The following is a 121896-nucleotide window of genomic DNA, read 5'->3' on the forward strand; positions in this document are numbered from 1 at the left end:
TGATGTGTATGTGGTTGTGAGGAAGAGGGTACATGTGGACTTTAATTGTGTGGTTTGTGTGTGTTGTGATGTTAAGGGTAAGTGTGGACTTGTGTGTGTGTGACTGTGAGGATGAGGACACGTGTGGACTTTTATTATGTGTGTGTGTGGGGGGGTGTTTGCAAGGATGAGGACACGTGGACTTTTATGTGGGTGTGTGGTTGTGAGGATGACACGTGTGGATTTTTATTATGTATGTGTGTGGTTGTGAGAATGAGGACACGTGTGGACTTTTATTCTCTGGTGTGTGTGTGTGTCTGTGTGTGGTGGTTTTGAGGCTGAGGGTATTTAGAAACTTTTAGCCGTATATCGTGGTGGTTTGGGCTGGAAGGTATATAGGGGCTTTTGTGTGTGTGTGTGTTTCATTTTTGCTATTTGTTTCACTGTGTGGTGGTTGAGGGTGTTTGGGGAGTTTTATTTTCGTTGTGTGGTGGGGTAAAGGGAACTTTTTTTGGCTATGGGGCTCTGGCTGGGGTGGCGGTGGTGAAGGGGTAGAGGGACTTTAATTTGGGCCGTGAGTTCCCACGTGTAGTGGTTGTGAGGGTGTTTGGAGATTTTTATTTTAACTGTGAGTCTATTTTAGTTGCGTGGTGGGGGTAAGGAACTTTTATTGGCTATAAATAATGATGGTCTTTGTTAAGCGCTTCTACGTGCCAAGCCCTGCTCTAAGCGCTGGGGTCGATACAAGGTCATCGGCTTGTCCCCCTTGAGGCTCCCCGTCTTCACCCCCCGCTTTACAGAGGAGGGAACCGAGGCCCAGAGAAGTCAAGTAGCTTGCCCAAGATCACACAGCAGACAAGTGGCTTTGTGTCTCTGTGTGTGGTAGTGGTGAGGGAGTACCGCGCTCAGCGCTTAGAACAGTGCCTGGCACATAATAAGCACTTAACAAATGCCATAATAATTGTTATTCTTATTACAAGGACTAATTTGGGCTGTGAGTCCCCCTGTGTGAGGGTGTTTGGTGACTTTTTCTTTTAGCTGTGAATCTGTGTGTGGTAGTGTGAAGGGGTTTAGAGAGTTTTATGTTGGCTGTGAGTCTGTGTGTGTGTGGGGGGGGGGGGGGAGGCTGTGAGGGTGTGTGACACTTTCATTTTAGGTGTGAGTCTGTGTCCCGTGTGACGGAGAGAGTTTATAGAGATTTATTCTAGCTGTGAATCTCTCGGGTGGAGTGAGGGTGTTAAGGGACTTTTATTTTGGTTGGGAGTCTTTGTGTGTGTGTGTATGTGTTGGTTGTAAGGGTGTTAGGACACCTTTGTCTGTGAATCTGTGTATGTGTGTGGTAGTTGTGAGGGTGTTTCGAGACTTTAATTGTGGCTGCAGGTCTCTTTGTGTGTGTCACTGTGGGTTGTGAGGGTGTTTAGAGACTTTTATTTTGGTTGTGAGTCTGTGTGCGTGTGTCTGTGTGAGTTGTGAGGGTGTTAGGAGACTTTTATTTTGGTGGTGAGTCCCTGTGTGTGCCTTTGTGTGTTTGTGGGCTTTTATTTTAGCTCCGAATCTCTGTGTGTGTAGGTTGTGAGAGTGTTTGGAGGCTTTTATTTGGGTTGTGAGTCTCTGGGTGTGGTGTTTGTGAGGGTGTTTGGGGGCTTTTATTTTGGCTGCGAGTTTTTGTGTGTGTTTGTGTGTAAGTTGTGAGGGTGTAAGGAGACTTTCATTTTACTTGTGAGTCTCTCTGTGTGTCTGTGTGTGTAGGTTGGGAAGCTGTTAGGGAGACTTTCATTTGGGTTGTGAGTCTCTGTGTGTGTCTCTGTGGTGGTTGGGAGGGTGGTAGGGGGACTTTCATTAGGGTTGTGAGTCTGTGTGTGTCTTTGTGTGTGCAGGTTGGGAGGGTGTTAGGGGGAACTTTCATTAGGATTGTGAGTCTGTGTGTGTGTCTTTGTGTGTTTGTGCAGGTTGGGAGGGTGTTAGGGGGACTTTCATTAGGGTTGTGAGTCTCTGTGTGTGTCTTTGTGTGTGCAGGTTGGGAGGGTGTTAGGGGGAACTTTCATTAGAATTGTGAGTCTGTGTGTGTGTCTTTGTGTGTTTGTGCAGGTTGGGAGGGTGTTAGGGGGACTTTCATTAGGGTTGTGAGTCTCTGTGTGTGTCTTTGTGTGTGCAGGTTGGAGGGTGTTAGGGGGAACTTTCATTAGGGTTGTGAGTGTCCGTGTGTCTTTGTATGTGTGTGCAGGTTTGGAGGGTGTTAGGGGGACTTTCATTTGGGTTGTGAGTCTGTGTGTGTCTTTGTGTGTGCAGGTTGGGAGGATGTTAGGGGGACTTTCATTAGGGTTGTGAGTCTCTGTGTGTGTCTTTGTGTGTGTGTGCAGGTTGGGAGGGTGTTAGGGGGACTTTCATTTGGGTTGTGAGTCTGTGTGTGTCTTTGTGTGTGCAGGTTGGGAGGGTGTTAGGGGGAAACTTTCATTAGGGTTGTGAGTCTGTGTGTGTGGTGAGGGTGTTTGTAGACCTCGATTTTGGGTGCGAAGTTCGGTGTGTGGGGTTTGCGTGGGCGTTTAGAGACTTTACGGGGGGGGGGGGGCGGACTTTTATTTGGCGGCCGGTCTCCGTGGGTGGCGGCGGTTGGGAGGGGTGGGGGGCTTTTATTTTGGCGGCGGGACTCGGTGCGTGGCGCGCGCGGCGGGGCGGGGCGGCGCGCGGCGGCACGTGACGGCGGGAGCGTCTCTGGGGGCCGGGCGCGGCGCTCCCGCGGGCGGCCACGAGGTGGCGGCAGCCCGCTGCTTCATCATCATCATCATTCATTCATTCCTATTTATTGAGCGCTTACTGTGTGCAGAGCACTGTACTAAGCGCTCTCCTCATCATCATGGTCTTGGTTAAGTGCTTACCACTACTACTAACCATGACTGTAAGCCCGTCAATGGGCAGGGACTGTCTCTATCTGTTGCCGATTTGTCCATTTCAAGCGTTTAGTACAGTGCTCTGCACATAGTAAGCACTCAATAAATACTATTGAATGAATGAATTATGTTGGCATTTGTTAAACGCTTACTATGTGCAAAGCACCGTTCTAAGCGCTGTTGGGGGGATACAAGGCGATCAGGTTGTCCCACGTGGGGCTCAAAGTTTTAATCCCCATTTTACAGATGAGGGAACTGAGGCCCAGAGAAGTGAAGTGACTTGCCCAAAGTTCCACAGCTGACCAGGAGGATTCGAACCCGTGACCTCTGACTTCCAAGGCCGGGCTCTTTCCACTCAGGTCACTTCGTGAGGCTCACAGTCTTAATCTCCATTTTACAGATGAGGGAACGGAGGCACCGAGAAGTCAAGTGATTTGCCCAAAGTCACCCAGCTGACAGGTGGTGGAGCTGGGAACGGAACCCAGGACAATCATCAATAGTATTTATTGAGGACTTACTGTGTACAGAGGACTGTCCTAAAGTGCCTGGGGAAAGACAACATAAAAACCCTCTTATGTTACCCTGTATCTCCCCCAGCGCTTAGAACAGTGCTCTGCTCATAGTAAGCGCTTAACAAATACCAACATCATTATTATTAATATTATTATGTACTTTGGTTTGTACTTCTGATAAACATAGCCACTGTCCTGTAGGATTTACTTCATCAAATGAGAAGCACTGTGGCCAAGAGGAGTTTGGGCCTGCAAGTCAGAAGACCTGGATTCTAATCCCGACCCCTCCGCTTGTCTGCGGTGTGACCGTCAATAAATGGTATTTATTGAGTGCTTACTGTGTGCGGAGCACCTTACTTAGGACTTGGGAGAGGACAATACAACATCATTGGCAGACGCGTTCCCTGCCCACAAAGAGCTTACAGTCTAGTGGGGAGAGTCACTTAACTTTTTGTGCCTCAGTTTTCTCATCTGTAAAATGGGGATTAAATCCTCTGATTTAAGACTGTGATCCCCATGTGGGGCAGGGACTGTGCCCAGCCTGATTTCCTTCTATCTACCCCAGCGCTTAGAACAGTGTTTGCCCGTCAATGGGCAGGGATCGTCTCTATCTGTTGCCGAATTGTACATTCCAAGTGCTTAGTACAGTGCTCTGCACATAGTTAGTGCTCAATAAATACTATTGAATGAAAAGTAACCGCTTAACAAATACCATAAAAAAAAGACACTGCATCATTTGCCAACCCAAGAAAATTAGTCCCATTTTTGAGGTGTCCACAGTGTTGAAACTGACAAACATTTAGTTAAGAGTAGTTTTCTGGGTGCCCATCTAAGATGAGAATTGCCTCAACAATAATAATAATAATAATAATAACAATAATAGGAAGCATTTATTAAGGATTCACTCTGTGACAAACACTGTTCTAAGTGCTGGAGTAGATAAGGCTAATCAGGTTGAGGGGCTCACAGTATAAGTAGAAGACAGAACAGGTATTAAGATGAAGAAACTGAGGCAAAGAGTAATTAAGCTACTTTCCCAAAGTCACACAGCTGGCAACTGGAGGAGCAGGATTGGAACCCAGGACCTCTGAGTCCTAGGCCCTTGCTCTTTCCACTAGGTTATGCGATGCTTAGAGGAACTGCTTTTGCAGCTGAGGTTTGATTTTCCAACATTTGGTTTAATTCTAAGCCCCACCAAAGGCCCCAGTCGATTTTCAACAATGTCACATAAAAGGAACCAAAGAGAGGAAAAAGATCAGACAATTTGGAAAGGAATTCCTGCTGGGGCACCTTCGCCAGCCGTCAGTGAATCAGAAAGGATAAAGAAAGAAACAGGATTCAGCAGTTAGTTAATTTCTCCTTTTCTTCTGTGTAATTATACGTTGTATCCTGCACTTCTAACTGCAGTGGGAATCCACAAGCTCAGCCCCTTTGATAAAATCGCGGTGAACGCTACTCTTCTCGGAATCATTTCCACGCTCGCTCTCAATTGGTTAGCTCCCTTTTCTATATTTTGCTTCACGAACATTTTTCAATACTCCCAGGTGCAAGAGGCTGGAGGAGAATAAAAGCAGTTTGCATATTTTCATCACTTTCATCCCGAGCTCCCATTTCCAACCCCAAATTAAACCTCACCACATTCCTATGAGGCGGGGAAGAGAGTCAAACCGAACCCAAATCCAGGTGGGGCCAACACTTTTTCCTCAAACCGCAACTAAACCTGAATTAGTAGGCTTGAGTCTTTATTGAGGCCATTCTGGACCGAACTGAAAAAAATAAAATAAAATTAAAGAGTGTTTCTTTGGGCGCTTTCCAGAGTGCGCTGGTTTGGATCCTTCCTAGCTGGAGCTGGAAATAATAATACATGTCAATACCCTGAGTCCCAGCTGGCGGTTGGTAATAGCAGTTATTTTTCAGTTCCAAGATAACTGTAAGCTCGCTGTGGGCAGGGAACGTGACCCCTAATGCTATATTGTCCTCTCCCAAGCGTATAGGACAGTGCTCCAGTAAGCGCTCAAAAAATACCACTGATTTATCGGTAACGCCGCTCACTGCGAAACTCTTAAAATGCAATTGAACCTGCAAAGTTGACCGGTCCGACTTGTCTCGTGTTTCACTGGGCTAAGCGGTGGAGAGTGGAAGAATTGATCAAGTCACCACAGCCTAACGGTTTGGTTAATTGGAGCAAAATAATACTAATAATGTTGTTATTTGTTAAGCGCTTACTACGTGCAGAGCACTGTTCTAAGCGCTGGGATAGATACAGGGTCATCAGGTTGTCCCACGTGAGGCTCACAGTTCATCCCCATTTTACAGATGAGGGGACGGAGGCCCAGAGAATAATAATGTTGGTATTTGTTAAGCGTTTAATATGTGCAGAGCACTGTTCTAAGCGCTGGAATAGATACAGGGTCATCAGGTTGTCCCACGTGAGGCTCACAGTTCATCCCCATTTTACAGATGAGGGAACTGAGGCCCAGAGAATAATAATGTGGGTATTTGTTAAGTGTTTACTAGGTGCAGAGCACTGTTCTAAGCGCTGGGTTAGATACAGGGTGATCAGGTTGTCCCACGTGAGGCTCACAGTTCATCCCCATTTTACAGATGAGGGAACTGAGGCCCAGAGAATAATAATGTGGGTATCTGTTAAGCGCTTACTAGGTGCAGAGCACTGTTCTAAGCGCTGGGGGAGATACAGGGTGATCAGGTTGTCCCACGTGAGGCTCACAGTTCATCCCCATTTTACAGATGAGGGAACTGAGGCCCAGAGAAGTGAAGTGACTTGCCCACAGTCACACAGCTGACAAGGGGCAGAGCCGGGAGTCAAACTCCCAAGCCCGGCCTCTTTCCACTGAGCCAAACCGCCTCCCTCCCTCAGCGGGGTAAAGGCCCAAGCGGCGCTTACGTCACCCGGGACCACGTGACGTATGGCGTAAATGGGGCGGGGGGGGCCGCGACGGAGGCCGCCATGATGTCGTACGGAAAAGAGGGAGACGGAGGCCGCCATGATGTCGTACGGAAAAGAGGGAGACGGAGGCCGCCATGGCGCCCCGTTGTCCGCGCGCATGCGCCGCCGCTTCGCGGGGCCGGCGCGCGCGCGGTCCATCCGGGCGGGGGGAGAGGGCGGAGCGATGACGCGTGGCGGCAGGGGGCGGGGCCTGAGTCGGGGCGGCCGGGCCATGGCTACAGCGGATGCCGCCGAGGTGAGCGAGCGGGAGGGCGGGCGGCCGCTGAGGCGGCGGCGGCGGCGCCGGGAGGGTCGCCGCGGGGCGGGGGAGGCCGCCGGAGGTCCGTCCGTCGGCCGCCCGGCGGCCCGGGAGGGCGGGGGAGCCGCTTTTGTGTGGAGGCGACGGCGGGGGAGGGAGGGAGGGAGGAAGGAGGGGGGGCCCGGCGCTCTGGATAAGCCATACCCCGCCGTCCGGCGCCGCCGCCGGGCCGCCAGGCATTCAGGTTCCGGGGCCCCAGAGGTGGCGGTGGAAGGACCGGCCGGGGGGAGGGGGCCGACGCCTGCCAGCCCATGTGCTCGCCCCGCTGCCCCCTTCCCCACCAACACTGCACATGGCAGCTGAGCCTGCAGGAGGAAAAGAAAAATCACCATCATCAAAACACCCTTTTGGGTGCAAAGAGGTCTGGGGGACGTGGGGGGTTGTTATTCCCCTCTTCCCCCCCCCCCCACTTCTTCGGCGTGGAGGAGGACAAAGTTGGGCCGAGGTCGTTGCAGGGGCCGGGCAGAAGGACGGGAGGGAGAAATGGGGGCCGAAGTTGGGGATCGAGGATCAAAATGATAATAATGGTGGTATTTGTGAAGCGCTTACTCTGTGCAGAGCACTGTTCTAAGCGCTGGGGGGGATACAGGGTCATCAGGTTGGGGCTCACAGGCTTTATCCCCATTTTACAGATGGGGTAACTGAGAATAATAATAATGTTGGTATTTGTTAAGCGCTTACTCTGTGCAGAGCACTGTTCTAAGCGCTGGGGGGGGATACGGGGTCATCAGGTTGTCCCACGTGGGGCACACAGTCTCCATCCCCAATTTACAGATGAGGGAACTGAGACCCAGAGAATAATAATAATGGCGTTTGTTAGGCGCTTACTATGTGCCAAGCACTGTTCTGAGCGCTGGGATAGGCACAAGGTCATCAGGTTGGCCCCCGTGGGGCTCACAGTCTTCATCCCCTTTTACAGATGAGGGAACTGAGGCCCAGAGAATAATAATAATAATAATAATAATAATAATAATGGTATGTAAGTGCTTACTAAGTGCCAAGCACTCTTCTGAGCACTGGGATAGACACAAGGTCATCAGGTTGGCCCCCATGGGGCTCACGGTCTTCATCCCCATTTTACAGATGAAGGAACTGAGGCCCAGAGAAGTGATTTGCCCAAAGTCACACAGCTGGGATTAGAACCCATGACCTCTGACTCCCAAGCCTGTGCTCTTGCCACTGAGTCACGTTCATTCATTTAATCCTGTTTACTGAGCACTTACTGTGTGCAGAGCATTGTACTAAGCGCTTGGAAGGTACAATTTGGTAACAGACAATCCCTGCCCAACTTAAGGCTCCTTTATGGGTTCTTTTGTTGCAGAGAGCAGAGCACACTCTCCTTTTTTTAAAATAAATGCAATATAACCATCCTCATTATTAATAATAATGTTGGTATTTGTTAAGTGCTTACTATGTGCCAAGCACTGTTCTAAGCACCAAGGGAGACACAAGGTCATCAGGTTGTCCCACGTAGGGCTCACAGTCTTCACCCCCATTTCACAGATGAGGGAACTGAGGCCCAGAGAAGTCAAGTGATTTGCCCAAGGTCACCCAGCTGACAAGCGGCAGAGCCTGGATTAGAACCCATGACCTCTGACTCCCAAACCCAGGTTCTTTCCACTAATAATAAATTTGGTATTTGTTAAGTACTTACTATGTGCCCAGCCCTGTTCTAAGCACTAGGTAGATGCAAGGTAATCAGGTTGTCCCACGTGGGGCTCACACTCTTAATCCCCATCTTCCAGATGATGTAACTGAGGCCCAGAGAAGTGAAGTGACTTACCCAAAGTCACACAGCTGATGTGGTGGATTTGGGATTAGAACCCATGACCTCTGACTCCCAAACCCGGGTTCTTTCCACTAAGCCAAGCTGCTAGTGAACGTTGCTCCTTTGCCTAACTTTCGAGGCAGTCTTGGAAAATGGAGATGAGTTTATTAGTTTTAGGACTGTTCTTATTATTGTCTTATTGCTTAGTGTGGGGCTCTGCAGGGAGTAAGCACTCAATAAATACTATTGATTAATGAGTTTGGTACCAAGAGTGAGGCTTGGTGATGATACTATTAATAATAATAATTACAGCATGTTATACGCTTACTAAGAGCCAGACACTGTAGAGTGCGGACTTGGGAGTCAGAGGCCGTGAGTTCTAATCCCGGCTCCACAACTTGTCTAGTGTGTGACCTTGGGCAAGCCGCTTAATTAGTATTATTATTGTTGGTATGGTATTTGCTAAGTGCTTACTCTGTGCCAAGCACTTTTCTAAGCGCTGACTACTCATTTTGCTGTCTCCCCCTTTTAGACTGGGCTGAGTCAGAGATTGCTGGGCAGAGATTTTCTCTATCTGTTGCTAAATTGTACATTCCAAGCGCTTAGTACAGTGCTCTGCACACAGTAAGCACTGAATAAAGACGATTGAATGAAAGGTAAACAGGTTGTCCCACTGTGGGGCTCGCAGTCTTTGTCTCCATTTTCCAGATGAGGTAACTGAGGCACAGCAAAGTTAAGTGACTTGCCCAAAGTCACACAGCAGACAAGTGGCAGAGCTGGGATTAGAACCCATGACCTTCTGATGACTCCCAGGCCCATGTTCTATCCACTAGGCCCTGCAGCTTCCCTGGTGATTGTGGTATTTAAGCGCTTACTCTGAGCCAGGCACTGTAGTAAGTGCCGGCATAGAAATAGGATCATCAGATCCATTCTCATTCTAAAAGGAGGGAGAACAGGCATTTCACAGATGAGGAAACTGAGGTCAAGTGAAGGGACTTGCCCAGGGTCACACAGCAGGCAAGTGGTGGGAGCTGGGATTAGAACCCAGACCCTCTGATTCCCAAGTCTGGGCTCTTCTCCTCAGGGCAAGCTGCTTATCAGAGTTGGAATGACCCAGAGAGAGATCATTTTAGGAAAATAAAGTGTAATGGTTCTTTTGGAATAAATTAAGGGTGGGGGAAGTGTGAGTAGGTTGGAATCTTACTTGGCTAGGTCCTCTTTGAATCTTGCTCTATCAATCAATCGGTGGTTTTCATTAAGCTCCTGGTGTATGTAAAGCCGTTGGAGAATTAGATTCAATTAATCGTATGTATTGAGCTGTGGGCAGAGCACTGTACTAAGCGTTTGGGGGAGTACACCGATACAGAGTTGAAGATCCTTACCCTTGAGGAGTTTATAATCTCTTTACCCCCACTCGGCTTGAAAAGCTCAGTTCAGAAGTCACGGTAGGGTAACGGCTCTGCTGGTGGCCAAATGATTTTGCCTAGCAAAGCGGTCGTTTGAAAGATGGCCTAACTTTGGTATCATGTCCTTCTCATTTTGCGTCAGAAGGGGCGAAAGTGACAGGATCAACTGGCCGAAACTGCCTGCTCTTTTCTCCAAGTCATAGAATAACTCTGAATTAGCTATGGGGGAGCCTCTCCCTCATTCGTTCATTCACTCGATAGTATTTATTGAACGCTTATTCTGTGCAGAGCACTTACTAAGTGCTTGGAAAGTACAATTTGGCAACAGATTGCCAGATTCCCTCTTCTTTAGACTGAGCCCCATGTGGGGCAGGGACCGTCCAACCTGGTTAACATGTATAATAACGGTGCTTAACACATAGTAAGGGCTGAGCAAATCATCATAATTAATAATACTACCAATGGGAAGTCCTTCATCCTTAACTCTAATGCTGCGAAGTTGAAAATGCCAAAATGCTTCTGTGACTTAGGACCTGTAACACCTGGCAAAGCGAACTTTAGAAGCACCCTGAGTAAAATCAATACCGGGCTTGGGGAGATTAGCTTTTGGAATACCCTTCCTGAAGAACAGAGTATTTTTAGGTTTAAGAAATGGCTGTTTTCAGGTGTGTATCATAAGACTCCTGCAGGTAAGGAGACATCCTTATAGTAATAAAAGTAATTATGGTATTTATGGAGCTTCCTCTGGAGGTAGATAAAAAGCAATCAGATCAGCCAAGCCCTTGGCTTGTGTGGGGATTACTCCAAGGGCGAAGGAGAACAGGTATTTAATCATCATTTTTCATATGAGGAAACTGAGGCACAGAGCACTCATTCAGTCGTATTTATTGAGAGCTTACTATCTGCAGAGCACTGTACTAAGTGCTTGGGAAAGTTCAATACAACAAGAAACAGGGACATTCCCTGCTTATAACGAGCTCACGGGCTGGGGCGGGGGGAGCCTGACAGTAATACGGATAAATAAAATTACAGTTGTGGGGCTGGGAGGGGGGAAGAGCAAAGAGAGTAAGTCAGGGCGACGCAGAAGGGAGTGGGAGAGGAGGAAAAGTAGTAAAGCGGGGCTTTTCCTCTAAACTGCACATCCCAAGAAGGAACCTGCACAGTGAATTGTGATGAAGAGCCCTGTTAATTAGACCCCTGCAGGTGTGATGCAAATAGGAAGTGGAAAAATCTCCCCCTCTCCCTCCCCCCCCACAACTTATCTTTGTGGCTTCTGTTGGTAATCTTCATTAATAACAGTTGTTTCCTCCAGTTCATTGCTTATTTCATGATTCGATCGTGGTCTCCTGCAGGTTTGGGATTTGGAAGCCTTTTGGAAGCACTGCTTCCTAAAGCAGCTGCGTAATGTGTGGTGGATATTTCATTTCCCATGCCTCTGTCACCCTTGTGGCCCTTAGGAGAAGGACAAAGCTGTGATATCTCAGGTGAGAGGTGGCGAAGGTACAGAGGCCCCGCACGGGGCTCCCCGGCGTAGGCAGGAGGGAGAACTGTACAGCCTGGCACAAAGAGCCCGGGCGTCGGAGGACCTGAGTTCTGATCCCGGCTCCGTCACGTGTCTGCTTGCTGTGTGACCACGGGCAAGTTACTTGACTTCTCTCTGCCTCAGTTCCCTCATCAGTCAAAATGGGGATTAAGACCGTGAGCCTTATATGGGACATCTGCCTCCGGCGCTTAGTACAATGGTTGGCACATAGTAAGTGCTTAACAAAATACCATTAAAAACTTAAAAACAAAAACAAAACCACAACACAAAAACAATTTTGACCAAATAATTGGCACGTAACATTGCAGAGCAAAAATCCCACCCTGGTTGGATCTTTGGTAACGTCACAGATCTGGTTGAGATGACCTTGTGATTGGAACTTGGAGACTTGTTTTTTAAATTTTTTTAAGTGGTATTTGTTAAGCGCTTACTCTGTGTCAAACATTGTTCTAAGCGCTGGGGTAGGTACAGTTTAATTGGGGTGGAAACAGCCCTGTCCCTGCTCCCAGTCTAAGTAGGAGGGAGAACATGTATTGAATACCTATTTCACAGTTGAAGAAACTGAGGCCCAGGGAGTGAAATGACTTGCCTCAGGTCACACAGCAAGCAATTGGTGGAGCTGGCATTAAATAATAATAATTATGGTGTTCAGAGCGTACTGTGTGTCAGGCACTATGCTAAGCACTGAGGTGGATACAAGCAAATTGGTTTGGTCACAGTCCAGATCCCTTGTGGGGTTCACAGTCTCGCTTCCCATTTTACAGATGAGGTAACTGAGGCACAGAGAAGTTAAGCGACTTTCCCAAGGTTACATAGCAGGCAAGTGGCGGAATCGGGATTAAAATGTCGCTCCTTCTGATGTTCAAGACCGGGCTCTATCCACGGGGCCACACCGCTCGACTGTTTCAGGGACACCCTAAAGGGTCCTGGGAGTTTCCATTGGCTCCATCACCCCTATGGCTCAGCTTTGCTGTGAGGGCAGGGGCAGAGTTGGGAGGGGGTCTTCTCCCCCCTCAGGCACAACAAGTGCCAGGAAGCCATGGCCTGATCTAGGTTGCCCAGCATGGTACCACTGAGACCCAAGGTACTTTCTTTGTCCACCAGTTGGTCGGTGAGAAGAGATGCAGTTGAAATGTGGGATCTGAAACCTGACCCCTGTGGATTCCTCAGCTATGAACTGTCCCACCTGAATATCTTGTATCTACCCAAACAGTACAGTGTGAGGCACCTAGTAAGCGCTTAACAAATATTATTAGCACTACATGGTGGTGATTTCATCACAATGGCCTGCATTTTGCTGGTAATGACATCGCTCTCCAGCCCGCATTGTTATTCATCCTAGGTCTGAAGGGTTTTTGGCTTTTATTTGTTTTTTTTCAATGGCATTTGTTAAGCCCGCACTATGTGCCAGGCACTGTACTAAGCGTTGGGGGCAGATACAGGCTGATCAGGTTGTTCAGAGTCTCCGTCCCATGGCTCACAGTCTGAATCCCCATTTTCCAGATGAGGTCGGTGAGGCCCAGAGAAGGGAAGCGACTGGCCCAAGGTCACCCACCAGACGAGTGGCGGAGCAGGGATGAGAACCCAGGCCCTTCCGACTCCCAGGCCCGGGCTCGGTCCACCAGGCCACGGCTGCTTCTCGCAGCGAGGGAGTTGGCCGTCTTCTATCGTGGGTAAACTGAGGTTGTCGTCATCCAGTGTCTTTTTCTGCCGAGACAGTTGCCGTCGGATAGGAAAGCACTGTGAACTGTAAACTTCGTCAATTGGCTGCAAAGTTTCGTGATGTCAGTCTGGTCTGGGGATCATCTAGTACAGAGGATCGTGCGATTCAGAAAGTAGCCCAAGTGCCCAGGTGGTGTCTTTCACTTTCATTTCTGGAAGCAGTGGGTTTTTCTTGCTCCAGTTCGGTTCCTCTCAGATGTCCAGCATTGTCTCCTCTCTCCTCGATTTCTGCAGGCGGATCTCCTCTACATTCCGTAGCGATAATTGGGGTGTGCGCCAAGCCCTGGACTAAGCATTGGGGGGTAGGTACAGGCATGGGGTTCACAGTCTAAACAAGAGGAAGAACAGGGATTGAACCTCCATTATGCAGATGAGGGAACTGAGGCACAAAGAAGCGAAGTGACTTGTCCAAGATCACACAGCAGATGAGGGGAGGAGCTGGGATTAGAGTCCAATTTTCCTTGACTCCTAGGTACGTGCTCTGTCCACTAGGCCACCCTGCTTCTCAGAGGGCTTGACTCTTCCCTAAGCAATGTGGAGTACTGGATAGAGAAGGTGCTCAATAAATACCATTGATTAATTGGTTGACAGAGCATAGGTCAGGGAGTCAGTACCCTGGGTTCTACTCCCTCTTCGCCACTAATCTGTGTGACTTCGGGCAAGTCACTTAAATGGCTCTGTGCCTCAGTTTTCCCCACAGTATAACGGCGATTAAATATTCTGTTCTCCCTCCCTCTTAGAGCAGGAGCCTCATGTGGGACAGGGACTGCACAGAGTGTTCCTACCCCAGCATTTCACACCAGAACTAGGTAAGCGTTGGAATCGAAATTGAAAAATGATCTTCAGGGAGGTATTGTACTCTCTGGTCTCCTCTCCGCCCTCAGTGGCCTCATAATAATACTAATAATTATGGCATTTGTAAAGAGCTTACTCTGTGCCAGGCACCGTATTAAGCACCGGGGTGGATACAAGCAAATCGGGTTGAACGCAGTCCCCATTCCACCGGGGGTAACAGTCTCCATCGCCATTTTACAGATGAGGGAACTGAGGCCCAGAGACGTGGCAGAGCCAGGATTAGAACCCACAACCATCTGACTCCCAGGCCCCGGGCTAATAATAATAATAATGTTGGCATTTGTTAAGCGCTTACTATGTGCAGAGCACTGTTCTAAGCGCTGGGGTAGATACAGGGTCATCAGGTTGTCCCACGTGAGGCTCATAGTCTTCATCCCCATTTTACAGATGAGGTAACTGAAGCACAGAGAAGTGAAGTGACTTGCCCACAGTCACACAGCTGACAAGTGGCAGAGCCGGGAGCCGAACCCATGACCTCTGACTCCGAAGCCCAGGCTCTTTCCACCGAGCCACGCTGCTTCCCCTACGCCGTGCTGTGGGCAGGGAAAGTTCCTACTGACTCTGCTGTAGTGTCCTCTCTCAAACTCTTAATACAATGTTCTGCAGTCAATCAATAAGTCAGTTGCATGGTTTGAGCGCTTACTATGTGCAGAGCACTGAACCAGCAGTATTAGTAAACATGTTTCCTACCCATTAATGAGCTTACAGTCTAGAGGTGATCAGACATAGAGGAAGCGTTCAATAAATACCGTTGACGGATGGATGGTAGATGGTAAGCTTGGGCAGGGAGCTTGTCTACCAACTCTGTTATATTGTCCTCTCCCAACCGCTTAGTCCAGTGCTTTGCACACAGTAGAAGTTCTGACAGTACCAATGGTGAGGATGGTTGAGGTTGGACAAGAAGCAGCGTGGCTTAGTGGAAAGAGCTGGGCTTGGGAGCCAGAGGACCTGGGTTCTAATCCCGACTCCGCCACTCGTCTGCTGTGTGATGTTGGGCAAGTCACTTCTCTGGGCCTTGGTTACCTCATCTGTAAAATGGAGATGAAGACTGGGGCACAGCCTTATATCTACCCTTATATCTATCTATCTATCTTAGAACAGTGCTTGGCACAGTGAGCACTTAACCAATACCATAATTATTATTATTGCAGCTAAATCAAAGTAATAATACCGTTGGCTTTTGCAAAAGCCTTTCTTCGAAGAACTCCAAGTGCTCTTTGACCCTCACTCATCCCTGTGAGGCGGGGAGGGGCTGATGGGGGCCGGGGAGGGAACTGAAACACAGAGGTCAAGTGACCCTGCGGGAACAGGATCAAAAGTGACCTATAGTTTCCGCCTCGGTGGTAAGGGGCTTCTGAGAATTGTGACCCCCCGCCACCCCCAACCCCCTAAACCCCTTGTGCCTGTAGGGAATACTGACTTTGGGACACATCTCCATCCTCTTCCCTTCTTACCATCTCCTTGTTTCCTCCGCTCCCTGTGATAACCTTTGTTGACCCCCATTTTTCCTCAGCAGTCCCTGACTTCCTCTCCAATTCAGTGTGGCTTAGTGGAAGGAACAAGGATCGGGAGCCCGGAGATCAGGATTTTAGTCCCAGCTCTGTCGGTTGCCTGCCATGTGGCCTTGGGCAAGTCACTCCCTCTAGATTGTGGTGGACAGAAAATGTGTCTATTGTTGCATTGTACTGTCCCAAGCACTTAGTTAAGTGCTCTGCATTCATTCATTGTCATATTTATTGAGTACTTATGCAAAACACTTTACTAAGCACTTAGTACACAGTAAAATAAATACGATTTATTTATTGCTCGATAAATACGATTAACTGACTGTGCCTCAGTTCCCTCCTCTGTAAAAAGGTGATGATGATAATAATTATGGTATTTGTTAAGGCGCCTGCTATGTGTACTAAGCACTGAGATAAAATGTCTGTGTGCTAAGGCAGTGGCCTTACATTGTGAGCCCCCTGTGAAGCAGGAACTGTGTCCAATCTGATTGTCCTTAGCACAGTACTTAGCACAAGCAAGTGCTTGATAAATGCCATCTCCCTAGCCTGCTCTGTCCAGCTCCATACCATCTCAGACCATTTAATTGTTTTTTAATCGGACCTTTCCCAGCCTCCAATCTGCCCGTATTGGAAGGGGTCCTGTCAGATCTCCAGTGCTTAGTACAGTGCTTGGCAAAGAGTAAGGGCTTAAGTCTCCCAATTGTTATTGTTATCGACCTCACTGGCAAATACAAAAGCCGCACAGACCCACCAAAGTTCTCATCTCCCTGTCCGTTCTCTCCCAGAGATCTGCATCTCTATGCGAATTAGGGGAATGAATGGGCGAGGAAACAAAGCCCAACTGCCTGGTCTCTCCCAGGTCCCGGCTCCGTTTTCTTGCCTGCCCAAAGGGAAGGAACTGAGTTAACCCGCAACGGGCTGGGGTGGTTGGGAGAGTTGGAAAGAAAGTGTTGGGAAGCTTCTCTTTGCAGAGGAGAGGTAGGATTGGCAGTCTGAGAAGGGTCTCTGCAGAGCACATCTACTTAAGTACCGTTTGAAGCGTCTGGAAGAGTACAATCTAACAGTTGGTAGTCACGTTCCCTTCCCAACAAGGAGCAGACAGCCTAGAGCTTAGCACTTGTTAGACGCTAAGCTCTGGGGCAGAAACAAGCTAATCAGGCCGGACATAGTCCCTGTCCCTCATGGGAGAACAGGTATTTCAACCCTATTTTAGAGATGAGGAAACTGAGGCCCAGAGAAGGTAAATGATTCACCCAAGGTCACTCAGCCGTTAGTGGCAGAGTTAAGTGACTCCCTGTCCTGTGCTCTTTCCACTAGGCCTCACTGCTCTTCCTGCCATTCAGGAGGTGTATTTATTAAGCATTTATTGTGTGCAGAGCACTGAACTAAGCCCATGGGAGAGTAGAGTGAAACAGACATCTGAAACAGACACAAAGAGCTTACAGTCTCAAGGGGGAGATGGAGATTAATAGAAAAAAATGACAGATAGGGAAAGAAGTGGTGTGGTGCAGGGATGGGGGTGAATAAAGGGAGCAAATCGGGGTGAAGCAGAGGGAGAGGGAGAAGAGGAAAGGAGAGCTTAGTCAGAGAAGGCTTCTTGGAGGAGATGGGCCGTGCTTGCTTTGAAGGTGGGGAGAGCAACTCAGATGAGAAGGGAAGGGAGTTCCAGACCAGAGGCGGGATGTGAGTGAGAGATTCGGCGGTAAGAGAGATGAGATGGAGAAACGGGCAGAAGGTTGGCACTACAGGAGCGAGTTGTGCACGTTGGCTCGTAGTAGGAGAATTGTGAAGTGGCATAGTAGATAGAGCACAGGCCTGGAAGTCAGATGGTCAAGGGTTCTAATCTTGGCCCTGCCGCTTGTCTGCTGTGTGACCTTGGGCAAGTCACCTCACTTCTGTGCCTGTTACCGCAACTGTAAAATGGGGATTGTGACTATGAGCCCAAGGTGGGACGGTCTGTGTTCAACCTGATTTATTCGAATCCACCCCATCGCTTGGTATGGTTGGTGGCACACAGTAAGTGCTTAACACCTACCGCAGTTATTATTATTATGGAATCCATGATGGTTTTTTGTCTGTCAACTCTCCCAAGCACTCAGTACAGAGCCCGTGGCAGTGCTCAATAAATGTTTGATGGTTTACTACTACTGGAGAGAGGAGTTTCACTGGCAATAGAGAGTAAGTTGAGGATGTTTGGTCTGCCCTTTTCTTCTCTTGTAGTGGGTGCCATTGTGCCCCCTAGATTGGCAAAGGCAGGATTCACGTGAGTGTTTCTTGAAATTCTGTAAATTGAACATCAACTACCCTGGGTTTGAGTTAAATAGATTCATCTGTGATGGTAGGCCTGGAATCATCATTGATAGAGAAACAGTGTGGCCTACTGGAAAGAGCCTGGGCTGAGAGTTAGAGGACCTGGGTTCTAATCCCGGCTCTGCTTCTTGCCTGCTGTGGGACCTTGGCCAAGTCACTGCACTGCTGGGCCTCAATTCCCTCCTGTAAAATGGGGATTAAGACTGTGAGCCCTCTACGGAACAGAATTGTGTCCAAGCTGATTATCTTGTATCTACCCCAGTGCTTAGTACAATGCCTTGCACATAGTAAGTGCTTAATAAATATCATAAAAATGATTGAGATTCCGCAGTCTACTGAGCCTGTTCAGAGCTTGCCAGTAGCCAAAGTGTGTGTATGTGTGTGTAAGCGCATTCCTACCTGGGTAATCAATCAGTCGAATTTATTGAGCGCTTAATGTATGTAGAGCACTGTACTAAGCACTTGGGAGAGTAGTCTGTAACAACATAAAAGGCACATTCCCTCCCACAGGTGAGTTTACAGTCTAGAGGGGGAGACGTTAATAGAAATAAATAAATTGCAGACATATATAGAAGTACTGTGGAGGTGGTTGGGGGGATGAATAAAAAGAGAAAGGCAGGACGATGCAGAAGGGATTTGGAGAAAAGGAAAAATGGACTTAGGGAAGGCCTCTTAGAGGAGTTCTGCCTCCAGTGAGGCTTTGAAGAGGGGGAGAGTAATTGTCAGTTATGAGGAGAGAGGGCATTCCAGGCCAGAGGCAGGATGTGGGCGAGAGGTTGGCGGTCGGATAGATGAGATCGAGGTACAGTGAGTAGCTTGGCGTTAGAAGAACGAAGTGTGCGGGCTGGGCTGTAGTAGGAAAGCAGAGAGTTTAGGTAAGAGGAGGCAAAGGTGATCGACTGCTTTAAAGCCGATGCCGAGTTTCTGTTTGATGTGGAAGGTGGAGGGTCTCGAAAGGGCAAACACGGCCTGAACGTTTTTGTAGAAGAATGATCCGGATGGCAGAGTGAAGTACGGACTGGAGTGGGGAGAGACAGGAGGCTGGGAGGTCAGCGAGGAGGCTGATATAGTAATCAAGGCTGGATGGGGTAAGTGCTTAGATGAGCGTGGTAGCGGTTTGGATGGGGTAGAAAGGATGGATTTTAGTGACGTGTGGAGAATGAACTGACAGGATGTAGTAGTAGATCGAATATGTGGGTTGAATGAGAGAGTCCAGGATAATGCCAAGGTAATGCCAGAGCCAAGATGGGAAGGATGATGGTGATGGGAAAGTCAGGGGAAGGACAGGATTTGAGTGGGAAGATACGGAGTTCTCTTCGGAAGAATGCTTTCTATCAATCAGTGGTCTTTACTGAGCGCTTACTATGCGCAGAGCGCTGTATTAAGCGCTCTCTTTTCCAGTCTGGTTTCTAAACCTTTCCTTTAAAGGACGCCTTCTAAGCCCCTTGTTCAAACTCTCTCAAGACTCAAAGCCACTGTGATCTCGAAGCCCCCTCTCTTGATTTCATTCCTCTTTTCCCCTGAAACATCCTCGCCAAGCTAGAATGGATCTTTTAAGGATGATAGCGCCTGGCTCTGAGAACCCCAGGATGAAGAATTATTGAGCGAAGCCCTGCTCTAAGGTAATAATAGTCATTGTGGTGTTTGTTAAGCGTAAGGTCCTGGAGTAGAGACAAGGTAATCATGGTCCCTGTCCCACATGGGGCTCATAGGCTCAGTAGGAGGGAGAACAGGTCTCGAATCCCCATTTTGCAGGTGAGGAACCTGAGGCTCGGAGAAATGAAGTGACTTGCCCGAGGTCACTCTGCGGGCAAGAGGCAGAGAGGGGATTAGAACTCAGGTGATAGTAGTAATAGTGTTTATTAAGCACCTACTGTGTGCAGAACACTGTACTGAGCGTTGGGAGAGAAGAGAAGCAGCAGGGACTAATGGATAGAGCCCGGGTCTGGGAGTCAGAAGGACCTGGGTTCTAATCCGGGCAGGCCACTTCTCTAGGCCGCAGTTACCTCATCTGTGAAATGGGGATTCAGACTGCGAGCCCTGTGTGGGACAGGGACTGTGTCCAACCTGATTAGCTTATATCTACCCCAGCGCCGAGTACAGTGCTTGGCACACAAGGAGGGCTTAACAGATCCCATAAAGAAAAAGAAATACACTGTATTCAATCAAATTTGAGCACTTACTGTATGCAAAGCACTGTTCCGAGCGCTCGGGGGAGTGCAATACAACGAGCAGACACCTTCTCTGCCCACAACAAGCTCATTTTGGACAGGATCCCTGTCCCCGCCGGGGACTCCCAATCTAAGAGTCTCCCGGCTCCCCGGCCTGTGTGCTTTTTCCACTAGGCCGCGCTGCTTCCTTGCACGGAAAAAAACTCACGTGTCTCATCATGTGACATCTCATCTACCTCCCTTCCTCCCCCCCGTGCTGCCCTCCTCCTCCTCCTCCTTCTCCTCCTCGCTTTGTAGCATCCCGGCGGAAGCACAGCAGGAGAGGGCATCTGGCACCGCACAGACAGCAACCCGAGAAGCATTTCCTTGGTGCGGCCTCGCCGTCTCACCGAGGCTCTCCTGCCGGCCTGCCGTTTCACGGGAGACCCCGTCATCCTCATCACTTTAATCGTAATAACTGATATTCGTGAGGGGCTTACTGACTGCCCATCATGTGTCCTAAACCCTGGGGTGGATTCGAGATCGAGTCTAAGAAGGAAGGAGGAGAGATGTTTACTCCCCCTTTTACAGCCGAGGAAACAGAGGCCCGGAAAATTAGTAGTGGTAATAATTATGGTCTTTGTTAAGCGTTTACTGTGTGCCAGGCACTGTTCTAAGCACTGGGGTAGGTACCAGGTAATCAGGTACCAGGTACACAGGGCTCACAGTCTTAATCCCCACTTTACAGATGAGGGAACTGAGACCCAGACAAATGAAGTGACTTGCCCGAGGTTACACTTTAGGAGAGTGGTGGAGCCAGGTTTAAAACTCAGGTCCTCTGACTGCCAGGCCCTTGCTTTTGTATCACGTCATCACAATCAACAGTCCAGGGTAGCTGGGTGGTGGTGATGATGTTATTTGTTAAGCGCTTACTATGTGCCAGGCACTTTTCTAAGCGCTGGGGAAGATGCAAGCTAATTAGGTCGGATACTGCCAACTCTTTCACCCTGTTGCTGTTGACTCCTGCAAGGTTTTTGAAAGGTTGCTCTCCTCAAGACTAAAGCTCGTTGTGGGCAGGGAGAATGTGTCAGTTTATTGTTGTTTGCTACTCTCCCAAGGATTTAGTACAGTGCTCTGCACACAGTAAGTGCTCAATGAATACGATTGAATGAATGAATGATGCATTCTCAAGCCATGTGCCTTAGTGGGTAGACCCCGGGCCTGAAAGTCAGAGCACCTGGGTTCTAATCCGGTCTCTGCCACTTACCTGTTGTGTACTTTGGGCAAGTCACTTCACTTCTCCGGGCCTCAGTTTCTTCATCTCTAAACTGGGGATTCAGTATCTTTTCTCCCTCTTAATGGGACTGTGATCCCCTTGTGGGACAGCGACTGTGTCGGATCTGATTACCTTGTTTCTACTCCAGCCCTGAACACAGTGGCTGACGCTTAGTAAGTGCTCAACAAATACCACGATAATTTGTTTTATCTTGATGAGATACAATTTAGCTTTAGTTGTTTCTCTGTTACTAAATTTTAAGTGCTTTTTTTTTTTTTTTGGTGGGGGGTTAGCGGTTGCAAAATAGCATTGCTTTGTTGTAAGCATTATTCATTCAATTAAAACCGTTTGCTTTAGGAAACATAAAGTTATGTGTAGGATTATATTACAACTGCCAAAAATTGTATAGTGCTGCATAGAGATTTTTAATTAAGGTTATTTTGATCATTTTTTGTGTACAAATGATCTTATTTTGCAAGGGTGATGTGATTTTTTTTAATAATCAGAAGCATATTTAAAAGTATATTTTCAATATATTTAAAACTTAAAGCATTTTTAAAACTAAAAGTAGCTAGTGATTAAGTCAATGTTCAGGTAATGCGATTAAAGCAGCAACCCCACCTTGAGAGATTAGGATGTTCCCTTACCATGTTGCGGTGAAGTTTGCTTGATGGAGACAGGTCTAAATTTTAAGTACCTGTGAGTTTGAGCTGTCAGCAACATTTGCAGTGGAGCAACTGATAAGTAGCAATTCAGCTAATTTACAGCCACAAAAGTATCACCTAATTTTTCTGGAAGATTTGGTGCATTCAGCGATTCTCTCAGTCACATAAAGGGCCACTATTAGCCCATTAATTTTAAAGATTTGGTAGCTCATTTATTAATCGAAGAACAACCGCTTCCTTCAGCTTGCTTATTTTGATATCTCTTGTACCTCTCTGTGGATCTTCTGATGGAAGTTTTCATTCATTCATTCGATCAATCATTTATTGAGCGCTTATTGTGCACAGAGCTCTGTACTAAGCACTTGTACTAAGACTGCTTACAGTCTAGAGGGGCGGGGAGACAGACATCGCTACCTGCCTCAACCCTGCCTATTTGCAATGAAGGGAGGGAAACAGCATGGCCTAGTGGATAGACCCCGGGCCTGGGTGTCAGGAGGACCCGAGTTCTTATCCTGGCTCTGCCACTTGTCTGCTGGGTGACCTTGGGCCAGTGACTTCTCTAGGCCTCAGTTCCCTCGTCTGGAAAATGGGGATCGATTGTGAGCCCCAAGTGGAGCAGGGACTGCGTCCAACTGGATTACCTTGTATCTACCCCAGTGTTTAGTTCAGTGCCTAGCACATAATAAGTGCTTAGCAAATACCATTAAAAAAATTACGCCGAGAAGCAGTGTGGCCTAGTGGAGAGAGTCTGAGTCTGGAGTCAGAGGACCCGGGTTTTAATCCCGGCTGCTCCACCTCTCGTAAAGTCATTCACAATGATTCTTCGAATCAAGAAAGGCCAAAATAAGCAAAGCTGAAATGTCAATTTAGGCATTTCCAGTAGGCAGGCATAGGAAACACAAAGGAGATAAGCAGTCCTTTTCCTCTTCCAAAGGCTTTTTTCCCCCCCTTTATGGTTTTTAAGTGCGTACTGTGTGCCTGTCACTGAACTAAGTACTGGAGTAGGTAGAAACTAATCAGATTGGACACAATGTGGCTCACTTAGTCCCCATTTTACAGGTGAGGTAACTTTAGCCCAGAGAAGTGAAGTGATTTGTGCAAGGTCACACAGCAGACAGGTTGCAGAGATGGGATGAAAAACCAGATTCTTTTTTTTTTAAATGGTATTTTTCAAGTGCTTACTATGCGCCAGGCTCTGTGCTAAGCACTGGGATAGATGCAAGGTTGTCCGGTTGGGACACCACATGGGGCTTACAGTCTTAGATTTTACAGATGAAGGTACTGAAGCCTAGAGAATTGAAGTGACCTGCCCAAGGTCATACAGCAGACAAGTGGCAGAGCTGGGATTAGAAAGCAGGTCTCTCTGACACCCAGGCCTGTTCTGTATCCACTAGGCCACGCTGCTTTTCCGTTTGACGCACGGTATTTGGCTGTTGTGGTGATTTTTGAGCTTCTGTTCAGATCAGTGTGTTTAAAGGCCTACCAAAGTCTTCTAGATATAAATGGTGAAAGCTTAGAGAGCAAACCATGTTTAGATCAGCTCTTAATGTCACAGTATGAGGTCTCACCACAATGTGAGTCGTTGAAATCAGGAGGAAGGGAAAAGTTCCACGGGGAACTGAAGAATTTAGATGTCAACCCGCTACAGATTTCATGCTTCGAAGAGGTCGGGACGTCGGTGCTCTTCACAAGACTAAATGGCTCGTCAGTTTGACCAGATGGCTCGCAAGATCTTTGTTTATTTTTCGATTTGACCTACATTTGATCTATTTTTTAATTTTATATAGGGCCCTTCCTCTAAGTACTAGTCAGAGAATGATGAACAACCGAAAGAAACAGTGTTTTCAAAGGGGAATGAGGGATTGTTACATAGTACTCTCCCATTGCTGTCCACAAGGTAAGAACTCAATAAATACCACTGATTGATTGAAAAGTCTATGAAGAACAGGAGGAGGAGGGTTAACTGGCAATTTCTGGATGCTAGCTATTAATAATTGTGAGAGAGTCCAGTATAGCCAAGGTGGCAACCACGTTCCCTTCCCGCAAGGAGCTTACAGTCTAGAGGGAGCTTATGATCAGTGGTATTTATCGACCGCCTACTGTGAAAAGCCATTTTATATAGAGAGTGCTCGTATCGAATGTAGAAGTAAACATAGATTGTTAAAATTCTTTGCATGGATGATCAGCCCTTCCTTAGTATTTATTGAGTTGCTTTGTGAGGAACACCATACTATGATGTTCTAATGCGGAGGGAAGATGCCATTTTCTTCGCGTATCCTCTGCAGACTTCGTTCAGGGATGTGAGGATTAGGATGATATTATTAGGGCTTGCCATGAAGCTGGCTTTTTAACAGTGCAAGCACCACCTTTCAAGATACCGGCACCCACCTTGTTGAACTTCTTGTGTTTCAGCAGTGTGTGGGATCAAAGAAAGAAATTGATTAGAATGGAAAATCTAGACTGAGTAAAAAGAAGGGGAATCCCCATAGATTTCTGGCAGGGATCTCTGAGGATTTCTACTGCTTTATGCAGTGATGAAATAGACAGTGGCAAGAAGCTCTTTATTAAATATAAATGGATGGTGGTTAGGGACAGGTCTAGACCGAACAACTTTAAAAAAATTCACACCGATGCAGTTTGTTTGCCATTTAATGCGCACCAGTTGTAGGGAGATTCGTCTTGCTGCAAGGTTCTTGCTTTCTCCAACTCATTATTTTCTTTTTGATGGATAAGTGGGACAGATTTCCACTGGACCCAAAGACTATTATTTTTCATAGCTAGTCTTATCATTAAAGTTCACTTCTGACATCATCAATAGTATTTGAGCACTTACTATCTGCAGAGCACTGTACTAAGTACTTGAGTTAGTCAATACAATACAACTGATAGACACTTTCCCTCCCCTCAGTGAGTTCTCAGGCTAGAAGGACAGCGAAGCAAAATTATTTTTCAGCTCTGACTGCTTTTAGCTCCTTTACATGAAAGCCATTTTTTCACCTCTGGTGGAGAATCCTGTCTTCAGTTTTTGTCTCTAACCTCCCTCCCTAAATATTTCACTGTAAAGAATTGAACAAGGGAGGCGGCTTCCTCAAAGAAGAGATAGGAGAGACTCTGAAGCATAAAGATCTTCCAACGAGGAGCAAATCAGTCATGAAGCAAGCTAGATGAGGGAGAGAGTATGAATGAATTCTCCAATCCATCAGTCGATAATTGGTGTGTGACCGCTGACCCTGGGCATTCATTCAGTTGTATATATTGAGCATTTATTGTGTGCAGAGCACTCTACTAAGCGTTTGGGAGAGTACAATATGACAGGAAATAGACACATTCCCTGCCCGCAGTGAGATTACAGTCTAGGCGTGGGGGAGATAGACATCGTTGTACTGATTTGTATATAAATTTGTACATATTTGTACCTAAATAAATTACAGATCTGTACTTAAGTGCAAAGCTAACAGCATCCAACCAACTGTTATTTCCAGAAGTAAGATAAAACGAGAGTCCTGATGGGTAAGACTTCAGACCCCTGCTACTAGGCTTTACTGCCTCAGCACATTCAACGGAAACCTTCGGTGGGTGCATCTAGATCAGAATTATTGGCACGACCCCTTACTTTTGATTCGTCCACCAATTAAAGGTGCCTGATTTGCCTGATTTTTAAGAAAAAGGAAATAAATGGTATGGGAAGACATTTTCAAACACCCACCCTTCCATGCTGACACCAGGGATAACACTGAATTAGCAGCAGGTCTCGATTTTCTTGCAGTGAGATTCTAGTTTTTGTATTTGTTTCCTTTAGTCTGCATTTCTCAAAAACACCTTCCTGTGTGCAGAACACTGGACTAAGCACTTGGGAAAGGACAATACAGGTAAATAGCAAACCTATTCCCTGCCCATAGAGGTTTAAGACTGCAAAAATGGCAGAATTCAGGGCATCTACTTCCTGTGTTATTTACCAGATTAGGCTACACTCACTGTAGGAGTGAAGTCAATGTTCTGTGTCTTTTTTTAAATGGTATTTGTTGTGCGCTTACTAGAAGCCAGGCACTGTACTAAGCGCTGGGGTAGGTACAAACAAATCAGGTTGGACACAGTCCACGTCCCACATGGGACTCACAGTCTTAATCCCCATTTTCCAGTTGAGGGAACTGAGGCCCAGAGAAGTAAAGTGGGCTGCCCAGCGTTACACAGCAGACAGTGGCAGAGCCAGGATTAGAATCCAGGTCCTTGTGACTCCCAGGCCTGTGCTCTATCCATTAGGCCACGCTGCTGCTACTTATATTTAGATTTATCAACTCTGACAACGCTGCCCCAGGAAGCCCAATCGTCTCTAAAATCACCAATTATTTTTGAATGTTCTGTAATGTTAAATATTGCCAGGAAATGGATTTGGAGCATTTTTGTAGTATTGTATAGATTTTTAAATGCGGGTTATCCATTAGAGTTATCTCGAATTGAATGCAAGTGTTGTGTGGTTCTCTTTTTTGAGCTTATTTTTTTAAAAAAAGATTGACCTGAAGAGATTTTAAGAAGGATGTTTCATCTGGTTTCACCCTCTAGACTGTGAGCTCGTTTTGGCAGGGAACATGACTACCAACTGTGTTATTCTGGACTCTCCCAAGCGCTTAGTAGAGTGCTCAGCACACAATAAGCACTCTGTAAATCCCATTGACGGATTGATCTGCTTAATCAGAAGAGCTGTCTTGATGAATTGAGAGGCCCCTCCTACCAGTTCCTAGGGAGAAAGTCATATTTGCCACTTACACCACCTTAGAAAACAACAAAATAATCTTAAGGAACTCGTTAGGACAAAGGTTTTTTAAAAAAAAGTTTTTATTTTTTGAAGAATGACTTTGACATAGAAGTTCAGAAAAGGATTAGTGGTTGTTTTGGGGCTTGCCTGTCTTGCAAGTCGTCCTGAAATGGCATTTCCTCAACGTCTGAAGCAGCTTCATTTCATGAAATGGATGCAACTGCTGAAAAAGATCCCAATTGAGCATGCTCAGTGGAAGGTTAATCCTTTAGAGGGAGTTGGAGAGTTAAGCTACTGTAATTTCTCTGCAGTTGGCTGCAGCAAACAACTACTCAAAGGCCCGAGGAATTAAAAAAAAAATTGATGGAGGTACCTGGAAGCCACGTTGCTTTTTTTTTTAAAAATGTTTTCAGTTTGTTGTTTACAAAGCCCTCCCTCTCTGCCTCTATTCTTCACCATCTCTCTTTCTCTCCCTCTCTCCCCTTCCGTCTCTTCTTTGCCTTCTCTCTCTTCCCCTTTTTCACCTCTCGCTCTTGCTCTCCTTCTTCATCTTCTTTCTTTCTCTTCAGCTTCTTCATCTCCTCTCATTTCTTCACCTTCTCTCTCTACTTCACCTTCTTCATTTTCTCTCTCCTTCACCTTATGTCTCTTTCTCTCCTCTCTTCTTCTTCACCATCTCTCCCTCTTTTATTCTTGACTTTCTCTTCTTCATCTCCTTCTTCACCTTCTTTCTCTCCATCTCCCCCACCCCCTTTCCAAACAGCTTTTCCTTGCCAATAAGCTGGGGGGAGTGTAGCATGTGAAGGGGATAGTGTGTTTGGGTCACCTTCAGCGGTGGTGTTTTCTTTCCTAGGCCAGGAAAATGCTTGCTTATCTCTGCGATCCCAAGCTAAGGTGCCTGGTTCACACTGTGGAAGTAGCTTGCAGACCTCCGGTTGCCAGAAAAGAATGCTTAGTGGAGGCCTTCAGGCCGGCAGGGTGGAGCTGAGAATAGCCAGTCCTTTCCTAGTTTGGGCTTTGTAACCCAGTGGGATTGTTATCATGGTTCTGTCAGAAGAGAACATGGAAAGAGATAGGGCTTAAACTGCTTGCAGAATAATGAGTTTTGTAAGGTTTGCACCTCTTTTGGAGGAGAAGGAAAACAGCCTATCCCATATGATACCAGATGCTGCCTTGTGTGTGCGTGCGTGTGTGTGTCTGTGGGTAAATGAGATGAAAGAGTAGAGACTTGATTGGGTTGGGGTCAGGCAAGCCATCGACTCGCCCGAAAATATAAATGGAAACGGGGCCACTCCATTATACGACTCCTCTCGCCGTGGGCTCAGCCTGCTGGAGTGGGGAGGAAAAAAACAAAACAGAACCACCTTCCTTCCGTTGTAGAGAGAAATACAACATTTAGCTACCTTTACCAGGAAGGGATGGGTGGAGGGAAAGGGAACTTGAAGCTGGCGTCATTTTCATTAAAGGGAGGAGGGGTGTGGTCCAGTCTCGCTTCTCCGTCGGGACAGACATCCGGTGATGTGGGCTTGGGAAGGGTAAATGAGGGCGATGCAAGTAACCTGGGGCCTGGGGACTTTGAGTTTTTAATCTCCTAAATGATAGCTGGCGGGGAGGAGGAGAGGTGAAGAAAAACGAAGAAGCCGATGTGCACTATTAAATGATTTTATTGTACGTGATAGGAGAACCGGACGGCAAGGAAGGCGAGGAGTTACATATTCATCTTTGGTTTCGGGAATCCCCTTGCTTCAGGTGGCTGGAGTTGGCGAAGGTCAATTTGGAGACCGGCAGTCCTAGAGCCGGATTCTTGGAAGAGAAGAGCAAAAGGGGGCAGGGAAGGGAGATGACACCCCTTCCCCCCAAGCTCAGAAACTCAGTTGCTTGGCGGTAGGCCGTGTGGGAGGGCTGTAATGTTTGCCCTGGCGTTTGCCATTACTAATATATTTGCAGTAGCAGCAGTCTCTCTGTAAAGGCTGTCTGGTGGAAAATGACTTCTTTTGTGGTGGTGGTTCAGAGAGGGAGACGGTTTTGTTTTTTTATCAGGTATGCAGATATTGGCAGTTCCACTAGTTTCTGCTAGTGGCAGCTGTTATTTGATGTTCAGGTGATTGTAAATCCTGTGAGAAGTGGAGGGGGGGGGGGGTTCTGCAATAAACTTGGCCGAGTCTTTGTATATTGTGTCTTCCAAGAATGATGTGGAGTTTCGTAGGTGTATTTCATCTAGTCGATTGTTCGCTCCTGAAGACCAGCTTTTGGGGGTAATACTCAGGCAGTGGGTTACAAGGGGGAGAAGCGACAATGGGCAAAAGTTCAGGTAGAGGGAATTCTTGTACAATTTTTAATTTGCCTATCCTCTGGAGCGTCGGCCGAGTTCATTTTGTCCTCAGTTGCTGGTGGGTGGGGAAAGAGATTTAATTTCTTGAGAAGCATTGTTGCCTAGTGGTTTGATGTGGCTTGGGAGTCGGAAGGACCTGGGTTCTAAACTTGCTGCCACTTGCCTACATTGTGACCTTGGGTAAGTCACTTCCCACTGCCTCAGTTCCCTCATCTGTAAAATGGGAATGAAGATTCTGAGCCCCATGTGGGATAGCGACTGCGCCCAACCTGATCACCTTGTATCTACTCCAGCGCTTGGCACAGACTAAGAGCTTAACAAATATTGATAATCTGTCCTCGGGGAATCCCCATTGCGTTATTCACATTCGAAGGCCTTGGGAATTGTGTTCCCGAAAGTATTGCAGGATGCTTTTCTTCCACATTTCCTAATGAGGATTGTGATCTTTCGTCTGATCCGACAAAACACTTCAATGTTAGGATAGTTTTCATGGTGAAAGGCCTGTTGAAGGAAGCAAATGTGAAATGATCAAGGAATCTTAATCGGTGTTTAATGAGCGCTTACTAAGCACCTAGCACTGTACTGCACACTTACACTGTACTATATACCTATAAGGGAGCATTACATTTTGAACTTGAAGAATTGAGGGAGGAGGAATTAAGATTTAGGGCTTTTCTGCTTTTGGTTGCTCTGGCATTACTAAGATACGGTCATTGGAAATCCAGAATATCCATCAGTGGAATTGGTCAACTGCAGGCCGAGGTCATAAGCTCACTGTGGGCAGGGAAGGTGTCTATCAACTCTGTCGTAGCATCCTCTCCCGAGCCCTTTGCTGTTTTTTGCCCGCGGCCCCCCCATTCTTCCCAAGAGGTCCTTTAACGTCCAGTCGGAGAATCACCTCTGCTTCAGACAAAGTTCCGCTGTCCTGGGGAAACGGACCTCTAAGTTGGCGGTTGCAATAGCCAGAAGCAGCGGGGAGTGTTACGTGCAAGGGGAAATACTTGACTGCAAGTATCGGGGTAGGGCAAGGATGAGCCTTTAAGAGAACTTGGCAGAAGAAACCATCTTCCTTCCCTACCCTCCACCCCGGGACCCCCTCCCCAAATCCACACGCAGCCTGCTTCGGGCCAGGCACCTAACCTGCCACGCTATGGCAAGCAGGTAATGGAGCTGAACAAAGAAGAAGAGTGGCTTAACGGGTAGAGCCTGGGTCCCAGAGTCAGAGGACCTCGGCTCTCTATCCTGGTTCTTCCACTTGTCTGCTGTGTGACCTTGGGTAAGTCACTTAACTTCTCTGGGCCTCATTACCTCATCTGGAAACTGGAGACTAAGACTGTGAGCCCCATATGGGACAGCCTGATTTCCTTGTATCTACTCCGGCGCCTAAAACAGTGCTTGGCCCATAGTAAGCACTTAACAAATACCATAATTAATTATTCTTATCATTGTCTGTTGAGAGTGACCTTACCTTGAATATGCTCCATTGCTTGTCACACAGGAAGCGCTTAAATACCATAATAATAATGTGTTATTATTATTGTCTTCTGGGTTGTGACCTGACCTTGTATTTACTCCAGCATTTAGTACAGTGCTTGACACATAGTAAGCGCTTAGAGAATACCAAGTTGTTGTTTTTTTAAAAAAGGGATGTATCCCCTCATAATGGAACCGACTATTAATTATTAGTTTGCCCATTATCCATAATGGTATTGCCTCTGTCTGATTTTCAGCCATGGCAGTGACCGGTAGTGAATTTACTCATTTATGATAAAATTTTATTTTTAGGTGGGTTTTGTGAGGAACACGTGTGTGAGTGCGTGTGTCTTTGTGTGGGAGTGTGTACGCGTGTATGCATGCAGTGGGATAAATAGAAACGGGAACTTGATAGAGTTGTATACCAAGGCACCAGGATGTTTTATTTAAAAGAGACTGACGTTATTTTTAGCATTCTGAAACTTCTGTAACCTTGGCAGAAGTGAAAGAGTGTTGGTAGGAAGGATTTCTATAGCGCAGTCTTTTGTATTCAAAGATAATGCAGATAGCCATGATTCATATAGGTATGTATGTATATCTTCATTGTATATATGTAATAATAATAATTACTATTATTATGGTATTTGTTATGCACTTACTATGTGCCAGGCACTATATCGAGCACTGGGGTAGGTACAAGCAAGCTGGCTTGGACAGAGTCACTGTCCCACATGGGGCTCACAGTCTTATCCCCACTTTCCAGATGATAGAAGATCCAGGGACAGGTAATAAAAATCAATCATCAATCAATAGTATATATTGAGCACTTACTATGTGCAGAGCCCTGTAACCAAGCACTTGGGAGAGTACAGTACAACAGAGTTAATAATAACAATAATAATAATAATGATGTTATTTAAGCACTTACTGTGTGTCAAGCACTGTTCTAAGTGCCAGGATAGATTACAAAGTAATCAGGTGGTCCCATGTGGGGCTCACAGTCTTAACCCCCATTTTACAGATGAGGGAACTGAGGCAAAGAAAAGTGAAGTGACTTGCCCAAAGTGGCGGAGCTGTGATTAGAACCCCACGCCCGTGCTCTTTCCCCTAAGCCATGCTGTGTTCTCTGCCCACAGCGAGCTTATAGTTTAGGGATGACTGGTATTTGTTGAGCGCTTATTATTTGCCAAGTACTGTACTAAGCCCTGGGCTAGATCCAAACTACCCGGTTCGGACACAGGATGAGAGTTCCATGTGAGACAGCGACGAAGGGAGAAAGATGTTTAATCCCCATTCTACAGATGAGAAAACTGAGGGGTTTTTTTTTTTAAATGGTATTTAAATACTCTATTCCAGGCACTGTTCTAAGCCCTGGAGGGTAGATACAAAGTAATCAGATTGACACAGTCCACCTCCCACATGGGGCTCGCCGTCTTACTCCCCATTTGACAGATGAGGTAATTGAGGCCCAGAGAAGTGACTTGCCCAAGGTCACTCAGCAGACAAATGGGCTTAGAATCCAGGGCCTTCTGATCCCCAGGCTCGGGCTCAGTTTGCCAATTCTGCTTCCCCCATTCTCCCAAATGTCGAGGGCTGTGTAAGTGCAGAAAGTGGAGTAATGTTGGGTAAAGTTATCATACGTCGTACTCTCCCACACGTTTAGTTCAGTGGTCTGCACAGGTTAAACACTCAATAAATCCCGATTGACCACAGTGACTTGTCTGGGTGTTAACTACCATTTTCCCCCTGAGAATTCCAAAGAACTCTTATCTCACTTGGCTTATGAGGATTAAACCAAGCTTTCTATAAGAATGTGCTGGGATCTAAGGCACCAGGTGACTCCAGGTTCAGACTGTCGTGATGGGGCAAACCAGAGCTCAGAATGACCTGTGAAACGAAGGGTTGGGTTTTTAAGGAGACCCAATATATACATATATCTGTATTTTTTTTCTGTCTCTGTCCTACAAGAAACGATGCTCTCTTTTGCATGGAAAATGGGTCAGGCCCTGCTGGGTCTAATAAAGTGTTAGTGTTTCTGTGGTGATGAGGGCTGCTTGGAATTGAAGCTTAAAAATCAGGTGTTGAATTGGAATGACAATGCGCTCTGTTTATTCAGCGAGTATTTATTGAGTGCTTTCTGTGTGCAAAGCACTGTACTAAGCTCTTGGGAGAGTACAGTGTAACAATAAACAGACACATCCCCTGCCGACAGTGAGCTTACAGTCTCCGTTGAGGTCTCATCATTGGCGGTTGTCGTTAGTTTGACGGCTTGTCCGGTCCATCAGAGGATTTGTCAAACAGCATGACCTAGTGGAAAAGGCACGGGGCCGGGAGCCGGAGGTCCTGGGTTCTGATCCCCACTCCTCCACTGGTCTGCCGTGTGACCATGGGCAAGGCACTTACCTTCTCTGGGCCTCTTTTCCCTCATCTGGGGATGAGGACTGTGAGCCCGAAGTGGGACTGTATCTACCCCACCGCATAGTACAGGGCCTGGCACCCAGTGTGCTTAACAAATGCCCTTAAAAAAAAAAATTGTTTGGTCTTGCTATTTTCACTGTGACTGAAGGAACAGTGAAGAGAAATGCTGTACATCCATTCTACCCAGGCTTAAGGAAGGCCAAAATATAAGCAGAAACTGCATCAATCAGCCGATGGTATTTATTGAGCTCTTACCCTGTGCAGAGCGTTGTAATAAGCGCTCGGGAAAGCATTAAGCCGAATTAGTAGACGTGATCCAGCTCCTTGTGGGAAGAGAACATCATCAGTGGTATTTACTGAGCTTTTACTCTGGGCAGAACATTGTATCAAGCGCTTGGGAAGAGTATAAACGTAGCTGAGTTGGGAGACATGATCAAGCTTCAAAGCTGTCCATCCCCTTGCCCCCTCCTACCTCACCTCCCTTCTCTCCTCCTCCATCCCAACCCGCACACTCCGCTCCTCTGCCACTAACCTCTTCACCGGGCCTCCTTCTCGCCTGTCCTGCCCACGTGGACCCCTGGCCCACGTCCTACCTCTGGCCTGGAATGCCCTCCCTCCTCACATCCCTTCATAGATGCAAGCTTTCTCCTATTCTCCCAAATGCTTAGTACAGTGCTCTGTTTTACTGATATAGCTGCAACTAGCTCAATCAGTCGATGGTATTTCATTCAGTTCAGTCGTATTCACCTTACTGCGTGCAGAGCACTGTACTAAGCACTTGGGACAGTAACAGATTCACTCAGTGGAAGAACTTTTGAGCCTAGATTCCTCAGCTCTGTTTCATTTCGGTGGTGTGCTTTTAATTTAATAATGATTTCCACACTCCCACTTCTCCCTGGTGGTTTTGGAATTCTTAAGCTTCTGGACACCATTTTCAGTAGTCTCATCAGGCTAAACCCGCTATCCTGATTTCTTTTGAAAATGGGAATCACTAAGAAGATAGCCCCCCAAATCCATATTTTTCCTGAGGAGATAGTTTGGGTGGCCTTCTGAAACTGCAGCATACTTCTTTGGAGAAAGAAGGTGTTCTTCTTTGAGAACAGGAGTCACTAGGAGATAGAATCCCCAAAAGGCTGTATTTTTTTCCCCAATAAGATAGTTTGGATGGCCTTCTGAAAGTGGAGAAATGTTGGAGTGACATTGGATGGGGTTGGGTTTTTTTTTTTTGGTTTTGTTTTTCTTGGTATTCCTTGGGTCTTGAGGCCTTTCGGGCCTGAAAATCCTGCCACCCGGATGCCTAACTAGCTTAAGGAATTTTAAAATAAAATTTCTTGAAATCTAGTATGTTTTAAGAACTACCAAATGCATGTTGCCCTAGGGATTACTGAATCTGATTGAACCTTGCAAATGAAAAAGGAGCCGCCGCCTGTCACCAGCCTGGGCCCGAGAAACTAGCTAAAAAAAAAAAAATCTTTGGGGCCAAGAAAACGTTCCAGATGTGGCCGTGTGACGTGAACTGTATTTGCTTTGGAAACAAACAAACAAAAAAGGCTCACCATTATTCTTATACTACTTCTTCTCTCCTGTCCTTCCCTCCTCCCTTCTCCCTGTTTATTTTCAAAGACCCGAATGGCCAAATCCCAGTCGGAACCGCGTGACTTATCCGGGTGGATTCATCGGCGAGAAGGGCAGCCGACATTTTTCCTTCCGTCATGTTAAGCGCTCGTTCTGTGCTGGGTTTTGTCTGACGTGTGAACATGTGGCAGTCAGAACGCCAAGCCAAAACGTTGACACATTCTTTAAGAGTTTAATTATCTCTGCCTCCTGTCTTGGTTTGGAAACGATTTAGGGGGACATCCGAGCGTCCTTCTGGCCATGGTGGTGAGGGGGAGGGGGTGGCGGGGAAATTTGGTTCTGATCTCTCGCAGCCCCTAACTAGGAAGGATAATGTCTACTGTAGCCTGCTGCCATTTAATTCCTCCTCAGTTTGCAAACACAACTGCAGAGCCATGAGCGGATTCAAGCTGTAGAGCATTGTAAGACAGGCAGCTCCTTCTGAGCATGCTCTCCACTCCGCACACTGGGTTGGAACTCATGGGCAGACCAGGGTAGGCCTCAGAAAATCTGGAAGGAAAATCTCCCAGGGCCAATCCTTCCCAAGTGGGCATGGAACAGAGGTATGTTCTTTTGACACTTAATTGGAGAGGGGGTGTTTGCGTGTGTGTGTGTTTGGTAGGGGGGGATCTGCTCATTTCTCAGCATTCTGGGGTTTCCTGAAGACCGTGGAAGGGGGAAATGCTTCTCTGAATGTAAATGGCTTTTCAGCAGTCACTGGGGAACCAGTCTCTTTCTGCTCAAGGCCGGGCTGGGGCTCTTGGGGAGGGAACCTTTGCACTTTTTTTTTAAAATGTGTGCTCTAAACTGGCATTTTTCAGGTGCTGCTGCCCTCCCTTTTTTGGGAGGGGTTTGGTTTTTTCTTTCATACAGTTGCCGTCGGAAACATTTTTGCCTTGAGTTTGTCCTTTCCGAACAGGCTTGGCAATGTGTGCTTCAGACCAGTTTGTCTGGAGGTCAGGAGGTAAGTCCTGCCCAGCCTTTTAAAAATTACAGTGGACCTGAGGAGGGCTTCATTACTGGGAGGACCAAAGTGGGAAGGTGTTAAAAAAAAAAAAAAAAAAAAAAGAGAAAAAAGATCCCCAATCCCCCCCAAAACAACAACAAAAACAAGAGAGGCTGCTTTCCAACCTACTTTGACTTGTATTTATGCCGGGGGGGGGAAAAACAATTAGGCCTCTGCTGATTTGTTCTCCGTATCCAGAGATGGTTTTCTTTAAAGCTGAAATGTCTTGGGATTTGATTTTTTGAGGGATTTGTCCCGTCACCCTCAGAAAAATGACTGGAACAAAAAAAAAAAGGATCATTTTGCAGAGGCCTGGTCCTTTGCAATGTGCTTCCCAGGCCCCTCAAGTAAGGCCCCAGTAGCTACAATTTTTTTTTTTTTTTAAACCAAGCTTTCCTTGGGGGTTTGGTCTTGGGTAAAGTGTTAACACAGGGAGAGATTGGGACCACTAAAATGGCTCTTATTTAATTGCCTACCCAGGAGGTGCTCTTTTTTTTTAATGTTATTTTTGTCCATCAAACTAAAGAAATCCTGTTAGCATCCTCTGAGTCACCATTTTTTTTTTTAAAGGATTGTGGTTTGTTGGTTTTTTTTTTGCCAGGTGGCTTAAAAAATACATAATTAAAAGTACCCATTTGCACCCTACCTGGGATAACAACCCATGTTCTTCTGCATGATCTTACCGTACTGAACCCCAGGGGTGAGAGGAGGTAAAGGGGATGAATTTGGAAGAGGTTTTTCTCTTTCAGTTTTAAATTTTGGAAACTATTAGAACATATATAGATAGTGGTCTCTGTGATAAAACTCTCCTCATGGTGGGGAGAGATTCTCCCCAGTGGACTTTGAAGGTCTGAGGTGTTCAGATCATGGAACTAAAGGTTCTTGAAAATTGTTTTGAGAGAGAGCATCAAGATGGAATTTCAGCAGGTGTTGAGAATGAGCTTTTGAGGACCATCCTGAAAAACTTGACCCATATAATTTTGGGAAAAGGGCAAGAATCATTCACAATGTGTCTGTTCTTGGTCAGAGCCCTAATTTCCCTCTAGGCTGTAAATTCACTGTGTCTGTTACGTTGTTATATTGTACTCTCCAGCGCTTGCACAGTATTCTGCACACAGTGAGCGCTTTCTTGTGGCCTTTTGTCGCTTATTCACTTGGCTATGTAAGCACTTGGATCTTCATCCCAGTCCCTTGACATTTATGGTCCAGATCCATATATTCTGCTGTGTCTGGAAATTTATCTCATCGTCCCTCTTGCCCTGTAGAGTGTAAGCTCCTGGCAGATAGAGTTAGTAGGCATGATCCCTGTTTTATTTTTCCCAAGTGCTTAGTTCAGCGCTCCGCACGCAGTAAGCACTCAATAAATACCACTGATTGATTTGAGACTGCAACATAGCAGAGAAACTGATAGATTGGAGAGTAATCTGCTCCTTGTATTTTTGTGATACCTTTTTTTTTTTCAAAAAAAGCAAGCTCTGACGTTAGGCCCCTTTAAATCATCCATTTCTTAAAAAATTGACGTTTCTCAAGGGAAGGGGAGAGGACGTGGACTAATATAAAATGTCGGCTTCTTATGCTTTTGCCCTTCTCTCTGTTCACCCAAACCCCCACTCTACTCGACGTTTTACATGAGGAAGTATGTTTCCTTTCTTCTGGGCTTAAGGTTGATCCCATAGTTAACTGATTCCGTTCATCCCTGTTCCTTAGAAGCTTCCTCAGTCATGGAAAATGAGACCCTGTTTTCTTTTTTCTGGGAAGATTTTTCTCCCTAGTGGTGTCCTTTAAGGGGGTAGAAAGAGAGGGCTGGTGAAGGATCAATTCTGAGCGTGGGAGGGAAACCACATTTTTTTCAAAGGGGTAAATTCTTCACCTAGCTAAGTGAACCTTTATACTGAATTTGGGGCCATTCCAGGGAGAAGATATTTTGTAGAAATCCTTACTTGGAACCCCATTTTCACCCTTCCAAAAGTCACGGAAGCAGGTGATTTTAAGGTACTATCTAGTGCCCTGCATATAGTTAGCACTCAGTATTCACCACTGAATGATGATGGACTGTAAAAAAAAATAAAAAATAATCTCAATACCCTAAGTTTTCACCTCCCTAGAATGCTATTGACTTAAAAGGTAGTGACCTGCAGAGGGAGAATCGAACTTCATTTTTGTTCAGCGTAAAGCATTTCAAGATAGGTCATGATCCAAAGATGCAGTGACTACCTGAATTGGTCATGCAAGTTCTGTTTTCACTGCTGATGCATAGTGGAAAGGAACATATTTGCCATCTGCTTGCCGATGTTCAATATCAGTTGCTATGCCAGTCTTCAAACTCGTATTATCTTTGATATTACATTAAAGAAATGAATGAGGTGGAAAAGCGATTTTTTCTGTTTTTTTCCTCCAGCTTTAGATTGTCAGCTCGTTGTAGGCAGGGAATGCGCCTAGTGACTCTGCAGTATTGTCCTCTCCCAAGCGTTTAGTGAAGTGCTATGCACTCCGTAAGTGCTTGGTAAATACCTTTGATTAATCCCTTATGAAAGATCTCTACGTTAAAATTTGAACAAGAACAATAATAGTAAATCAACAATAATAATGGCATTTAAGTGCAGCGTGTCCATCGGGCAGTCAGCGCTAAGTGCAGGGGAAGATACAAGTCAGTCACGGTGGATGTGGTCCCTGTCCCACATGGGGTTCCTAGTCTGATGCAAGAGACCAAAGAAAATGGCTGCGTTGAAGATGTTAGAAACTAGAATGAAGGCACGGTGAGAAGCGTTGTGTTCTTCTGTGTGAACGGAATAGCTGATTTAGCTGCATCTATCACTACAGACGCCCTGCTTCGGCAATATACGGTGTTGGTGTTTCTTCAGGATAGTGCAGGAAAATAAATTATTCCCAGAGCTGAGGTAAATAAGAGGAAAATATACGGGTCATAGGGTGGTTTTTTTTTTTTATTTTTTGGCACCTTAAAATCCCGACGATCCTCGATTCCTGACCTCTTTTCCAGTTTCTCCCGAAACGGGTATAATTGGACGATCAGTTACATAACGTGCGGCACGTTGTGAAAATCTACGTAAAGTTTTATTCACTTGGCAAAGGACTGGATGACCTGAATACTTCCTAAAAGTCTGAGGCGTTCACAAGGAAGAAACACATGGCATTCTCGACCCCACAGCACTTTATGGACATCAGTCAATCATTGGTATTTATAGAGCACTTACTCTGTGCAGAGCACTGTACTGAGAGCTCGGGAGAGTCCAGTACAGCGGAATTAGCAGACACATTCCCTGCCCATAATGAGCTTTTAGTCTAGAGGAGACTATCATCTATAAATTCTAAATTATTTATATTAGTGTTTGTCTTCCCCTCTAGACTGTAAGGGCATTGTGGGCAAAGAACATATCTATCAACTTTCTTGTATTATACTCTTTCAAGCTCTTAATACAGTGCTCTGCAAACCAGAAGCGCTCAATAGATAGAGCACAGCTCTGGGAGTCAGAAGGACCTGGGTTCTAATCCTGACTCCACTTGTCTGCCGTGTGACCTTGGGCAAATCTCATTTAACTTCTCTGGGCCCCAGTTACCTCGTCTGTAAAATGGGGATTAAGAGTGTGAGCCTCATGTGGGACAGGGACTGTGTCCAATCTGATTAAATTCCTTGTGGGCAGGGAACTTGTCTACCAGCTCTGGACTACCCTAGGCACTTAGTACAGTACTCTGCACAGAGAAAGCATTTAATGATCACCATTGATTGTTTCATGTATGACTACCTGAAATCCATTTGGTTCATCAGGACCTTCTGAAAGGGCACAGCAATATTACCTTTGGTTAACCTACTGCTTTTCTTCCTGTGAATTGAGCTTTTTTTGTATGTTATCTCATTTTCTTCTCAGCCTTCTCACTGGGCCTCAGTCTCATCTATCTCACCTCTGACCTCTCACTCATGTCCCACCCAGGCCTGGAACTCCCTCCCTCTTCATATCTGACAGACCATGACTCTCCCCTCCCTTCAAAGTCCATCTCCTACACGAAGCCTTCCCTGACTAAGCCCCTCCTTTCCTCTCCTCCCACTCCCTTCTGCGTAACTCTGACTTGTTGCCTTTATTCATCCCCCCTTCCCAGCCCCATAGCGCTGATGTCCATATCTGTAATTATTTATATCAATGCCTGTTTTCCCCCTCTAGATGAAAGCTCACTGTGGGCAGGGAATGTGTCCATTTATTGTTGTATTGGACTCTTTCATGTGCTTAATACAGTGCTCTGTACACTGTAAGCACCCAATAAATACAATCGATTGCACAGGCAGGCATGTGTATACACACACTTTGGTTGTTGGGAAGTTCCTCATAAGTTCTGGAGTCTTGATTAGAACTCGGTTCCTTCTGACTCCCGGGCTGGGCTCTTTCCACTAGGGCAAGCTGTTTCCCAACGCAGCTAACACATAGTGGCTTGGATAAGACCTGACAAATCCATACACGAGTTATGAGCCGTAAAGTGGAAGCCATTTTAATGAGATGGCTCCTTTTAGCAAAGGTTCGGCATTTTATCTTTGCTGATCTAAACTGTAGAAGTACAAGAAGAACTGTCTGTGATAGAGAAGTCAGAGCCCAAACGGTGGATTTGCCACTATTATCAATGTCAATTATCCATTAATCACTAGTGTATGTGTGTGTGTGTATATATATATATGTTTTAGAAAAAGCAAAGAAACCACTTCCACAAAATCACAGATTACCAAGTTAGCAGTATTCCGATTTGGTTTGGTTATCTCAAATGGTTCAAGTAAATTCAATCAATGGTATTGATTGAGCACTTGAAAGCACTGTACAAATGCTTAATTGAATTTCTAGTAGTTAATAATAATAATAGGAGTAGTAATAACTACATCGAGCGCTCACTCTTTGAAGCACTGTTCTAAATGCTGGGGAAGATGAAAGGTCATCAGGACAGACACGGTACCTGTACCGAATGAGCCTTCCAGCCTTTAGTAGACCTCGGCAAATAAAGATACTGCCAAAGGTGAAACTGTGTGTGTGTGTGTGTGTGTGTGTGTGTGTGATTGAACAACAAGCCAAAGTGCAACCACCAGTATCCAGTCCTTTCTAATAATTATGACATTCATTAAGTGCTGACTCTACGCGAAGCACTAGGATAGATAGGAGGCTCTCAGATCGGAGACACCATTCCTGTTCCTCATGGCGCTCATAATGTATCTTACTCCCATTTTGCAGATGAGTGAACTGAGGCCCAGCGATGTCAAACGGTCTGCCCTTGGTTACAGGGCAGGCCAGGGACGGAGCCGGGAATTGAACCCGGGTGTCCTGACTGCCGGCCTCACCCCATCCAGGAAAACGTGCGTTGCCGGGAAAAGGTTCCCCAATTCCCCCACGACTTTTTTACGCACTCCCTTCTCTGTCACCCCAGGACTTGGCTCTGTACCCTTTATTCCCCCCACCCTCAGCCCCACAGCACTTACATCCATATATGACATTTATTTTAGCACCTGACATACCCTCTAGACTCAAAGTCCTCTGGACAGGGATCGAGTCTACCAACTCTGTTATACTCTACTCCTTCAAGCACTTAATATAGTGCCCTGCTCATACTAAGCTCTCTATAAATAGGATCGATTATGTAGTGAAAGCACATGGATCCAGTCTACCAATTCTGTTATAATCTACTCTTTCAAGCGCTTAATACAGTGCCCTGCTCATAGTAAGCACTCAATAAATAGGATGGATTATGTAGTGAAAGCACATTTTATGGAATATTAGAAATCGTGGTTTATTTTAAGTGCTTACTACATGCCAGGCTCAGTAGACTCCTCAGTAATCAATTGGTCGAGCTGAGCTTTATACCTTCAGAGCCACAGTTTTTAAAAATTATATTTGTGTTTGTGCTATCTCCTTGTTGGTCATTCCTTAACCCTACTCCTATTACCATTCTTCCCCTAAGAAAGTCACAGGACTCATCAAATGCTCATTCAATCAGTGGTATTTTTTGAGTACGTACTATGTGTATATTAAGCGTTTGGAAGACACGCCTGGCACACCTCTCCAGGGAGAAAGTTTGTCAGTCTTATTTATCCACCAGGAAGCTCTCCTGGACAAGGCCAGTTTGCCACCTCCCTGCAGAGTTCCCTGAACTGGTTTTAATTCTTCGGGGATTCAGGAAGGTTTCAGGTGCAGCCAGAAAGAAGTCTTCATTTATTTATCCAAAAGATAAAGAAGGTGGGGGGGGGGGGGGCGCGATAGAAAGCAATGCTTACAAATCAGGCATTGTTTCCAAGGGAACAGACATGACATGTTTGAGCAGTGCTACCTGGGAAAGCCCATAAGCAACCAGCTGACGTTGCCTTGGGGCGTTAGACCTTATTTTGAAACCACCTTGAAATAAATTAAAAGAGAAGAGCTTCGGCCTGATTTACCGGGGGAGAAACCTGTGCCGTATCTTCACTTTGCCTCTCCTGGTGTTTGCAGGGAGAAAGGGGGACAACCCTAAAGACTCAGCCTGGCTACCATGAAGAGCAGAATTCTGTGCTAATGTGATAAGAACATTTTAGAAGAAATTAACTCTTTGGAACCTTTTCAACCCCGGAACCGGAACTGGGTCATATCCTCAATCGCACCATTTCCTGTTCTTTCTTTTCTCCTGAATTCATTCATTCAGTCTCAAGGAGTGCTTACTCTGTGCAGAGCACTGTACTAAGCGCAAGGGAGAATACAGCATGACAATAAACCGGCACATTTCCTGCCCACCACAAGCTTACAGTCTAGAGTTGCTCCCTCCCCTCTGAGGGACAGGGACCTTGTCTAATTTTCACCTGTGTATTCTCTCCCAGTGTATTCTCTCAAAGAGTAAGCACTTAAAAAAACATTATTACCACTTCTGTATCTATCAGTCAGTCATTGATATTAACTGCACACTTACTGTCTCTAAACTAAGCTTGTTGTGGGCAGGGAACTGCCAAAGGGCAAGGACTGTATCTGTTACTGATTTGTACATTCCAAGCGCTTAGTACAGTGCTCTGCACATAGTAAGCGCTCAAATAATATTGAATGAATGAACTCTGTTTGGAGGGTACAATTTGTATGTATTTGCCTGTATCCTCCCCGCACATAGAACCTGGCCCGTGGTAAGAGTTAACAAATGCCACTATCCTTCTCCTCCTCATTATCATTAGACTCATCCAGTGCTCAGTACCTTGCTCTGCACACAGTGAGCACTCAAATACCATTGATTGATTTTTGCTGTCTAAACAAGAGTTGAAACCAAATGCAGAGAAACTGTGTTGAAGTGTGAGTCCTGGATATATAGCTTTTTCTCAGTAAAGTTTGCTGCCATTTCTCTGATCCGTCAATCTTTTGATAGTACTGTATAATGTATCCTTTGGAGAAGACTGAATTTCTCCGGCGGTTTATGAAGCGCTGGATAGCGAGATTAGTGAAAACAAATATGCACTGATTTCAGTTTCTCTGTTGAGTCAGAACATAGAGTGTCTTGAATATTTAGGTGTCCCTCATGCTGGTGAATTGATATATTGCCTTAATAAAAATGATGTTGGCATTTGTTAAGAGTTTACTCTATGCCTGGCACTGTATTAAGCGCTGGAGTAATTGGGTTGAACAAAGTCCCTGTCCCACGTGGGGATCACAATCTTAACCCCCATTTTATAAATGAGGGAACTGAAACGGAGCAAAATTAAAGTGACTTGACTAAGGTCACACAGCGGACAGTTGATGGAGCTGGGATTAGAATCCAGGCCCTCTGCTTCCCAGGCCTGTGCTCTTTCCAGGAGACTTTGCTGCTTCTCCATATATTTTGTGTATTTGTGTTTGTGTACTTAAATGAATTATTTACATCAACAACCAGGCTGTGCTGTAGTAATTGGTTTACATGTTTTTCTGGATCTTGGTACATGCACTATATATTCAGTTTAAAAATGGCATTTGTCATCATCAGTAGTGTTTATGGAGCACTTACTGTATGCAGCAGAGCACTGTACTAAACGCTTGAGAGAGTACAGTACAACAGAGTTGGATTCCTTGCCCACAACAAGCTTCCACCCTAGAGTTAAAATACACAAATCTGCACTCGAATGTATCTTGAACTTAACCCTTATTGGTTTTAGTTTTGTTCTAGGAAGTGATAGTGCTTAGGTATTTGAGAACCTTTTATGTACAATCTGTGAAGAATGTTTTTGGGAACCACATTAGGAAGCCAGCCAGTGTATTAAAGCAAAGCTTTTCATTGATTTAGATCTTGATTTTTTTTTTTCATTCCTTTCATTCACTGGTATCGGTGAAACAGAATCAAGCTGAACCTTTTTATGAATGGCCAAGCCCACTTGATAAAAACAGAAGAACTGTAGCGTCGTAACATTTCAAACCATGGTCATTTGACGTAAGGACATTGCCTGGATGTGATAGTTATAATCACTTAAAAAGGTGTTTCTTTGATTTAAAAAAAACATGCTGTTTATAGCTAATTGTCTTATGCCCTTTTTATTTTTAAAAGCATTCAGCATGGCCTTGTGGAAAGAGCATGGGTCTGGGGGTCAGAGGACCTGGGTTCATTATCCCAGCTCTTCCAAATGCTTGTTGTGTGACTGAGGGCAAGTCACTTTAATTCTCTGTGCCTTTGTTTCCTCAACTGTAAAATGGGGATTAAAAACCTGTTCCTCCTCCTACTCAGACTGTGAACCCCCTGTGGGTCAGAACTGGTGTGCAAACTCATTACCTGTATCTACCTCATCGCTTAGAACAGTGCTTGACAAATAGTAATAGCTTAAATACCATAATAATAATTTGAAATTGGTTTCATTTTTTCCCCCTAGGATTAAGGATTATAAACTTTGTGGGCAGGGAACTTGTCTACCAACGTTGTCATATTGTACTGTCCCAAGCATTTAGTACAGTTCCTGGCAACAAAGTACGGTGCAACATTGTTGGTGGAAGCAATCCTTGCCCACAAGGAGATTACAATCTACGGGGTATAATTCCTCATATTTTCATCTGTTAAAAAGAAAAAAAATGAGGATGAGATTGGTGGAGAAAGGGCAGGAAAAAAAGCCCAGTCCAGACTGTTAGCTCATTGTGTTCAGGGAACGTATTTATCAACTCCACTGTATTGGACTTGCCCAAGCGCTTACCTCAGTGTTCTGTGTACAGTAAGTGCTCAGACACTCTTGGTTGGGAAAAGAAATGGTTAGCAGAATTGCCTCAAACCCTTAACAAAGTTTCCTCATGAAAGAGTTCTTGAATGTAGCAGTTTTGGGATTCCAGTGTCCTCCTTTCTCTCTCTCTCCCTCCCCCTTCCCACCACCCTGCCCGTTTCCCATACATCCCCATTTTCCTATGCTACAATTATTCAAGGAATATATGGAGCAGGAGTAAACCTGAGTGAATGTACTCTCTTCACTCAGTCAGTGGTATTTCAAGATGGTATTTCTTGAGCACTTACTATGTGCAGAACGCTGTACTAAGCCCTTGAGAGAGTCCAGTACAACAGATTGAGCAGACGTGTTCCGTTTCTATAAGGAACTTGCAGTCTAGGCAGGGGAACAGACATTACTATGAATAAATAATTTATCATATATGCTTTAAAGATGTGTACAGAAGTACCTCCTGGTGTTTTGACCTCTGATCCATTGACGTATTAATCAGTGGCATTTCCGGAGCGCTTACTATGTGCAGAGCCCTGGACTGAGCACTTGGGAGAGGACAGTACAACAGAATTAGCAGACCCGTCCCTGCCCATAATGAGCTTCCGGTGTAGAGCCTGCATTTACTTAACTGTTTTAGAGCTGAAGCACTTCCCGGGTATGAAATTTTCTTTTCTGGGTGTTTTTCAAATGCCAAGGAGCTTTATATCCCCAGCGACCTGCATGAAAGTTGGACCCAGCCTTTTCCATGACTTAAAAATGAGAGGCTTTGGGTGTGAAGTCAGTTTTGGGAATTAAAAAAAAATCACAAATCCTTAGTTCTGCCTGAATTTCAGTCTTTACATTGTATGCTAATTTCCATTTCACAATAATAGTGGGAAGAGCTCTATGGCTCTCTTATAGTTTGGATCTTTTCCCTTCACTCTACCCTCCTACTTCTGCTGCGATCCATTAATGTGTCAAAGAAGGAGTCTGAAAGGTGACCCCGTCTCCTTGATGACCCCTCCATCCACCTCCCCCTCCCCGCACTTTGGGGGTGAAGCGGACATAGGCAAACCTATTTTCAAATTAGATCGGGGCGGGGGCTGCTGCTTGTGAGCTTCGTGGATGAAAGATGGCTCCTCTTGCCTTCTATTGTGCCATTTTAAAAGCCCTTCACAGCAGAAGCTGCTTCAGAGAGAAGGAACAGCTTCTAGGGAGAAGCATCGCCCCAATCTGAAGGGGGCAAAAAATGAATTCAGAAAGACTTGCCTATTTCAGGGAGGAGGGGGAAAAATGGATCCCCTTTGTAGAGAAGGCAATCCCTATTTCTCCCCCCACCACCCCCCTCCATGGGAGTCCTGAAAATGATATACATAATGTTAATCGGGTAATTAAGTGAAATCCCAAGAGGAACAATGTCTCTTTGTGTAGGGAAGATTTTTCTTTTGATAGCCCTCTTCTGAACTGAAATGCTAAAAGCACATTCAACCACCGGTTCATGAAGCTGAACTAGAGCGCAAGGGTTTTAAAATACCTTCTGCGGTTGTACGGTTCCCGATTGCCTTTGTAGATCACATTTGGAAAACTGGCAAGTAGCAGATGGCCCTCCCCTGGAGAGGCGAAAGACACACCGAGAGTTTGGGGTGAAATTATTGGGGGGAAAGGGGTTTCTTGTCGGATGGAAAATCCTCTCCAAGTTTAATTGGATGGAAAATCTCTTTTAATGACTAGAATCGCCGTAGCGTTAATGTCCATCCCAAGCGATTTCTGAAGCGCTGGATTTCTTTGGGAGATGTGACTCTCTCCTGCTGCATTTGAGGAAAGCGGAGATACTAAACAGTTAAGTTTCTTCAACCACCTTCTGGCCTGAAACGCCAGTGGGCTTCCGATCCGTGCTCCGTAGGACGGAAGAGATGGCTCTTTGAACGTCCCTTGCAGGAGCCACGTAGGAGGAGTGTGCTTTTGTGCAGATACCCTGGTTTCCACAAAATGGCTGCAGCTTCCCCAGCCCCGAAGGCTGAAATGAAATGGTCTGTCTTCGACCGGGCTTTGCTGCATCCTTTAAACCTGTAGAGGGAGCCTAGGACATGGTCTGGAACGAGAGCCCTCGTGTGCGTGGACCAAGAAAACAGCCGGAAGCGATTTCACCCATCCCAACCCCAAGCACCTTAGAGCGGATGTGGATCCAGGGACCAGGGCCGAAAAGGACAGAATCCAGCTCATTCACTCAGTCGTATTTATCGGCCTGCCGCTCTGCGTGCCGAGCGCTGTACTAGGCGCTTGGGAGAACGCCGTTCAGCAATAAACAGACCCGCTCCCTGCCCACAACAAATTTGGAGTCTAGAGAGGGAAACTGACATTGAGGGAAATAAATTACGGATACGTACAGAAAAGCTCTGTCAAGATTGCAGTTATGATCAGGAGCTCCACGTGACCGTCATTTTAGCAGGTTGCCTCGGCGGGACTTAGAGCGCGGGGCGGGTTCCAAAAGATCATTTTATTCCTCTACTCAGCGCTGCATTTTTGGGTTCTTTGCTGGCTGTTGGCCTATTAGATGCAGCTAAGAAGCACATTTAATGTTTTTAGGTGAAGGGGGAGTCTGTATTTTATTCAATGTAGTTTCTTTAATGTGTTTAATAATAATGATGATAGTGGTATTTATGTGCTTACTATGCGCCAAACACTGTTAAGCACTGGGGTAGATCCAGGATAATCAGGTCCTACATGGGGCTTACAGCCTAAGTAGGAGGGAGAACAGATATTGAATCCCCCTTTGCAGATGGGGGAACTGAGGCTCAGAGAAGTCAGGTGACTTGCCCAGGGTTGCACGGGAGGTATGAGGTGGAGCTGGGATTTGAACTCAGGCCTTTGATTCCCCAGCCCGGGCTCTCTCCGGTAAGGCCTCACATCTCATTAGTAACGTCAGTTTTCTGATTAGTGTCATAGTGACATTGGGGTTTTGGAAAAAGTCCCACGAATGTCCGATATGCGTCTCTTTTTTTATGGTGGGGGTTCCGGTATTTCATCTGGAGGCTGGGGTTGCAGCGCTTAGCAGCTGTGTTCAAGATGGAGACCGCAACTGAAAGACCGATTTCAATCGGAAAAACTGACTTTTTTTCAACTATAGTAGAAAATACATTTAGCGTTTAGATAGAGCAGTAAGAGGAGTAAGCCTTATGTCCAAGAGTATTCTGACAGAAGAGTAAGTTTGGGCCAATAATTTTCATCCGTTAGTCCTTGGAGTACAATTGATTATTTTACATTTGGAATGAATGAATTCCCTGCAGTAGCATTCAGAATATTTTTCAACATTGCATTGTTATAGATTATTCATTTTTTTGCTTAAAGCAATTACTTGAAATATTTTCAAACAGAAAAGGCAATCCAGTTTGCATTGTTAAAAAAAATAATAAAATTCATTGGCCGTAAAAGAGTTATAGCTGCAATTCCAAGTGACCATTATGGAAGCTGGGTACTGGAGAAGGAATCTCTCTTAAATCTGTTCATTAAGAAGCCCAAAATAAAAATGTATTTTCTTATCGATGCTTCCAAATTTGCGGTTTTCCTCTAAGTGTCCCTGGCCCTCTTATCCGTTTTTTTCCCTGACCTCCTTGAAGACCCAAAGACTTTATAATTGCGGAGGATAAGTTATCTGAAACGAAGAGTCAGAAAAGAAAGAAAGGACTTTGATTTAGGGTGTGGATGATTCATGTCTGCTGGTTTTAACTGTTCCCACCTTCCCACAGGCATGAGCAAGATGAAGGAAAGACAGTATTTACAAGTGATTGAGGATCATTTGTTTCTAATTTGCATTGATCAAAGATGGGAAGCCTTCCCTTTTGTTCAGGAACTCTAGCACAAGCCAAAAGGACCTCAAATTGTGGGCTGCTTACTAAGACAATCATTTCTGTTTTCTGTCCGCCCTTCTAGAGTGCGAACTCATTGTGGGCAGGAGATTTGTCTACCGACTCAGTCCCAAGTGTTTAGTACAATGCTCTGCACACAGCAAGCGCTCAATAAATATGATTGATTCCAGCATCCTAGAACAGATTTTAGTTTCCAAATGTCTCCTTCTGGTTCCCGTTTCCTACGGGCCTTTGAACCATCATGAAGAATCAGATTAAAACAGCGACGTCTTCAATCCTAGGGGTGAAGATTGTCGTAGACTCAGTTTAGTAAGAGAGGAACGTTGTCAGTATTTGGAAATTAATGGGAAGCCATCACGATGGAGAATTTTCTTTCTCTCTCTCAACTTTTTCTGGGAAGAGAGATGTTGAACACCCAAACCCTCCAGACTTTTTGCATTCTTATAAATATGCCATTCTTTCTACTTGAATCCAGTCCAGCCGAGCTCTGCTCACAGATGTTCCTGAAAGTTGTCCAGGCAGTTTTCCTAGGAGCTTAAGCAGATATGAAGATTGCCAAAGCCTTTTTTTTTAATGGTTAAATTGAAGAAAGGCAAACTGTTAGTGATTTTTGAAGCAGAAACTCGTAATGTAAAACAAGAGAAGACCACGGAGCTCAACGGACAATTACCAACCTACTAGAGTGCCGTCGGGTTTTTAAAACGAATCGTTTTCTGGGGCCTGTGTCGCGTGAGATGGTTATTTAAGGTCAGATCACGGTTTTAAATCCGTAGCTTAATAATTGAGGTCCGGCCAAATCGAGTCTCAGAGTCTCCTTTCGGTCAGATCCTGCAAACGGACAGATGAACCAACGTCTACGTTCTAGCGATCCCTTGGCTGCCCACCTTGGCTGCCCAGTTCACCGGAGGATATAATTAGCGTTTCAGGGTCATCGGTTTTAAATTCTAGCACCAGGATCCAATCCTGAATGTCTTCAGAGGTGTTTCCCCCCACAGGCTAGGGATCAGAGTACTGCCAGATGATTTTAACTGTACCCTCTAGGGTCGGGGCCGTTCTGTGATAGTCAAGAGGGTCGTCGACCCAGTGGAAGTCCTTTCAGGCTGCAGAGTTCTCTGTGAAATGGCTGCTGCTTCAACAGGGAAATGGTCTCCTCTGAGCATGCTCACTTGAAAGAGGGAGCTTTTATCACATGAGCCGAAACGGATTCACTCGCTATCCATGAGTGGGAATGTGCAACTCTTGGAGTCTTCATCAAGACAAGACTGTCCCCTCCGCCCCTCTCACCCCAGAAGTCTGCAGGTATAGTAACACCCAGAGACCTTTTTCCATCTTTCACTGCGCCTGCAAACCTTCAGGTAGGCAGACCTAGGAAGAAAGGCAGTTCAGGGAATCCCGGTTGAGGCTTTCTTTCATTGGTCACACAGGGCAGAGCAGAAATGGGTGCCGTACTTCGGGCACCGCGGAAGGCCGCGTTTAAGGCATCTCGTGGTGGGTTCAGGTGTAGCCCGGGCAGGGGCCTGAACGATTCAGTGATAAAAGGGTGGGCCCAGCTCTGCTCTAATAAACCTCCCGAAGCCCGAAGGGAGGAATTCACAACATTCTCTGACTTGCCTCATTTTATCTGTCCACCTCTCGTTGTGAGGACCAAGCAGGGAAGACTTCTCCGGAGCAGGGCTCTCCAAAAAGAAAAAAAAATAAAAAATTGAATTATCATCACGGAGAGAACTCTGGAGATCATATGCCACTCGAGGTTGGTGTTTCAGGAAATAAAAAGGGAAGAGACCTTGGAAGCAGACTGCATTTCCTCAGAGCACTTGGACAGCTTGGTTTATAGTTAAAGATGGGGACAAAACCTGCAGGTTTGTTTCTGAGCTGGGTAGAGAGAGACGGAGAGCGACTTGGCTGGAGGTGGAGTGAGTGGAGCGATCGAGACTGTAGCCGCTAGATTGTAGCAGGGAATAGTTTTAACCATCGACGCTTCATTTTTTTTCATGGCTGGGGATCGATACCGTACTGCTGGCTTAAAGCTCTTCCTTGTTTCATATTTTGCCCGATTTGATTATTGAAATTTGTCTTTCATTTCCAACGAAGCCATTCCGAAGTCTGTTGAGGTCAGTGTGGCCCTGTCCAGTTTTTCCTTGAGTCTCACGGGAGCAACTTGTGTCCCAACACTGGCCTAGTTTCCTTTCTGTCTGCTGCTCTTGTATTTTAAAGCAGCGAGGAGTGGGCTTTAAACAGACAAGGATCTCCGTAAATTGATATTTTCATAAATTGATGCTTAGGCTTTTATGAATGTACCAAGATGGGCTGGAGGCAGCGCTCCTTGGGAAGTAAATATTTATAATATCTAAAACACTTAAACAGTGCCCAAAGAATGTCTTTTGTCTGCAGAACGCTTATGACTCAGGAAACGGCTGTTAGGTTATCAGGCTCTTTTCTATCCACCACCCCCCTCCCTCCCCACCCCCTCCCCCACTTTTCTCTATAATGAAAAATCTCTTCAGATAAAATCTTTTGCTAGTTAGTTGTACTGAAAGCTGTAGGGGGAAATGAGGAGACAATTTTCATTACAATGTTGACAAGATATGTGAATTCATAGAGGGAGAAAACATCGGCAGGTGGTTGAGTTTCCATTCACGGAGGTTGTTCGAGTGTTTTCCAGTCAGTGGTATTCATTAAGCGCTTACTCTGGGCGAAGCCCTCAATGAATGGTTTTTGAGTGCTCACTAGTTGCAGAGCACTTGTTAAGCGCTTGGACCAGTACAGTAGAGTTGCTAGAATCGTTTCTTGCCCACAAGAACTAGAGTGGGGAAGATATTCAGATGAATTACAGAGAGGAGACATGGCGGAGTCTGAGGTTGGGGCTGAAAGTGGGGTGAATACCAAAGTCCATGAGAGACAGGCCCAAGTGCACAGGTGATGCAGAATGGAGGAAAAGTTGGGGGAGGGAGGGGCTCGTCGGGTAAGGCGTCTCGGAGAAGATGTGATTTTAGTCGGGCTGCGAAGAGGACGGGGGAGAGCGGTGGTCTGCCGGATATGAAGGGGGAAGTAGTTACAGGCCCAAGGGAGGACGTGGGTGAGAGGGGTCGGCAGCGAGAAAGACGAGATGGAGATTCAGGGAGAAGGTGGATGTTGAGGAGCAAAAGTGTCTGGGCTGGGTTGAACGAGGTGAGGAGGAGAAGGGGAAGAGACAATGGAGCACTTAAAGGTTGATGGGGAGGCGTATCCATTGGATGGGTAACCACTGGAGGTTTTTGAGGATTGGGGAGATGTCGACTGTTTCTTGCCCCCCAGCCAAAAAAAAAAACAACCAACAAACTGATCCAGGTGTCAGAGTAATGAATGGACTGGAGAGGCAGGAGGCTGGTGCTGGAGTCAAGGTGGGATATAATTGCTCGGACCAGCGCATGAGCAGTTCGGGTGTAGAAGAAGGGGTGGATTTTAGAGCTGTGGGCTCCGTTTGGTGACATTGTGCCTCATTTGTTGTTTTTCCTTCAACAGCCCTAGGGTTAATCCCACACCTAAGACTCTATAGGTGAGAAGCAGCATGGCTTAGTGTCCCAGGACGTGGACTCTAATCCTGGTTCCGCCACTTGTCAGCTGGGTGACATTAGGCAACTCATTTAACTTCTCTGTGCCTCAGTTACCTCATCTGTAAAATGGGGATTAAGACTGTCCCGTATGGGACAACCTGATTACCTTTTATCTACCCCAGGGCTTAGAACAGTGCTTGGCAAGTAGTAAGCACTAAACAAATGCCATTATTATCATTATTATTATTATAGCAGTGTTGATTTCTTTCGCATCCATCTCATCCTTCCTTACTGTTTCTATTTCTAACCTGCTGAATGACTATATTTCCATGGGACCCATTTGGAAAGACTGACATCTATTTTCGCGCCACCTTCTAAGCAGTCGAACGCAAGATCCCTCATTCTGGGGTGAGAGTTAAGAGCACGTTGTGACGGAATGGCAACTTGGGTTTCCGTGCTTGCATTTCTATTTTAATTCCGTAGACGTCCCATTTTAACTGTCCTGTTCCTTTGCGCCATCTTGAAAAGATGAGGCATTTGCTTAAAGCTTCCGTTTAAATCATGGGAGGGAAACGTTCAATCGATGGTGTTTATTGAGCACCTACCGTGTACACAGCACTGTCCTAAGCATTGGGGAGAGTCCAGTATAATCAAGTTGGTAGATAGCATTCCCCGCCCAATGCCCACAACTATTTGGATTAGCAGTAGTTTATTCATAGTTCCTAATACTCTTTTTAACTTCAGATATTTCCTTGTGCCTGTCACCCCATTGAAGACAAGAAATCAGCACAGGAGCACTTGACAGCCGGAGGGGTGGTGGTGGAGCGGGGAAGGTGTTGCAATTTTTTTCTTTCAGTGACGCCCCAAAACCAAGGACGCTGAACAGAATGTATGAAGAAGTATACTGAGTCAGTGGTAGTTATTGAGCACTTACTGTGTGCTCAGCCCCGGACTAAGTGCTTGGGAGTTGGTAGATGTGTTCCCTGCCCGCAAGTAGCTTTGTGAACAATCTGTGAATCGATCCATCAATCGGTGGTGTTTATTAAGTGCTTACTAAAGGCAAGAACACTGTGCTGAGCGCTTGGGAGAGAACAAAATGCAATGGAATTAACAGGCCCATAACAAGCTGGCCAATATCTGAGAAGCACTTTGCATTCGATTGTAAGCTCCTTAAAAGCTGGAGTCTAATGACTGTTGTCCGCTGTGCACATAGTAAGCGCTCAGTAAAAACCACCGATGGATCGAACAAGTCACTTTTGAAGCAAGGGTTGGAGAAAAACACTCCGAAAGATCTTCATTTACAAATTCTTCCCATTCCATAACGCACCAGGCGCTCAACTTGTCAAAAAGTGATCTCCGTTCGTCATAGTATTTGACCTAAAGCATTCTTTGTGGACTCATCCTGGAGTTGAAGACGAGGAAATGAAGTTTTCTGTCTCTGTGCCTGGATTTAGGAGGGTGGGACAGACTTTCACAATGTAAGGCAAAACCCGTAGGGACTAATCAATCAATGCTATTTACTGAGCGATTGCTTAGTGCAGAGCAGTGTACTGAGCGCTTGGGAAAGGAGTTGGTGGACAAGATCCCCGCTCTCAAGGAGGTTTCATAGCTATTGCTCTGTCACTGCCAAGAAAGAGGGGGTTTTGATTGGGAAAGAGGGACAATTAGTCACATTTAAAGCATCTCTCTCCACTTCCCTTGTCTCGTAGAAGCGGCTTCTGTAGCGAATCCCTTTGTTTTAACGTTTTAAAATGGTTTCCCTCTTGCTTTGAGGTGACCAGTGGACCTTACTGCCCTTTGCTTTCTTAGAAGCAGCTGCTCCTTGTAGTATGAATTAGCTGTATAAGCTGAAGGTTCTTTGTAAAACTTACCCGAGCCCTTCTCTATGTTAAAGTAGAAAGCGTTGCTGCCTCTGTTTTCCTTGGATCACTCCGGTTTGCACTTAAGGGGAAAGAAAGCTGTGTGCTGCCTCTCAGCCTTTAGACTGCTTCTTTTAGGGTTTTCGTTAAGCGCTCACTACACGTCAAGCACTGTTCTAAGCGCTGGGGTAAGGCCCAGTCAGGTCGGACACAGCCGCCCTCCCACTTGGGGCTCACAGTTCAAGTGGGAAGGAGTACAGGTATTGAATCCCCATTTTGCTGTTGAGGTAACTGAGGCCCAGAGAAATGAGGTCACTCGCCCGAGGTCACACAGCAGGCAAGCGGTGGAGCCGGGATTAGATCCCACGTCCTCTGGTTTCCAGGCCCAGCCTCTATCTACTAGGCCACGCTGTTTCAGAGCAATGATATTTTCTCTTGACTCTTCCATCCCCTCTCCATCCCCGAGGTTTAAGGAAAAGCACAAAAGGACTTGTTTGATTTCTGGGGGACACCACAGCAGAATATCCATCACACAAACCAGTCCAAAGGGGTGCGAGCGGGGATGACATTTTCTATGCAAACCTCACAGCTCCTCCGCTCCCTCCCTCACCCTCGCCGCCCTTCCCCAAAAGAGTTAAATTGTCACTAACCAAATTTTTTCATCAGTTGAGTTTTGAGCTAGAAGGCACCTAAAAAGCCCCCGGACTTTCCGTCCTTAGATTTGTCACGCGTCTCCCACCGTTGGATTTTCCTTGTAAAATGTGAACTTGTACGCCTCCTCCGTTATGTGAAAGGGGATGGGGAGGGTGGGGTGGGGTGGGGGGCCCGGCTTGAAGGAAGCCGTGAGTTCACCGTCCCTGGGCGAGGACCGGTGAGGGGAACGAGGCATCTGTTTTCCTGACCAACAAAAAAAATGGCAGGTCACTGTGGGTCTGTAAACAATGCAGTTATGAAATGGCAGTGCAAAGCTCAGCTGAGCATGCTCAGGAGCAGCCTGAAGGGGGAGGTGATCAGAGAAAGATGATCTAATTCAGTGCAATTCTTAGGATTGAAGGAAAAGCCTAGGCTACAGTACCCTAATGACAGAGCAGAAACACTATTTCTAGGCCATGGCTGAAAAAGATTTGGACGATTTCCTGTTTTGAGGAATGGGGATCAAGGTAGGGTTTTGCTTTTAAGTAGATTGAAGACGACGAGGAGGAAGAAGAAGAAGAAGAAGAAGAAGGTGGTTTTGGGAAGATGAAATTTCAACTCTGACTGTTGCACCCCAGCTAGGCATTTTGCTTTCCCTCCCCGCTCTTTCATTTTTCCAGGGTCAGCATTTTTGCTTTCTGGGGGCCTCACTTTATATTTATTTTTCCTCTGGTCTTTTTGCTGTAGACCGTTTCGGTTCAGAGGGCCTGTACGCGAAGGAAGGCCTTGAGATTTCAAGAAATCAGACCTAGGGAAGGAAGAAATGCCCCCCCCCCAACTCCGTCTTTTTCTCCCCCGTAGCATTGGAAGTGAATCCCTTCTCTCTTGGCTTGGATATGGTCAGATGAGCTGAGGTTAAAAGAGGACAAAATCTTCAAGGAGCTGCTCTGCTGCAATTGTCATACTATGGATCTTTTAACTCAAAGAGCCGAAGCAAGTATTTGGATTTGCCCTGCGACACCCGCATGCTTTCCGTTCTAAATTTGCGTTCACAGACCCAGGTTTGCTCGGGATTACCTGTCATGCCACATTTTATTCTCGTTGGGGTTCAAAATACTCGACGTCGCCCAAAATGCTGATGGTGGGGGAAAGGTGATTTGCCGGGTGTTTATCTGGTAGAGCTTGACTCGGGTAGGTTTTGTCGTGCTGCCTTTTCCCCCCGAAAAAGACAGAAAAGATATCCTAAACGTAGGCCCGTGGAAGGCTTTGCCTTGAGCAAATGGAGGCTCTACAAAACTCCGTCTGTGTACGAATTCACAAGACTATTATCCCGAATTAGATACACTTCCAAAAGCCACATAGGGTCTTACGTTACATGCGTGTGGCTGTCCATTCCAAGGGTGTGCATGCAGAGGCTTGCCATTTTTTCGGAGGCCGGGGGGGGGGGCGGCGGTGAGGACGGGCAGAATCGTGATACTTGGCGAGGGGAGGGTGGCATGTTGTGAAACGGGAACCTTTTGAAGAGGAGACCCAACCTCAGAAATGATGATGAAAACAAAAGAAGCCAAATGCGAACTGATGTGAGGATAACCGTTCTGAATAAGATCCACTCTTGTTTTTTCTCTGTTACATTAAGCTACAGTAGACTGGCTTGCCAGAGCCTTTCAAGGAAGTGGCCTCAATGTGAGAGAGGGTTTGTGTTTGCTAACACTGCCCCATGCCAAGAACTTTTTGCATTTTTTCTTTTCCCCCAACTTTCCCCCACCCCTCATCTGGCCGTGGAGCCTCTAAGCCCTCATAAAGAGTCAGTGGTCACCAAACATTTGCCATCGAGATTTAGGTCAGATGGTGTAAGGGGCTGCCTGGAGGGGGGTGGAGAGGGAAGAGATGAAACTAGTATCACTGAAAAGTCAACCCAGTTTGACTTCGGTTCCGAGTGATTGTTTCCAAAACAGTGCCACGGGTCAGAGAAAGAAGCGAAGTTTAAAGGGTTTCCCCTGAGAGTTTTGTTTAGGAGACTAAAGGACAATCCAAGAGGGTTGATTTGCTCTACTTATTTGATTTTTCTCTAGAATTTTTTTGGGGGGGTGGGGAATTGCTGTTAGCTGTGGCCTTGATGGAGGAAATGACCCCGTGTAGAGGGGGTGAAATATCGCTTTGTGGAAAATGCTCGGAAGAGGGTGGCTTTGGACTCAAATTGGATCTGAGAGGAGTTTAGGTCTTTTAGTCCTAGAATTATAGCCTAATTTGGGGGGTGAGGGAGGGAAAGGTGGGGAGGAGGTGGGAATGGACTCATGAAAAAGACTCTATCGCTGCCATTGAATTTTAGGCCGAGCTCCTTCCTCTCATTCTTTTCTCTACAAACAGATGTGTTAATGTAGATAATGACTTGAATGTTAAAGAACTGAGGATTTTTTTTTTCCTGGTTCAGCTCTTTTCTGCAGAGCGGTTTCTGGTTGACAGAGAGGTCCTCAAAAGCTCCTTCCTCTCTCCCCTCCACTTTTTAAGTTTGGCCTAGATCCAACTGAACATCTTAAATGGTATTTTGGGGAGGGGGAGTTGAGCACCTCCCCTCCCTTTTTTTTTTCCTCTTTCTTTCTGAAATTTGTCTTTAACAAGCTCAAGCTTTCTAAAAGGCCCAGGCCTCTGTCCCTCCAAAAAGGTATGGTTTGAACGGTGATCCTTTCTGGAGGGAAGAGGGCCCTGGTCCACACCGGGCTAGGGGTTGAATTATCTTATTTTCCTGCAGCCAACTTTGGTGGAAGAGCCTGAATGAGGCCACTAGATTTGTCAGGGAAGGTGTGAAAAAGCTCATACTGGACCTGGATTATTATTATTTTTTTTTCCCTCTGCAGTGAAAAAGCAGGGGAGGGAGCACTTGGGTGTCAGTTCTGTGTTGGGGAAGAATTTAAAACAGGCCCCTTTGGCACGCTGGAGACCTCATGAATTCTCCCCCACCCCCCAACCTCATCAAGCAACCGTGTCCTAGCTATCTTGACTCCTTAGACTTCTCCCCCCACCCCCCCTTCTAGAATGCGAACTCTAGTTGCGGGCAGGGAATGTGTCTGCCTATCGTTGTATTGTACTCTCACAGTACAGCGCCTTGCGCACAGTAAGCGCTCAATAAACCCGGTTGACTTCGGCCCCAGTCCTCCTTGAGGGAAAGGTCATCTTTCGCTTCCTCGAATCTCTCGGGGGATCGGTCGGAGTCTCCCCTCCCGCCAGAAAAGAAAAAATAACCCCTTCCAAACCACCCCCCCCTCGGCCCCTTGGGATTATGGGGCCTAAACCTTGGGCGGACAATAGGGTGGATTGAAGGTGAGTAATGTCGCCCAGAGCCTGGCAGGGGAGGCCGGGCCGGGCAGGCTGCAGGAAAGGGGGGACTTTTATTGTGAAGCCGCCTCGGTTTGGCTGTTGGCTTTTGTTGGGCCTGCTGGGGGGGGGGGGGGTAGGTGGGTGGAGGGGGGGCAGATGGATAAGGTTTCTCCACCAATCAGGAGACGACAGATTGGGGCACGGTGGGGCGGGGGGGCGAGAAAAAAGGGAAGTTTGCTTTGAATGCAAGAGGGGGTGGAAATATGGAGGCCCTGGCAACTCTACAGGCCTGCTGGCAACCAATTTGAGGTGCAGCTGTGTGCAGGGTGGCAGGTGAAATGGTGGGCTTGCCCAGTTGGGTTTCTTTTGGGCGGGGGGGACGGTGGTCCTGGAAGCGAGGGATACCCCGCAGGCCGCCGTCTGCGGCCTGCAGATCTCTGGAGAGGATCTTTTGGGGTCATAAACGGGATTGATATAGGCCAAACAGGGCCTTTTTTTTTTTTCCCCCAGCTTGCTAAGAAGTGGTGACTTCCTCCCCTAGTGACTGCGTTTGGAACCTTGGGTACCCCCCCCTTCCTTTTTACAGGGCAAAACTGTGTCAAAAGCACACCTCGATTTTTTTAATTGTTTGGTTTCTCTAAAGAAATGAAGGGGGATCGTTTTAACGAAGCCATTTTGGTGCGGCTCTAGAACGTGGACTGGAGGAGCCATTCGGGAAGGACCTTGGGCTGTTTGGTTTGGTGATGGTTTTGTAAAAGAGGAAGGAAAGGAAGGTGACCAACAGGAGGCCCGAATCGCTCTCTTGGGCCAAAGTTTAGGTAGCGATGCCGCACGGGTCTCCCGAGGACACGGAAACGAGTTGGCCGTCGTCTTTCGGACCCCTTTTTGGTTTCGGCCCGGGGTTTTCGGGAGAGGGACGTGTGACTTGGGATCGGCGGCGGCAGAATCGGCTCGACGCAGATCGTGAGGGGTAACGGGATGAAAGCGACGGAGGCGTTTGGGTTCAGTAGAGTCTGGGAAGGAAGAGAAGAGGTTTATTGGATCCGAGGCTGGTATGTGACAGGTCAAATCCCGTCCATCGTGGCCAGGTCCTAGATTTGATGACCAATACTTGGTCTGCCCTTTCCCGGCAGCAGCCGTCAGATGGTGTGGAGAGTAATTCGTGCCCACATGGGGAAAAATGCAGAACCAGTCTTAAACTGATGTGAGAAGAAAAATGGACGTGTGTTAGGTTCTGACTTTCTTTCCTCTTTTCTGTCCTCGACTCCTCGACTGGTTGGTTTTTATCTTTTTTTCATTTTTTTTTTTTTAAAAAAAGCTCTACTCCTGGAAAGCAAAAAATCTTTCAGCTGTTTTTTTCATTTTTCCGGTTCGAGGATCTGGGAACGGACACAAGATGGTCGCTTCGTATTCAGAGATGGAGCCAAACCCTTCGTTAAGGCAAACTGACAGTAGGAACAACCGGATGCTAGATTGTGAGCCCCATGTTGGACAAGTTCTGTGTGTGAGCCGATAATCTAGTATTTATTATTATCATTATTATTAATAATAATGGTAATAATAATTAAGGGGTTTGTTAAGCACTTACTCTATGCCAGGCACTGTTATAAGCACGGGGGGTCGACACAAGCTAATCGGGCTGGACACATTCCCAGTCCCACATGGGGCTCTGTCTTAATCCCCATTTTACAGATGAGGACTGAGGTCCAGAGAAGTGAAGTGACTTGCTCAAGGTCACACACAAGATAATGGTAGAGCTGGGATTAGAACTCAGGTCCTTCTGACTCCCAGGCCCGGACTCCATCCATTAGGCCTCGCTGCTTCTCCAGCGTTTTTACCCTGGTGCCTGGCACCTAGGAAGTGCTTAAAAATGACATCATCATTGTAGTGCTCACATGGAATGGGAACACGTGTTATGCCCAGACCAGGGTAAATTCAGAATAGAAGGGCGGACAGCATTCAGACAGTGGCTGAGAATTCCTCTGGAAAAGACTAGAGTCGTAGCAAGCTCATTAGAGTTAAAGTGTATCTTGCGACTCTTGGCTCCTCTCCGCCGTGTCGTATTACCAGTTGAATTTTTGTCATGAGAAATATCTCTTGAAAATCCTGCCAGTTTGAGGACTTGGGGAGAATGTGTTGATGTTTCCTCTCTTGCTGGGAGCTGGGTAGGAAAAATGAGGGGCAAGGCGAATTTTTGAAACATCAAGAAAAGGCTGGTCACAATGTTCAGGCAGCTTCAAAGTGCAGCTGAATTGGAAACCGAAGCTATTTAGCTTAAGGACAGTAGACAACACCGCGTGCCGTCGGGCTGGAGAATCACACAGTCAGTGGTGTTTATAATAAATATAATGATAATGATGGCATTTCTTAGGCGCGTTCTTTGTGCCAAGCACTGTTCTGAGCTCTGAGGGGGATATCAACTAATCAGATGGGGCTGACAGTCTTAATCCCTGTTTTACAGATGAGGTAACTGAGGCCCAGAGAAGTTGTGACTTGCCCAAAGTCACACAGCTGCCTTACCATGTGCAGGGCACTGGAATAAATGCTGAGAAGAGGAAAGTACAATAGAATTGGGCAGATACGATCCCTGCCCTCAAGCGGCTCACAGCCTAGAAGACTTGGATTTTTTAATTTACCTTTTTTTTAATAGTATTTCTTAAGCATTTACTGTGTGCTAGGCACTGTACTGAACGTGGAGGTAGATGCAGGCTACTAATCAGGTTGGATGTGATCCATGCTCCACATGGGGCTCACAGTTTTAATCCCCGTTTTACAGATGGAGGTGACCAGGATCCAGAGAAGTGAAGTGACTCACCCAAGGTCACACAGCAGACAAGGGGCGGAGCCAGGAATAGAACCCAGGCCCATCTGATGCCCAGGCCTGGGCTCTCGCCATTAGGCCTCGCTGCTTCTCGTTTTATCATTTCCAAGTTTTATTCTTTAGGTTGCGTTCAGTGTGGATTGAATCCTTCTGTTCCTTAAAAAAAACTTAAATCTCTCTTCTATCATTTTAAAACTTGCTTAAAAGGAAGTTACTTCAATTATGAAACAGTTCCATGTCTCAAGGCGTATCTCTGTTAGAGGCCTTTCCTGCTGTGTGAATGTTGACACAAGTTTCTCCTTTGGGAACTATTTTGTGTCTAGTTTGAAATTTATAAGAAAAATAATTACTGGCTACTCTATAGGTGCTGGTTTGGAATACCGGTCATCTTTTTAAATTGGGTTTTAGCCATGGTTTATTGTTTTTGTACTCAGGAAATTATGAGAGAGAGAGAGAGAGAGACTATCTTTAGTCTTATTAGAACAGTATTAAGAATTATAGTCCTTGTTAAGCATTTCCTTTGTGCTAAGCACTGGGGTAGATATAAGATCATCAGTTAGGAGACGGTCCCTGCCCACGTGGAGCTCACGGTCTAAATAGGAAGGGAGTAGGACTTAATCCCTGTTGCACAGATGAGGGAACTGAGCTCACTGAGAAGCTCAGGGCCTTGTCCAAGGTCACACAGCGGGCAAGTGACAGCAATGGGATTGGAACCCAGGCCCTAGACTCCTAGGCCCGGGCTCTTTCCACTAGGACACGCTGCTTCTGTATTCTAGTTTTCCATGTGCTTGTGTGGCAGGCAGTGGCAAATCGTATTCTCTGCTCGAGAGCTCTTGGTTCAAGATGGATTGAATGTTCAAGCAGTTCTTCTTTAGTAAACCCAAATCAATCAATCATACTTAGTGAGCGCTTAATGTGCACCAAACACTGTACTGGAGGGTTGGGAGAGGACAGTAGAACAGAGTAGAACAGAATGTGAGTTTTCTAGAAAAAATATCCCATGGAATGACCCTCTCTATGTTGATAGTGTGCGGTCAGTCAACTAATGGCATTTATTGTGTAGAGAGCACTGGACTGAGCGCTTGGGAAAATACATTATCAGCAGAGGTGGTCGAGTTGGTCTTATTTAAATATTTGAATACGGGTGCCACAAAGAAAAACCTATGTATTAATGTTTTTGTTGCTTATCTGTTTCCCTCTAGCATGCAGTGTTGAATAAAGGGGAGACAAAGGGGGAGACGTGCATGAAGACTGAGCTGCTCAAAGATATCACCAACAATAAAGAAGAAGGTAAGGGTAGAGTCGGAAATAAATCCCTTCCCCGTTAGGCCCTCATTTCCTCTTCTCCCATTTCCTTTTGCGTCTTTCTTGAACCTGTTTTTTGCCCTTTCTGCACCCCTCCCTCAGCCCCACAGCTTGGATCGGAGAATTGGAAGTCTAGAGTGGAACCGAGTCACTCAACGAGGAGCTGAGGACTAGGAAATGTAAATCGAATCTCTGGGCTTCCGAGCCCAGTGCCTCCACTGCCAGACCACATCGTTTGCAAAATGTCCTTCGCACGCCATGTTGGCTATTCAGGTTGCTTAGACAAGGCCACTGGCTTTTATTTTATTATTATTTTGGTACTTTTTCAGCGCTTAGTAGGTGCTGAGCCACAGGGGTAGATACAAGCTAATCAAATTGGACACAGTCCCCGTCCCCCATGGGGCTCACAGTCTTAATCCCCATTTTACAGGTGAGGGAACCAGGGCCCTGAAGTGAAGTGATTTGCCCAAGGTCACCCAGCAGGAGGGGAAGAGTGGGGTTTAGAACCCCAGTCCTTCAGACTCCTGGGACCCGGGTTCTATCCACTAGCCCATGCCTGACGTTCATCGAATGGCTTGAATTGCCTGGTCACAGAGCTTTTAAAAAGTCTCTTTTGTCCTGTGGCCCCTAGCCCTTTCTTTAGATTAAGATCCCTACCTTTGGTTATAAATATTTTACCTAAAAAATGGGTTAAATTGTGTGAGCAGTTGTTAGAAGGCACTTGCCACCTCTCTAGGTCATTTTGATGAATTATTGCAGTGAATTATTGTAGTAATCAATGGAATTGATTGATGCTCAATGTGTGCAGAGCACTGGTCAGCACTAAGCCCTCCCCATTCCCCCTACTCCCTCCCTCTGCTCTACCCCCTTCCCTTCCCCACAGCACTTGTGTGTATTTGTATATATTATTTATTACTCTATTTTATTAATGATGTGTATGTATCTAGGATTCTATTTATCTTGACAGTACTGATGTCCAACTGCTTGCTTGGCTGTCTGTCTCCCCCTTTTAGACTGTGAGCCCGTTGTTGAGCAGCAGTCGTCTCTATCTGTTGCCGAATTGTGCACTCCAAGCGCTCAGTACAGTGCTCTGCACACAGCGCTCAATAAATACGATTGAATGAATGAATGAGTACGGTGTAACAGAGATGGAAGATACATTCCCTGCCAACAGCGTGCTTTATGTTCTCATACCTCGCAGATCTCTCAATGTTTTTTATAGATATGCTAGAGGAGTACAGTACCCGCCTTGGAAACAAAGAAATTTGTCCACTTAGGATAAATTTTCTCTTTTAGGAAACCAGATGGTGAGGAGGGGTCATTCTGGGGTTAATTGCCTCTTTCAGGGTGTGATCAACTAGCTCCCCCTAAAGCTTTTAACTGAAAAACACTTCATTAATACAAAGTATCTGTAATAATAATAATAGTAATAACGTTGGTATTTGTTAAGCACTTACTATGTGCCGAGCACCTTTCTAAGCACTGGGGTAGACACAGGGTCATCAGGCTGTCCCACGTGAGACTCACGGTCTTAATCCCCATTTTACAGATGAGGTCACTGAGGCACCGAGAAGTCAAGTGACTTGCCCAACGTCACACAGCTGACAGGCGGCGGAGCCAGGATTAGAACCCATGACCTGACTCCTAAGCCCGGGCTCTTTCCACTGAGCCATGCTGCTTCACTGTAGTTATTATCAGCTGTTCATTGGGAAGCATTTCATGCATTCAATTTGGTTGTATTTATTGAGCACTCATCATGTGCAGAGCACTGTACTAAGCTCTTGGGAACAAAGAGATACATTCCCTGCCCACACGAGCTTACAGTCAGAAGTACCAGTTTAAAGGCAGCCTGAGAAATGAGGCCCAAATAAGAAACGGTCAAAAACGCGTTCCTTCACACCAAGGGCTGTGGGCCAACTGGAATTTCAAGCGGGGATGGACCGGGCTAGGTTCTCTGGGAAAGCTAACGGATCGATCCGTCCCAGGGAATTGGGCAGTTCGAAGTGGGTGGAAATCTCTTCGCGATATTGCAATCACTCCCTGGCTTTCTTACAGCCGTGCCCACCGATTGGGTAATAAAGCCTACATTTGACTATTTTCTTCATCATTAGTTTTGCCCTTAAACTTATCAGGAAAACTAATACCGAGAATCTCCAGGAAAGGGTGAGGGTGATTTTTCCAGATGATGATGGGTGATTTTTAATATACCATTCACAGCAAAAAAATAAATAAAATCTGCAAAGCGGACATCGGATCATTCAAATATATGACTTTCATTTGAAACAGCGTCATAGGCAATAGGGCTGAATGGATGTCACAGAATAGCCACCCAAGGGCCTCTGTCATTTAACTGCAACATGTCTACCAACTCTCTTGGATTGGACTCTCCCAAGCGGTTAGTCCAGTGTTCTGCACAAAGTTAGCACTCAGTTGATGCCATTGGTGATGATAGCTCGTTGTGGGCAGGGACCACGTCTACCGACACTGTTCCGTTGTCCTCTCCCGAGCGCTTAATCCAGGGCTCTGCACCCGGTAAGCGCTCAACAGATACGATCGATTGACAATCTAGATCGTTCATGGCTCAGCCGGGACATTCGGGCCTGAATTATCCCCCTCTAGACTGTGAGCTCATTGTGGGGAGGGAATGTTTCTGTCTGTCTCTTGTGTTATACTTTCCCAAGCGCTTAGTATAGTGTTCTGCACCCAGTAAGTGCTCAATAAATACAGCTGATTGAATGAACTTTAATTTTAAACCTGTTTAATTCTCAGGTTCTCATTTGCGGTCGTCTGTCTTCCTTGTGAAGGGTATAGTTAATATGAACTCTCGCGCCATGGTGGGTTTAGTTTTTCAAATGAAATATTTTGTGCCCTACCCCTTCCTAAATTGCTAACCGGCCTTCCCACGACTCTGCCGTTTCATTGCCTGCTACAAAAGAATTTTGTGGGAATTTTGTAGGTTTTAAAAAAAAATGCTCTTTTTCTACATTAAAAAGCCCCAGTCACAGTCCTTACCTCATAGGAGCTTTTTGGAGGATAGGATGAGCTAATGAATAAGAAAGCATTTAAGAAAAATATAAGTGCCTTATCAGTTCCATTAATGTTATTTTTATTATCGTCAATGCGCAGGTCTGAGCTTGTCTCAGACAAGCAGGAGGGTAAATTCCCATAATGGGTAAAATGTCCCAACCCCACGGTCGTTGGCTTGCTGAATTTTGTTTCTAGCAGGACTCTCCTCTCTGAACTTGGCCTATGAATTGGCTTAAATGCTCCTCTTCTTTTGTCGTTGACTGTTTTTTGCACATCACTCTAATGCTTATTCCCTCGCCCGCTAGGTTCCTCTGGAAAATGAGCCCCGTGTGAAACAATATAGGGGAAATGACTAGGCCGGTAATATATGTAGTGGTTTAGCGTTGGGGTATATATAAGGGAATCGGGTCGGACACAGTCCCTGTACCACATTGGCTCGCTCCCAGACTACGTAGGAGGGAGGTAGGGTATCGAATCCTCCTTTGACAGATGAAACTGAAGGCCAGAGAAGTGAAGCGACGTGCAGGGCAAGCTGTTGACAGGTCAACAAGGAATTTATACTTGAATGTGGACAACAGACAGAAGTCTCGCAGTATCGTTACGTGTGACAGGATCGGACTGTGTCCCCACTGGCTATCTTGTATCGACCCCTTAGGGCATAGCTCAGTGCTCGGGGCATAGAAAGTGCTCAACAAATGCCATAATTATTATTATCGGTAATAATGATGAATGCAGTGGATGGATGGATGGGTGAACGGCCCCCCTGGTGCCTTCTGCCATTTATCTGCTCTATGACCTGGGCAAGTCACTTCACTGTGCCTCAGTGACCTCATCTGGTAAATGGGGATTAAGACCGCGAGCCCCATTTGGGACAGGGACCGAGTCCAACGATTACCTCGTACGTACCCCAGCGCTTAGAACAGGTACCAGCGTTATCGATGTCCTCTGCCCACAGGGTGTAATGCCATGGCGGCCGACGAAAGTTCTGCCGAGAAGCAAGGAGGGGAGCCCCAGCTGGTGACGGACGTGGAAACCAACGGCTCCTGTGAGGGGGGCGAAGCCACCGACCCCCCGAGCCCCGCCCAGAACACTCAGGACAGCATCAAGGCAACCCAGCCGGACCCCGCCGCCAAGCTGGGCCGGGTCGCCGAAAACGGGCTCTCGGAAAGAGACGTTGAAGGGGGGAAGCCCAACGCCGCCAAGTCGAGCGAACTCACACAGACCTCTGTCACGGGGAGCAATGGGTTTATCCTCACAAAGGCCACCTCCCAAGAGCAGGCCTTAAGGACTACGAGTACCCCGGCCCCCTCGCTGCCCGGTCACGCCGCCAAAACCCTCCCCGGAGGAGCCGGCAAAGGGAGAACTCTGAGCACGCTGTCTCCGATCCAAGCCGCGCCGTCGGCCAAGGCCGGGGAAGGCAGCGAGGAGCGGGATACTAAAAAAGCCCCGGCCCCCAACAGCGACGTCAAGGTCCACAGAGCCCGGAAGACGATGCCGAAATCCACCCCCAACCCGGTAAGGTATCCTCTACCCGGTGCGTGGGGCTCCGTCGTGGTTACCTTCCGGGGTCCGCGGTGTGTTTCGGCGGTGGGGCGGGGAAGTGGTTCCGGTCCCCCTTCACCGGGTGGAAGTTAGATGGGTCCATTTTGCTCCCACCAGGCAGCCCCCGCTGATCTTTCTCTTCTCCAGAGCAAGGGTAAAGCACACGTGGAACTCCCACAGTCTCCAACAGGAGTGAGTTCGTAAAACCAAGCTCCGGGCCGCCTTTTTGGGACCCCCTCCACTGCTTCCCTTGTGGGGGTGGCCCAACGGGAAATTGAAGCGACCTTTCAAGAGCGTAATTATGTTTTGCAACATCAGCAGTTGTCTTTTGCGCTCAAAGATGGTGAAGTTTACTTGTGGATGTGTGTAAACCATCAAGCAAGACTTTAGTGTTAAGGGCAGGTCTGCTTTTGATGCTTTACCAACCCTGGAGGCAGTTCACAGATGGAGAGATACATTACTAAAAATCAGCATTTTAGAGCTTTTCAGCGAAGGTTCGCGTGCACTCTTTTCCCCCCTCTGATCAGCATGTTTCCCCCCAGTCCAAGATCTGTCAGGTGTGTTAATTGAGCACTTACTGTGGGCAGAGGGCCATACTAAAGCGCTTGGGTGAGAACGGTATAACAGTCAGGCGCATTCCCTGTCCGTAACGAGCTTACGGTCTAGAGGGAGAGACAGACGTAGGTAATTTTGAAGGGCGTGCGATGGAAAAGTCTTTTTCTTTTAAACTTACACTCATAGTCAGCATAGGGGAATGTGTCTGTTGCAGTGGCATATCGTCCTCTCCCTAGTGCAGTGCTCTGCACACAGTAAGCATGCGATAAGTACAAATGACTGACTTTAGAACAAAAGAATCTTGCTGAACTTTTGGCTGCTCCACTGTAATAAGTAGAAATGCTTTGCAAAACGTTGTGGCTCAGGGGCGCAAGGTGAAGATTCGGCGAAAACAAGGGGGTTTGTTCACCTGCCTTTCAACAAGACGATCAGGCAACAGTAGAACATCGGGTCATTCAGTCGGGTCATTTATTGAGCGCTCACTGTGTGCAGAACACTACTAAGCTTTTGGGAGAGAACAGCGTAACAGGGTTGGTAGACACCTTACGAGCTCACAGTCTAACTGCGGAAACTGAGGGATGGAGGAGTTTATTTGAATTGTTTCTGGAAATTTCAAGTGAATTTCAAAATCCCTAGTTTTCTTTCTTTTTCTAATGATATTTATTAAGCACTTACTATGTGCCAGGCACAGTTCTAAACGCTGGTGCAGATACAAGCTAATCAAGTTGGACACAGTCCATGTCCCACATGGGACTCACAGTCTTACTCCCCATTTTACAGATGAGGGAACCGAGCCACAGAGAAGCTAAAGGACTTGCCCAAGGTCACCTAGCAGACTAGAAGCAGAGCTGGGATTAGACCCCAGGTCCTTAACTGTACACTAGCTTACAGTTTTGAGTCAAAATATTTGAAAAAGGAATGTATTTTTCCTTTCGTCTCAAATTCAGTTGTTAGTTAACGGAAAGGGGGAGAGGAAAAGTCCTGTTTGGGCACGAAGTAGGAAAATGTTTATATTCCTTTCTAGTAGAGATCACGGCTTCTCTCGTCTTAATTTTTACTAGGAATGCAGTTGTCAAATGTTGGGGAAACGTGATTGGTCCCAGAGATTTGTTTGGTGGTGGTTTTTTTATTTTTTATTTTTTTTGGCAGGGTCTGGAATTACAATTGTTTGTTCTGTACCTCAATTAAAAAATAAGACACCAAACACGGCTGTTAGGTTTCTGTTTGCCGAACACAGGCCTGAGTAGATTTTCCACCCAGAAATGTATGGCTGTCAAAATTGAAGAAAATTTTAATTGCCATGCTTCTCTAAAACACTTGCGACGTTCAGGGCTAGGAGCCAGAGCTACTCGGATTTCTCGGCAGTTCTTCTACTTAAATCATTCCATCTTCAGGATGTGTTCTTTATCTAGCATGATGATCGGGACCATATTCTTGAGTCATTTTCCAGTTCAAACAAATCCCTTTGCTTTTTTTATGGCATTTAAGGGCTTACGATGTGTCAAACACTGTTCTAAGCGCTGGGGTAGATGCAAGTTGTTATGTTGGACACAGTCCCCGTCCTACGTGGGACTCACAGTCTAAGTAGGAGGGAGAATAGAACAACTGAGGATAATGATAATAATGATGGTACTTGAGGGCTTATTATGTGCCAAACACTCTTCTAAGCGCAAAGGTAGATTCAAGTCATTCAGGTCGGACCAGTCCCTGTACCACGTCGGGCTCACGTTCTTAACAGACGAGATAACTGAGGCCCAGAGGAGTGAAGTGATTTGCCCAGGGTCATATGGCAAGCATTTAGCCGTTTAGACTGTGAGTCCATCATTGGGCAGGGATTGTCTCTAACTGTTGCCGAATTGTACATTCCGAGCGCTCAGTACAGTGCCCTGCACATAGCACGCACTTAATAAATACTATTGAATTGAATTTAGCAAAGCCGGGATAAGAACCCAGCTACTCTGATTCCCAGGCCCATGCTCGTTCTGTTAGGCCGTGCTCTTTTCCTCAGACAGTTTTGACTAGAAAGAGTTGAGTGTCTCATTATTCACTGTTTTGAGTAAAAATTCTCTGTCTAGGTAAATGCTTCTAATGAAATAACTTTTCCACGGATTCATTGTTCACATTTGTCAGGGCAATGGCATTGTAGTTTCCAATTTCGATTTAAAAGATATGCTGGAACTTGATTATATTTTACTCAGAAGTTCCCTCTGAGCAACGTAGATGATTGTGGCTAAAACTGATTTCAGGCTTTAAAAAAAAAACAACAACCCTTGGCTATCTGAATGGCCATGTTCAGAAATTTGTGGTGGCTTATGAAGGTGATAGTTTCAAAAGCTCATTTAAAAATTGAATATATCTTATATGATTGCAAAATACATTTTTTAAAATTAGGTAAATGAAAATGCATTCAATCAAATAAATAGTCATTTCGAAGCATTAAGCTCGTTGTGGGCAGGGAACAGATCTTCCAACTCTGTTGTATGGAACTCTCCCAAGCTCTTAGTTACAGTGCTCTGTGCTCAGTAAATACTATTGATTGATTAACACTGGACTTGGAAGGTCCCAGACGCATAATTCTGAGGGATTTATTTCCATCCTAAAATATTTCCAGGAGCCCCATCTATGTCCCTCTGAATCTTTCCCCCCAGTTGTGAAGAGTGGGGGAATATCCTCTCCTGGAAACCTAGAACTGAAAAGGGGTCTCTCACAGCTGTTCAGGAAAGATGGCACTCACTCTGTCCTAGATGGTCATTTATGCCTCAGATAGTCAAGAAATTCTTTCAGTTGTCAATAATAATGGCACTTGTTAAGCACTTACTATCTGCCAAGCACTGTTCTAAGCACTGGGGGAAATGCAAGGAAATAATGTTGGTATTTTGTTAAGCGCTTACTATGTGCAGAGCACTGTTCTAAGCGCTGGGGCACATACAGGGTAATCAGTTTGTCCCACGTGAGGCTCACAGATAATCCCAGATTTTACAGATGAGGCAACTGAGGCACAGAGAAGTTAAGTGACTTGCCCACAGTCACACAGCTGACAAGTGGCAGAGCCGGGAGTTGAACCCATGACCTCCGATTCTGAAGCCCACGCTCTTTTCACTGAGCCACACTAAATCAGGTTGTACTCAGTCCCTGCCCCACATGGGCCTCACAGTCTTAATCCCCATTTTACAGATGAGGTAACTGAGGCCCGGAGAAGTGAAGTGACTTCACTTCAAGGTCACACAGCAGAAATGTAGTGGCACTGGGATTAGAACCCAGGTCCTTCTGACTTCCAGGCCCGGGCTTTAGCCACTAGGCCCCACTACTTCTCCCTCGCAATTAAAAGCCATCTGGTCTCATTCGGGCCTCTGGAGTTAGGGACAATGTCCTCGTAAATTGTCTTGGAACATGTGAGAGGTTTTCTTTTTTTTTTTTTTTTTGTGCAAGTCACTTTCTTACCTTCTCTCCTCCAGGCCAAACAACCCCTGATCCTTTAGCCTTCCCTCAAGGGACCCATGTCCATCTCCTGTAGTCATTTAGCCCAGTCTCTCCTTGACCCACAACAAATTTCTCCACATCCTACTTCAAGCTCAAACTGAGCTCCTCGCTTGAGTAAAGATCAAACTGTCACGGAGGCCGGTAGGAGGATTCCCTGAGGGTCCCACATTAATATATTAGGCCTTTTCCACCCACGTGACTTGAGCGTACTCTGCTCCGGGGTGACTCGCAAATCCTTCCGCTTCCCCCCTACGATCCCGCATTTCCGCTTCCTCGTGGCCGGAAACTGTAGATTAACCTTAGGTCCCCCTCTAGTCCGTAAGCTCGATGTGGGCGGAGAATGCTTCTGCCAACTCTGGTGTGCCGTACTCTACCAGTTGCTTAGTACAGTGCACTGCACACAGTCAGCGCTCAGCAAATCAAATAAGTAATGATGGGATTTGTTAAGCACTTATTATGTGCCAAGGAGTGTTACAGTGCTGTAGATACAAGATAATCGAGTTGGACGCCGTTCTTGACCCCCGAGTCTTCATCCCCATTGTACAGATGAGGTACCCGAAGCACTGAGAAGCAAAGTGACTTGCCCAGGGTCACACAGCAGACATGTGGCGGAGCTGGGTTGAGAACCCAGGTCCCTCTGACTCCCAGGCCTGGGCTCTATCCACTAAGCCACGCTGCTTCTGTGATTGATGGACCATCTTTCATCCTCCCTAGCGCTTAGGACAGTGTTTGGCACATAAACATTCAACAAGTTCCATTGTGATGATTACCATTTTTATCATCATGACTTTTATTACTACTATTATTATTCAGGCTCCCAGTAAGCGTCCCAGCAGACTACTGCATCATCTCCCCCCGATTCAGCCTCTAATCTTTCTAAAAAGTCTCTGGGGTCACCCCTCTCCATTCTTCAGAATCCACCATCGGGATTTTAAAAAATTTTTTCTCATTAAGCACTTACTTTGCATCAAGCACTGTTCTCACCGTACGGGTAAATGCAAGTTAGTCAGGTCCGACACAGTCCTCATCCCACGTGGGGCTCACCGTCTGAGCAGGAGGTATCAAATCCCCATTTAACAAATGAGGAAACTGAGGTCCCCGGGAAGCGAAGGGACTTGCCCAAGGACACGGGGCTGGCAAGCCGTGGAGTCCGGATGAGGACCCAGGTCCCCTGACTCTATTCTCACTAGGCCACACTGCTTTCCGTTTTCTTTATGTCAGTAGTATCTATTGAGCACCTGTTGATTGCACAGCCTAGTACTGAGCCCTTGGGAGGGTGTAATGGATTTAAACATAATCCCTCCACTAAAGGAGCTTTCAGTGATAAAATCGTCAGATAGATTGCTAATTCTGTCGTATCGTGCCCCCCTTTGAAGCACTTAGTACGGTTTTCTGCATATAGCAAGCGCTCAGTAAGCGCTTACTACATGCCGGTCGCTGGGGCAGATCCGATAATCAGACTGGACACAGTCCATGTCTCCTATGGGACTCACGGTTTTAATCCCCATTTTACAGACGAGGTGACTGAGGCCCAGAAGAGTGAATAGACTTGCCCAAGGCCTCTCAGTAGATAAGCGGCGGAGCCGGGATCGGAACTGGTCCTGTGATCTCTCTACTAGGCCACGCTGCTTCTCGGTGGACGTAAAGTCTATCGACCGTGTATTGCTGACATATTTATTTTATGGTCCGTTTGGCCACTGGGCTTATGCTGTCGTGCCTCATTCGGTCCAAATTTAAGGGGTTTGTTTTCCCGTCCCTAAGCTTAAAACCTTTATACCTCAGGAGAATATGAAATCTCAAAGATGTCCGGGAAGAGCTAAAATTGAAAAAGCGGACCCACCTCAACTGTGCTCTCTGATTTGGGGGAAGATGCCGTGAGCAGGGATTGTGTCCATCAACTACCAAGCGCTTAGTACAGTGCTCTGCACCCAGTAAACGTTCAGTAAATTCGATCGATCGATTTTGGGGGTAGGTACTGTGGGCGGGGGTCGTGTCTTCCCACCCCATTTTACTGACCTCCCTCAAGCGCTTAGTGCAGCGTCCTGCTCCGAGTTGGCGCTCGGTCGGATCCGTTGATGGATCGGTCTGATCGGAGAGGGCGGAGCGCTTTGGTATCTAATTTTGAATGGCAACCTCTTCTCGCACACCTCATCCTTAATTCTCTTTGTCTTGAAGCACACAGCAAATAAGGACTCCCGCGACGTGCGAGATGCTAGAGATCTTAAGGAACCCAAGGAGGACAGTAACAAAAATGTCTCGGAGTTTGGAAAACAGCAGCTTTTACCCCCTCTCCCGTCCCTTCATCAGTCGCTACCTCAGAACCAGGGTTACGTGGCCACCGCAAAATCACAGACAGGTAAAAGCAAGGGGGTATTAAAAAATAATGATGAAAGTCATAATGACCGTCTCTTTCATTTAAAAAAAAAAGAATCAAATCACCGGGAATCTGGGAGCCGAATTTCACCAGCCTGTCGTGAGAACACTCACCTCCCCCGAATGCCGGCAACCAAATAATGTGAACGGCCTGGAACTCGGGAGCAGGAACCTTCTATTCAGCAGCCCGCTAGTTCTATTTGTATTTTTCTAACAATGTTATCTCAGAGATTCTGGCGAGGTATTTTGGTCGGATAGCCGAAAGGCAGAAAAGTCTTACGCTCGGGGAAATTTTCTGGACTTTCCAGCCTTGGGCCTTTCGTTCTTCCCTGGAAGCATGTCCAAAGATGAGTTTCTGACCCTGAGTGAAACCCAAGCCCTGTTCAATTTTCTGTGATTCATTTCATTTCCCATGCCGTTCTATTCGATTTCACGCAAGTTTTCGTTCCTCAATTTAGTTGAGGAGCTAGTGGGTAAGGGATAATTTTCTCAGAGCTCTGGACTAGCTCTGGGACAGTCAGACCCAGGGTGGCTCTGGGCTGATGTGGTTGTCTTAGGCCACTGAATTTTATGCCTTTTTTTTTTAAATGGTAATTGTTAAGCGTTTACTATGTGCCAGTCACTGTACTTAACACTGGGGGATATAGAAGCTAATGGGGTTGGACGCAGTCCATGTCCCACATGGGGCTCATAGTCTTCACCCCCACTTGAGAGACGAGGTAACTGAGGCACAGAAAAGTGCCTAAGGCCACCCAGCAGGCAAGTGGCGAAGCCAGGATTAGAACCTAGTTCCTTCTGACCCCCAGGCCCGTGCTCTATCCATTAGGCCAAGCTGATTCACAGGCCGGGAGAAAGGCCTTCATGTGCAGACGACCGGTCTTCTCCTTCCTCGTCCTCCCTGGAAGAGGTGCAGGGGAGGGAGGGGGGTCAAGTCCCTGAGACGTATCCCCATCGGGGCGCTGCGGCCTCAAAGCAGGCTTGAACGTTAAGAGGTAAATGTGTCCGCCAATGCCTTTACAAGCACTCGTATCCGATCTCCCTCCCCGGACCCTAATCTACCACTCTCGCGTTTGGCCTCAGGGTCGGCTCGATGAGCAAAACGAGCATGTGAGGCGAGCCAGGGGGCCGGCTGCTGCCTCTTGTTCCTTCGTCGGCCTTCCCGAGCATCGGGACCACCCCTTTGAGAGTCACGATCTCTCTTGGTTCTCTTCCCCGCCGCTGCCTCTCCTGAGGGGATCAGGGGTCAGGCGAGGTTGGGAAACAGAGCTTGTGGTTGGAGATGCATTAACTCCAGTCAGGTGGATGGGCTGGGGCTACTCTGAACCCTCCCCGCCCCCCACACTGAAGGACGGTGACCCGGTGTAATGCCCACCTGTGTATTCTTTCCCAGTGCTCGGTACAGTGCTCCGCGCACAGTGAGCGCTTAACTGCCCCTGCTGTTACTGCTGCCAGTGACGGTTTGGCTTGGGTTGGGGTTAAGTGGGTCGTGAGGAGAATCTTGTCCGTCAGGCACCGTCGCCGCCAACATGGAGTTGACTTCAACCTTGGATTTGCCTTGTACAGCTTCAGCCCCCGAAATTGATTTTTCTCCAGCGACATTTTTTTTTATGGTATTTGTTAAGCGCTTGCTTCTTTCCAGGCACCGTACTAAGCGCTGGGTTAAATATAATCAGGTGGGAGGACATAATGCACATCCCACGTAGGGCTCACAGTCTTATTCCCCATTTTACAGATGAGGTCACTGAGTCCCAGAGAAGTGAAGGGACTTACCCAAGATCACACAGCAGACGAACTGCGGAGCCGGGATTAGAGCCCAGGTTCTTCTGACTCCCAGGTCCGGGCTCTATCCACAAGGCCACTCTGCCTTTCCCTAAAACATCTTTGCCTCAATCAGCTGTTACCCCATACTATTAGGTGTCTTGGCCACTGTCACATGAATCTGTTACAGAACCAAGATTTGGGTGCAGTTGTCTCGTTTGCATTCTGCTGCCCTGACCCCCCCCCAACTCGCTCCTCAGAAGTAGCTTTTGACCTCTGTGGCAAAACCGTTGTTTCATTGGCCTCACCCAAAGAACCCCGGAATCAACCTCGATGACACCCTTAACCAGGCTGGGACGATGAGTTGCTCCTCGTGGTGTTCTGGGGAGTGCGTCTTCCCCGATTTTGGGCTGCCAGAATCACTGTTATCGGTTAAGAATATATTACCATAAGGATTATCAGTAATAATTTTGGTCTTTGGTAAGCACTTACTATGCGTCAACCTCTGCTCTAAGTCCGGGGAAGGTACAAGTTGAACAGGACGAGAAGCAGCGTGACCTAGTGGAAAAAGTCCGGTCCTGGGAGGCAGAGGACCTGGGTTCTAATCCCAGCTCCTCTGCTTGCCTGCTGCGTGACCTCAGGCGAGTCACTTGACTTTTCTGGGCCTCCGTTTCCTTAACTGCAAAGTGGGGATTCAATCCCTGTTCTCCTTCCCGCTTAGGTCGTGAGCCCCGTGTGGGACGGGGAATATGTCCGACTTCCTATCGACTGCAGCATGTAGAATAGTACTTGACACCTAGTGAGTGCTTAACGGATACCGTTAAGCGCGTGCTATTAAAAGTAAGACATAGAAGAACTGCGGGCGAGGTAGACTGCCCCGAAGCACCCTCATCTCTGTTAACTGTAGCTACCTTTCAGTTAATTGTCACTACAAAGCAGCGTGGCCTAATGGATAGAGCACGGGCCTGAGAGATAGAGGTCCTGGGTTCTAATCCCAGATCCGCTATTGTCTGCTGCGTGGCCTTGGGCAAGTCGCTTCTCTTCTCTGGGCCTCAGTTACCTCATCTGTAAAATACGGATTGAGACCGTGAGCCCTACGTGGGAAGGGACAGCGTCCAACCTGATTTGCTTGTATCCATCCCCGTGCTTAGAACAGTGCCTGGCCCATAGTAAGCATTTAACAAATACAACACAAAGCAGGTGTCACCGAGGCAGAAAAAGCCAGGTGTGATAAATATTTCTTGATAGAGATGATTCTTGGAAGCCCTTCATCCATAATATCCGTCAAAGTATATTCGAATAGCATTTCCCTGTCTTTCTAGTCCTTCCTTTCTGCTCTTTCTTTTCTCTCTCTCTTTTTTTTTTTCAGCCAGCTTGCCTTTTGTCTTAGCAGCTGCAGTATCTCGGAAGAAAAAACGGAGAATGGGAACCTATAGCCTGGTTCCCAAGAAAAAGACCAAAGGGTTGAAACAGAGGACGATGATCGAGATGTTTAAAAGCATAACTCATTCCACTGCGGGGGTCAAGGTGAGGAGGGAGAAACGGGGGACCGGTGGGACTCGACGGAGAACGCGAAGCCCGTCCTGGTCGCCTCCGGGCTCCCCGCCCGCCTTTCTCCCCGTTTATCCGGCAGGAAGGGTCACCCCTCCCGTGACGGCTCAGGGTCCCCCTCGCCCCTCCTCCTCTGACACGGCCCCCGCCGGGCTCTATCCCTGCCCACCTTTTCAGAACGACAAGGACCTAGGAGATGGTAGCCTTCACCTCAACGGGGAGAGCTTAGAGATGGACTCGGACGAAGAGGACTCGGACGAGCTGGAAGACGAGGACGATCGGGGGACTGACCAACCCTCTGCGTATCCTGCAGAAGACAGCAGGACTTCTAAAGAGAGCGTGTCCGAAACAGAACATGCCCCAAAGGTACTCCCGAAGCAATTAGGGACCGAAAGGCTTCGACTAGAGACGTAAGCTCGTTGTGGGCAGGGAATGTGTCTGGCTGTTGTTCTGTTGTCCTCTCCCCAGCGCTTTGTACAGTGTTCTGAACACAGTAAACGCTCAATAATTACAATTCACTTATGGGCTCCTTAAGAGAAGCCCACAGTATAACTCTAAGTCCCCTCTCCCCACCTCACAATCAGTAATTTGTTTAATCTGTTTCTATTAATGTCTGTCTCCCCCTCTAAACTGTTAGCTCGCTGTGGGCAGGAACGTGTCTGTTGTTCTATCGTATTCTCCCAAGCGCTTAGTACAGTGTTTTTCACACAGCAAGCGCTCAATAAATAAGACTGAATGAATAAATCTGTCCCCCACCACGCTTGTCCTCCTTCTCCCCAGTGTCACCAAGAGTGACGACGGAATTAGAATGGATTTTTATCCCTGCCAAGCAGTTGGTGGTCTAGCTGAGCCTCAGATCTCGGGAGAGTCAGTCGGTGTTATTTATTGGACGCTCACCACTTGCCGTGCCCTGGACTAAGCGCAGGGGAGGGTACAGCATTGCAGGGTCGGTGGACGTGATCCTCAAGCCCCTCAAGGAGCTTACAGTCTTCGGGGGAGACGGATATGAAAGTAGATTAGAGAGAGGGGCGGTGGTAGAGTCAGGAGAAATAGGCGGGTGTGTTTTTCTTTCTTAAGTCTTCTGCAAGCCAGCTCAAGATAGGGTAAGCTTCAAGGCAGGTCAGCTGGGACCCAAGTCCACTGGAAAATGAAGCTTAAAAAACCGAGAGCGGCCGGAAGAAATTTTAGAAGTTCTACGCCTTTGCTCCAGTTTCGTTTGTTTTGTCTCGAGACTGCATTTGCGCGTGCTGTATAATTTGGGCTTCGAGTGCTATCTTGTATGTGCGGGGATCTTAAAAGGTGAGAAAAAAGATGTGGCTAGGAAAGGAGCCACGGAGATTTGCATTGAACCTAAGGAACGCTTCCAGGTGGAGGAAATCATTCGGGCCTGAAGCAGGTTAATAAATGATCCCTGTTTCCTTAATAATAAGAAGAATGCTATTAACGGCTATTGTTAAGCGCCGACTACGTGTGGGCGAGTTTCCGATGCCTTTGGATTCGTTGAATGGGTGTGACTCTGTTCTTTTTTGGCTTGGGGAGCACAGGTGGAGGATGGCGAATCCGAAGAGGAACAGGATTCGGGGGAATCCGGCGAAGAGGAGGAGGATGGAGATGAATCTGACTTGGTGAGCGCAGGAGAGGGTTTCTTTATTTCTGTCCCCGCTCCTCAAGGAAAATCACTGTGCCTCTGGACCCCAAACTCCCATCACCGACCACACATCAGTCGATCGGTGGTATTTACGGAGCGTGTCCTGTGGGCAGGGCCCTGTACTGAGCGCTTAGGACAGGACAGTGAAATAGTGTTAAAAGACATGTTCTCTGCCCACAACGGGTTTACAGTCCAGAGGGAGAAACAGGCATCAGTCTAAATGCATGACGTTTGTGTCCATAAGTGCTTTGGGGCGAGGGGAGGCAAATTCAAATCCTAGGGTGATGCAGAAGGGAGTGGGCGAAGAGGAAATGGGGGATTAGTCGGCAGAAACCTCCCACTCAGAACAATTACTGATGCTTCACCCTGCTCTCTAGTAGAATATATTAGTTGTTCATGTTCAACAGGGTGGACTTTCCTAACAAGATGCTAATTCAGAGCTCCTGCTTTTGTGTTATAAATGGGCGGTTTTTTTCATTGAAATTGATGCTGAAAACGAGGACAAGGGAGAAGGAGAGCGTTCTGGGAATTTACAAACTGACGGGATCTCTCGGTTCTAGTTGGGCGACGTGGGTCCGATCACATTTTGTTCTTTGGTTCCGTTCCTCTGGTATTCATTCAGTTGTATTTATCGAGCGCTTACTGTGTGAGGAGCATTGTCCGAAGCGCTTGGGAGAGTACAATGCAACAATTAACAGTCATGTTCCCAAAAGGTCATGAGAGCCAAGTAGTTATCATTTATGCTTCTGAGAGCCCAAGGAGCGCAAATAAGTTGGGAGTAGCAGGGGGAGGGGTTTCTTCATCCTCCCGCTCCACCACTTGTCTGCTGTGTGACGGCGGGCAAGTCTCTTCACTTCTCTGGGCCTCAGTTCCCTCATCTGGAAAATGGAGGTGAAGACCAGGACCCCCCTGGGCTTTGTCCAACCTGATTAGCTCGGATCTACCCCAGCACTTAGTACTGTTTCTGACACATTGTAAGTGCTTAACAGACACCGTAAAAAATCGAAATGGGCTCTGTTTTTTAATTCAAAGTAGATGGAGGTTTTCAGATGTCTTGAAAAAAGATTCTGAAATCCAAGCAGTGGCGGTGGCTCAACTTAGAGTCTAGTTCTAGTTCAGTAATCCTATTCAGGACGGTGTTTGGCACATAGTAAGCGCTTAACAAATGCCGTGATCGGAATGTTGCCTACTCAGAGTAGTGGCAGTGGTGAATTCCCCCAGTCTAATTTTCTCTCAATCAATCAGTGGCATTGATTGATTGATTATAATGGCTTGGAGCACAGTCAGATCCCTGTCCCGGAAAAACACTTCAGAAAGGGAAGTTAAAAGTCGTTTCGTGGATGTGAGAAGATTCAACAGGTGTCCCTGTGGAAAATGCAACCAACTAGCAAAGTTTTGCCGTCGAGACCCGCCGTGACTGCGGGTTGTGTATCGAAATAACCCTTTGGTTCTCCAGAGTTCAGAATCCAGCATCAAGAAGAAATTACTGAAGAGAAAAGGGAAAACGGACAGTCCGTGGATCAAACCATCCAGGAAAAGGAGGAGGAGAAATAAAAAGAAACCAGGCAGCGGGCTCGGTAACTGCATTGACTTCCCCCTTTCAGAGTAACATTGGTCTTCGGGGAGCCGGGAAGGGGTGGGGGCTGGTCTGGGGAAGGTTGCCGTCCTTCGAGCCGATCTGTCGGTTGCTTGTCAGTGATGACAAAGCAGGGGGGCTGGTCTTCGATTCAAACCACAGGGCCATCAAGACCCTCCGAGACACGCAGCGTTGCAGTGAGAAGTAATAAAAGAGCCAGTTGAGGGTGCTTCGCCGGTTTACTTGGACCTGGGTTCTAGTCCCGGCTCCGACCTTGAGCAAGTCACTTCACGCCTGGGCTTCAGTTTCCTCATCTGTAAATTGGGGATCGAAACCGTGTGCCCCACGCGGAACAAGGACTGTGTCCAACCTGATTAGCTCGTATCTACCCCAGTGCTTAATGCAGTGCCTGGCACATTCATTCAGTAGTATTTATTGAGCGCTTAATATGTGCAGAGCACTGTACTAAGCGCTTGGAATGTACAAATCGGCAACAGATAGAGACGGTCCCTGCCCTTTGACGGGCTTACAGTCTAATCGACACATAATAAGTGCTTAACAAGTGCCGTTAAAGAAAAAAGAAGGTGGTTGTCATGGTAGTCCTCTGGGTGAGCTGTTTCAAGTTCAAGTTTCCTATTGAGATAGTCCACTTCAGGTGATGCCCTAGGTGACCCTTTCTACAGAAACGTGCACCACTCATCAATAATAATAATAATGTGTTGTTCATTAAGCCTCCAGTTTGGGGTTCAGATCCAGCTACCCCCTCACACGCATCCCGAGACGCCCCTTGCTTCTTAGAGTTATGAAACTGCTTTCTCAACTGCAACTCTGACCTTCAAAATCCAGCAGTCAAGTGTTTTATTTTTATTCCTGCCCAAGTTGAGGTGGGCTAGATTTCTCATCCGTCTCCCTTCGGCGTTTGATTAGCTCATCCAGCTAATGAAGGAGCAGAGTGGGATTTGCACGCCGTTGCTCGGATTGTACTTTGGGTGCGGGGCATTTTGGAGGGTTTGTTTCCATCCTTTTTAACTGCAAGTAAGGGGAGGGAAAGCGGGGACCTCCGCAAACTGAAATTTCCAGATTCAGGTGTGATTGCAATGCCTTTTTTCGCCCTGTCGTCACAGAATTCCAAGGATGTTCTGCCCGCGGCCTGGCAGGGATGGATGGGGCCCTTACGTATGAACCATTCTACTTTATAAATGCTCAATTTTATATACAGGGTGGTGTCTGTGTCTTTTGCAACCAGGTACAGAAACATATAAGCCATCTTTGGGAAGCACAGAGCAATCCAGGCAGGAAAACAGTATGGAATACATGGAAGTTTCTCTCGATTCTTTAGACCTGCGAGTCAAGGGAATTCTCTCTTCGCCGTCGGAAGGTGAGTGTCGGCTTTCCCAGCGCGGCCCGTGTACCATTTTGGTTCTTTGTTTGCTTGGCTTCATCCTCCGTATTAAGATGATGCCCTCTGGTGGATATTAATAGGAGCATTTGTTGGGATTCACGCCTGAATCCATCACTGATTGAATTCGGAGAACTGAATCCATTTATTTATCCAGCCTTACTATGTGCAGGGCCCCCTACTAAGCGCTTGGGAGAGTGCAATGCGACAAGCGGCCGCCACCTTCCCCGCCCCAGGGAGCTTACCGCCACACAGCGATCCCCGTATCTGTTGGGTCCAGTGTCAACCGTAGGGGGGGAATCGAGATTAATGAAACTCCTGATCACCTGAAGGGGTTTCGTTGAAACCTAGGAGGCTAAATAGTTCAGATAAGAGCTGCGGATCATTTATTTTTGATGGCCCTCCGCAGCGTGGCTTAGGGGGAAGAGCCCGGGCTCGGGAGTCGGAGGGCATGGGTTCTAATCCCAACTCTGTCACTTATCGGCTGTGTGACTTTGGGCAAGTCACTTCTCTGGGCCTCAGTTATCTCATCTGGAAAGTGGGGATTGAGGCTGTGAGCCCCACGTGGGACATCCTGATTACCATGTATCTACCCCAGCGCTTAGAATGGCGCCTGGCCCATAGTAAGCGCTTAACAAATATCATCGTTATTATTATTCTCTTCTGGACATTTTAAAGAGCAAATATTTAAAAATGGGAAAGCACTGGCACATCGCCATACGTCCCTCTAGTCTGTAAACTCATTATGGGCAGAGTACACGTCTGCTAATTCTATTGTCTTGTCCTCTCCCAAGCGCTCAGTACAGTGCTCCGCACCTAGTAAGCGCTCAGTAAATACCTTGGATTGATGATCACGTCGTTATGGGCAGGGAACGAACGTGTTTCTCTTTCTGTTGTCCTGTCCTCTCCGGAGCGCTCAGCACAGTGCCGAGCACCTAGCCCTCAATAAAAGCCATTGATTAATTGATTCCCAGTCTCGTGTAAAGGGGGCCCATGAGGCTTAATAGGGAGAAGCTCCTCTCCTGGTTGTAACTGGCCACCCAATCCTCCCCATATCAAAGTCCATCTTGAGGGCAGGGAACATACCGGGGCGAGGCCGGGGGACACCATGATATCAGGATGGGGCTTCTGGCGGTCGGGGGTGGGGAACAGGGTGGCTTAGTGGATAGGGCCTGGGAGTCGGAAGGCCCTGGGTTCTAATCCCGACTCCATCACTTGTCTGTTCTGTGACCTTGGCAAGTCACTTCACTTCTCTGTGCCTAAGTCATCTCATCTTTAAAATGGGGATAAGAGCGCGAACCCCATCCCATGTCCGGCTGACTATCCGACCTGATTATCTTGTATCTACTCCAGCGCTTAGAACAGAGTTTGACACTTAGTAAGCGCTTAACAGATCCCATCGTCGTCATTATTAAAATGTGTACCAACTCGGTTCCGTCATCCTCTCCCAAGCGCTTAGTCCGGTGCTCTGCCATTGCTAAACACTCCATAAACACGATCGATTGCGGTGGTGGACGAAATTCGTCTTCAGGAAGCGTGGCAGAGTTCGGACCGTTTTGGGCCAAGGGCAAGACCGAAGACGGGAGGTGGGAGAATTTTCCAGAGTCAGCAGGAGCCGGTCCTAAACTCGATTATACCTCCGCCCAGCAAGACTCAATCCTTCGGTCGGTTGTATTTTTGAAGCGCTTACCGTGTGCAGGGCACTGAACTGAGCATTTGGGGGAGGACAACACAACGATATACCAGACATGTTCCCTGGCCACAGTGAGCTTACGGTCTAGAGGGGGAGACGGACATTAATAGAAATGAATACGTGATGGATAGGGACGTAAGTGCTGTGGGGCTGAGGGTGTGAATAAAGGGAGTAAGTCAGGGCGATGCAGAAAGGAATGAGAGAAAAGGAAAAGAGGGCTTTGTCAGGGAAGGTCTCACGGAGATGTGCCTTCAATGAGGCTTGGAAAGGGGAAGAGTATTTGTGGGATATCAGGAGGGAGGGCATTCCAGGCCAGAGGAAGGACGGGGGCAAGAGATCGGTGGCGAGGTAGATGAGATCAAGGGGCGGTAGAAGGGTGGCATTAGAGGAGCGCAGTGTGTGGTCTGGGTTGAAGTAGGAGAGTAGCAAGGTGAGGTAGGAAGGGGTGAGCTGTTGGAGGGCTTTAAAGCCGGGTGCCGTGACTCATTCTGACTCAAGCCCTGTTGACTCTCAGCCACTTAAGCTGCCTGTGTTTGCACCACAAACAAGGGCGTTTGTGTTCATAACACCCATCCCAGGTGACAATTAAAAATGATTTGCTTCACCTTCTCGGAAGGACCTTATTCCCTCTCTTTTCAAAAGGGGCCAAATTCCATCATATCCAAGTGGTTCCTCTCAGTTGACTCTCCCTGCCTAAGTCTGGGTCACCCTGCCAACATCAGCGGGGGATCCGGGACGGTTGGAAAGGTTGAATCCATCCCATCCTTTCCCGGCCCCGGAAGGAACGGCACTTGCGGTCGGTCGGCTCGGGGAGTTCCCGGCCTCGGTGGGACCCGTACCCGTGAACCCCACCAATTGGAAGGAAACAATACCGCTTCTGTCTTTGGAGCGTGGGCCTGAGTTTGGGTGGAAATTCTTCCCCTTCCTGCTGGCTGAAGCAAATCTTAACTCGGCCCTTGAGGAGAAAAATCTACAGTGGCCCATGGAGCCCTAATTATCCATAGCTAAGAGGGTCCCTACCGGCTTCAGATAAGTTGCTTTTAACCAGTAGACCATGTGATTTAAGGAGAATGCCGCTCTTGGCTTTTTCTAAGCTGGGAGTGAAATAATATTCGCAGGTCGTGGTGGGGAGAATGCGGTTCCTTCTTGCCTGTGCTCTCTCTCTTTGGCTGCTTGCTATGGGTGATGTCCAGGTTCCTTGCAGGGCTTATTCCATGCTGCTCCCAATCATTATTAAAGAGGGATATATATATATATATAAGATATGTATATATTAATCATTATTAAAGATATATATATATAAGATTTTGAGGTGCTGAATTTCCCAGTTTTTGCTTCAGCATTGTTTTAAGAGCCCATTGTGCTGAGGTTCTTTTCAAAGAGAGTTTTCATGAAGAAATAAGCGTTCCTCTTGGAAGCAGAGAGGCGGTATTGCCTGGTGGATAGAGCACGGGCCCGAGAGTCAGAAGAACCTAGCTTCTAATTCCGATTCGGCCACTTGTCTGCCGTGTGACTTAGGGCAAGTCACTTCACTTCTCTGGCCTCAGTTACCTCATCGGTAAACTGGGGGTGAAAAAACGTGAGCCCCTGGGCAACAGGAAGTGTGTCCAATAGGATTAGCTCGTATCTAGCCCAGTGTTTAGAACACTGCCTGGCATTTTGTAAGTGCTTAACAGGTACCATTAAGAAAAAAAAAAGAAGCATTCCCTAGTTCTCTCACAGTTGCACTTGCGGTCCTATAGGTGGTTGATGACGGCTGGTCCATATTACCTCCGAGTGACCTTGCAAAACACCTTCATGGCTCTGGGCCTTAGTTTCCCCAAAGGCAGAGTTGGCCTGATGGGCGTCAGCCTGCTCTGAATAGTGAGCGCTAAGGTTCGGACTTGGAAAAATTCCTTATCAATTTCCCCGAAGGGTCATTGTGATGAGTTGGCTTCCGTCATGTCTCCCCCTCTACCACTGTAAGCTTGTAAGGGCCAGGGAACCTGTCTGCTAATTCTCTTGTATCATACCCCCCCCCCCCCGAGCGCTTAGTACAGTGCTCTGCGCATAGTAAGCGCTCAATAAATACCACTGATTGATTGGTTGAACTTCTGCACCCGGGGGCGTTTTCGGGATATGACCAAAAAACCATCCGGAGTTCTTTTTCTATTGTAGCTCTTTCTAACGGTCCAGAAATAGTGGAAACCGATGGTCTTCAGGAAGTGCCCCTCTGCAGCTGTCGAATGGAGACCCCCAAAAGCCGAGAGATTACCACCTTAGCCAACAATCAGTGCATGGCAACGGAAAGTGTGGACAATGAGGTAAAGCTCATTTTGGGGAGCCGGGGGAGGCGGTGGGAGGAGACCTTTGTCTGTGAGAATCAGCATTCTCAAATTATCATAGGAAAACTTGGTCTCTTTGAAGCGTTAGGAGAAACTGCCTTTTGAAGTAGGAAACCACTCTGAGAGCCAGGAGGCGGAGCTTAAAGACTGAATTTTCCAACCTGTACGGAGAGTTTAAATAGTCTGCGGCGACGGTCAGTTTAGCAGTAGATGGTTTTTTGGCGATTCTCCCGAAATTCAGATGTTGCTCTGAAGCAAACTGCCCGAGAGGGGTCTGATAATGACTTTACTCTTTTTAAAAAAAAATTCCGGCGAAAATGGTTTTGTGGGTGTAATTGGAGCCGCCTTCGGTTGTGGTGGTAACCCAGAATCCCTAGGGGTCGAGAAACCGAAAGCAAAATTTTAAGCCCACATAAAACACTGGTTGTTGGAGGTTCCCTTTCAGAGTTGAATAGAAATGAAGAGGGGGGACAAACAAACAAACAAAAATCAATGACGGGCATCGGGTTTTTAAATACTGCCATGGAAGAATGCAGTCTAAAGTGCTCATAAAAATAGATCCCGAAAGTCAGTTTAGGGACTCGAAGCGCGTTATGTAAATTGGATTCAAAAGGTTTCCGGTTTCCTCTTAATAAGTCAACAGATGGTTTTCCCTTTGAATATTAAAGGAGATTCACCCTAACTTGAAAAGAGAAAGTGTAATGAACTTTCTCTGTGGCTGCTTGCTATGGGTGATGTCCAGATTTTTTTTTTTTGGTGGGGAAAAGCAGGTTATAATTTTCCCATCTCTACTAGCCATCTATACTGGCTTAGTGCTTCTAGGCCTGAACCCCCTTCATATAAGCAGAATGAGAAGTCCAGGTCGGCTTTCAGTCAAGTGTCTACACTGAGTGTTTACTGTGTGCAGAGCACTGTGCTAAGCACTTGTGAGAGGACAATATTACAATGTTGGTAGACGTGTTCCCTGCCCACAAGAAGCTTAGAGTCTAGAGGCCTTGTGGAGGAATTAACATAATGAAGCTGTCTCTTAAGTTATTCATATTCGTCATTATAAATGTCTTCACGGAATGTGAATTCCTTGGAATCACATTTGTGCAGGTTAACAAATGTTGCTTTTTTTTCCCATCCAGATGGGCTTTCCGGTCTCTGATACTCATATTATCTGTCCATCAATCAGTGGTATTATCATTATTATTATTATTTTGGTACTTGTTTAGCACATACTATGTGCTAAGCACTCTTGGAAGCACAGGGGTAGATACAGGGTAATCAGGTTGTCCCACTTGGGTCTCACAATCTTAATCCCCATTTTTCAGATGATGTAATTCATTCATTCAGTCGTATTTATTGAGTGTTTTTTTTACTAAGCGCTTGTGAAAGTCCCAGCCTCTCCAGTTGTAGAATTTCTCATTCAGTGGGATTTATTGAGCATGTACTATGTGCGGAGCTCTGTACTAAGCATTCAGGAAAGGACAGTACAGCAAAATTAGCGGACACGATCCCTGCCCAAAACGTAGGACCCCATAGGTTCTTTTCCTTACGAGAAGTAGAAGGAGTTTTTCCTCTTTTTAGGGTTAATAATAATAACCCTAGTCATTATTATTATTTTTATTATTATTTAAGCACTTACTCTGTGCCAGACACCGTGCTAAGCACGGGGGTAGATACAGTCGGGTCAGGTTGAGCACAGTCCCTTTCCCATGTGGGGCTCACAGTTCTCCCCCATTTTACAGATGAGGTAACTGAGGCCTTGAGAAGCGAAGGGACTTGCCTAAGGACACACAGCAGTCAAATGGATTAGAACCCATGACCTTCTGAGCTCCAGATCCGTGCTCTCTCCCCTAAACCACGCTGTTCTCAGGGTTCTTCCTCCTCGACCCCTGTGCCCTGTCTAGACAGTAGGCTCCTCGTGGGCAGGGAATGGGTCTGTTTACTTTTGTATGGTTCTCTCCTAAGCGGTCAGTACAGTGCTGTGCACGCAGTAAGTGCTCACTAAGTCCAACTGACTGGAGTGAACCTAACCTTGTTTCTCTCTCTGATTCCAGTTGGGCAGGTGCACCAACAGCGTGGTTAAGTACGAGCTGATGCGTCCGTCCAATAAAGTCCAGCTTCTGGTACTGTGTGAGGACCACAGAGGGAGGATGGTGAAGCACCAGTGCTGCCCGGGCTGTGGGTACTTCTGCACAGCTGTAAGTGACCCCCCTTTGGCCCCCGGGGTACGATGTGGTGGAGGATCAGCTGGTCTCACGAGCGGTGTGGCCCAGTGGCTGGAGCCTGAGAGCCCACCATCATCTCCACTTCCCTTCAACCCCTCTCTCCCTTGGCACTCCTGGTCTGCCTCCCCCTCGAGACTGGAAGCTCGTTGCGGACGGGGAATGCGTCTTTTCTTCCTTTGTCCTCTCCCAAGCGCTTAGCAGAACGCTCCGCCCGCAGTAAGAGCTCAATAAATAGGATTGACTGGCTGACTGACACTCCTTGTCAGCCGTGCCCCCCTTTGCCCCACCCGATTCTGCGAGGTTCAGTCGCCGTGGGGAAGCCGCCCCCTGGAAAATCCCGATCATTCATTCGGTCGTATTTATTGAGCGCTTATTGCGTGCAGAGCCCTGTACTAAGCGTTGCTGGGGTGGGGTTTCAAAGTAGAGTAACTGACCATCTTTCATTCGCTGACCACGGTTGGTTTGGAAAGGACCCGCTGTAGGTGATACTCAGAAAAAGCCTCTCGGGCTTTAGCTGGGCCTTCCTTATTCTCCCCACCTCGAGGTTTCTATGCCTCGGGGTGTCTAGGGCGTCTCCGTCCCAGAGCCCCGCCGTCTCCCTGCCTCAGAGTTCTGCTGTCTCTCCGTCTCAGTGCCTCGCCGCCTCTCTGTCTGAACCCTCCATCTCTGTCTCAGAGTCCTTCCTTCTCTCTGTCTGAGTCCCAACATCTCTCTGTATCTCCACGTCTCGGTGCCCCTCTCAGTCTCTCCATCTCAGTCGAGTCGCTATCCTCAGCCCTGAGAACCAGGGCAGGTCCTCTGCCCTATTCCTCCCCGGGCCAGGCCGATTCCGACGGTATCGGCACCGTGGTGGAACTTGAAAAGGTGGCCCATAAAGAGGGCGGCCCTCCATGTCTCCCCTCCGGTCCAGTAGGGTCTCCTCACGAAATGAGCGCTGGCTGCATTTCAGGAAGTCCGAAATGCCCGGGGGGCGGCGCCAAACTAAGAGCCCGCAACAGCTTGTCTCCCGGAAAACCCGACTCGCCGTCGGAGTCTCAACTAATCCGTCCTCTCTGGGCTTCTCCCTCCTTCCCTCCCTCCCGATTGTCTCAGGGCAACTTCATGGAATGCCAGCCCGAGAGCAGCATCTCGCACCGCTTCCACAAGGACTGCGCCTCTCAAGTCAACGACACGAGCTACTGCCCCCACTGTGGCGAGGAAGCCTCAAAGGCCAAGGAGGTGACCATCGCCAAGGCCGACACCACCTCCACGGTGTCCTTGACCTACGAGCAAGAAAAGCCAGTCTCTGCGGAGGGCAGGGCAGACACTACGACGGGAAGGTAACCAAGATGGCGGGCGACGCAGAAGGGAGCGGGAGGAGAGGAAGCGCCGGCTCGGTCGGGGAAGGCCTCTTGGAGGAGATGGAGAATTAAGCCGTAGAATGTGGTAGGCGCCTTCTGAGGGGGCAGATTCTGTGTTCGCCAGGTTGCGCGAGTCCTGTTCCAAACCACGGTTCCCTGAGTTCAGTGTGTGGATTTTTTTTTTTCCCCTCACCCAGGGGAGATGATCAGGCTTGTGTTTGCTTTGAAAGATCAGGATAAAAATTAGGTTTTCAGGCTTCGTTCTAACTTGTTTATGGCTCTCGATGGCGAGATTCCTTTCAAGAGATTGCAAATACACGGGCAGCGGACGTGGCCGGTTTTTCTGTTCTCTGGTACTCTCCCAAGCGCTTAGTACAGTGCTCTGCACGTAGTAAGCGCTCGATAAATGCCACTGATTGATTGCAACTGGCTAAACAAACGGCTGCTATCCCCGCTCCCGGTTGACACATCCAGCTACGTTAAGGGCGAGGCTGCTTAATACAAGGAATCAGAATCCAGTGTTGCCCCTCAAAACTTAAAAATATCTAAATATTCGTCTTTGAGGTCTGGTTTTTTATTGGAGTCAGGAATGCTAACACTCAAACAAGTGTCAGTTCTGTGTGAAAATTGACCTCAGATGCCAGTTACACAAGAAATCTCCACCCACCTTGAAAAAGAATTACTGATGATGCCTTTTAAGGCAACCAAACTTCCAGCTGTCAGCAAAGATCAGTCCTATCGATGACAGTGGAAATATGGACTATTCCAATAATAATAAAAATGGTATTTGTTAAGCGTTTACAATGTGTCAAGCACTGTTCTAAGTTCTGGGGTAGATACAAGCTAATCAGGTTGGACACAGTCTCTGTCTCATATAGGGCTCGCAGACTTAATCCCCATTTTACAGATGAGGAAATTGAAGCACAGAGAAGTTAAGTGACTTGCCCAAGGTCATCCAGTAGGCAAATGGTGGAGCTGGGATTAGAACCCATGATCTTCTGACTCCCAGGCCCACGCTCTGTCCACAAGCCCACACTGCTTAGTATCTGTTTGGAGCAGGAACTAGTTTAACCTTGGCTCTTAAAGCTGAGCGGAGCGTTTTGGCAACTTCATTTAACTCAGAATGAACTATCTGAATATTGTAATCGTGGAAATGGCACTGAGCCAACAGAGCACGCAAAGATAATAGGTTTTCAGCATCCCTGGGAATGTCAGAGGGAATCGTCGTCACGCCCGAGAAAGAACACAAAGCCGTAAGGTAAACCGTTCCTGAGCCAGATCCAGAGTCCATCCTGGCGGGAATTTCTTCTCCATTACTTGAAAGAATCCTGGGATGGCCCTTCTCATAATAATAATAGTAATTATTATTATTATTGTACTTGGTAAGCGCTTACTATGTACCCAGAATTGTTCTAAGCGCTGGGGTAGTTACAAGTTAATCAGGTTGGGCGCAGTTCTTGTCCAACCTGGGGCTCACAGTCTAAATCCCCATTTTACAAATGAGGGAACTGAGGCCCCGAGAAGTGAAGTGACTTGCCCGTGGTCACTTAGCAGACATGTGGCAGAACTGGGATTACAACCCAGGTCATTTTGACTCCCAGGCCTGTCGTTTTTCCACTAAGCCCTGCTGCTTCTCTTAATTATTATCATAATTATTATTGTACTTGTTAAGCACTTCCTATGTGCCAAGCACTGTACTAGGTGCTGGGGTGGGTAAAAGATCATCAGGTTGGACGCAGTCCCTGGCTCCACAAGGGGCTCACGGTTTAAGTAGGAGGGAGTAGGATTGAAACTCCAATTTACAGATAAGAAAGGGATGTGGCTTGCCCACGATCACCCAGCAGGGAAGGGGAAGAGCCGAGATTAAACTGAGGACCTTTGACCACCCACTTCCACGCCCTTGCCTGCGTAGAATTTACAGTCTCATAGCCAAAATCACTTTTAATCCCAGAAAAAAGTTGGTTCCACCTAGCCTCAGAATCTTCTTCTCTCCTCATCCTCTATTTTTCCTTAAATAATATTTGTTAAAAGCCTACTGTTTGCCAGGCACTGTACTAAGCACTGGGGTAGATACAAAGTAATCGGGTTGGACACAGCCCCTGTCGCACATGGGGCTCACAGTCTTCATCCCCATTTTACAGGCGAGGGAACTGAGGCCCAGAGAAGTGAAGTGACTTGCCTAGAGGCACCCAGCAGAAAAGTGGCAGAGCCGGGATTTGAATCCAGGTCCTTCTGACTCCGAAGCCCAGGCTCTATCCACTAGGCCATGCTGCTTCTCTCTGACCTCTTCCCTCCTCCCTTTAGTAATTTGCCATTTCCTTAGGCCCTTATGAACCCTGAAGAGGTAAGCTCATTGTGGGCAGGGAATATGTCTGTTCATTGCTCTGTTGTCCTGTCCCAAGGGCTTGCAGGTACACAGTAAGCGCTCAGTAAATACGATCGATTGAATGAAGAAATGAATTCCCGCTCCCCCTCCCCACCTTCTTCTCTCTCCTCTACTCTGGAGCTCCCAGCAGCTCCAGGAGACTCGTTTATGGGAGAGAAGAAAATTGCCAGTTCTGTGCGAAGGCCCAGGCCTAGTTTCTTGGGGTTCCTGTGCCACCCCCAGCATAAAGAGAAGTAACGTGGCTTAGTGGCAAGAGCCCGGGCTTTGGAGTCAGTGGACGTGGGTTCTAATCCCGGCTCCACCACAAGTCTGCTCTTGGGCAAGTCACTTAACTTCTCTGGCCCTCGGTGACCTCATCAGTAAAATGGGGTTTAAAAGTGTGAGCCCCATGTGGGACAGCCTGAGCTTAGAATAATGCTTGGAACATAGTAAGCGCTTAAGAAATACCATATTTGTTATTATTATAAATTGCCACCAAATAGCTTCTCCAGCCGAACCTCCTCCCCCTGGTTTCAGGACCCAGAGAATACTCTGGCAAGTCCTAGTTCATCCCCGAAAGAATGGATTATTTCTTCCCCCGCTGCCCCCTTTGTTTCAAGGCCTGAAACGTTTCCACTATTTGTCTTTCACTTTAAGCGGCGTTGGAACACTGCTCTCCGAGGAAGAGAAGCCCGAGAGTTCCACATCTCAAGCCCCCGAGGGCTTCGATGGCGCCGGGGCTTCGGTCTTGGCGAAACCCACCGCCGGCCTATCCCAGGGACCCGTGAAAGAAACCTTGGAAAGCGCCCTGATCGCCCTGGATTCCGAAAAGTAAGATCCGCTCTCGGAGATTGCCGAAGACACGCTGGCAAGAGAACGGGCCCAGTGCTGTCCTGAGCTCTGGGGCGGATACAGGATCGTCAGGTCGAAGACGGTCCCCGTCCGCACGATAGTAATGATTGTGGTATTTCCTGAGCGCTCGCCATGTGCCAGGCACTCTGCTAAGCTCTGGAGTAGACACGGGCCGGTCGGGTTGGACACAGTCCCTGTCCCACGTGGGGCTCACAGTCCTCATCCCCATTTTACAGATGAGGGAACTGAGGCACAGAGAAGTATTTATTGACTCGCCTGAAGTCACACAGCAGGCAAGGGGTAGAGCCGGGATCAGGACCCAGGTCTCCTCTCTCCCAGGCTTGTCCGCTGGGCCTCCCGAGCACCTTGAAATTTTCAAAATTACAATGGACTTCCGTCCATCTGTCCGCCTTTCTCTCCACTCACTCTGTCGAAAGGCTTCCTCTCCCATTCCCCGCGTCATTCGGAGTGGGAATGGCAGCACAGATCGATCTCTCAACCACATTTATTGAGTGCTTACTGTGTGTAGAATACTGTACTAAGCTCTTGAGGGAGTACAATATAACAGAGAGTGATGAGGTCCTACCTACTAGTTTCGACCTCTCCAGGAGTTCAGCCTGTAGTTTTTGCCCTCACCGTCGTCAGTGGTATTTATTGAGCACTTACCGTGGGCAGAGCACTGGACTAAACGCTTGGGAGAGTCCAGTTGAACAGATTTGGTAGACCTGTTCCTTGCCCACACTGAGCTCTGAAGGCCTTGGCCCAAGCCTGATGCCTCAGACCCCTCAGTCGGCGGGCCTGTTGAGTCGGCGGGCCTGTTGAGGCACATCCCTTAGGCCTCATGAGGTAATTATTCTGGATTTCGTCCGTGGCTTAATCTGAGCCCATTTTCCTATCAGCGAGAGGGAAAGAAGAATACTGAGTTTAAAACATGCGCATTAGAATCCTCTTTCTGGAAGCAGAATTAGAACCTCGGGCCTCATTGCCTGTGGGTTTAGCAGACAATGATATCTGTGGCTGACTTTATTAAAGTGTATACTGTGTGCCAGGCACTGTCCTAAACACTGGGGTAGATACAAGCTAATCCACGTCCGTGACACAGTCCCCGTCCCACCTGCAGCTCACAGTCTTAATCCCCGTTCGACAGATGGGGTAGATGCGGCACAGAGAAGTGAAGTGATTTGCCCAAGGTCACCCGACAGACAAGAGGCAGGGCCGGGATTGGAACCCAGCTCCTTCTGACACCCAGTCCCGCGCACTGTTTCTACAGGTTGCCGTAAAGTCGATTCTCTTGACGTATTAACCGCTCCCTTCTGTTTCCAGAGCTGAGCGTGCTGGCCCGGTTTACCTGAGGCAAACCTTAGAACAGAGTGAAATAATTTCCGTCAGTCAGTTAGTGGTATTCATTGAGCACCTAGGGGGTGCGAAGCCCTGAACTAAGCACCCACCCGTATCCTGGCATCACTAACGGGGCCTGACTCTTGAGCCCCCTAAAGTCCGGGGACTCGGTATCATTCTGAAAGACTGGAAAATGCAAGTTTGAGCTGACACAGACAGCGTTTGGGGTTGTTTTTTTTGCCCCGAGAGGCATCTCTGTCCCTGGGTTGCAACGTGGCCTCAGGGAAGGAGCCCGGGCCTGGGACTCAGAGGACTTGGATTCTGATCCCAGCTCCGCACTTGTCTGCTGAGTGACCCTGGGCAAGTCATTTAACTTCTGGGCCTCAGTTACCTCATCTGTAAAATGGGGGTTAAGACTGTGAGCCCCATGTGGGACACGGTAGCTTGTTGTTGCAGTGGTATTCGAGTCCCCCTGGGGCCAGTGCACTTGAGAAGTACAAAACAGAGAAGCAAGATGGCCTAGTGGAAAGAGCCCGGGCCCGGGAGGTAGAGGGCCTGCATTCTAATCCCGGTTCCGCTACTTTTCTGCTGTGTGTCCTTGGCCAAGTCACTTCACTTCCCTCAGTTACCTCATGTGTACAGGGTGGTAAAGACTGTGAGCTCCGCATGGAGTAGGAACTCTGTCCATCCCTATGTTAGAGCGTCTTCCGCAGCGCTTCGTACAGTGCCTGTCACATAGGTAAAGCACTTAACAAACACCATTTAAAAAAAAAAAAAGAAAGAACCCGTGATTGACAGCTGTGATGGAGGGCGGCTGATTGTTCCCCACTGCTCCGAACCTGCATGGATTGGGGTGGGCAGCTTATGGCTTCCTTCTCGGGGCCTCATTTACCTCATCTGTAAGCCCCGGGGGCTAGATTAACCTCATTGGCTTGCATCTACCCCAGTGCTTAGAACAGTGCTTGGAACATAGTAAGCACTTCCACAAGTACTGTAATTATTGTCATTCCTGAGGAGAATCCGATTCCCCTGCCAAGCACCACCTGCTCGTCCACCTGGAAGACCAAAAAAAACCTCCCCCAGAAGCCAAAAGATGGTGGCAAGAGATGCCCCAGGTATATTTTGCTCAGCGGACCCTCCCGCCAGCCCCCGGGTATCCCAGCACTCCGGTCTCTGCTGTGCATCCACTCTGAAAGGGCTCCTTCCCAACAGTCCTTTCTCATCCACGTTCCGTTCCCCGACACAGGCCGAAGAAACTGCGCTTCCATCCGAAGCAGCTGTACTTCTCCGCCCGACAAGGAGAACTGCAGAAAGTGCTGCTGATGTTGGGTAAGTGAGTGGTCGCGGAGTGGGATCAGGGCCCCTCCGACCCCCAGCCTCGAATCACTCAGCAGGTAGCAGGCCTGGTTTGCAGGCGTGTTCGTTACCTCAGGCCCCGGAGAGCAGAAATCAGCTTAGTTTTGCCGTCCCGAATCGCGTCTTTGCTCTTGGGTTTACTGTTCTCTTTTCACAGAGCCCTTCCTCCCAGGGCTATTTGTGAAGTTCTCATTTCGGGGCCAGGCGGCGGTTTTTGGACCTCTTGATTCTATTTTATTTCGAACCACTGAGAAGACAACCGTGGGGCTACGGAAATCAAGACGGACCACTCAAATGGGAGGTCGTCAGTCGGTTTGGGATAGAAGACTTATTTAGGATTTCAGCTTGGAAAATTTATTTCTTTGGGACCCCTTCCGGGAAGCTAGATATTAATAGTCCTTCAGCTATGGAGGAATTGAGCGTATTATAAGTTTCTTTGGAAACCTTCTGTCTGGTGAGATTTCAGACTGATCTCAGTCTTGACTGACGGGGCAGAATGAACTTCCAGCTGGATTTAGGGTAATATCGCCCAAGCCCCTTGATTTTTTTTTTTTTTTTAAAGGAAAAAAAATATTTACCCCTTTTTGTCCAAATTGTGGAAATTTCAGACCTCAGAGTTGTGGCCAGTGCCTTTCTTCATCCACGCAGCCGGCCAGCAGAAAGGTTTGATTGCAGAAGGAGAGGGCCGGCCTTTCTGCCGGGGCTCGTCGAGCTTAGAGCAGGAAGGCTAAAATAGCCTTCCCCGCCTCTTGAACCTGTGTGGGCGGCCAATGTGTGATCGTTTGTTTGTTTACCTCTGCTGCTCTCTTTGATCGCTGCCTTACATCCTGGCCAGGACCAGAACGCTTGGTTCCACCCCCACCATGGACAGCAGTGTCCCGGCTGCAAACCATTAAATTTTAGAGTCCCACCGGGCTGTAGCTCACCTCACTGGTTTTAGCAGCGTGGCCTAGTGGATAGGGCCCAGGTCTGGGAGTCAGAAGGACCTTCGTTCTAATCCCGGGTCAGCCATGAGTCTGCTGTCTGACCTTGGACAAGTAACTTTACTTCTCTGGTCCTCAGTTCCCTCATCTGTAAAATGGGGATTAAGACTGGGAGCCCCATGTGGGATGGGAACTGTGTACAACCACATTACTTTGTATCTACCCCAGTACTTAGAACAGTGCTTCGCACATTGTAAGCACTTAAGTACCATCATTATTGTCATTATTGTTATATGGAACTGGCCTAAACAAGTGGGGAAGCAGCAGACTGGAAGGTTTCGTCTTTGTCTCGGCAGAAGTGTTGGAGTCTTGTCCACCCTGCCAATTTGAGCCTGGCAGTTTGAACCAAAAACTTGGGAACGAGGGGTTTTTTGTGGCTGATTTTTTGTGTTTCTACATGCCCGTTCACTGACTGTCAGGGGAAACCCATGCTTCCCTTTTCAGTTGATGGAATCGACCCAAACTTCAAAATGGAGCACCAGAATAAACGGACTCCCCTCCATGCAGCAGCTGAGTCTGGCCACGTGGACATCTGTCATATGTTGATTCAGGTAATAATCATAATGATAACTGGTATTTGTTAAGCGCTTACTATGTTCCAGGCACTGTAGTAAGTGCTGGGATGGATACAAACGAATCAGGTTGAACACAGTCCCTGTCCCACGTAAGGCTCACAGTCTCAATCCCCATTTTCCAGATGAGGGAACTGAGGTTCAGAGAAGTGAAGTGACTTGCCCAAGGTTACCCAGCAGACAAGTGGCAGAGCTGGGATTAGAACCTATGACCTTCTGACTCCCAGGCCAGGCGCTATCCATTACACCGTGCCGCTTCCCTTAAGCAGTAGGTGCATTTCTGCTTAGACTTTTTTTCCAAACAAGATAAAATCAGAAACTTTTATTTCCCCAATCCATCAATGGGTTAGGTATTTCCTCTTCCTCAGCTCCCACGCTTCAGATTCAAGATGCTTCATTCTTTCTCCTCAAGCGGGATGCTTAGTACAGTGTTCTGCACACAGTACGTGCTCAAAAAATTTGATTAATTGACAAATTGGTGGCTGTGGAACAAAATCACCTTTTTTTTTTATCATACCTGTTGAGCGCTTACTATGTGTCAGGCACTGTTCTAAGCCCTTGGAGAAGATACAAGCTAGTCAGGTCAGGTACAGGCTGTGTCCCTCGTGGGACTCATGGTCTTAATCTCCATTTTCCAGATGAAACCACTGAGGCACAGAGAAGTCAAGTGACCCCCTCCAAAGTCACTCCCCAGAATACCTCCTCTGAAAGTAGAACAGATCACACTCTTTTTGGGGGGGTCTAGGATCTTGTCAGTCGATCTGCGGTATTTATTGAGTGCTTACTGGGTACAGAGCACTGTACTAGATGCTTGGAAAATGCAGTAGAGTTGGTAGACAGAATTTCTGTCCTCAAGGAGTGAACAGGCTCTTAAATGAAGTTTGAATAGAAAGGGAGGTTAATAGTGGAGTGAATGGCTGTACTTTAAAAAACATACTACTTCAAGAAGAAATGGACAGGAGAAATACTTTTCCAGATGAGGATTTGATGAGTAAACTTTGAAGTGTAAAGACATTTCATTAAGGAACACACTGGCAAAGACTTCCAGATTCATTAATTTCAGATATCCCTTTTAATAGGGGTATTGGTGATTGCTTCGGAGCCCCATTTGAGTGAGTTATTGAGTTTGGAATTGCGTCGAATTTGCTCAGAGGTGGAAAGCAATTAAAAATTAGAGAAATAGCATGGCCCAGTGGGGAGAACTTGGGCCCGAGAGTCAGAAGGGGCTGGGTTCAAATTCCGGCTCTGCCACTTGTCTGTGGGGTGACTCTGGACAAAATCACTTCGCTCCTCTGTGCCCCAGTGACCTCATCTGTAAGATGGGATTTAAGACCGTGAGCCCCATGTGGTTCCGGGACCATGTCCAGCCCGATTAGCTTGTATCTACCCCAGTGTGCCTGGCCCATCGAAAGCACTGAACAAATACCCTTAAAAAAAGGTTTTAAAAAATCAAATCCTGTGGGATGGTAAAAACAAAACATGAGTTATTAAGGAATCGCAAATGTCAGGTTTCACTCTCAGGAGGAAAAAAACCCCAAACGAAAGCGAAAACCTAGAGAATTACCAGATTCTTTTTATTCTTTTCCCAGTAATGTCTTTGGAGCATTCTGGAATTGAGTTTGGCTGGCTCTCTTGTTTGAACAGGCTGGTGCCAACATAGATACCTGCTCCGAGGACCAAAGGACCCCTCTAATGGAGGCAGCAGAAAACAACCATCTGGATGCCGTGAAGTACCTCATCAAGGCCGGAGCACTAGTAGATCCCAAGGTAACCACCCCTCCACACGTTCCACTTAACCAATCAATCCGTGGTATTTACGGAGCACTTACTACGTGCAGAGGGCTGGACTGAGCGCTCAGGAGCGGACAGTCCAGCAGAATTAAGCCGACACGTTCCCCGCCCATAATGAGGGTACGGTCTAGCGGAATTCCTGGTCCTTTCAGAGGGGTCATTCAGCTTCTGGGAGGAAAATGCCCTTTGGTAGAAAGTAGATTGCTCGCTGAAATGACTCCGCTGAAAGTAACTTCTCTCCCCCGACCTTTGATTCTGAGGCCGGTGGTGACGGCCACTAAGTCCGATCCGACTCTCCCGCGCCTCTGATTCCCTTTTGCTATTTGGCCCCATCGGATTTGTGTCCGTATCCAAGACTTATTTCTCTCTAATCAATCAGTGGCATTTATTTGGTGCTTACTATGTGCAGCACACTCTATTAAGTGCTTGGGCGAGTAGAGGACACCAGAATTAGCTGACATTCTCCCTGCCCATAATGAGCTTACAGTCTAGAGTCTATATAGTAAAGGAATTCTAGAGTAAGGTATGTCTCCCCTTCTAGACTGTAAACTCATCGTGGGGAGGGGATACGCCTCCCGACTCTGCTGTATTATACTCTCCCAAGTGTTTAGTCCAGTGCTCTGCACTCAGGAAGCGCTCAGTAAATAGCTTTAATGGATTGATCGATCGATTATAATGGCAGCAAATCACACCAGTTCAAGTGGCTGCACGACTCTGGTTCCTCCCAAGAATGGAGAGATTACCCAAATTCATTCATTCAGTCGTATTTATTGAGCACTCACCATGTGCAAAGCACTGTACTAAGCGCTCGGGAGAGTACAGTAGAACAAAAAAGACACTTTCCTGCCCACAGTGAGCTCACAGTGTAGGGGGGGACAGACATACATATATAAATCACACACACTCAGGGGGCTGTACAACTCCACACGTTCACAAAGTCATTTGGGAAGGAAAAGAGACTCTACAGGTTGGTTGAGGCTCGCTTCATTCTTTACACTTACCATTTTGGAGTTTATTAGCTAAACCCTGGGATTGGCATCAATCAGTGGTATTTATTGAGTTCTTAGTGTGTACAGAGCACTGTACTAAACGTGTGGGAAAGAGCATGGACCTGGGAGTCAGAGGAGCCGAGTTTTAATCCCAGATCTACCACATGCTTTCTGTGTGGCTTTGGGCCAGTCATTTCACTTCTCTGGGCCTCAGTTACCTCATCTGTAAAATGGAGATTTAGACGGTGAACCCCACGTGGGACAAGGATGTGTGTCTAACCTGAGTACTTATGCTTGGCACAGAGTAAGCACTTAAATACCATCATTATTCTTATTATGTGATACCATTTGTATTTCAGGATGCAGAAGGTTCCACGTGTTTGCACTTGGCTGCCAAGAAAGGCCATTATGATGTGGTTCAGTATCTGCTCTCCAATGGACAAATGGATGTCAACTGTCAGGTGAGACACGTAGAGCTGAATTTTGCTTTTAGTTGGAGGCCGGGCCGCCTTAACCCATGACTTAGATATTGGAGGGAGGGAGAAAGGGAGAAAGTGGTGAATCTTGGGATATTTCTCGCTCTGGTTGCGATGCCTAAAAGGGATTCACTTCTGGAGAGGAAACTGAAGAAGAAGCTTTGGTTCAAATGCCAGATCCCAAAGTCATTATATTCAACAGCATTAATTGGGCTCTTGATAATAATAATGATCATTTCTTAATGGTATTTGTTAGATGCTTACTATGTGCCAGACACTATTCTAAGTGCTGGGGTAAATACAGAGTTATTGATATGAGACAGTCCCTCTCGCACATGGGGCTCACAGTCTTCACCCCAGTTTTTCATTTAAGGGAACTGAAACCCAGTGGAGTGACTTGCCTGAGGTCACACAGCAGATACAAGTGGCGGAGCCGAAATCAGAATCCGGGTCCTCCTGACTCCCAGGCTCGGGCTGTATGCCTTAGGCCACGCTGCTTCTCAGTGATTGTATCAGTTAAGCGCTTACTGTGTGTCAGACACTGTTCTAAGCGCTGGGGTAGATACAAGTTTGTCTGAGTTGTATTTAGTGCTTTTTTTCCTTTTTTTAAACCAAAGCCCCTTACATCAACTACTTCAGTGTAGCCCTCACGACACTCCTGCAAGATAGGGTCAGGTGTTGTATTATCCCTGTTTTATAGATGGGGCAACCGAGGCAAGGGACGGTTAAATGAGTTGCCCAAGGTCACCCAAGAGCCGGGACCAGAACCCCAGGGTCCTCCACCTTCCTTCTAGACCACTCGGCCCCGCCACGACAGGAGCGAGAATCTACGATCCTTACCCTCGACGAGCTTCCAGCCGAGGGTGTATTTCTCCATCCCCCTCTGGACCATTCACGCCATCTCCCCGAGGGTGTCGAAACAGGTCCCAGTTGTGAGGATTTGTCTAGTGGACACTGATACCCCGACAGTCATTTTGGGAGCTCTGGCTGGTGACTCGCCCAAATGCTCCTTAGCTATGCAAAGAGAAGAAATTTGATGATTAAAGTTGAGGAAGCCAAAGCTCGGCAGGCATCCCTAGCCCCTGAATATCCCAGTGGGATTTTAAAAGAAGCAGCACATCTTAGTAGATAGAGCCCGGGCCCGGGAGTCACGGTTCTAATCCCGGCTCCGCCACTTGTCTGATCTGGGACCTTGCGCAAGTCACTTCACTTCTCTGGACCTCAGTTCCCTCATCTGTAAAATGGGGCTAGAGACCGTGAGCCCCACATGGGACAGGGACTGGGTCCAACCCAATTTACTTGTTTCTAACCCAGCACTTAACAGTGCCTGGCACATAGTAAGCGCTTAAATTTCACAATTATTAGTAGTAGTATTATTAATTTACTCCTGAAATGGCGGCCAATTTTATGGGGAGTGTGACGGCCTGTTTATCCACCTCCCTTGCATTCACTGATCTCGGGCCTTTAAAATTGTAGTTTTAGAGACGCAGCATGGCCTAGTGGATAGACCCCAGGCCTGGGAGTCAGAAGGCCCTGGGTTCTAATTCCGGCTCACCCTAGCCGGACCGTCAGCTAAGAGCTCCCTGCCAGAATCCCTGAATATTAGCCTCCTCACCTGGACAGCCTCCACTCTAACAGCACCCACAGATACCGCAGCCGTCATTACGATGGGCATCAGCGGCATCCTTGCCACAAGGGCGGAAAGACTTTCTCTCCCGGGGGAAGGTCGGCGCGTGAAGGAAATGCGTGGGAGCCGATGCCTTGCCTACCAGGAAGCCTTCCGTGTCATTTCTTCCCCTCTCCCTTCGCCCACAGGATGACGGCGGTTGGACACCAATGATCTGGGCCACCGAGTACAAGCACGTCGACCTCGTGAAACTACTCCTCGCCAAAGGGTCGGACATTAACATCCGAGACAACGTAAGTCTCCGAGCCTTTCTGGGCTGTCATCCCCGGGTTTCTCATCTCTTTAAAAGCGTAGCCAGAGGGAGAAGGGTGGGAGATAGTGACCCTTTGGATGGTGGGCGTCTAGATTTGGGGACCTCGTCTGTATCGCCACCAACCCCTGCCTCTTGCACGGAGCGGCCTCGCTTTCCACATCTGTGTAATGGAGAGGTCAGTCCTATTCTCCTTCTCCCTCGGACTGTGAGATCAAAGGGGAACACTAATCGGGTCCGGTCTAACAGTCTGGTAGCCCCCCTAGTGCGGTGGTTGACGCGTAGATAGAACCCGGGCCTGGGTGTCAGAAGGACCCGGATTCTAGTCCCGGCTCCATCTCTTGTCTGCTGTGTGACTTTGGGCAAGTCACTTCAGTTCTCCTTGCTTCATACCTCATCTGTAAAATGGAGATTACGACTGTGAGCCCCATGTGGGACATGGACTGTGTCCAACCTGATTACCTCGTATCAGGTAACAGTGCCTGGCACATAGTAAGCGCCTAACAAATACCATAAAAACCCATAACAGATAGCACTTTAGTTATCGATCCAGGCTCCGCCACCGGTCTGGCATTAGGCCTGTGGGACCTCAGCGCCGTAACGTGCTAAATGGCCTCTCTTGTGTCTCTCCCTCCAGGAGGAGAATATCTGCTTGCACTGGGCAGCCTTCTCAGGTTGCGTCGACATAGCGGAGCTCTTGCTGGCTGCCAAGTGCGATTTGCACGCCGTCAACATCCACGGAGACTCCCCCCTGCACATCGCCGCCCGGGAGAACCGCTATGAATGTGTGGTGTAAGTAGATCTTCTACGGCCACCCCTCTCCTCGGCTTCTGACGTCCCCTTTCCCCCGACATAACAAGCAGTGCCGTTTATAGAGCCCTTTCTGTGTGCAGAGCACTGTGCCGAGTGCTTGGGAGAGAGCAACACAACAGAATAAGCAGTCACGCTCCCTGCCCGTCACGAGCGGTCAGTCCAGAGGACGACCTTTCAGTCTGGAGCTGTGAATTAATAATAATATAGTAATAATGATGCTTGTTAAGCACTTACTATATGCCAGACACTGGAGTAGATTCCAGTTAATCAGGTTGGATACAGTCCCTGTCCCATATGGGTTTCACAGTTTTATCCCTATTTTTTACAGTTGAGGTAACTGAGGCCCAGAGAAGTGGAGTGAGTTGCACAAGGTCACACAGCAGACGTTGGCAGAGCTGGGTTTAGAACTCAGGTCCTTCTGACTCCCAGGCCTGTGCTCGATCCACTAAATTTCAGGAGAGAACAATACAACAGAATTAGCGGTCACGGTCCCTGCCCGTCATGAGCTGACGGTCCAGAGGACGAGCGTACAGTCCAGAGGCGTATAAGAATGCTACTTGTGGTATTTGTTAAGTGCTTACTCTGTGTCGGGTGCTGTACTGAGCGCTGATAGATACAAGCTAATCAGGTTGGGCACAGTACCTGCCCCACATAGGGCTCACAGCCTTAATCCCCATTTTCCAGATGAGGTAACTTGGGCCCGGAGGAGTGAAGTGACTTGCCTCACGTCACCCAGCAGACAAGCGGCAAGGCCGGGATGAGAGCCCAGTTTCTGACTTCCAGGCCTGTGCTCTGTACACTAGGCCCCGCTGCTTCTGTGGGCCCTAAGTGAATCTAAAATATCTCTAGTTCTTGAGGAAAAACTGTTGCTGCAGTATCCAGGCAATAGACCCTCGAATGCTTTCTGGGCAGTCATGTCCAGATGGCACTTCCTAGGGAAATTGGGGGGAATGGGAATCTTCTTTGGAAGGAGGAGGGTCACTCGACACCATTCTTACATTTTGGTAGGTATTGAGGCCGGTGGACCTAAGACAATAAATATCAAATCAATGGCCAAGTGGAAAGAGCACTGGGCACTCAGAGGACTTGGGTCCTAATATCTGCTCTGCCGATTGCCCTGCCACTTGATTGCTGTGTGACCTTGGGCATGTCACTTCATTTCTCTGGGCCTCAGTTTCCTCAACTGTCAAAGGGGGAATAAATACCTGTTCTCCCTCCTACTTAGACTGTGAGCCCCATATGGGACCTAATTAACTCGTACTCGTCCCAGTGCTTTAGAATAGGGCTTGACAGTTAAATGCTTAACAAATACCATAAAAAATGGTCTATATTAAGCACTTAATATGCGCAAAGCACTATACTAAGTGCGTGGGAGAGCCCAATCCAACAGAATTAACAGCCACGTTTCCTTCCCATAACCATTTAATCGTATTTATTGAGTGCAGTCATATTCATTTTGTGCAAAGCACTGAACTAAGCTCATACAAGCTTACAATCTAAAGAGTTGGGGGGGGGCGGGGGAGAGCAGACATTAATATAAATAAACCCAAGCAAGGTGTTTTTTGCATGGTTTTTTGCAAACTGCTCCGTTCAGCCTCTGTGGCAGTTTGTGTGGAGTGGCGACAAGGTGCGTTAGTGATCACCCAGTTCCTCTTCTCTTAAAAGCTGGGAAGGGATTCATATCCAGGATTTCGGCAGTTGCATCTGGCCTCTTTCCACCCTATTCCCCACATTCCCCAAACACACAAACACATATTAACCGCCCTCCCTCCACACTCATGGGAGTTTGGTGCTTGGTGAGGTTCCAGAATGGAATTGGGGGAGAAGCGTGTCAGAATGTCGCCTTCCTTTACGAGGGCTGGTGTGATCGTTTGACGTCCACAGACCTACCTCCGAAAGCCCTAACTCAGCGAGCGGCCTTTGACCCTGCTCCCGGCAGCCCGTAGTCTTATCTCTGGAAGTCTCGTACGGTTGATGGATTGGAAGATTTGAGCGTTTTGGGGTTTTGGTTTTTTTAGCCTGTTTCTCTCTCGTGGCTCTGATGTCAGCTTGAAGAATAAGGAGGGTGAGACCCCACTGCAGTGCTCAAGTCTCAACTCTCAGGTCTGGGTGACTCTGCAGATGAACAAGACCCTCCAAGAATCGCCCACTGACAAACCCACCCAGGTAGAGAAGACGATGAGCAGGTACGAGTCCGGCCGGCCGGACCCTCGACCGCTAAAACGGTCCCCTCCGGCCCTCCCCCGACACCCCCAAACTCGGGTGTTCATCAGTAGTAGCTGCTGCGACTTTGAAACGCGGGTCGGGGGCAGGGAAGAAATCTCTCCCGTCCACCCACGACGTCGCGCCTCTTTCACGTTCCGAGAGCAAAGTCAGGGTCATTTTGGTCCCACTTTCCCGTAGGTGATTTTGTTGCCAGTGTCCCTCTTGGTTTGGGCGGGAGGGGAAAGAAGGGAGCCCCTTCAGATAGCCGAGCGCTCACCGTCCAGTTGCCCATTCATCCCTGCAGAGACATCGCCCGAGGCTACGAGCGAATTCCCATTCCCTGCGTCAACGCGGTGGACAACGAGCCTTGTCCGAGCAACTATAAGTACGTTTCCCAGAACTGCGTCACGTCGCCCATGAACATCGACAGAAACATCACCCACCTGCAGGTGAGATTTTAAGAGACGGGGACAGGGTTTGTCGGGTAGCGGTGGGGTTAAGCAGAGTGGTTAAGGACAGTGGTTCTTCAGAAACGGGAGCCCATCTGTCGGTTGGCCGACGGAGAGCAGAGAGTATCGGCTGATCTTAGAACTTGGAGGCGGGAAGGGAACGATCCCTATAACTTTCTGCTTTTGCCTTCCTTTAGTACTGCGTCTGCATAGACGATTGTTCCTCTAGCAACTGCATGTGTGGACAACTCAGTATGCGCTGTTGGTATGATAAGGTGAGCATAGCGGTGGTTGCCGGTTGGTTGGTTTTTAATGGTATCTGTTAAGCGCTTACTATGTGCCAGGCCCTGTACTAAGCTCTGGGATAGATCCAAGCTGATCTGGTTGGACACAGCCACTGCGGGGCTCACAGTCCTAATCCGCGTCTCTTCACGATGAGGTCGCTGAGACCCAGGGATTTGAAGTGATTTGGTCACGCGCAGACAGGCAGCGGAGCCAGGAGGAGAACCCGGGTCCTTCCGGCTCCCAGGCCCCGGGCTCTTTCCGCTGGGCTGTGCCGCTTCTCCCGGTGGGGAGAATGTTCCCAAGTGGAGGTTCTTCCACGTAAGGACATCAGTGTTTCTCGCTACATTTTAGATCCATCCACCTCTTGCAAAGAGAGAAATTACTTCTGCCTCCTAAAATGTAAGATTATCTCTCCAGAGATTTTTTTTTTTAAGTAATCTCTCCTCTTTTGTTTCCTTTGACAATTTCATTGCCCAGCATGTCATTAATTAGAAAGGAGATATCTAAGAGATTTCTCTGAGAATCTGTGTTCTGAAGGTCTCGAAGCTCATGGTGTTTTCATGGAAGTCAACGAAAAGACAGCAGGGTAGCCACGTTTAAGGTTTAGCAAAGCCTTGTCGTTCATACCACCATTCCCTAGGTTACGTACCTTAGGTTGCATTTTCAAGTTCCCAACTCATTATCAATATTATCTACCCACAGATCCAACTGTCGGGTGAGACGAAACATTAAACTCATCGGGCACGGTTTGCTTTTTTGTGTGTTTCTGTAATTATAAACAGGGGTGGTCTTTATCTGCCCCGAACCTCAAATCGTGGCGAGGCAGGGAAGGTTAAACGAGTTAAGATCGCCTGGAGTATTTGTGTTGGAATCCAGGGTGAATTCCTAAGCAGTGCCTTGAAATGAAAATGAGGAATTTTCCTGACACTGCAGGATTTTCAGGGAAAACAGGGATTAATTCTTACCTCTCAGTGAATGTGTTCTAACTGGTGCCAAGTTGTAAGTACTCAAGGCGGGGGTTACATTTGCTTCCTCCTGGAAAGTAATTAAAACGCTAAGTTTGACTGATAAGTAGATGTGAAGCAGCATGGCGTAGGAGCTGGACCCCGGGCCCGGGAGGCAGAAGGTCACGGGTTCTAATGCCAGCTCCTCCACTTGCCTGCTCTGTGACCTTTGGTGAGTCACTTGGCTCCTCTGGGCCTCGGTTATCTCATCTGAAAATGCAGATTTGAGACTGTGAGCCCCATGTGGTACAGGGGCTGAGTCCAACCTGATTTGCTTATATCCACCGCAGCGCTTAGTACAATGCCTGGCACATAGTAAGCGCTTAACAGACACCATAATTATTATGTGGGGGGCGGATTTGTAAAGGTCCGTTGGTAATTGAAACAGAAAGAGCGGGACACTGACCCCATCTTCAACACGTTACCCTTTTCGTAGGATGGTCGACTGTTGCCGGAATTCAACATGGCAGAGCCACCGTTGATCTTTGAGTGTAACCACGCCTGTTCGTGTTGGAGGAATTGCCGCAACCGGGTTGTCCAAAACGGACTCAGGTGAGCGAGAGGAGGGCCCGTGCCCTTGATTCATCCACTCCTATTTATCTTCCGCTTATTGTGTGGCCAAGCACCGTACCGAGCACTTGGGCGAGTACAGTGTAACAATAATGGACACACTCCCTGCCCACAGCGAGCTGAGAAACCAGTTCGTCAGGTCGGACACAGCTCGTGGTGCATGGGATAATAATAATTATGGTATTTGTCGAACGCTTGCTATGTACCAAGCGCTCTTCTAGACCTAAGATAATAAGGTTGGTTACAGTCCCTGATCCACATGGCGCTCAGTCTAAGTAGCGGGGGAGGACAGGTTTTGAATGCGGTCAGCCCTTCTCGGCTGTCGGGGCGTCCAGGTCTTTGGCCTCCGAGGAAGGAGGTGGCCTCTCCCTCTGTGGTGCGCGCGTGTGGTGTGATGGAACAGATGTCCACTTAGCAAGGGCACGGCCTGGAAGCAGAGGGTCTGGCTCCCCTCCGTCCCCCCCGCCAAGTGAGGACCCTTCCGATCGGGGGCGAGGGGGCTTTCTGGGCCCATTACTCCCCCGCTGCTCATTGGCTGCCTGCCTGTGACCTCCCGTCGCAACCGGGGCTGTTTTTCAGGACGCGATTACAACTGTACCGGACACAAAATATGGGCTGGGGCGTCCGATCCTTGCAAGACATTCCACTGGGAACCTTCGTGTGCGAGTAAGTTGGGCGTCCTTAAACCTGGAACTTCACAGCCCTCCGTCCGTACGTGGTGGTTGTGGCGCGCTGACGGTGTGCAGAGCACTGTTTGGGAGAGGGTGCGATGACACAATTAGGGCCACGTCTCTCTCCCCATAACGAACTCATCGATCCATGCTATCTACTGAGCGCTTACAGCGTGCAGAACACTGGACGAGTGCTTGGGCAAGTACGATACAACAGAGTCTTTTTAATAATAATTGCGGTATTTGTTAAGCTCTTACTGAGTGCCAGGCAGTGTACTAAGCGCTTGGGAGAATACATCACAACAATAAGCAGATACATTCCCAGCCCACAATGAGGTTATAGTCTAGAGAGGGGAAGACAGACATTAATATAAGTAAATTACAGATATGTACATCTGGGAGGCAAAATTCCCTGCTCACAACAAGCTTATAGTCTAGACGGGGAGACAGACATTAATATAAATCAATAAAATGACAGATAGGGACATAAGTGCTGTGGGGTTGGGGGTGGGGATGAATAAATGGAGCGAGTCATGGTGACGCAGAAGGGAGTGGGAGAAGAGGAAAGGAAGGCTTAGGGAAGGCCTCTTGGAGGAAATGGGCCCTTAATAAGTCTCTGAAAAGGGGGAGAGCCATTGTCCGTCGGATTTGAGGAGGGAGGGCGTTCCAGGCCAGGGGCAGGACATGGGCAGGGGGATCAGCGGTGAGGTAGGAGAGAGGGAGGCATAGTGAGAAGAAATGCCCATCAGTGCTGCGGGGCTGAGAGCGGGGCCAACTAGTCAGGGTGGGCATTGAAGCTGGACTCCAAATCACCGGGGCTAGTTCACCCGCCGGGGCCCGGCCGGCTCCCGGGGCGAAGCCGGGGGTCTCACCGCCACCCTTTCCTTCCCTTCCCTCCCCCTCTCCCGCAGGTACATCGGGGAGCTGATTTCGGACTCGGAAGCGGACGTGCGGGAAGAGGACTCCTACCTCTTTGACCTCGACAACAAGGTAATGTGGCGTCGGGGGAAGCGAGGCGATTGTTAATGGCCAACCATCGGAAGGAAAAGAGTCGCACAGGGAAGCAGCCCCCCGCCCACCAAGCAAAGATTCTGTTAGGGGGATATTACACCCTTTAAGTTCTTGCTGGGTCTTGGGCCCCCAAAATCCTGCTCTTGCAGTATTTGTCAACACTAGTTAAAAAAAAAAAAATCCCTGGTTTCTCGCCACTTTCAATCAGTCAGTTGTACTTGAGTGCAGACCGTGTGCTGAGCATTTTATCGATCCATCAGTGGTATATATTGAGCACTTACTATGCGCAGAGCATCGGACTGAGCGCTTGGGAGAGGATGATGCAGCTGTTCTAAGCCCTGGGGTAGGTCTAAGATAATCAGGTTGGACAAGTCCCTGTCCCACATGGGTTAAATATCTGTTCTCCCTCCTCCTTAAAAACTGTGAGCCCCGTGTAGGACAGGGACTGTGTCTGACCTCATTCACTTGTACCTAGCCCAGCGCTTAGAAAGGGGTTTGACATAGCTCTTACTGGTAGTCGAGGACCTGGGTTTTAATCTCGGCTCTGCCACTTTTTTTCTTCCCCCTCGCGGTATTGCTTAAGTGCTTAGTCTGTGCAAAGCACTATTCTAAGTGCTGGGGTAGATAGAAGGTAATGAGATTTTCCCACCCAGGCTCACAATCTTAATCCCCATTTTACAAATGAGGAAACTGAGGCCCAACGTTACACCGCAGACAGGTGGTGGAACCGGGATTAGAACCCACATCCTTTGACTGCCAAGCCCGGGCTCTTGCCATTAGGCTGGACTGCTTCGTATAATAACTGCTCCACGAAGGTGGTATTTGACTTTCAGAGCTCATGTCCACCCCCAGCTCCATACTTGCAGAGATTTAAAACCGCAGGACTTCCAAAGCTTCTCCGTAGATAAACCCTGAGGGACCAGGTGCTGGACAGGAGAAGTCACCTTTCAGTCAGCCGGTTGTATTTATTGCGTGCTTATTGTGTGCAGAGCACTGTACTAAGCGCTTGGGAGAGTACAGTACAACAACGAACAGATACGTTCCCTGCCCACGAGTTTACAGTCGCTAGAAACTCCATTTCTAGGGGAAATGGACATGAATAGAAATGAATAAAGGAAGCCAGGCAGCGGCATGGCCTACCAGAAAGAACTTGGGCCTGGGAATCAGGGAGCTGGGTTCTGATCATGCTCCACCACCCCGTCTGCTCTTTGACCTCAGTCAAGCCACTTCACTTCTCAAGGCCTCAGTCGCCTCGCCTGGAAAATGGGGATAAAGTCCGTGAGCCCCCCCGCCCCGTGGGACGAGGGACTGTCCAACCTGATTAGCTCAGCGCTTAGTATAGTATCTGGCACCTAGTAGGCCCTTAACGAATCCCATTAAAATTAGAAAACCCACGGAGAGTCAAGTCTCCTAAGAAAGCCATCTATTACTCTTCCGCGTCTCCCAGTTGATTTGGTAGGTTAACCGAAAGGCGCCTCGTTTCGTTGCTTCACACCAAGCGATACAACACGCAACCAGCCTCAACATCTACCGCCGCCCCTTTTCTCCCCGTAGGACGGAGAGGTGTACTGCATAGACGCTCGTTTCTATGGTAACGTCAGCCGCTTCATCAATCATCTCTGCGAGCCCAACCTCATCCCCGTGCGTGTCTTCATGTCCCACCAGGATTTACGCTTCCCCCGGATCGCCTTCTTCAGCACCCGGCCGATTGAGGCGGGAGAGGAACTAGGGTACGTACGCCAGCGTCACCAGGGTATGGAACTTCTCTGGGCCTCAGTGCTCTCATCTGTAAAATGGAGATTAAGAGGGACAAGGACTGTGTCCAACCTGCTAGAATAGTGCTTGGCACAGAGTAAGCACTTAGCAAATGCCATCATTAGTAGTATTGTTAGAACTGTAGCATTGGAAAGAGGGAGAGTTTTAATCAGTGTCAATTTGATTGCTCACTGTGTGCAGAGCACTGTACAGAGCGCTTGGTAGAAAACGGTAGAACAGAGTTGGGGACATATTGTGTGCCCACAACGAGCTGACGTTCTAGAGGGATGATCCCAAATCCCAAGATCTTGAGACCCCTCCCTCTGGTCTCTGGGGGATTTTTCTGGCCCGGATTCCTTTAGTCGCCAGATCCAGCTCCCGGGGACAGGTCAGGGATGGGAAATGGGGGACGAGGAAAACCTAGGCCGCGTTTCGCCTGCCCCAGTTCATTCAGTCATATTTTTTGAGCGCTTACTGTGTGCAGAGCACTGTACTAAGCGCTTGGGAGAGGACGATATAACGACAGACACGCACATTCCCTGCCCACAACGAACTGACGGTCTAGAGGGAAAATCCCCAATCCTTGTTCTCTCCAAGTTTCCCTAGGCCACGGCTACCGGGGACCAAAATGGAAGTAGCTGATTCCTCCCCCTAATCCCCTTTCGCGGCACGATTCCCAAAAGACGCCCTGCAGGACCGTCCTCTAGGCTGTAAGCTCATTGCGGACAGGGACTGTGTCTGCCCTATTGGACTCTCCCAAGCGCTTAATACAGTGCTCTGCACGCAGTGAACGCTCACTAAATGCCATCGACAGATCGATTGCTCCTCTGCTGCCTTGGCCCTGCCCATTAGGTAGCGATCAGGGACCCCAGTCTCACGGCCACAGCAACTCAATAATAATAAATTAATAATGGGAGCAAGTCAGCGACGCAGAAGGGAGTGGGAGAATAATAATGGTGGTCTTTGTTAAGCGCTTACTATGTGCAGAGCACTGTTCTAGGCGCTGGGGTAGATAACAGGATAATCAGGTTGTCCCACGTGAGGCTCACAGTTAATCCCCATTTTACAGATGAGGGAACTGAGGCACAGAGTAGTTAAGTGACTTGCCCACAGTCACACAGGTGGCAAGGGGCAGAGCCGGGAGAAGAGCGGTGGGCGGGAGGGTCTCCACCTCCACCGTGCACCGACCCCTGAAGGGATTTTTTTTTTCCGACCCGGGCTCGCCCCATAAGTAACAGACTCGGAAACGACCGAGTCTAGAAAGAAAGGCGGCGTTTCTGCACGGTAACGCCCGGGGGGAGGTGAGAGTTCGGCGGGGGTCTAGGAACTCTTGGCCTTGTCCACTGATCCCCCCTCCCCCGTTTTCCTCTCTGGGTCCGTGTCTCCCCGCCCCCCCGCCCCGGCCGCAGGTTCGATTACGGAGAGCGGTTCTGGGACATCAAGGGCAAGTTGTTCAGCTGCCAGTGCGGCTCGGCCAAGTGCAAACACTCGAGCGCGGCCCTGGCCCAACGGCACCGCTGCCCCCGCCGGCCCGCCCCGCCCCAGGAGACCCTGGAGAACGGGCTCCCCGACACCAGCTCCGCCGCCGCCGCCGACCCCTTCTGAGGCCCTCCGCCCCCACCCCCCGCCGCCTTCCAGCCTCCCCTCCCGCCCCGCCCCGAGATCGAAACTCTTCTAACCTTCCCTCTCGAGTTCCATACTATTCGGTTTGCAGTTGGATGAAGAGGAGAGCCAGGCCCGCCGGCGAAGGGCCGGCTCACCGACCGTCCCCCGGAGTTGGGACGGAACACGCCCCGGGGGGACCTCCCCCTCCCCTCCCCCCCGCCCCCTTCCCGTCATCTCCGGTAAGTCCCCGGCGGGGGGCCGGCGGGGAGGGAAGGCCGGCGACCCGGTCCGGCCGAGCCGCCGTCCGGCGCCGTTCCTAGTCGGGCGGGGGCGGAACCGTTCCCCCCCCCCTCCCCAATCCAAACCCGTGACCGCGGACTTCCGAACGTCCGCTGTCGAGGTCCGAGGATTCCAGAGATAGTCTTCGGGGCACGGCCCCTCCGGAAGGATCCGCCTGTGGGTTTGCGCGCATATATCGGGGTCCCCCGGTCTCCCCTCGGTTGGGGGCCGTCCCCCCAATGACTGCCAGCAGTTGGCCCAGCACGGGGGACGGGGGGAACGACGTGCTCTTCTAGAAGGTGCCGGTCGGGGGCCCGAGCTCCCCTCTCCTTTCCTCTCCGGTCCCCAAGCCCCCCCAAACCCAGTTTCGTGCGAGCCTGCCAAAGCCACCATCACTCCCGCAAAGCCGTCTCCGTTAGAGCCCGGCCCGCCCCCCGGGGTTGGGGAAGCTGGGGGGAGGGGGGGGGGGGCGTTACTGTTCCACAGTGTTGGTTTTCTCCAGGGACGGGGCCACGCCGGCCCGTCTCTCCTTTCCCATTAAACCGTCTTCGAGAGGAAAATCGAAAGGGATTGTACAAGACACTAACTTCGGAAAAGGATCGGTTTGCTTTTTTTTAAAAAAAAAAAAAATTATATATATTGACACGCGTATATATATATATAAGAACCCTCTGCCGGGCATTTCTTCCAGAGGGTACTGTAGCTTGAGGGGAGCGGGGAAAAGCCAAGAATGAGAGAGCGAAGATAATAAGTCGTCTTCTCTCCTCCCGTCCGTTTCTTTGATGCCGGGCACCTTCTATTACTTTTTCAACCCCAGGCTTCGATGTTTAGTAAACGGATTTGTTTTTCTACCATTATGGAACATTGGGACAAACAGCTTAAAAAAAAAAAAAGAAGAAACACCAACGCAAACACAAAACACAAACTACGGTGCTGATTCTGGTGTGATTTTTTTTACTCACCAAGTGAATATAAACTATCAATTGTATAAAAAGAACAAAGTGATTTTAGTATAAAATGCAGGAAAAAAACCTTTTTTAAATTGTTAGTATTGTAGTGTGAATAAATTTGCCATCAACTTTTGTGTGGTGGCTTGGCAGGTCATATAATTTTTTTTTTTTGCATATATCTTTTTAAATACTGTAATTAGTGCAGTAACCGTGTTTTTTTTTTTTGTGCAACTCTTCTAAACATTCATGATGCGGTCATGTTTATTTTTTTTTTTCTTCTGTTAAAATGTTTTTGACAGTTTTAAAGAGCAGTCTTTTGGCTCTGACCATTTCTTGTTCTGTTTTCAATGAAATCAATAAAAAAAAGTGCTTTAAAACGACTCTCCCTCTCTCTCGTGACGTCGTTTTGTACTCAAATGGAACCCTGCTAGCCACCTGGGCTCCGAGCCTGAAAACATCAGCCGGCCCGGGCACCGCTTTTTGTTCAATAGTATTTATTGAGCGCTTACTATGTGCAGAGCACTGTACTAAGCTTTTGAAACCCAACTTCCGGGGGCTCACCGGTCTCCCGCCCCGTAAAGCGCCGATTCCAGCCTTCACTTTTCCGAATCTGGCAGAGCAGATCCCTCTAGACTTGTGAGCGCGTCGTGGGCAGGAATGTGTCTCTTCGTTGTTCCTTTGTCCTCTCCCCAGCGCTACGTACGGTGCTTTGCACGCCGTCAGCGCTCAATAAAGACGACTGAATGAATCTCAGTTGTTTCCGCAGTACGGCGAGGAAATCATGGCGTGATAGTGCTCTCCACACAGTAAGCGCTCGATAAATACGATCGAATGAGCGAAACGCCACATTTTTTTGTTGGGTAGACCAACTCTGTTATATTGGACTGTCCTGAGTACTTAGTCCAGTGCTCTGCGCAGAGTAAGTGCACAATAAATAGCCGTGGTCGATTGACTGGCCCAGCGAGATGGTGGATGCCCGCCCAGATGTGTGGTGGAAAACCCGATGGAAGTTTTTCCCTTGCACGATTCTGGATGGGTTGATGATGGTCAGTCAGTCAGTCGTATTTATTGAACGCTTACTGTGTGCAGAGCACTGTACTAAGCACTTGGGAAAGAACACTGTAACACACATTCCCTGCCCACAACGAGCTAGAAGGGTAGTAAAGCCAGACAAGGCTTATGTCAGTGGTGTGTACTGAGCGCTCGCTGTGTGCGGAGCCCTGGACTAAGCGCTTGGGAGAGTAAAATAGAACAACAGAACGGCGTCGGCGGACAGTGGGCGTCACCCTTCAACGTCACGTGGATCCCAGGGAGAAGGTACCTAATCCTAATAGTTATATTATTAATGATTATTAATATTGTGTATTATATAATAATTGTAGTATCTGTTAAGCGCTTTCTATGTGCCAAGCACTGTCCTAAGCACTGGAGTAGATAGAAGATCATCCGGTCCTACACAGAGCTCACAGTCTAAGGTGGGAGTACGGCTATCGAACTCACGCTTTGCCGAAGAGGGGACTTGGACGCGGAGGAGCGACTCGCCCAAGGTCACACAGCAGGTAGGTGGCGGAGCCGGGTTTAGAACCCAGGTCCTCCGACTCCCAATCGCTGGGATTTATTGAGCGCTTGCTCCGTGCAGAACGTTGTACTGAGTGCTTGCGTCCTAAGTCCCCTTTCCATTGAGTCAAGCTGAAAGGGCTAGTCATTCCCCCTGGGCCCTTGAGATATTGGGGGGATTTGGTAAGCGCTAACTACGTTTCAAGTACTTGGGTGGCTGCAAGGTAAGTAGGTCAGGCCCAGTCCACACCCCCTCGGGACTGGCAGCCTAAGGAGGAGGAGGAGTATCGCATCCTCGTTTTACGGATGAGCGAACGGAAGCCCGGTGAAGTGACTCGCCCAAGGTCACAGCAGGCAGGTGGCAGAGCCGGGATTAGACTCAATCGATGACATTTATTGAGCGCTTCTGTGGGCAGATGGCCGTACTAAGCGCTTGGGAGACAGGCTCCCTGTCTGTAATGCGCTTACGGTCTAGAGGGGGATTAGAACTCAGGTCCTCTGGCTCCCGGGCCCGACCTCTTTCGGTGCTGCTTCCTCAGGCCTGGCTTCCGATCCCATCCTAGTTCCAATCCCCTGCCGCCTCTTCTTCCCTCCACCCGAGGCCAAATGACTTATTTATTCATATGAACGTCCATCTCCCCTTCTAGCCCTTCAGCTCTTTAGGGTCAGGAATCGCGTCCGCTATTTCTCTTGTCTGAGCATATAGTAAGCGCTCAAAAACCATGGATCGATTCCTTGGGTGCGGCGGGCATCTCAAGTCTTGCCCTTTCCCGTTCCCTGACAGCGCCTTGGTCCCGGCTCTGTCCCCATGCTTAAAACAGTGCTTGGCACATAGTAAGCGCTTTTCAAGTACCGTAATCGTAATTTCCTTGGTGCTGGCTCTCTCCCAGCACTTAGAACAGTGCTTGGTACATAGTAAGCGCTTTACAAGTAACGTAATTATCATTATTCCCTTGGTGCCGGCTCTCTCCCCGTGCTTAGAACAGTGCTTGGCACATAGTAAGTGCTTTACAAGTACCATAATTATTATTTCCTTGGTGCTGGCTCACTCCCAGCACTTAGAACAGTGCCTGCTACCTAGTAAGCGCTTTACAAGTACCGTAATTATTATCATCAGTACCTTAATCCTGGCTCTGTCCCCATGCTTAGAACAATGGCTGGCACATAGTAAGCGCTTTACAGATACCGTTTTTATTATTATTACCTTGGTCCTGGCTATCTCCCAGCGCTTAAAACAGTGCTTGGCACATAATAAGCGCTTTACAAGTGCCATAATTATTATGAATTAGTTTTCCAAGGCCACCCGGGCTTCCACTCCTCCCAACTCCCAAGAAGCAGCGTGGCTCAGTGGAAAGAGCACGGGCTTTGGAGTCAGGGCTCATGAGTTCGAATCCCAGCTCTGCCACTTGTCGGCAGTGTGACTGTGGGCAAGTCACTTCACTTCTCTGTGCCTCAGTTCCCTCATCTGTAAAATGGGGATTAAGACTGTGAGCCCCACGTGGGACAACCTGATTCCCCTATGTCTACCCCAGCGCTTAGAACAGTGCTCGGCACATAGTAAGCACTTAACAAATACCAACATTATTATTATTATTATTAACTCCGGGAAACCAAGGCGCTGCCCAAGGCAGGGACCTCTTAGGCCTTGGGAATGGGCAACAGGGCAAGCAGGAATCCCCGCCTGGGCTGTTTAGGGTGGCCGAACATGAAGACGGGCTGTGTCCAACCCGATTTGCTTGTATCCATCCCAGCGCTTACTACGGTGCCTGGCACATAGTAAGCACTTAAATACCTTGTTAATTACTATTGTTATTAAGAGCATAGGCCTGAGAGTCAGGAGTACTTGTTTTAATCCCAAATATGCCACTTCCTGGGGGTCGGGGTACTGGGTTCTAATCGTACATGTAACAATGATGGTATTTGTTAAGCGCTTACTATGTTCTAAGCTCTGGGGTAGATGCAAGGTAATCAGGTTGTCCCTTGCGGGCCTCACCGCCTTAATATCCATTTTACAGGCGAAGGAACTGAGGCCCAGAGAAGTGAAGCGACTAGCCCGAGGTCACATAGACACGTGGTGGAGCCGGGATTAGAACCCATGACCTCAGACCCCCAAGCCTGTGCTCTGCCTCTTGCCTGCTGGGCAAATCACTTAACTTTCCTGGGCCTCAGTTTCCTCATCGGTAAAATGGGGATTTAATATCTCTTCTCTCCGCCCCACCCCATCTCTGAGCACCATCGGGACAATATCCCAACTGATTATCTCACATCTACCCCAGCACTTAGGACAGTGCTTCGAACATCATCATCATCATCAGCGGTAATAAAAATACATATTTTAGTGGCTAATAAATTACTGCTCTGCTCACAGCAGGGCTCTCAGTAAGAATTATCGATTGATTCAGGTGGTTTGCTGAGAATTCCTTTCACGATCCCATCATCTACCCCAGTACTTAGCACAGTGCTTGGCGTAGAGTAAGTGGTTAACAAATACTATTCTCATCATTATTATTACTATTAGTAGCTATAATGTAATTCTTCTACTTCATTTGCCACAGCTTTATTCGTGCCTCGGTAAAAGAGAGTAAGGAGTCTGGGTAATTTAAGTCAACTCAAATATTCATGGGGATTTAGGACCGTTCCATTGTAAATGGATTTAAAGCCCCGAGTATTTGCTGATAGCGAGTGGGATCGGTCCTGGACAACTGATCTGCCAAAAATGGATAAAAGCCACCAGATTATATGCAGCTTGAAGTGTCTTCTGAAAGAAGGGTTGTAAAAAAGAGCATTATCGGCCCTGCCGCTCATTTTAATTAGTCCGGGAATGCTTGTGTTCCCTGTGGAGTGCGCTAAAATGTCTACGTCTCAATTGATAATTCCATAAATCAATTTGCCGGCAGCGTAGAAGACTCCGGCTTATTGGGTAGAAAGGGGAAGAGTAAAGCCTGGGGAAGGACAAATTCTGTGGGATGAACGCGCTTCGCTGTGCAACGAGGCTTGTCAGGCCAGGAGGAGAAAGCGATGTTGAATTTGGAGGAGAAAGCGATGTTGAATTTGGTGATCTTGTCCAAGAACTGCCAATCTAGATTCCCTATCCTAGGTTGGAGGCCAAAGGTAGGAGAGAGGGTCTCCCTGCCCCTTTTCTCCTTCATATCCCCCAGATGATGACTCTCCCCAACCTTCCGAGTCCAGTTAAAGGCCCACCTCCTCCAGGAGGCCTTCCCTGACTAAGCCCCACTTGCCCTCATCTCCCACTCCCTTCTGTGTCACCCTGACTCGCTCCCTATATTCATCCCCTCCCTCCCCGGCCCCACAGCATTTATGTCCCTATCTGTCATTTGATGGATTTCTCTTTGCCTCGGTGACGTCATCTGTAAAATGGGGATTAAGACTGTGAGCCCCATGTGAGACCACCTGATTACCTTGTATCTACCCCAGCGCTTAGAACAGTGCTCGGCACATAGTAAGCGCTTAACAAATGCCATCATCGTTATTATTATTAGTGTCTGTCTCCCCTTCTAAATTGTAAGCTCGTGAGCAGGGAATATACCCTCCCAAGCGTTTAGTACAGTGTCCTACACATAATAATTAATACGGCCAATGGATTGATAGGGCGAGGCAGAGTAAGAAGCTTGAGACCAAGAGCCCGACAGGATGGTTTACTGGGAGGCCCAGAAATGTTGGTGGTTGGGGGTCCTTTATGGCTTTCTGCTGTGTGACCTTGGGCAAGTCACTTCACTTCTCAGGGCCTCAGTTCCCTCATCTATAAAATGGGAATTGAGACTGTGAGCCCCGCGTGGGACAGGGACTGTGTCCAACCCGATTTGCTTGTATTCACCCCAGCACTTAGTAAAGCACCTGGCACATAGTGAGGGCTTAATAAATACCATCATTTGAGAAGCAGTGTGACATAGTGGATAGAGCATGGGCCTGGAAGTCAGAAGGTCACGGGTTCTAATGACGGCTCCACCACCTGTCTGCTGTGTCACCTTGGGCCAGTCACTTCTCTGTGCCTCAGTTGCCTCATCAGTAAAATGGGGATTGAGACTCAGCCCCACATGGGACAACGTGATTTGCTTATATCTTCCCCAGCGCTTAGTACAGTGCTGGCACATAGTGAGCGCTTAACAAATACCATTTTTATTACTATTATTCCTAGGAACTGAGATCATTTCCTTTTAATGGGTGGAAAAGAACCGGTTAGAAGCCCCAGGCCCGGTTTTCCGCTCCTACACTTTCTCCTCGGGCGGGACCTGGGCCTGTCGTCTCAGCCCGTTCGGCTTTAGAACGGGTTTCAGGGACTAGTAGTCGGTGGGAGGAAAGGGATCTCTCCCTTCCCGATTCAGATCTTCCCTAATTAAAGAATGTGGCAGGGAAATGAGGCAAGTGTGATTATTTTACAGCATTCCCCGGTGAGAAAATCTTTCTTTAAGGATGATGGCACCTCCTTAATTAGTCTTAATCGGGGAAGACGTTTTCCATGGAGCTCAAGTCAGGTCGTTTGTTGGATGAAGTATCTGGGATTGCAGTCAATCAATCGGTGGTATTTATTGAGCGCTTACTGTGAGCAGAGCGCTGTACTGAGCGCTTGGGCGAATACAAGAACAAGGATACATTCCCTGCCCACAACGAGCCTATCGGTCAAACAATCGGTCAATCAGTGGCATTCATTGAGTGCTTACTGTGTGCAGAGCACTGTACTGAGTCTAGAAAAGCCACGCTTTCTCCAGCAGAGCTACCGAGTTAAGGCTACATGGCGTTTGAAACGATCTCCCCCGTCTTCCCAGACCGCTTCGGTTTGGTGTGGCTTGACGTGGGTGTGCCATGTTGCGGGTGGACTGCAAGGATGAGGAGGGGTGTGGTGTGCGGTGGCCAGGGGTGGCGTGGGACACCCGAGGTGAACGGAGCATGAATTGAAGGCCCTGGACATGCCTTCCTTCCAGTTAGGGTCTCCTTCACCGTGGTGCTGTTCCCCAGGAGGGCAGGGGGTGTGCCCACCTTGGCCAGGCCCAGTGCCGGCTGATGGACCAGAAACCCTCCCTGCCCGTGACTCAACCCTCCTCTTCTCTTCTCTCTTCTTCTCCTCTTCCTCTCCTCCCCCTCTTTCTCTCCTCTTCTCCTTTGATCCTTCTCCTCTGCTTCTCTGCTCCTCATCTCCTCTTTCCTCTGCTCTTCTCCTCCTCTGCTCCTCCTCGCCTTCCTCTGCTGCTCCTCCTCCTCTCCTTCCTCTGCTCCTCCTCTCCTCCTCCTCCTCTGCTCCTCCTCTTATGCTCCTTTCCTTCTCCACCCCTCCTTTTTCCTCCTCGTCCCCTCCTCTCTTTCTCCACTCCTCCTCTCCTCTTCTCCTCCACCCCTGCTTCTCCTCCTATCTTCCTCCTCTCCACTCCTCCTCCTCCTCCTCCTCTCCTTCCTCTGCTCCTCCTCTGCTCCTCCTCCTCTTACGCTCCCCTCCTTCTCCACCCCTCCTTTTCCTCCTCCTCCCCTCCTCTCTTCCTCCACTCCTCCTCTCCTCTCCTCTTCTCCTCCACCCCTGCTTCTCCTATCCTCTCCACTCCTCCTCTCCTTCTCTTCTCCTCCTCCTCTTCTCCACCCCTGCTTCTCCTCCTCTCCTCCTCTTCCTCCTCCTTTCCTCCTCTTCCTCCTCCTTCTCCTCCTTCTCCTCCTCTATCTCCCGTTCAGCTGAGGGAGTGGGGAGCCACAGCGATCTCCACGGTCGGGAAACCCAGCCAAGACTGGAGTGTCCTGACTCTGAGCCTATTTTGATCTCGGTGTTAAAGAGCCAGTTCTGCGAGGCCAGAACAAGCCGGGCCGTCCATTCCCGTAAAGGCAGCGTGTCCCAGCTCTACCCCTGTTCCCTCCCCTCCCCTCGTCTCCCCCACGGGGGAAGAGAAGGCAGAAAAGTCTCATCGCTCCCGGACTCCATTGCCCACCCGTCAGGGGAAGCAGGGTGACCTAGTGGATAGACCCCTGCCTGGGAGTCAGAAGGACCTGGGTTCTAATCCTGACTCCGCCACTTGTCTGCTCCATGACCTTGGGCAAGTCACTCCCCTTCTCTGGGCCTCGGTTGCCTCAGCTGGAAAATGGGGATTAAAACGGCAAGCCCCCTGTATGGCAGGGATCGGGTCCAAATCGATTGCCTTGTATTTACCCCAAAGCTTAGAACAGTGTCTGGCACATAGTAAGTGCTTTATATTATTAAATTAAAAGTTTCAAAAAAGGCCCCTCCTCAGTGAAGGAGATCATGGGTTCTGGGGAGTGGTGTTCCCGTCTGCCCACCTTCTTGCCTGCTGCCTCCCAGTGACCTGAAAATTGTCCACCAGGGCCCTCGAGCCCACCAGCCCAGAAAGTGCCATGAGACTAGGCGGAGGCCTGGCCCCAATCCTGAGTGCAGGTACAGGATCCCCGTTTTACAGATGAGGGAAACTGAGGCCCAGAAGCGACTCGCTCAAGGTTCCGCAGCGGACAGGCGGCGGAGTCCGGAGTCTGACTCCCAGACCGGAAAGACCACGGACAGCCTGTGACCCTGGGGGCTTTTATGTCCGAATTAGAGTCTTCCATGCCGGCCGCCTCTCCCGGTGCCCAGTGCCGAGGCCCAGAAGCGGCGCCCCCATCCTCCGGAGCCCGGGAGGGGAAGGCAACGGCTCGGGAGGGTCAGGATCCCCCATGGAAACACTCCAGGTCCGGTGAGTCCAGAGCCAATCTGGTGGACTTCTGGAAAATGTCGACGGCGGGACATCCTCACGCGTGGTGCCCCGTGCGTCCGGGATCCAGGTTTTTGGAGGGCCGTCGCCGGTCACCCCGGTTTGCTTCTCCCCTCTCCCCCGCCGGCCGGCCTCCCTGACACCTCTCTCTCCCCAAGGCGACCCCGAGCTGGGGTGTGAGGCACCGGTCTCCGGGCATCCAAGGCCAGCACACTCCCTCTGCCCCGGCCTGCCTGGAAGTGATTTGCTTGGGGAAACGGAAGGCCCTGTGTGTTCCCCCCCCACCACCACCACCCCCACCCGAGCTGCCAGGGGATGAGAGGTTCAATTTTCACTGTGAGCTCAGTTTCCTGATGAAATGTTTTCCCGGAACAGGCAGACAGTTCTGGTAATATCTCCCCTAGGGCCACCAGGAGAAGCCCCTCCCTCCTTCCTTCACTGAGGGTCCTGAGGGGTAGGAAGCCCCCTCAGACTGGTCCCCAAAAGTGTCCTCCAAGAGGGGCTGGCCTGGAACTCCCTCCCCCTACTCATATATGGCAGACCACTACTGTCCCTCATTAAATCGTACTTATTGATGCTTACTTTGTGCAGAGCACTGTACTAAGCACTTGGGAGAGTAATGTTACGGACACATTCCCCACCCACATTGAGCTTAGAATCTAGAGGGGAAACAGACATTAAGAGAAAGAAAGACATGACAGATCTGGACATAAGTGGTGTGGGGCCGGGAGGGGGGATGTATAAAGGGGGCAAGTCAGGGCGACGCAGAAGGGAGTGGGAGAAGAGGAAAAGCGGGGCTTAGACAGGGAAGGCCTCTTGGAGGAGACGGGCCTTCAATAGGGCTTTGAAAGTAGGCAGAGTAATTGTCTGTCGGATATGAGGTGGGAGGGCGTTCCAGGCCGGAGGCGGGACGTGGGCGATAGGTCAGCGGCCAGATAGATGAGATCGAGGTAAAGAGAGAAGGTTGGCATTAGAGGAGTAAAATGTACGGGCT

The 121896-nt window shown here is 48.1% G+C and overlaps 1 protein-coding gene across 11 annotated transcripts; it reads left to right on the plus strand.

The window, feature by feature from the left end:
* The first annotated feature begins 6537 nt into the window (after nt 1–6537).
* EHMT1 (euchromatic histone lysine methyltransferase 1) lies at nt 6538–113027 on the plus strand. Of its 11 annotated transcripts, none has more exons than XM_029054318.1 (27): nt 6538–6582; nt 61807–61894; nt 65892–66451; nt 72689–72869; nt 76014–76171; nt 76373–76561; nt 77740–77820; nt 79300–79420; nt 80666–80797; nt 84669–84814; nt 86881–87024; nt 88144–88370; nt 91414–91587; nt 94193–94275; nt 95730–95836; nt 97502–97624; nt 98997–99098; nt 100929–101033; nt 101688–101842; nt 103882–104049; nt 104373–104517; nt 104715–104792; nt 106243–106358; nt 106956–107042; nt 107959–108037; nt 109613–109788; nt 111223–113027. In XM_029054318.1, the coding sequence occupies exons 1-27, from the start codon at nt 6559–6561 to the stop codon at nt 111416–111418; spliced, it is 3945 nt and encodes a 1314-aa protein (XP_028910151.1). In that variant the 5' UTR covers nt 6538–6558; the 3' UTR covers nt 111419–113027. The 11 variants fall into 11 exon arrangements, with proteins under 11 accessions (XP_028910151.1, XP_028910147.1, XP_028910156.1 ...); XM_029054314.2 differs by lacking the exon at nt 6538–6582 and adding an exon at nt 6942–7006; XM_029054323.2 differs by lacking the exon at nt 6538–6582 and adding an exon at nt 11284–11303.
* The last annotated feature ends 8869 nt before the right edge of the window (nt 113028–121896 follow it).

The sequence above is a fragment of the Ornithorhynchus anatinus genome, chromosome X4 (assembly GCF_004115215.2).
Source record: "Ornithorhynchus anatinus isolate Pmale09 chromosome X4, mOrnAna1.pri.v4, whole genome shotgun sequence".
Lineage (NCBI taxonomy): Eukaryota > Metazoa > Chordata > Mammalia > Monotremata > Ornithorhynchidae > Ornithorhynchus > Ornithorhynchus anatinus.

What these genes read in the sequence shown, in the direction of transcription:
- EHMT1 (XM_029054318.1), top strand. Translation starts at nt 6,559, where the DNA reads ATGGCTACAGCGGATGCCGCCGAG. An exon ending in CACCGCAAAATCACAGACAG is followed by an intron (nt 72,870 to 76,013) that starts GTAAAAGCAAGG and finishes TTTTTTTTTCAG; the next exon opens with CCAGCTTGCCTTTTGTCTTA. An exon ending in TGCGCTGTTGGTATGATAAG is followed by an intron (nt 104,793 to 106,242) that starts GTGAGCATAGCG and finishes CCCTTTTCGTAG; the next exon opens with GATGGTCGACTGTTGCCGGA.